Source organism: Nycticebus coucang, chromosome 7 (assembly GCF_027406575.1).
Source record: "Nycticebus coucang isolate mNycCou1 chromosome 7, mNycCou1.pri, whole genome shotgun sequence".
NCBI classification, from domain to species: domain Eukaryota; kingdom Metazoa; phylum Chordata; class Mammalia; order Primates; family Lorisidae; genus Nycticebus; species Nycticebus coucang.
This window is the reverse complement of record NC_069786.1, coordinates 16,934,426-17,076,110: the sequence shown is the minus strand read 5'-3', so window position 1 is coordinate 17,076,110 and position 141,685 is coordinate 16,934,426. Positions and strand designations below refer to the sequence as shown.

Sequence of the window (141,685 nt, the reverse complement as noted above, 5' to 3'; positions counted from 1 at the left end):
GAACCCAGCTTGGGGTGTCGGGTCTAGGTTCTACCACGTGAAGAAATTATTTCACAAATCTTTGCCTCGGTTCCTGCATCAAAGTATCTGACAGAAAGTAGACAGTTGTCACCATCTTCTCTTTGCTCCCACCAGCCCCAGCCTTCCCTTGGTCCACACTGTGCCATCCACTGGGGAACAGTGCTGCCCGCTGTTAGTTTTAGGACTTCTGCTGGGTTGGTACCATATGGGTGGTCATATCGGTACCATATGGGTGTCACCAGGGCTTCTGAGAAAACTTGGAAAAGACATCTCTTTCCTTCTCCCCTCCTCTCTCGTGCCTGGGAGGGAGCTGAGTTGAGCCCTGGAAACCAAGGCTCTTTCCTTACCTCCTTGTAGGTGGAGAGAGAGTGGACAGCGTCTCCTGCAGGTACCGCCTGGTCTCAGCCCTGCCACTCACTGTCAGAAGGCACCTGAGCAGGCTGTGGGTTCCCCAGAAGGAAAGGAAGTGGATATTGGGCTACCAAAACAGTCATAAAAGAAACCCAGTATGTCACATAAGAAGGGCTTTTGTAGCCAGCACTAGGAAAAGCCTGGAGGGGCCAAGCAGGTACAGATCTCTGGTCAGTGAGGTTAGGACACTGTCAGGCCCGAGAAAAAGAACTCACCATTGGTTTGGTGGCAGAGTGGTGGCTCACATCTGTCTCTGGCCACACCCCTGTCCCAGCAGACATTCTTCCCAGGACTCCTTCCTCAAGAGAGACCAGAGGGATGGCAAGGCAGCCGGAAGCCCCTGCCCACTCGTGTGTCAGTCACAGGACAGTGCACTGAGCAAGGACAGCAGCTGGCATGTGCTCTCCAGCTAGTAAGTCAGGATGTTACAGCAGAAAGGTTTTCCAGATGAACTACCTCAGCCCTCAGTGTGTCGATAAGGAGACAGGTCCAGAGAATGGGAGCCTGGCCCAGGTCACAGGGCTCAGAACAAGAATTCAGGTCTTTGGGCCTCTGGGGCTGCGCCTCCCTGCTCTTCTGGCCTGCTTCCCTCCCACTGCTGCTCTCTGCTCCCAGAACCACAGTGGCAGCAGGGGTAGTCTCTCATCTTGAGGCCCTTCCTGCCTGGGTCCTAGATTTCCCAGAGGAAGCTTATTGCTGTCAAACCCCCATGGCCTGGCCCTAAGGAAAAGAAAACAATCACAACAGGATCTGGAGGGACCCATGTACTTCTGTCATCCTTCAGAGTTCCTGAGCGCCTGAAAGAGCCTTTCCTTTTCCATGGATTGAAGCCAGTATCCCTTATCCTGGAAAGATCTCTCCACATTTGCCACATGCTCCTAAGTCCCACTTGTGCTGTGCACTCAAGAGCGCTCAGCTGGTGAGCGTGCAGGTGCCCACTGGCGAAGCCCACTTCCCGGGAGTGCTCACTTCATTTGCTACTGGTTCTTAATCTCCTTTTAGGTTAGGGACTCATGAAAATCTGGACATGTGACAGCTTTGCATGCAACTTCAAGAGCTCATTAATCCCCTTGGGATCTTCGTATTGGAAGCCCTGCTCAGTGGATTGGTGACGGGAACGTCAGGCAAGAGGAGCTGTTGGCAGCTGTTGACAGAGAAGGAGGCCGTCTGCCAGGGCAGCAGGCAGCTCCCAGCCCCGTAGCACTGGCAGGCAATAGATGCTCAGCAAACGCAGGTTCAGTGAGGTATTCACAGCATGCAAAGTTCTCAGCATAGAACATTAAAACACAACTCTTTCAGAGCCTTATGCAAATTACTATAAGGCTGTCCACCAACTCCTCTGCCTTGTCCTTGTAGAGATGAGAGCAGCACCTGCCTTGTGTGTGCGGAGAGATTAAATGAGTCAGTCAATGCCACAGAATGCGCAGAAGAGTAAACGTCTCTCGTGCTAGCTGTTGTCGTTGTTAGTGGCGGCAGTGTTTGTCCCTAGCTGGTCTTCATTTCTTTGCTTCCTTCCCACCTGTCTGGTGCACCCTGATCGCCAGATGGATCCAGCCACCATTTCTGAGGGCCTGACTTCAGCTACTGAAGAAAAAACACCCATGAGAGCAGTTTCCTGGTCACAACTTCCAGAGGCCCCTTCACTTCCAAGACTCAGTGGCCTTGTCTTTTGTACTCCAGGGCACCAGGGCAACTATCTCATAGTCTCCACTCTGTCCCTCCTCAGTGTCCCCTCATGTTGACCTTGCAGATAAAAACAGCCCCAGGCCGGAAGCTTCTCAGCAGCCTTCCCTGCGTCTGGCACCACGCTTTCCTCCTCCCTTCCTGTGAAAACAGATGGATGTACTCATCCCACAACCTGTCCCCCATCCGGTATGTCCCCTAGCTCCTGTGTCTTTACACTTTGCCTCCCTAAAAACTGCTTCACTTGAGCATGGGAACTTTTCCAAATATTCCCCATCTTAAAATAAGTAGAAAGTTCTCTGTCTGTCTGTCTCTCCCTCAGATGACCTCCCTGTCTGCCCCTTCACAGCCATACTTCTTGAATAAGTCCTCTGTGTCCTGAGTCCAGTCAGCCTGTCTTGACTTTCTTGGCTTAGCCTACTAACATTTGGCATTCTTTTCTCAACTGCCCTTCTGTTCTTGGTTTATCTATTAGGATAGGGCAGATTATACCACAGTGACAACCGAGAAAGTCTTGGTGGCTCACAAGGACTAGCTATATGATTTGTAGGGCCTGGTACAGGATGAAAATGCGGAGCCCCATTCTAAAATTACTGAGCATTTCAGGACTGGGACAGCAGAGGATTAAACTAAGTGCAAAGCCGTTTTCACTGCCCAACAGTCACAAAGCTGGCCCTGCTTTCAGCGAAGTTCACGTCTCACACCATCTTTCCATTGCAAATGACAAGACCTTTCTCCACCCCACCCTGAAGCCATGTAGTGACTCAAGCTAGGAGACTGGACATAGGTTTTTATGATCTCAGAGAAAAGGGACCGTGCTTAGGCTTGCTACATTTCTGCCTGGAGGTGATGCACATCACGGTTGCCTACAAATCACAAGGATGTGTCTGAGTTCGGGGTGGGGGGGCCACTGGTCAGGACCCATTTGGTAAAGTAATATAATGTCTCACGTGGCTTAACACCGTATTTTCCTGGTTCTGCCGTTCTGCCCACTCTCCTTTTCGGCCCACTCCTTCACCGCCGCGGACCCTCCTTTTCCATCCTAGCCCCATTCTGCTCCCATGCTTCTTCCTGAGGCACTGTGGGCAGCTACTAGGGTACCCTGGAGTACAAACCGACCAGGCCACTGAGTCTGGGGGGTGAGGTGGACTCAGGAAACCGCTCTTGTGGGTGCTGTGGCTTCCCAAATCCCTATGTCCTGTTCAGTTCTCTATCTGGCCTCCCCCTCCTAGCACCATTGGGATGTCACCCAAGCACCTTACACTTGGCAGTCTTCAGCCAAACTTCAAAATGTCCAGCTGAAGTTCCTCACCCCTGCATGTGCCAAAACTGTTCCTTCCCAGTGGCTCGATCTCGGTGAATTGTCGTAACTGCCCTTGATTTCTCTCTCTCCTGTCCTGTTGGATCAGTCTTCACCCCCCTGAGTCCATGTCTCGGAAGTACCTCCTCATCTCTGCAGACATATCCCTTCACCGTGTCAGCATCTGGCCTTCCCGTTGGCCTCCCTGGAGTCCGTCAGTCAAAGCCAATGTATGGTGTGTAACCACGAATAAGCCACCTCCTCTGCTGGAACTCCCTCGGTGGCTTCCCATTGCCTGAACCCAGAATCCAAACTTGTGGACTCCCACAGCATAATCTACTCTCCCCCTCGTGACTGCACCTTCCCTCGTTCTGCTGGAAACTTGGTTCCCCCAAACCCATTGTCCCAAGGCTCGTTGTTTGTGGGTCACTCCCCCAGACATCCCTCGGAGGACCCCGGTGTGAGCCTGTCTCCCTTTGTGATAGTTACTTGTTTGACTCTTCTCTAATTGTATGAGCTCATCTGTTGCTGCATCCAGGGCACCCAGCACCTTGCCTAGCACGCAAGTTTTCTCAAATATTTGTTAAATGGATACTGAATTCCGTAAGCATCTTTTATCTTCCACTATGTTCCCTGCTGGGACCTTAATTTAGGCTTCCCTCATTTACTATTTACCACAACTTTTTAGTGCTTAACAGAACCAGCTAGTCTTGCTACTAGTAGGTGTTGGACCAGGATGTGAACAGGTCTGTTTGACTTTGATGCCTGAATGTAGCATTTCTCAAACAGGCATTCATACATAGTGACCAGCAGACCTGCTCTCCCCTGGACTGAGGGAGTTCCCGGGACATGGGACTTTGAGCACTAAAACCAGTAAAGTACAGGGCACACGGGGACAACTTGTCACTCAAACACCACTAAAACAATTTTTGCCACATTTATGTGTTACTTTCTTAGTGTTTATATTTTTATCAACTTTCTTTCACATAGCCTCATCTTAAATGTGAATCACAGTTTTTAATGGGTTAGTTATTTTTTCTGAAATGTGGTAAAAGACGCCACAGCACTCTACCAAGGGCGATAAGGTGAGACTCTGTCTCTACAAAAAAAAAAAAAAAAGGTAAAAGACAATTATTAAAATGAAAAGTATCCTATCTGTATCACACATAAAGCCATCTCACATATCCCTGGGGATTGGCTTGGCTTACCTTGCTTTGGAAAACCCTGGCTGGCTCTTCCCCTGTACCGCCTCAGACCCACAAACTATTCTTCCTTCCTGCTTCTGACTCCCCCAGAGATACGCTGTGCTATCCTCTCCTCTACTTTTGTTCTGGAGACTCAGCACTGTGCCTGCTATGGTGTGTTTCTCCTTCACATGGTCACAGTTACCCCAGGAAGGCTGTTAGCAGTAAGACACTGTGAGTAACCTAAGCCCAGAGGCAGGGGACTATTGGTAAGCAGCTTGCCTGGTGCCACACAGCTAGAGTTTGTCACAGAATATGAATATCTACTGCTGTGGTAGATCCTGAAGCACAAGTCTAGCTCTTTGGGAAGGCCTGATTGGTTTTGGCTAGCATCGGAATTCTCCATCTACCCCTATTCTCAAGTAGGATTTTACAGCTCTTGTCCTGAGCCCTTTGACCTCTGCCTTGATACTTCCCTTCATCCCAGTAGCTGCTTGCAGTCACACCAGCCCTCCCCAGAAGTTCCTTTCCTGGAACAATGTATCCAGAAAGCCTTGCCTCCACAGAACTTGCTCATAGCTAATCTGTTTTGCAGCTCAGCATGAGAGTGTGAGCATATGGTTTTGGAGTATCCTCTGATTTTCTCTCTTGGGCAGAACCAGGTCTAGGATGAGGTAAGGTAAGCACAAAATTGAGGAGGCTTCTGAGACATGATAAGACGATGAGAGGATGGTGCTATTGCTGGCTTAGCAATGCTTCAGTCTAGAGATTTTCAAAGTTTAGTCCAGGGAATTTGGTGGTCTGGGAGGTCAGTATTCCAAGTATTGGCATAACAGTGTTGAAATATGCTTTTCACTTGGTTGACATTTGCAGTGATGGTACAAAAGTGGTGGTGAGTAAAACTAGGAACCTTGGGGCAAATCAAGAGCGGTGGCACCAGACTGTGAGGAGTCCACTGCCACTTTTTGAGGGTTTGGGGGAGCCTAAAGTGAGAGTTGAGAAGTGGGAGAATGGAGACAGCTCTGAAAATCAGTTTATGAAGTTTGAATCCAAAGGAGTCAAAATAGCTGCTTGCAGAAGTGTGTGGAATTTTGACTCTGTTATTGCATGGCTTAAAATAAAAAGGAGAAAGTAATCCAATCCAAACTGAGTAAAAGAGAGGCCATAATAAAGAGTAGAAATCAATGAAAAAGAAAACAGAAAAGTTATAGAGGAAATGAAAGTAACCAAAAGATAGCTCTTTAAGAAGACCAATAAAATTGATAAACCTCTTATGAATTATGAAAAAAAGGAAGTCACAAATGACTAATATTAGGAAAAGGTAATATCACTATCCGGGTATAGTGGCTCATGCCTGTAATCCCAGTACTCTGGGAGGCCGAAGCGGGTGGATTGCTGGAGCTCATGAGTTCCAGACCATCTGAGCAAGAGCAAGACCCTGTCTCTAAAAAAGCAGCTGGGCATTGTGGCAGGCGCCTGTAGTCCCAGCTACTTGGGAGCCTGAGGCAAGAGGATCACTTGAACCCAAGAGTTTGAGGTTGTTGTGAGCTATGACTCCATGGCACTCTACTGAGGGTGACAAAGTGAGACTCTTGTCTCAAAAAAAAAAAAAAGAGTTATATCATGGCTAGGCACAGTGGCTCACGCCTGTAATCCTAGCACTCTGGTAGACCGGTGTGTGAATTTCTTGAGCTTACGAGTTCATGACCAACCTGAGCAAAATTGAGACCCCTGTCTCTAAAAATAGCTGGGCATTGTGGCAGACACCTGGAGTGCCAGCTACTGAGAAGGCTAAGGCAAGAGAGTCACTCTAAGAGTTTGAGGTTGCTGTGAGCTATGATGCAACAGCACTCTACCCAGAGCAACAGAGTGAGATTCTGTCTCAAAAAATTTGAAAAAGGCAAAAAGGCTTTATGTATTAATAAAATGGTCAATTCATCAAGAGTATGTAATAATTATAAACATATACGTACCAGAGAACAGAGCCCCAAAATATATGAACAAACACTGATAGAGTAAATGGGAGGAAAGTTGGAGACCTCCACTTTTAATATCTGGAAAGAATAGAAATAAAGGAAATACAGGACTTAATGCAATAGATAATTGGACCTTACAAACACTCCACCCGACAGCAGTCGACTATATGTTCTGAACTGCACCTGGAGTCTCCTCAGAGTAAACCATATATTAGGCCATGCAGTTGACTGTGTCTTCTCCAAATTCATGTGTTGAAACGCTAATCCCAGTGTGATGATATTTGGGGGTGAGACCTTTGGGAAGTAACTAGGTCATGAGAGTGGAACCCTCATAAATGGCCCTTGTAAAAAGAGGCCAGAGAGCTAGCTACTTCACTTTCTACCATGTAGGGACACAGAAGTTGGCAGGCAATCTGCAACTTGGAAAAAGGCCATCACCGGAATCTATCCATACAAATACCCTGATTTTGGATTTCCAGCTTCAAGAACAGTGAGAAATAAGTTTTTCTTACTTATAAGCCACTCTGCTTATGGTACTTTATTATAGTGGACCAAACATCAATACAGGCAACAAAACAGTTCTCAGTAAATTTTAAAATATTGAAATCATATTCTCTGACCACAATAGAGTGAAGCTAACATCATTAACAGGAAAAAAAAAACAACTGGAAAACTCAAAAATATGTTGGCCAGGTGTAGTGGCTCATGCCTGTAATCCTAGCCCTCTGGGAGACTGAGGCAAGAGGATCACTTGAGTTTGGAAGTTTGAGACCACCTTGAGCAAGAGCAAGACCCTGTCTCTATTAAAAATAGAAAAATTAGGCTGGGTGCAGTGGCTCACACCTGTAATCCCAGCACTTTTGAAGGTGAGGTGGATGGATTGCCTGAGCTCAGGAGTTTGAGATCAGACTGAGCAAGGGCCAGACCTCATCTCTACTAAAAATAGAAAAACTAGCGTGGTGTGGTGGTGGATGCCTATAGTCCCACCTACCTGGGAGGGTGAGGCAAGATCATTTGAGCCCAAGAATTTGAGGTTGCTGTGAGCTACCATGCCACAGCACTCTATCCAGGGCAAAGGATTGACCCTGTCTCACAAAAATTGAGAAATTGACACTGTCTCACTAAACGAAAAAGAGAAAGAAAAATTAGTTGGGCCTTGTAGTGGGCACGTATTGTCCCAGCTACTTGGGAGGCTGAGCCAGGATGATCCCTTAAACTTAGGAGTTTGATGTTTGATGGTGCTGTGAGCTAGGCTGAAGCCATGACACTCTAGCCTAGGCAACAGAGTGGGACTCTCTCAAAAAAAAAAAAAAAAGTAAAACACTTTTAAATAACTAATGTTCAAAAAAGAAATTACAAAGCAAATTGGGATTACACAGAGGGAAATTTATAGCTATAAATGCTTACATTTAAAAAGAATAACATAACTTTATTATATTTTGAGGCATTAGGAAGAGAAAACTAAACCCAAAGCTAGCAGAAGGGAGAAAATAATAAAGATTAAAGCAGAGATAAATATGGCGGCGCCCATAGCTATGTTAGCAGGGCACCGGCCACATACACCTAGGGTGGAAGGTTTAAACCCGGCCTGGGCCTTTTAAGCAACAGTGACAACTGCAACAACAAAATAGCCGGGCATTGTAGTGGGCACCTGTAGTCCCAGCTACTTGGGAGGCTGAGGCAAGAGAATTGCTTAAGCCCAAGAGTTTGAGGTTGCTGTGAGCTGTGATGCCACAGCACTCTATCCAGGGCAACAGCTTGAGATTCTGTCTCAAAAAAATATATATAATAAAAAAGATAAATAAAAGAGAGAACAGAAAAAAGTAGAATCAAGGCCACCCATGGTGCCTCCCACCTGTAATCATACCACTCTGGGAGGCCGAGGAGAGTGGATTACACTGAGCTCAGAGGTTCGAGACCAGCCTGAGCCAGAGTGAGACTCCGTCTTTACAAAAAAAAAAGCTAGGTGTGGTGGGCACCTGTAATCCCAGCTACTTGGGAGGCTGAGGCAAGAGACTCGCTAAGCCCAAGAGTTGGAGGTTGCTATGAACTATGACACCATGGCACTCTACCGAGGCCACAAAGTGAGACTCTGTCTTAATAAAAAATAAATAATAAATAAATAAATGAAAAAAAAGAAAAAAGTAGAATCAATAAAACCAAATGTTGGTTCTTTGAAAAGATCAACATAATTAGTAAACCTTTAGTTACACTAAGAAAAAAAGAGAAAATACATGAATAACTGAAACTATAAATGAAAGTGGGGACTTTACTGCCAACCTAATAGAACAAAAATTATTATAAAAGTATACTATGAACTAGTATTTGCCATAGTATAAAATGGGTAAAATCCTACAGACACAGTCTGTCAAAACTGAATCATGAAAAAAATTGTGGAAAATCAGAGTAGACATACAACTAGGGAGAGATTGAACCAGTAATCAAAAACCTCCCAACCAAGAAAAGCCTAGGAGCAAATGGCTTCAGTAGTGAATTCTATCAAACATTTGAAGAATTAATATCAGTCCTTCTGAAAGTCTTCCAAAACAGAAAGGAAGGGAACATTTCCTAACTAATCCTGTGATGCTAACATTACCCTGATACCAAAGTCAGAAGAAGATATTACAAGAAGAGAAAATTAGGGGCCATTATCCCCTGTGTGCAGAAATCCTCATGCGATACTTACAAACTGGTTGATGTTTTAAAGCGTTTGTTGCTTTTGCAGTTAGGGGAGCGATAACGAAAGAATAGTGTGTGAAAAATGTGAAAAGCAACTTAGTACTATTATCACTCCAGATACATGGAAAGATGGACCTAGGAATACCACAGAAAGTGGTGGAAGAAAGCTGAAGAAAAATAAAGCTTTAACTTCAAAAAAAGCAAGATTTGATCTATACAGAAAGAATAAGTTCTCCACTTGCAGAATTTATCAAAGTTCTGTACACCAACCAGGTTCTCATTATTGCCAGGGTTGTGCCTACAAAAAAGGTATCTGCTCGATGTGTGGAAAAAAGGTTTTAGATACTAAAAACTATAAGCAAACATCTGTCTAAACATACTGATGAAGTTTCTGGCTTTCTATGTGATTTTACTTTTCTGCTTTGAATTTTCAAGACATAACATAGATGTTCAACTTACAAAATAACATATCTTTAGACAAATAATTAAGTTTAAATCAGAATGATTGGAATTCTTTCTTTTGCTCTCAAGAAGTTCTGAACAGCAGCAATGTAACTAGTTTTCTGCCTTAAGTGGTTATTTTCTTTACAAGCATTTTATTGACCTAGAATAAGTGGCAAATTTAGTGAAAAACATTTCCCAATTCTGTATGTACTTTTACTTAACATTGTTCTTATAATTCTTATCCTCTCTCCCTTATTTATAAATAATACAAAAGTGAGAAAATTACAGATATCTTGCCAAACTTGGCATGCAGACTTGGAATTATTCTCTTCTTCTGTTACTGGTGCCGTAGTTCTTAGCATCAGTGGACTCTTAATTAATTGCAGTTACACAGGATGTTAAAGGTTTGAAACCATTATTCCTGAATGGCTCATTAATAATTATCCCAGAACCAAATCAAAGACAAGTTGGATTTGTGATTTTTAAAATTTGTTCTTTTTGTTCTTGAAGCCAAAGTGCCAGGTCTTCCCATATATGAACAAGAGCACAAATGAATACTCTGGATTTCAGAAAAACACACATGTGTATTACACATATTACCTTGAATTCAATTGTCATGAAAATCAAAAGAACAATTGATGAAATTGTTCAATTGTCATGAAAATGCATCCCCACTCTTTAAGAAAAACTCTTTGAAACAAAAACAAACTTTTTTTACCTCCCCCGTTGCCCTTCCAAAAAGAAATAAATAAAACAAAGCAGAAAAAAAAAAAAAAAGAATACTCACAAACTAAATTTAGCAGTTTATTTTTTCTTTTAGAGAAAGAGTTTGGAGCACTTCCAAAGAGAGTTGGAAATGGGTCCCAAGAGAAGGTGAGAGACACCCAATTTAATAGCTTATTCAGAGGATCATATGCAATGGCCAGGTGGAGTTTGTACCCTGAATACAAGGATGGTTCAATATCAAAAAATTAATCCATGTAATAGATCACATTAATAGAATTTTAAATCTATTTTTAATATATTTATAAATTTTATATTACAAATATAAAATTTGTTGGGTAGTATGGCTACAGAGTTTCTGTTTGAGATGATAAAAGGGTTTTGAAGTGGGTAGTGTTGATGGTTGCTCAACAATGTGAATATAACCAATGCCACTGAATTATACATCTAAAAGTGGATAAAATGGTACATTGGGCCAGACATGGTGGCTCACACCTGTAATCCCAGCAGGTTTGGATTGGAGGCCGAGGTGGGCGGATCGCCTGAGCTCATGGGTTTGAGACCAGCCTGAGCTAAAGTGAGACCCCGTCTCCAAAAAATAGCCTGGCGTGGTGGTGAGTGCCTGTAGTCCCAGCTATTGGGGAGGCTGAGGCAAAAGAATTGCTTGAGCCCTTGAGCTGTGATGCAACAGCACTCTACAAAGGGTAACAAAGGAAAACTCTATCTCAAAAAATAATAATAAAATAAATAATTTAAAAATGGTACATTATATATTTTATATATATTGGCACATACACATAATGGTACGTGATTCAGTGGAAGCCCATGAAATGGAAGGAGGAACCTGCTGAAGGCTTCTGGGAAAGTTTCTTTATTCCCAGCAGGAGCCAGCTTTGAAGGTATGTCCTCCCCCTGTCTCTCTGGTCCAGGTACCTGGACCTGCTGAGCGGTCTTGTGACCGGATTAAGGGCAAGCCAACAGGAAGGAAGCAAACAGGGAGAAAGATTTAGGTGCTGGACATGTCACTGAGCTGCTAAGTCAGTGGACTGTGAAGCCAGTCCTATCTGGTATTTGCTGTTATATAAGATAACAATTTTGTCATTAAAAACACACACACAATAGAGGCAATTAATAAAGAACTTGAAAATGCCAACACTTGAGCTTAAAATTGAGAATTTGGAAAAGAGCTGAAAGATGAGAAATCTAAATATTCAGACAAATTGGGCCAATGTCTGACCTTAGCAGAAAGAACAAGAAGATAGGTGAAAACATCACATTTCTAGTAGCTGCAACCAAAACAGCCTTCAAAATCCAACAAAAGAAAGAGCCAGTGTAGAAGATTCTTTAAAGGCCAATTTCCGTCTTCAGGGAAGGATAGTTCTGCTCTCAGAAGAAGCCAAAGGATGGAGAGGGGAAGTATACAATCATAGGACCTGAAAAGTCAAGAGGAGGGAACCCGGGTTGGATGTAATGATGGGGAGACTTCTTGGAAGATAAACCAGAAGCAGTTTTAAAGAAATGAATCTGAATTAAATACTTACTTTAGACCTCTTTGGGGGGGGAAGGGGGGAAGAAAAGAAAACAAATCAACACTGACTGTAGAAGATTGCCTTCAGTTTAATGGAACCATTGTGAAAGCATTTCAAAAATCTCCAGGCTGGCACGGTGGCTCATGCTTGTAAACCTAGGAGGCTGGGAGGTTCAGCCTTCTGGGAGGCTGAAGTAGGTGGATTGCTTGGCTCAGGAGTTCAAGACCAGCCTGAGCAAAAGCCAGACCCCCATCTCTACTAAAAATAGAAAAAGTAGCTGGGCATTGTGGAAGGCACCTGTAATCCAGCTACTCTGGAGGCTGAGGCAGGAGGATCTCTTAAGCCCAAGAGTTTGAGGTTTCTGTGAGCTGCGACACCATAGGACTCTACCCAAGGTGACAGAGTGAGGCTCTGTTTCAAAAGAGGAAACAAAACTCCAAACAATCTATACACAGGAAAATCATAGTTAGAAAGGGACGGGCAGGCTGTAGCTCAAGCAGCTAGGGCGCCAGCCACATATACTGGAGCTGGCGGGTTCGAATCCAGCAACAACAACTACAACCAAAAACTAGCCGGGCGTTGTGGCGGGTGACTGTAGTCCCAGCTGCTCGGGAGGCTTAGGCAAGAAGATGGCTTAAGCCCAAGAGTTTGAGGTTGCTGTGAACTGTGACGCCTCAGCACTCTACCCCGGGTGACAGCTTGAGAATCTCTCAAAAAAAAGGGGGAAGGAGGGGCAAAAACTATTCTTGCAAAAAACAAATCCTTTCTGAACTCATTGAGAAAAAGAAGTGAATTTCACCCAATATCCAATCTTTCCAAAGCAGCAGTCCCTGCCTTTCCAGAGATTTGGGGGGAAAGTCAGAAATTGCACAAATGATTAGGATAAAATGTGAAGGGTGTTCCAGTACGGGGACCTGTAGGGCACCACGGTGATTCATGGCTGGCGCATCATGGCTCATTACAAGACCTGGGTGCCTGCACAGGGCTGAGTGGCTCTGAGTAGTCTTGTTTTCTGGTCTGTCGGGAGTTACCCCCAAAGTGGCAGCAACTCAGCCCTCCACCCCAGAACTCCGGAGGGCTGGAATAGGGAGGTCGAGGGTCAGCCTGCTGCCCTGCAGAGAACTTGCCTGACTCACAGTGGTGGGGAACCTGCAGCCTCAAGGCCACATATGGCCCTCCAGTTGGGGATCTGCGGCCCCTGTCCTGAATCTAAAACTTCACCAAATTCCTTTATTAAAAGTATTTGTTCTGGGGTGGCGCCTGTGCTCAAGGAGTAGGGTGCCAGCCCCAAATACCAGAGGTGGTGGGTTCAAACCCGGCCCCAGCCAAAAACTGCAAAAAAAAAAGTATTTGTTCTGTAAAGTTTGGATTCAGTCACAAGGTTGTACTTAGGGATCCAGAAGGCCACATGTGACTCTGAGGCTACAGGTTCCCCACCCCTGCAGGTCACAGGCAGGAGAGGAGCTCACAGCTCACAGGACTTCCTGCCTCCACTTGTTTGTTGGGGCACAATCAGCCTCTTCCTCTTCAACATCAGCCCTGGCCAGCACTTTCCCACGCTCTGCCTGTGCCTTGACCTGGACCCAACTTGCCACATAAAAACACAGCAGGGGGCAGCGCCTGTGGCTCAAGGAGTAGGGTGCCAGTCCCATATGTTGGAGGTGGCGGGTTCAAACCCAGCCCCGGCTAAAAACCACAAAAAAAACAACACAGCATAATGGTCCTTGAGCCAGAGGAGGGTGCACCAGCTCCTCTTTGGGGGTGGTGGGAAAGGGCTGCTGAGGTTGGTCCAGGTCCCCACATCCCTACACTGAGGCTTAGGTAGATCACAGCATGCTGTTGATTCTGGCTCCATTGTGCTACTGGGATGAGAGGACTGCTGGTAAATAAAGGTGCTAAGCCTACAAGGTGACAACCTGTGTCTGTTCTAGAGAGGATGGAGGGCCCCAGAACCCACTGCTTCAGGGAGCCTTGGGCCCCCTAGGCCTGGAGAGCATGGGAGGTCTCAGCCATGATCAGTAGGTGGATGGGGCTCACTGCCCAGGCCAGGCTGGTCAGACTGCCAGCCCAGGCCATGGCCCACAGCTCCCTCTGGCTAAAATGGTCTATGTCCCTCTGGCACAGACCACACTGTCCAGGGAGACAAAATGTCCAGGACCCACTGAGAAGGCGCTGGGCTTTGTTCTGCTGGTGTGGGTGTGGGACAGAGATTTCCATTTCTGGCTAGCTTCTTGAGGGTGAAGCAGTGAGCCCTAGAGAATCATGTCTGCTGCAGCTCTGTGCCCTCTGCCCCCCATGCTAAACATAAGGTGAGGTCCCCTGGTTGTACCCAGCACATACGTAATGTGTAATGTGCACTGTGCAGGACAGTTGCTCTGGCTGGCCTTGGCCTGTGTCCTCCTGTGGCTTCAGAACCCACTGCCACTCCCAGTAGCTGCCCTGTCCTGGCTGCTCAAGCCAACTTCCCTACCAAAGGGCTTCCCTCCGCCCCCCACCCCAATCTTTGAATCTGTTCTAACATCTCACTCTTTACTCCCTTGGACAGACCAGGAGCTGATTAAGACACATTCCATCTTCCATTTTTTCTTTCACTTATAATATGGCAGGTTCATCAGAGATCCAGGGATGACCAGCTGTAGCCCAACCCTTGAGAAGGCCACAGTCCTGTGATGGCTTCAGACATAAAAACAGATCATGCCACAGCAGCAGGGTCTGGGCTGAGATGGGCTGAGATGGAAGCCAGGGGCGCCTCGCTCATGCCCAACAGAGTGGGTGTGTCAAGCAAAGCTTCTCAGAGGAGGTGGTGCTGCAGCAATGACTTGAAGGAAGAGAGTGAACTTTACTATCTGCCATGGATCTTCAGGAGAAGGACGCAAATAGAGAAGTGGACCAGGGTGAGGACTCCCAGTTTGGCCTGGTCCTTGGAGGTGTGGCCAGATTCTGGAAGCTGCCACTGTTCCCAAAGGCGTGAGGCCTGCGATCATCCCATAGAGGAAGGGTGCTGGGGCTTCCCTATCTGCCCACGTAACCCTGCTGTGGCCAGCACCGAGTGGTGCTGGGGAGGTGTGTGATGGCGCCTTTCTGTTCTGGGGCTTCTGAACTTCTGCAGACAAGCTGCCATCCATTGCTGACTTCCTGAAAGGGACGGGTGGTATTTCCGAGCCAGCTGTGCGTGTCTCTGCCAGGCAAGTGCCCCTCCTCAGTGCCTGTGAGCAGATGCTGCCGTGAGGGGTTCTGGGTAGCAGCAGAACCTTGGTCTCTGCTGAGCCAGCAGGACAGCCTGCCCTTTACCCCGACCCCACCCTGACACCTGGGACAGCAGTCCTGAGGGGAGCGGGAGGCTCCCAGACAGCTGTAGAGGGGGTGGCTGTTCCAGGAATTGGGAAAGTCTGTCAGACTGGCAGGAATCCTGCTCACTTATCCCGGGCCAGGGTGGGCAGGTTCTAGATTCAGCTGTCCTGTGACCTGTATTATTGGGGTTAAATTGTGTCCCCTCAAAAGATGTGTCTAAGTCCCAATCCCTGGTGCTTGTGATTGTGACCTTATTTGGAAATGGGGTCTTTGCTGGCAAAATCTAGTTACAGCGGGGTCTGGGTTAGTCTGGTCCCTATCCCAGTGACTTGTATCTTTATAAAAGAAAGGAGTGGATGACGTGGACACAGGGACGAAGGGCATGTGATGGAGACAGAACGGAGTGATGCAGCCGCAGGACAAGGAATGCCCAGGATCGTCAGCAGCCACCCACAGCCACGAGAGGAGCGAGGAAGGACCTTCCCTTCCCCCAGAGCCTGCAGGGGAAGCATGGCCTTGCTGGCACCTGCACTTTAACTTCTAGCCTCCATGACCGGGGGCGAATACATCTCTGCCACCCAGTTTATGGTGCTTTGTTATGGCCACCACAGGAAAGTGCTCACCTACATCCCTGGGAGAGCTCACCTTTGGCCTGTGCTGGTCCCTTGTCTCGGCAGCCAGCGTTTGGGGGGTGTCTGTCAGTCAGTCACTGGCAAGATGGGGGCCCACACCCAAAGCTTCCTTCTCTTGCTCAAGCATCATCTGTTGATCGCCTGCTGGGCCAGGCAGAGTGGGACTTCCGATGTAAGGAGCATGGCCCCATGGAGACCCAGCTGGGGGAGGAGAGGGAGAAAGCCAGAGAGGGTCATGGCCCCAGTCAGAGACAGCCACTCTGGGGGTCTGGGAGCAAGTGTAGGGGTGATGGAAGGCCAGGGCAGCTGTAGCCAAGGGCCGGCGTGGCTGCAGGGGACACCGGCAGGGCTGACTGGGGTGCTTGGTGGGACGCCCCTGGGTATTCCAGCCCCACTCACAAACACCGGAGTCGGGCTGGCTCCTCCCACGTCTCGGACCATCACTGCTCACAGTGGTGGCCACTCTGGAGAGTTCACAGAGTTGACCCCCAAAGTTGATCCTGAGAGGTTAGTGGCCTGTCCTGGGTCACATGGCTCCCAAGCAGGTAGGATTCAAACCCAGGTCTCAGCCCTCTGACCAGAGCTCTTTTTCCCAGGACCTTTTGTTGCCAAGATGTGTTTACATTCTGGCTCTAGAAAGGTGCGGATGAGTTCTGACAGCACACCTGAGTGACTTCAGAGAGTCACAGAGAATGGAGGGGAACAGCCAGTTTGCACCAGAGAATTGTCCCACCCCCAGAAAGTGCTAGTAACCACCATGACCGCTTAGCCACCAGGGACCTGGGGGAGAATCTTTTGGGGGCGGGCCTGATGCCAGCAGGGCTTGTGAGGATCTGGGACTGCTCACGGTGGGCTCAGACTCCAGGTGACGGACGCCACCCCAGAGGAGATGAGGCGGAGTGAATGGGGGCTGCCACCAAGGTCTGGCTGTTAAGCACAGTGTAGGTGCCCCAGGATCCCTGAGGATGCAGGTCAGAGGAGAGGAAGGTGGGCCACGAGCAAAAGCTTGAGCAAGAGACCCAGGGGCTGGGGCCTGGGCAGGGTCTGTCCAGCACCCTCAACCCTCCACAGGTGGCCCTGTGGGAAGGCTCCGACCCCCCAGGAGGTGCTCCTGAATTGTCCCCCTCAGCTCAGGAGTCACATCTCCAACTCAGCTTGTCCTAAATTCTTCATTCTTCTTATCCCAGCCCCTCCCCAGCTCTTGTCAGCTCTGCCTTATAGAAGGCCCCAGGCCTTCCCTTCCTGGGTGCTCACTGTCCCCACAGCTGTCACACTTGGTCAAAAGTGGAAATTACTCACATTCCTGAATGTAAAAGATGTGCTCATACAGAAAAGCAGAAAGAAAGATAACGCAGGGGTACTGGTTTAGTTTCTTCCAGACTTTTTCCTACACATATCTTTTTTTTTTTTTAAACAGAACCAAGTGTTTCTTCATTTCCTACACGTCTTAACACAGTGTTTTTATCTTGCACTTCCCTCCCTGCCCCCACAACTTAGTTACAATACTGAGTTTTCTTGGACTCTGAAAGTTCTTTATAAAACATCTTTTTATATTATTATTATTTTTCTTTAAACAGACAGAGTCTCACTTTGTTGCCCTCGGTAGAGTGCTGTGGCATCACAGCTCACAGCAATGTCCAGCTCTTGGGTTTAGGCGATTCTCTTGCCTCAGCCTCCTGAGGAGCTGGGACTACAGGCGTCCACCCCAATGCCTGGCTATTTTTTTGTTGTTGCAGTTTGGCTAGGACGGGGTTTGAATCTGCGACCCTCAGTATATGGGGCCGGCGCCCTACTCACTGAGCCAAGAGCACTGCCCTATAAAACATCTTTTTAAAAGACTGCATAATAGTCCGCCATATGTACGTAGGTGTATAACATATTTAATCCCCAGTTCTTGGGCATTTAGTATCTTTCCAGTTTTTGTTTGTTCCCCCACCACACCCCCCCTCCCCCGTGGCAGAATGGCCCTTCAAAACATAAATCTGCTTAAATGTTTCAACACTTTCCACATCTGATCCCCCCCAATCCCTCCCTGTGCAAAGACCTGGGAGGCCTGCAGGCCCCTGTGCTGGCAGCACCCCCTCCTGCCATGGCCAGATTCTCTATGGGGCTGGGAGTCCCAGCAGGCTGCCCCTTCAAAGCAGCTGTGTCCTCCATTGCCCATGCTGTGGTCTGTGTCCTGATCCTGTGCTAGGGGAACGAGGGAACATTCTTGGGGATTCTGAGGAGGGCTTTCCTCCCTGATAAAAACAGATATATGGGAAATCATTGTCCCCCTCCACCAGCCCTCCCCTCATCTGTAGGAGACCTGCAGTTGTGTCTGATGACCCTGGGGCAGATGTTACCAATAGTTGAGGAGGATGGCAGGGCAGAAAGTGGGCAGAACATAGGACCTTATTCACTGGATTTCTGGTAACATCCCTTATTGTTAAGTCACTATTAACAATGGTCAAAGGAGGCTGGGTGCCCGTTGCTCAATGTTTAGAGCACCAGCCCCATGTACCAGAGCTGGTGGTTTTAGCCTGGGCCTGCTAAACAAAAAGCAATGGTCCCCATTGATGCTTTGTCATCTCCGCAGCTTAGCCTGTACAGGGCTTACCCCACTCACACTCAAGCATTGCTTCCTCCTCTTCCTCCTCAGGCAACTGTCCCCTGCTTGGCTGAGTAGTCCCTCCCCACATCGTCTGTGTCACTGTACTTGTATCACTGGAGGCTCGAGGGCTTGTGTGCTGTGAGGCTGACAGGGAGTTTCCCCAGGGTGGTGGCCACGTCTCATTCCCCGTGGGCACTGCCACTGAGGGCGTGCTAGGTGCTCCAGAGATGTGAGCTCAGTGAATGTCACTCTCGGTCCCTGCCTTTGGGCCTTTCATGCTTAGTGAGTACATGGACTGAATATGTGGAAGCTACACCCCCCAATGTGATGGTATTAGAAGGAGGTGGGGCCTTTGGGAGGTGATTAGGGCAGGGTCCTCATGATGGGATTAGGGCCCCCTTTACAAAGAGACCCGTGATCTGGTGCAGCTGCTCAGGGCAAGGAGAGGCCAGAAGGGAAGGGCCTCAGAGTGGCGAGAGGAAGGAGGCAGCCATATGTCCGGGCGGGCAGGCTTGTGAGAGGACCAGCATGGGCCAGAGGCAGGGGACGAGAGATATAATGAAACATGTGGTCCAAGCCCCTGCACCAGTGTCGCTGATGTTCCCGATGGAAGCCTGTGGCCCTGGGTCACACTGCATGGGCGTGTGGCTGCGTGCAGGGGAGGAGCACAGGCAGTGAGCCTGGGAGGAGAGGGAGAGAGCGCAGAGCTGCTGCGGTGACAGTTTCAAAACCCACTTCCACTCTCCCTGCCACAGTGACATTGTCTAACAAACAGGACATCCTGAAAACAGAAGGCAACCTGTGCGCTTCAGGTGTGACTGTCCATCCTATTCTCCGTTGTTGGTCAGGATCAACCACCCCAGCAGACATGATAACCCCACTAGGACAAAGACCAGAAAAGGAGAGGAGCCAGCCCGTGATCCGGTGCAGAAACGAGGACAGTTGTTTCTCTATTTTTCCTTCCTGGTATCTCAGATTTACTATATTTCACCCGACTTTTATTTCTCTCCTTCTGTCTTTCCCCCACAATACTACAGACGGTAGTTCTCAAATTGGTCACAGGACCCTCTACACTTTCTTTTTTTAAAGACAGAGTCTCCCTCTGTCACTCAGGCTGGAGTGCGGTGGTGCTGTCATAGCACACTGCAGTCTTGAACTTCTGGGCTCAAAAGATCTCACTGCTTTAGCCTCCCAAGTAGGTGGGACTACAGGCATGTACAACCATGCCCAGCTAATTTTTTTGCTTTTTAGAGACAGAGTCTTACTATATTCCCCAGGATGGTCCCAAACTCCTGGCCCCAAGCATCCTCCCACCTAGACCTCTCAAAGTTCTAGGATTATAGGTATGAGCCACTAGTGGGGTGCTGTCCCTTCACACTCTTAAAAATGATTGAAGACTGCAAGGAGTTTTGTTTATGAGTTATGCCAACGTTTAGCACAGTAGAAAAGGAGCCAGATGATCTCTCCCCTGTGTTCTGGAAGCTGAAGAATGGACGCACACCAGGACTTGCCCACTTACATCCTCCCGCCTGGTACTTCCATCTTCAGCATGTGGCAGAGCTTGAGCGGAATTACTCATGGCAGCGGGGGTGACAGCGGGGGTGGCCTCCTATTGGTGGCAGTGTCCTTGGGCCAGTGGCGGTGGCAGCAGCTGTAGCATCCTTACCAAATGGTCCTTGAGGTACAGCCTTGGCTGGGTTCCAGCAGCACAGCTTCCCTGATCCCTGTGTGCTCGCTGAGCTGGATCCCAGCTCCTGTCCGTGAGCAACCTGTGTCCCAACAGCTTCCTTTGCTGGATCAGAGCCCTGGAAAGCACTGGCAGGATGGCTGCTTTTTCGTGCCCAGTGCCTCCCACTCAGCTGGACTCCATGCAAAGGCATGACCTTTCCAAAGAACCCTACCAGGCCTCAGGAGAGACCCTGGACTGCAGCACTTTCATCCAGCTGTTCTGTGTACAACCTCCAGGGCCTCACAACTGTTCACCAAGGGGCCTGAGCACAGGTCTTCCCTACCTCACCTCAAATCCCCAGAAGATACCTTCTAATAGAAACAACTTCGTAAAATAGAGGGAGAAAATCATTCATGATCTACCATGAATTTTTAAAATTCAAGGGCAGACGGCCCCCTATGCAGACTGCCATTGTTCCTTGGTCATGGGCTGCCTCACCCACCCAGAGGCCAGGCGTGGCCACCTGCTTTGGCCAATAGAACATAAGCAGTGGCAATGTTTGGCTTGTAGGGTTTGGTGTGACTTCTTATGCTTCTGCCATGAGAAAGAACATGGCCTGGGGAATGCTGGTCCATCAGCCAGGGACCCAGAACATGTGACATACCATGGAACAGAACCGGATTAAACCCCAGCCTAGAGTGTAACCTAGATGCAATATGTAGACCTGAGAATGAGAATCTGCAATTAGGCCACTGAGATTTTTGAGACTGTCTTGCAGCTAAAGCTGTTACTTCACAGAAGAAATAACAGAGTTACAGGATCTGACATATGGCTAAACGTTATGGACAGTCACTGCGTTGCATGGCAAGTAGGTAAATCCCCCGGCATAACTGAGGCTGTATCAACTTCACAGACCAAACATCTTATAACCTGTCACTCCTACTGTTTTTACAGAATGGTCTTGAGGCAGGAGAGAGGTCTATCTGGGTGAGCAAGCTTGTTAGCACATCATATATTGGCTCTCGCAACACCAGACACCTTGAGGGTGAGAAGAGATAGGCTGGGTGGGAGTGAAGAACCCGTCAGGGTTGGTGGGGATTACAACAAAGCCTGGAACTGCAGCCAGGAGGGGCCAGCGATCCCCTGACACTCCCCAATTACTCCCACACTGCCTGCTTCTCTACTCCTCTATCTGTGTAAGCCTGCACCTGTGAGATCTTTAGGAATGGAGAGGGGATGGGGGGCGGGGCACTGAGCTCCTGAAAACAAAGGCCTGAAGTTCTAGGAGGTTGCCCTAAGGCCAGCAGTATCCTTCCAAGCCCAGTTGCTCTGGGCTTTTCACCTCCAACAGATAGGCTGTTGTAAGGAGCACCACCTCCTCAGGGTCACACTTCTCATTGTAGTGTGCTCTGCATGGTCCCAGTCTCCATTGTATCCCCACTACCTAGCACCAGCATGCAGCATAGGTCCTCAATATTTGTTGAGAAAATGAATGAATCTTAGTTCATACAATGTTACATCTACTGCTGCTCAGGGCTGCCAGGGTGTGTGTGTGAAATAAGAGCTTACTGGACAGCGGCACCCTCAGGCCTTCAGGTGCTCAGGTACCCAGGGCTAGCTTTTGTGGCTAACATGTGTATTGAGTATGTTATTTAACATATTCTAAACATGGTGAATTTAGGATTATCTTTTTCTCCAAACTGAACAGGTTTACCTTATGGCCAAGCCAAAAGGTATGGATCCCCGTTCAGATCTTCAGATCATGTTTAGTAAGTTGCTAATAATAAAAGTAGATTCTGGGGAGTTCTCTGCAGTAACAATATTAATACTTTTTATTTTGACTTCTTTTAAAAGTATTTATTTATTCTCAGTCAGAAGAACATCGCCATTGCAGGATCTATGGCTTTTGTCCTTCTGTGTTTATGTACTACCAGAACCTAAAGAAACATTATCTACAAAAGTAGCCTCAACTATTGTTTCCCTGCTGCTGACAAACCAAAAAGTCTGGACCTTAAAAGGAAACCTGATGCCTTTGGCCACTTTTGGTTAAGGCTACTCTCTCCAGCTTTCCATTGACAAGTAATGCTTTATGTCATGGCTAGCTAATATTCTAAGAGTCTTAAAAATGAACAAACCACTTGTTGCTTATTTTGGTTGTTTGTGAAGAGATGTTACTACTTTCGTGAAAACATTCTGTGCTATGTAACAGTGTCACTTTATGGCCTGGTACCATGTTGGAGCATGCAACATGTTCTCAGTGAGTGGTGGCTCCTTCCTCCATTAACAGACAAGTACTATGAGAGACTTTAAAATGGTGCAGACCTCCGTTATCTAACACCCTCATACTCATGGGAGTCTTAATCCCTATATTCATGCCTATTACTCTGACAAGATTCACACAGGGTACAGATTACCATTTTATGAAGTCTTTAAGAACATCGGCAACAGACATATATCTTCACATATAAACTTAAAAAAATACTTTAACGTAATACATTATGCTGCAGGGAACGAGAATTCAACATGTCACTCTGCCAAAATATTCATATAAATACTATATATGCATGGATTCGCTCCATTAGGAAAATTCACCTTAGAATTTTAAAGACCAGTATCAGCAAAGCCCAAAGAAAAACTATTTTAACAGTAGGAACACTAAAAGTAAGTACACAATGGATAAACAAGTGGTGGGAAAGAAAATTCTTTACATTTGCTATGTTGAACAGGTACGATCTGAAATGCAATTGTAGACTAGCGGTGTATAAAAATACTTTTTTAAACAACACTTTTGATAGGTATAGTAGCACTTAAAAAAAAAAAAAGCTGCGTAGTTACTCCTTTTGAGGACCTACTAAAACAATTCAACTTACTGCCCCCAGGTAGGTCTGAAAGCACCAACCTGGAATGCAAGTTCTCTCACACACATACACATCACACACAATCACATTATTAACCTTCTGTATCTATGGGGCATATTGATGAGTCACTGACAGGCATCAACCTCAAACAAGGCATGAGATGAGGTGCCCGGAGCACACTTCCAGTTCCAGGTTTGGAATGAACAAAGAGGCAAAAAGCAGGGTGGTGTCTGTGTGTGTGTTGGTGAGCCCTCTTTACAAGGAGTTTAATCTGGCATATCAATATTTAACTTAGGGGGTGGGGGAACATATTTTCCAGGGCTCTGGGTTACAACTACCCTGGCCTTCTTTCCAAACATTGGAGCAATTTTTGGAGCTTCTGGAACAGAGGTTTCTTCGGCATCTTCACTGTCTTCATGATGGAGATCATACGAAATGTTCCCATATTCCCTTAAAAATGGGAAAATTTCAAGCAGAAACTGACAGAAATCTCTACGAATACCAAACCACCAATGGTTGCCCCCCTTTCGCCTAAATGTTGTGGCCATTAAAGTTATTAATGAAAGCCAAAGCGGGACGAAGATGGAGATGTAAGAGAATGTGTTGTGGCCGTCCAGTCTGTGAACCAGCAGGACCTCAAAAGTGAGCAGGGGCACAACGATCATTATCCAGCTGACGGCCATGGTCACGTGTGTTCTTCGCTGTTCGGCGACCACATCCAGGGACCTCAGGAATAGGAGGGACCAGACGATGTAATAGAGGACGACCAGACAGAGGAACGACATGAGGATCCACAGAGGCACGAACACCACCAGCCACGGCCAGTGAATAATCCTGTCCAACCGCAGGGCGATGAAGATGAACTGCAGGATGTTGACCGAGCACAGGATTTCCAGCTCAAGCGACCTGTCATGTCGGAAGCCCCAGACGCAGGCGGCCACGGACACGGGGGACACGAAGAAGAGTGGCATGAAGACAAGCAGCCAGAAGTGGGTCCCCCTCTCCACCCTGTCGCAGACCAGGACTTCGAACATGAGCAGCAGCAGGTGGATGCCGACGGCAATCAGCATGGCTTTGAACTCCACGCAAGCCTCCCCTTCGGTGCGGTAGCGAGGGTTGCGCGCCCAAACGCCCGCGCCCACAGAGGCACCCGTGATGACGAGGAGCTTCCAGAGCCATATGGGGGCGAAGACGGCCCAGTAGCTCCACTGGAGGACGCCGTCCAGGCGGAGGGGCAGCAGCACCGCGAAGAGCAGCAGGCAGGCATAGATGAGGAACTTACTGGGGTTGAAGTCCTGGAACAGACCCCTGGGGTTCATGGCGGAGGCGGCCGCCTGCCAACCGGGCCTGCTCCTCCGCGCTGCGTGGGGCCCAGTCTCCGCGGCTCCCCGGCCTGGCCTGCGCCGGCTCTAGGTGGACACCTGCCGGGGGCGGCCGGGAGGAGGCTCCCAGCCGAGCGCCGAGGGGCCGGAACACGTGCACGCGCGGTCACGTGGCCCGGCCGGAAGCGCGCCGAGCTCCGCGTCTACAGGGGGGGCGCTGCGTCCGCCCCGCCGCCGCCCGCTTTCATTCCGCACCCCTCAGGCAGACACCTACTGCGCGCGGCGCCGGGAGGGGCCCGGGGCACTGCCGACTCCCCACCTGCCCGTTGGCAGTGAGCGGGCCGCGACCTCGGGCGGACGCTTCCAGGTGGCTCCGAGAACATGGAGGCGGGAGCGAGCTCACATCCTTCCGGCCGGCCAGGGGCGGGGCCCCGGACATGCGGGGCGGGGCCGAGGGCGGGGCGGGGCCGCGGCTCTTAGCCCGCGCCCTGCCCTCGCTCCGAGCGCCGGGGCTTTCGGGGAACGGGTCCCGGCCTGGGGCCCGCGGATGCAGCTCCGTGCCCGGCGCGCGAAGTGGGAAACGACGTGTGCACGAGCAGAGGCGGGTGCTGGGCGAGTGTGGGAGTTTGTGAGCGAGGGCGTGGGCGCCGGTAACTGTACGAACGTGCCCGTCTGGGGTGGTCCCGCGCGGGTCTGGGTGTGGATGTGCGCGTGCGAGTGAGGCGGTGGGTTCGTCCCTGGGCCGAAGAGAGGCCCGCTCGTGGAGTCAGTGACTGGGTAGGGTGGGGGCCTGGAACAAATGGCTCCCCGTGCCGAACTCCTCTGGGCAAAACAACAATTTGCTGTTTGCGAAATGACTGTGCAGCGTTGCCAAGGCGGCCGCGGTGGCCTTATATCTGCCCCTTTGAAGAGTAGGTGCTAGACCCGTGAGGGCCCCTACACAGCGTTCCTGGAAGGAGGTGAGGAAACTGGACCCAGGGAGGGGGTGCTTCCTGCCCAGGGAATGCAGCAGGTTAGCGGCAGAATTGGGACTCAGATACAGCGCTTCCAACCTAGTCTTTAATCCTCATTTTTATTTATTAGACTCTGTCACAGTCTTATTCTCAAGAACGATGTTAGGAAGTGGGCACTGGACCAGAGGTCAAGAAATTTGGATTCCGTTCCAGTCCCTGCCATCCACTAGCTGAGAAACCTGGGCAAATTCATCCATTTCTCTCTGGGCTGTTTCCTGGTCTGCGGAGTTGGAGTCTTGCCTGGGTGGTCTCTCTGGGCCAGCAAGGCTGCAGCAGGTCTGTGATTTAGCGCTTCCCTTTCTCTCAGCAGCTGGCAGACCCAGGAGGGTTCTTACCTCGCTTCCCCAACATCCCCCTGCTCAGCAGAGCTCTGTTTGCTTCTGGTTCCTGCCTTTCAGCCCTCACCAGTCTCACGTGGTACAGTTTCCTGATGTGGGATGCTGTCATGCAAGTCACACAGGGAGAGGCCATCAGAGGAACACTTGGACTGTGAGAGTCTTGTTACAAGGAGGGGCTTCAAGAGACTTGGGGCGGCCCTCCAGTACCCTTACAGCTCCTGTTCCCAGCCCACCTAGAGGGAAAGGGGGGCCACAGTGCGGCCCCAGGAGCTAGCTCTCTCAGGCCTGGCTGCAGCAACAGGGTGTACATGAAGGGTGTATGGGGTGGACATTCCCAGCAGTCAAAGATCTCCTGACAGCTTCACCTCAGTCAGAAGCAATTGGAAGGCCCTGGGGAGGGACTGCCAGCTGAGTGAGTTCCCTAGTCCTCATGGTCAACCCTGAACATTGATTCCATAGATACATTTTGGAATGTTTCTGCAGAGCCACTCCGAGTGGCTGTGGGGAGAGCATTAGCTAAGTGGGGCTCTAGTCTTTCTCCCTCAACCCGTCCTCCTACAGACAGAGTTGCTGTGCGTTGTTTCGTATATTGGTCTTTTTGGTGCTATTTTCTTTTAAGAAGCACTTGTCAGCTAAAACTAAGTTTTTTTTACAACAGAAAACCCCCATACGAGTTTCTAAGCTCTTCATCTGTGAAGTGGGCTAATAAAAGCACATAGGCCTTAAAGAAAGATGGAGACTTTACCTCTTTCATGTTTACATGGATGGAGCTGGAACATATTCTTCTTAGTAAAGTATCTCAAGAATGTAAGAGAAAGTACCCAATGTACTCAGCCCTACTATGAGACTAATTTAGGGTTTTCACATGAAAGTTATAACCCAGTTACAACCTAAGAATAGGGGGAAGGGGGAAAGGGAGGGGAGGGAGGGGGGAGGTGGGTAGAGCGAAGGGGATTGGTGGGATTACACCAGCGGTGCATCTTACAAGGGTATATGTGAAACTTGGTAAACGGTCTGTGAAGCTGGTGAATGATGCCCCATGATCATATCAATGTACACAGCTATGATTTAATAAAAAAATAAAAAATAAAGCACATAGGATTGTTTTGAGAATTAGATGAATCAATACATGGAACTTTGCATTTTGCACTTCAAGAAATGTGATTAATCTTTTCATACTGAAGAAAGTAGAGCCTGTTGGAGGGGAGGGGCCTGCTGGCAGCCCCAAGGGAGGTGGTATCAGAACCAGATCCTTTGGACTCAAAATAGTTGGAAATCCTCCCCAATCCACTCTGGTCCAGAGAAGGGTTTGGAGCAATTTTTCTCATCTCTAGAGCTCCTCATTTGGGACAAATGCATGGTTCTCTCCATCCCTGAAGGGGCTCTTGAGGTGTCCTCTCCTGGTGTAGTGGTGCCCCTGCTGTTCAGGACAAAGCCACAGGCCTGGGGTGTTACCTGTTGTCTGTCCCCAGCTAGCCTCCCTGGGCCTGAAGGCCTGGATACTACTCTGTTTTCTATCCTGGACACTCCTCCTTTACTGTGTGTGTGTGTGTGTTTTAACTTTATTTTTTCTTTTTGAGACAAAATCTCACTCTGTTGCTTTGGGTAAAGTGCCCTGGCATCATTGTAGCTCACAGCAACTTCAAACTCTTGGACTCAAGCCATCCTCTTGCCTCAGCCTCCCGAGTATCTGGGACTGCAGGCGTGTGCCACCACACCTGGCTAATTTTTCTATTTTAAGCCGAGTTGTGGTCTCTTGCTCAGGCTGGGCTTGAACTCCTGTGCTCAAGCAATCCACCCGCTTCGGCCTCCTGGAGTGCTGGGATTATAGGCGTGAGCTACCATGCCTGGCCTTTACTGTTTTTCTTGGTGTGGCCAGTCTCTCAGAGACATGCCCTTATCTTTGTATTTGCCTGTAAAGCCTACATGGGTTGTTTGCTATGTGTCAGATGCTGGATGGCACAGCCACTGAGGCTAGTACATAAGCCAAAGTGTAAATTCATTCACTTAAAGAGGGTATATGAGTATGTGCTGCTCCAGGCCTGCCTTTCCTGAGTCAGAGTGTTGTGTAGGTTTAGACTGTGGGCCCAGAGGACAGGGGCTAGTAGGATCTGAGACCTACTGCCCTGAAGGATGGGGAAGTCCTGAGATGTGTCCCCACCCCCCATTCTCTCCCTACTTGGCATCCTTAGTCCGAGTTCCCTCTCTGGCCAATGAGGCCCTCCTTCTGGCCCAGGCCTTGCTTTGGGGTTCACATACTTGCCTGGCCAGTCTGCTGCTCCTACCCTGAATGTGTCATGCACGACCTCCCTGTTCTGTGGCCCTGCCATTCTCACCTTGGGATGACCCACCCCCCACAGAGCCTCTCACTCCTTCCCGGACCATCAAGACTCAAGACCCTGAGAAACTTCCCCACCCCTGGTGGAGCAGTGACCCTTCTCTGACCTTTCACAGCACTGGGGGCTTTGTTACTATCACAGACTTCATCACTCGGCTGGATCTGTTTGGCCATCTGTCCCTTTTGAGGTTTGAATTCCAAACACTCAACTGGTGCCTATGTCATAGCAGTGTTTGAGAAATGCTGGTGAGTGAATTAAGTGAGTTCACCTCTATTCATGACTGTGATGCTCCTGTCCCATTCTGTGGTTCCTCTGCTCCCTTGCTCCTGTGGGCATGGGGAGGCTAGCAGCAGGACTCATGTCCTCTCACTGCTGGCACACCAGGTTCTGTGCTGTCTCCTCCCAGACCCAGTGATCTTTCTTTAGAGAGCTCACGGACCAATTACTGTGGTTACAAATTGCCTCCTACTTAGAGGTCTAAAACAATGCCCACTTACTGTCTAACATTTTCTATGGGTCAGAAATCTAGGCATGGCAGAGTATGTGTAGTTCTCTCCTTGAATCTCATGGTGTTGGCACTCAAGTGGTGAACCTCTTCTGCGTTCTGTGCTGGTAGAATTCAGTTCTATGGAGTTGTAGGACTACAGTCCCTGCTTTCTTGCCTGCCGTCAGCTGGGGTTCATTCTAAGCTCCCTGGCTTTTCTGACTTGTGGTACCCTTCAAAGTCAACCATGAGGGTTAAGTGCAATCTCTTTCCTGCTGCATAGCTCCATACCTTCCTCTTTTTAGAGGCTCAAGTATTACATTGGATCTACCTGGATAACCCAGGATCCTTTCTCTGTATAAAGATCAGCCTATTGGTCCCAGCTACTCTGGAGGCTGAGGCAAGAGAATTACCTAAGCCCAGGACTTGGAGCTTGCTGTGAGCTGTGACGCCATGGCACTCTACTGAGGGCAACAAAGATTCTGTCTGTAAAAAAAAAAAAAAATAAAAAGAAGAGCCTATTGGTAACCTTAATTCCGTCTGTAAAGTCATTAGAATCCTGCTCAGTACCAGTGGCCAGGCCCAGCTCAGCTCTTCTGCCCTGAGTGAGGATGAGGAGACACCCTGCCCACGAGGTCTGCTGCACTGGGAGAACTGGCTTGGTGCCCTACACATGCAGACAAGGGGGACACTGCTGGGCTCCTAGGTCACCCTTGGTGACGCCTGGGCATGCTTTCACTCACTCAGAGCAGCTGGAACCTGGCTGGAGTCAAGATTCCTCCATGGTCCCCTGGCCACATGAGATGGGATCCCTTGCTGAATGTCTTCTGAGGGGCTGGCCTGGGGCAGAGGGAGGACCTGTCTAGGAAGCCCAGGAAAGTTTTCCTTTCAGACTGGTTTGCATATTTGCTCACATCTTCTTCATGAGGAAGCCACAACCCACCTGACCCTTGTGTTAGCCTCCGTGCCCAGTATGTAGATGGAACACACTTCTCTTACTGTGACAGCCTCCTCCTGGCCCGCAGCCTCCCCGCCCACCAGCATACTCGCCAGTGGGGTGGTTCCCCCATGGGCGTGGACTCTGGAGTCCCCCAGGCCCAGGTGCCTTGGTAAATAGCTGAGCCTGTGACCCCCATCTGTGAAATAGAGATGACCTCCGAAAACTGTGAGGGCAAATGAAACAATGTGCAAAAGCCTAGAATATGCTCTGTTACCTGTCATCTCTCAGCAGCAGATTGGATGTCCCCTCAGTCGGGTGCCACAGGGTATTATTCTGTTTGCTCATCTGGCTCTACCCGTGCACTGTGACTTTCCCGAGGGCAGAGACCTACATCTCAGCTCTGTTTCTGCAGTTTCCAGCAAAGTCCTACTCATGATAAATGAATCTGAGAAACCGCAGGAGGATAGGGAAGTTGGAGCTGATTCGGCATCTTTTTCCCCCTGGGCTGAGGAGCAGAGCACGGTCCCCTGCATGAGAGGAAGCTGCTTGTCTAAAGTTTACACAAGTCTCCAGTTTGCAGGGGCTCACATGATGATGTTCCAGAGCACAAAACCTTCTCCTGCTTGTACTGAGCTGTGTTCAAAGCATGGCATTGTCTGAAGCTACCTGCAGAGACTGAGGTGGCAGAGCACTACCCTCATTTTACATATGGGGAAACTGAGGCCCAAAACCATAAACGTGGTTTTCTATTAAAACTGCAGCTGCAGACTTTGTGGAGAACTCTGCTGCAGGCCCACATCATATCCTGGTCCTGTTTACCGGCTCAGTCGGGTGAGAATGCCTCACTGAAGACCCTGACCCTAGTTGGGAAGCCTGAGACTTGCGCTCGTGTTGTGGCAGCTTTTCCTGTCTGCACTCATTCCTTAACTCAGGTGTTAGATTAGTAAGTAAGTATCAAGCATCCACCTTGTATCCCAACCCAGTCCTGGACAAGTGTGCAGCAGTGAACGCTTCCTTCTCAGTTCAAGTGTCACCTCCTCCAGAAGGCCCTCCCTGACTGTCCCACCTAAAGTCATCGTCCTCTCTACTGGCTCACCTTGTTTGATTTCTCCTCTTTCTCATATGATCACTTTAGAAAAAAATCTGGAAAATACAGGGTCATTTAAAGAGAAAGGGAAAAAAGCTCTGGTCTTACCACTTACAGAAAATCACTGTGAACATTTACTGTGTTTTTCCTTCCAGTCGGTCTCCTCTGCAAAGAAATGTCATTACACACATCCTATTTCCTTCTTTTTTTTGCTTAACATTAGCAGAGCCTTCATATCAACCTGGACTCACCAAGCCAGAATCCTTGGGGGCAAAACTCAGAATCCAGCTGATTCTAATGCGCAGCTAAGTCTTAGAAGCTTCAGCTTGACGGCCCCTGAAAAGCCTCATAAGGCCCTGCAGCCTGTGTGTCTACCCATGCATCACATGCCCCATGCTGCCTGAGTCTGGCTCGGGGCTCATCTGCTCTCATTAGCGATAGGGATGTTCTCTTGATACTCTCAGATGGAACCGTTAAGTCAGAAATGAATCTGTAGCACTTGTCTGGTGGACTGTTCTGTAGGTCACCTGGGAGGAGGGGAAACAGCTGACCTCCCAGACCTGAGATGTTTTTTCACCACTGTCAGCTGCAGTTAAACTGGAAGTGTATCTCTGAGGCTGTGATATATTATAGGATTAAAACCTTGACAAGCAGCTTCCCACCTAAGAAAGAAAATGAATCTCAGAATTCCTGCTGGTCTTAGATTTTTCTCTCATAAGAACATAAACATTATTTACTGTCACCGAGGTTCTTGCCAAATTGCCCAAAACAGCTGTAAACTTCCCAGCTTTACCTAGAGGAGATTTGGGGTGGTGAATTGCTGTTCATGTAATGAATTCCTATTGCTAATCTAACATTACCAGATTTCCCCCATGAAGACAGTTAATTTCTTGAACTCTGAGTACTTTTACAGAGCAGGGGTATTGAAGAGTCTTTGCCTTATGGCTTCTAAGTGGGTGATTTTAAAAACTCATTAAAAATGGAAATAGTTTAAGACCATTGGTACCAGCACAGACATGTCAGCAAAAGAGAGCTTCATAAATGATGTGGTTGAACAGAGTTATAGAGAACATCTAGGAATCTTTTTATTTTATTTTATTTTATTTTATTTTTTTGTAGAGACAGAGTCTCACTTTATGGTCCTCGGTAGAGTGCCGTGGCATCACACAGCTCACAGCAACCTCCAACTCCTGGGCTTAAGCGATTCTCTTGCTTCAGCCTCCCGAGCAGCTGGGACTACAGGCGCCCACCACAACGCCTGGCTACCTTTTTTTTTTTTTTTTTTGGTTGCAGTTCAGCCGGGGCCAGGTTTGAACCCGCAGCCCTCGGTATATGGGGCCGGTGCCCTACTCACTGAGCCACAGGCGCCACCCCCTAGGAATCTTTTTAATAGACAAAACCCAGGAACACATTTAGAAGTATAGGGGGCCAAATTTCCCCCCTTTGGTCTGAAAGGGACTGCAGAAGAGGCAAAATTGTTCTCAGTATGAAATAGAATAATGATGACAATGATGATAGTACAAGAGCAGCCATTATGCACTTCAGTGTCCCAGCAATGGGGAGGTTTGTTCCTGTTACAGGGGAGGAGACGGTCTCAGAAAGGCCAGGTGGCTGGCCTGGATCGCCCTGAGCCCCATGTCTGTCTCTGCAGCAGCGCACATCCAGAGAAAAAGCCTGGAGTGCTTCTGTCAAACAGCTGGTTAGACATTGTTTTTAAATAATCACTTTCTAAAGGCCTTAGTCCAGTCGGGGTCCACAATACCATAAGGGGGTGGCTTAAACAACCTTGTTTATTTGTAGTGTAGAGTTATGGTTTGAAGCCTTCGTGTAGGGCAGCCCTGGTCTGAATCTTGCCTCTGCCACTGACTGGCTGCAGGATCTCAAGCGAACAATTTGGTCATTGAGCCTCTTTTTCCTTTGGCCATAAAACGGGGAGATGCTAGAACCTGCATCGCGGATCTGCAGTGGGACTGGCCAAGTGCAGGCCTTGGGGCGCTGGCTGGCGCTGCTGTGCCTGAGAGGTGCTGTCCTATTTAGAAAGGGTGTTGCTACTGCGGCAGTCTGGCTGGCTGTTTCTAATCTTTACCCCCAATTCTTTCAATAGAGTCTGCTGCCAGTTCCCTGTTAATAACCCTGGCAGTGCTGCGGCATCCCATCTGATTTTTTTTTTTTTTTTTGGAGACAGTTTCATGTTGTTGTCCTTGGTAGAGTGCCGAGGAGCTCACAACAATCTCAAAATTCAAACTCTTGGGCTCAAGCTATCCTCTTGTCTTAGCCTCCCAAGTAGCTGGGACTACAGACGCCCACTATAACACCTGGCCAGTTTTAGGGACAGGGGTCTCACTCTAGTTCAGGCTGGTCTTGAACCCCTGAGCCCAGGCTGTCCACTCGCCTCGGCCTCCCAGAGTGCCAGGATTACAGGCATGAGCCACCATGCCCAAGCCTCTTTCTTTATTGAATTTAAAACAGGCCTTCAAGGGGCAGCGCCTGTGGCTCAGTGAGTAGGGCACCGGCCCCATATACCGAGGGTGGCGGGTTCAAACCGGCCCCGGCCAAACTGCAACCGAAAAATAGCCGGGCGTTGTGGTGGGCGCCTGTAGTCCCAGCTGCTCAGGAGTCTGAGGCAAGAGAATCGCTTAAGCCCAGGAGTTGGAGGTTGCTGTGAGCTGTGTGATGCCACGGCACTCTACCGAGGGCCATAAAGTGAGACTCTGTCTCTACAAAAAAAAATAAATAAATAAAAGAGGCCTTCAGGAAGCTATGTTCTAACCCCTGTCAAGATCAGTATGTTCCATGTAGCTTTGGAGATGGGAGTGTGATTTTATTGTCTCTTTGGTGGGAAAAGTCACTTACTGTTTGGATCTGTGCTAAAAAACCCACACCCATCATGCATAGGGCACTTCCTTGAGCATTCCCAGGGGTCAGGGAAGAGCCCCAGGCTCCTTGTCCCCAACCCCAGGACTGGATTCTAGCTTTTATTTTGTCTCAGCCCCTCATTTGGATACTGGATTCCTCCCTTAAGATACAATAATATGGAACACTTACATGGCATGAACCATGAGTGAGGCAGAGTTGCAGGCAAGAAGTAGGTGCTATGATGGTCCACAAGTCTGCAGTGGGGACCCTGAGGCCCAGGTGGCAGTGAGTGGTGAGGTCAGGGTTCACAGGCATTCTTGCTCCTGGTCTAGCTATGCACCATTTATGCATGGCCTCTCACCATTAATTAAGGACAAGCAGCATTGATGGAGCACCTACTGTGTTCCAAGCATGTAAGAATGCCTAATTACAAGCCCTGATCCAATCTTTCTCAAGGAAGAATGGGGAGGGAGAGAAAGGGAAGGAGGGCCAGCAGGTAGCTGTGCCCTCTGATAGGACGGGGGCTGGCTGGGCCAGGTGCAGCCACCTCTGGGGCGGACAGCAGAACACATCCGCTCATTAGCAGCACCTGGTTGGCTGGCTGAGGGTCTGTCTCAAAGGCATGCCTGAGCTTGCAGGCTGGCCAGCTGGGCACTGCAGTGTGGTCCCCTGAGCTGCTTTCCCAGGCTCCATGCACAGGCAGGTGCAGCCCAGGTGTCTGACAGCCTCGCCTGCAGGGTCGTGGCCTCCACATCTGAGCCCTGTGGGGCAGCTAGGAGCTTGAGCTTGGCAGGGAACTGGGAGTGTGAGCTTGGGTTGCAAAATCCAAAAACCAATTAATATGGGGCTTGAGGGGAAATCTGTCTGACCAGTGGTTTGGCAAAAGCTTCAATCACTGAGACAGAAAATCCAGGTTGTGTGCTGTGGTCCTCGTGGCTGTAACTGCTGCCAAGTAAGAAGTGCCCCTGCTCCCCCCACCGTGTCTTCCCTCCCGAATGCACTAAGGTATATCTCAGGTCCAGGGGCTCTCTAGGCAGCTCTGCCTTTGTAAGTGCTGGCAGAGCCTTGGGGACTGAGGCAATGGTGAACTTTCTGGCTTGGCTCCCTAATGGTCTCAGTCTGGAGTACGCAGGAGTCCCGGGAGCCAGGCTGGCCAAAACATAACCCAAATCTCCCCTCTGGTCCCTCTAGGACAGGCATCCTCACACTTTTTAAACAGGGGGCCAATTCACTGTCCCTCAGACCGTTGGAGGGCCGGACTATAGTTAAAAAAAAAAAAAAAACTATGAACAAATTCCTATGCACACTGCGCATATCTTATTTTGAAGTAAAAAACAAAACAGGAACAAATGCAATTCACACCACTTCACGTGGCCCGCGGGCCGGAGTTTGAGGATGCCTGCTCTAGAGCAAATGCAGTGAGCATGAGTTGGGGGCATCCCCCAAATTGTAGCCATCTGGGGCCTTCCTCTGTTTCTTCTGAGTTATTTTGGCAGCGAATGTGAGGCAGGTGCTCCTCTTCCTCAGTCACGGGCTTCTTACCAGCCCTCATTCCCGGTACTTCTACACCCTTCCCGACATGCGGCAGGGGCGTGTGCTCCGAGCGCAGACTGGACGCCCTCCGGTGGGTTTGGCTGTAGCCCACGAGGAGGCCAAGCTTATAGGGGCCCTGAGCTGCGCAGATCAGGGGGACCTCAGAGAAAAGGACAAACAGGCCCCAGATGCCTGTGCACATGTACGCATGTGTTCACACACACACAGTTCCCTGAGGGACACTGACCGCTGCCATGGAGCAACCAAGGCAAGGGCTTAGGAAAGCTGAGCAGAGAAGTACTCAGCTCCGGAGAAGTGAGTCACTGACTGCTGGTGTGCTTGGGGTGCCTTGCAGCGCCTTCTCTGGGCCTCTCACCCTCCTGGGAAGGGCTTTTCATGTGGAGTTGTCCACAAGGTTCCCTTCCCTGAACTAGCGCCAGCCCTGCTTAGAAAGTGCCATACAGAAATATGTAGCAGGCCAGGTATTCTTCCTGTTGTCCCTGGCTTTCTGTTCCTTGTGGGTTTTTCTGAATTTACCTCTGATTCTTTGTTGATTGGTCCTCTGAAGCCTTGCCAGTCACTTCGTAGGGTTCCCTGCCTCTGGGCCTGTCTTTATCTCATCAGTCCTGCCTAAGTGTCCCCTTCTGTCTGTCTCTTTTGTGTTTATCAGAATACTCTTCATTGTCTGAGCCCTAAGATAGACTGTCATAAAACTGTCCAGCACAGGCCAGGTGCAGTGGCTCACACTTGTAACCCAGCACTCTGGGAGGTCAGAGTGAGGAAATTGCTTCAGGCCAGGAGTTTGAGACCAGCCTAAGCAGTATAGCAAGACCCCATCACTACAAAAAATAGGAAAAATTGGCTGGATGTGAATGGTGGGTGTCTGTGGTCCCAGCTACTCAGGAGACTGAGGCAGGAGGATTGCTTGAGCCCAGGAGTTAGAGGTTGCTATAAACCAGTGGTTCTCAACCTTCCTAAAGCCGCAGCCCTTTGATACAGTTCCTGTGGGTCACGACCCACAGGTTGAGAACTGCTGCTATAAACTATGATGACGCCACTATACTTCAGCCTGGGTGACAAAGGAACACCTTGTCCTCCATTCCCCTAAAAGTGGCTAGCATACCGTAGGTGCTCAGTGAAATCTTCATTTCCTTCTTGCTCTGTGCTAGGCTAGATACAGATGTAAGGCACAGCCCCAGTTTCTAAGGAGGGGGCAGGACTGGGCTGGAGAGGAACTGGGTGGGGTGGGGCAGCAAGGGGAACTTTGGGACTCTATTTAATGGCATTTGAAAGACAGGTGGGAGCTCTCAGGGGTCCAGAAGTGAGGGGAAGCCGTGGGGCAGGACACCCACAGTTGGGAAGGGCTGGGAAGATTGGGGGGCAGGAGGTGGGAGCTGAGCTGTGGGCCCAGACTCTACCAGGAGGTGGGGAAGCCAGAGGGAAGCTTGATGATGTGTGTTGCAGGGGTGGCTCAGTGGCTAGGGGCCAGTGGCCCAGAGTCAGGCTTTGTCAGAGATTTTGGTTGGGTCTCTCTGCCCCCGGCAACCCCCTGGCACCCCTCCTGGCATAAAAGGTGCCATGAGTTTTCCCTTTGAGGCTGCATTGGACTTGGGTGAGGAAGAGGATGGGCCCTTCTGGAGCCCTGCTGTTTCTATCCCTGCTCAGGCCTTTGTGACCAAGTCCTGTGTCCCGACATCTAGTTTGCCTTTTGCTGGGCGGTTCCTCCCTTGTGGACTTTGCTCTTCTGTTCAATTTCCCACTTTTTACAGCCCCTCAGCTAAGGCAGACTTAAGCTAGTAGACTGGCAGAAGCTGTGGCAGCCAGCAGGTGGGGAGAGGAGGAGAGAGAGGAGGAGGAGGAGGAGCAGCTCTGCCCTCCCCACCCCCCACTCCCCCTTGCGCCCTAACGCCCAGCACCATACCTGGCTGCTGGTAAGTAGGGAGTAAAGAACCATTAAATGAATGCTTGTGGGATGCTGGGATTTCTCTGTCTTCAAGTTTCAGGTGTACAGGGGCTGCACAATACCTGTCTCCCCTTTTTTGCTCCTCTCTCCCGGAAAGAGTCTTAATGCCCAAGGCTGGGGCATGGGGCCAAGTGAGAGTCATGGAGATTGCCGTCTCAGCCCTCAACAAGGTTTATCTGCCCCAGGCCTTCCTTGACTACATGGGGAGTCTAAGGCCTAGTGCTCAGGTGCTACTGGAGTGTGGGCCAGGTGATCTGGAGCTGTGTTTGGGGTGTGCAGGAGAGATGTTGCCTCCATCTGATGTCTCTGAAATGTGCTGGCCTCTTTCTGGAAATTGCTCATTTTTCTTATCACTGAGCTTGGCAGCCACTGGGGAATTTCTGGAGGGAGGGGGATCCTGGAAGGAAAACGCTGTGGGACCAGTTGTTTCCCCTGAAGCCCAAACACAAAGAGAGGATGGAGTGGATGGAGGTGGTGCTGCAGAGGGGGTTGTTTTTTCCCTTAAGAACAAGCCAACTCATGTCAGAAAAAGGAAGCCTGTTATCCTTTAATCTTGGTTTTTTTCCCTCCAACCCCTGTGTGATTTCAGTAGAGGGAGAGTGGGGTTGGAAGAAGGCACGTCCCTGCACTAAGAGTGGCAGCTAGGTTGATGCGAGCACCCTGGTGCAGCAAGTAGGACCCAGGTTGCTCTATGAAGCTACATAGTGACCCTGTGATTCAGATGTTACCCTCGTTTGGCAGATGAAGCTCAGAGAGGTAAAGTGACCTGCCTGGAGTCACACAGCATATATCAGTGGAGCTGCTATCTGAACTCAGGTCTCTGTGGCTCCAAAGTCATGTTAGAGCATCCCCCAGCTACTCAGCATTTGGATGGGGCAGAGATATCTGGGTCTGGAGGAAGAGGAAGGGCCTCTGCTAGAAACTGGGAACAGGCACAAAGCCAGTACCCAAAGCTGGAAAGGAAGCAGCAGCCAAGAGGATCCCAGGCCCCATGAGCTACAAGGCTTGCATTTGTCCTGGTCCTGTTGGAGCTGATGGGGTTAACTGGGATGTCCCAGCAGAGAAAGCCACAGGTCCTGATTCTCTGGTGGTGAGAACACATACCATGTCCCTGGTGCTTCTGTCCTTCCCTGGGAAGGTCCATCTCTGAGCCTGCCCAAGAGTGAGTGCTGAGGTGGCTTTGGCTGTAAATAACCCACAAGACCAAATCCCAGTGTCCTCCACAGGGAGAGAATCAGCCCACGTTTGCCTCCCAAGGAGCCAAAAGACCAGGGAGACTAGTCCACAGGAAGAACATCCATTGAATGCTGCTGTGAGCTTGGGCTCTGCAGGCGTGTGGGGAGAGGAAACAACTCATCCGTCGGGGGAGAAATTGGACCCCTTGTGCACTGCTGGTGGGATATAAAATGGGGCAGTTGTCATGAGAACAGCATGGTAGTTCTTCAAACAAATTAAACAGAATTACCGTAAGTTCCAGAAATTTCCTCTTTTGTGTGTAGACCCCAAAGAATTGAAAGCAGAGTCTCAAAGAGATATCTGCATGCCCATGTTCATAGCAACATTATTCACTATAGCCAAAAGGTGGAAGCAACCCAAGAGTCCATTGACAGAGAAATGGATAAACAAAATGTGGTCTATCCAAACAACGAAATTACTGGTCAGCTTTAAACGGGAAGGGAACTCTGCACATGCTACAGAATGGATGAACCTTGAGGACAGTGTGCTGAGTGGAGTAAGCCAGTCCCAAAGGGCTGACTACTGTAGGATTCCACTGACGTGTGCTGATGCCCGGAGGAGTCAAATTCACAGGGACAGAAAGTTGCCAGGAGCTGGGAGGAAGAGGGTTTGGGGCCACACAGTGGGGGTTAGCGTTCATTTAGTGTTCCAGAGATGGATGGTAGTGATGGCCACACAGTAATAGTTAAGATGGTGAATTTTATGTGTATTTTATCACAAATTAAAATAATGTAAAAATTAAAACAAAAAAGGAAACAGATGTGAGTCAAGAGGCTCCTATGGGCCAGACTGGCACCGAGCCCTTTGCACTGTATTATTTAGTCCTCCCATCAGCCTCTCTGTATAGCTCATGCGTGAGGAAACTGAGGCTCAGAGGCATGACCTTTCCCACCCGAAGCCCCATGGCTAGAATGTGGCAGGGGTGGGGATTCAATGATCTCTACCTCTCAGGTGAGAGCAGTTTCTCTGTGTCGCGCTGGGTTTTAGCATTGGGCACTCTGACTGCCCAGGTCTGTGAGTTCACTAGAGGGCCTTTGTACACTTGAGATCAGGCGTCCTCAAACTTTTAAAACAGGGGGCCAATTCACTGTCCCTCAGATGGTTGGAGGGCTGGACTATGGTTTTTAAAAAAAAACTATGAACAAATTCCTATGCACACTGCACATATCTTATTTTGAAGTAAAAAACAAAACGGGAACAAAACAATTCACATGGCTTCATGTGGCCCGCGGGCCGCAGTTTGAGGACGTCCGCTTGAGATGATAGAAGAACACAGAGGGACGTGTAATTGGTTGTGAAAATGTGTGTGTGGACAGAGCACGGAGGCCTGAGCCGTGGGAAGAGGTAGGATTGGGTCTGAGGCCACAGCTGATTCACCACTGTCACTCCAGGTGCCCAGCCATCGTGTGCTATGTGGGTACAGGCCAGGGGTTCCTCGGGAGGTGGGCACCATGCTGCAGGGAGCAATGGGAGGAGCAGGGCCTCAGAGAGCACCCCTCCATCCTGCTGGAGGGGTAGAGCTGCCATCACCACCTCAGCTGAGGCCGCCAGGCAGCCTCGCCGAGGGGATTCCTTCATACCTTGTGAGGGAGCCTCTCAGGCCTGCCTGCCACTCTGGCCTCCCCTCTCGGCAAGTCCTGCAGTTGGAGGATTTAACAGCATGGGTGGGTGTGGGCTGCTGAGATTTGCCTACCTAGAGATTCCTGGGCTTGGGTAGGGTGGTCAGCTGTCACAAATAAAAATATAGATGCCAGTTAAATTTGAATCTCAGGTATAAAAATGAATCGTTTTAATACAGGTATGTCTCCTGTATCAATCTGTATATTTTATGTGGCAACCCTCGTCTCAGGGCTGTACCACTTTAGAAAAGGGGCCTGTGGGGATACACGCTCTGCGTGTTCCAGGCCAGGGGCCTCCTGGTCTTTGGCAGGGCCAGAGCTTGCCATGGACATTGGTTATTGAGCCCAGGCCCAGCCTGTTGCAGCTCTGCTGAGACACACCAGGCAGCCTGGGGTTGAACCACTACTCAGTGTGAGCTACCAGGCAGATAGCAGCTGCTCAGTGTAAGGGGGCCTCCTGCCTAGACCTGCTCTGTGTCACAGCCTCAGCAGGAGACCGGCTGTTCTCTGCCTGCACCTCCCCGTCTCCTGCCTATCTCCTTCAGTGCCCCAGAGGCTGCAAGGACCCTTCCTGTGCCCACTACCTCAGGCCAGTCTCCCCAGGTCTTGAATGGCATCCCCTTCCTCTAATCCTTCTCTCATTCATCTGCCTGTCCAGCCATCCATCCATGCATTCATTTGCAAGTATCTGTTAAGGCTGTGGGCCAGACACCATAGCAGGCACCTTGATGTGCAATATCTCAGCCGCTCGGAGGGCTTAGAGGAATTAATATTTAAGTGTGAGTGACTAACAAACATCAGGCATCCAATTTCCTATGCTTAAGCCTCAGGTAAACTGGGAAGAGATGTCAGCTGCAACCTTTAGACACTAGCCACTCCTCTGAGAGAGTTCATGGAGGTGGCTTGAGGCTGTGACAAGATGGGGCAGGAATGCTGCGGGCCATTCTGAGGAGTTGGCTCTGGCAAAGGTGCAGTGCGGCCTTTCCCCAGGTGCTGCCCCGGGCCCTCCATCTTGTGCAGGCGCCCTGGTGCCGAGTGCTCACTTAGGAAGGGGTGAGAGCTGAGGGACCCTGAGGTGCGCTTCCCTGGTAGCTGGTGCCCAGCAGGGCTCCTGCCCATGGCCGGTGCTCAGTGTGGACTTATTGGCCGTCAATTCACAGCTGAGGAAAGCAAGGTCCTTAGAGGGGATGAGACCTGTCTGAGGTCACACGGCTTTGCAGCCGTGGGAGGGACAAAGAGTATGGATTTTGCTGTCAGGTGCACCTGGTTTGAGGCTCGGTCCATGCCTTGCCCTCTGTGTGACTTTGGAAACACACTTAACTTCTCTTAATCTGAATGGCTGCCTCTGTAAATAGGAAACCACACCTCCCTCTCAGGCTGTGTGGAGTCAGAGGATGCTGGGAGATGACTCCAAGTGCGGGGCACAGGACTTGGCTCCATGAGAGCCTGAACAGCCCAGGGGACCCCAGTGTCACCTGACAGCACCCCCATCCTCTCACCCCAAATGTGACCTTGGGGTTTCTGAGCTCGGGGCCTCTCCTCCTGTCTGAGGTAGGGCAGACAGCAGCAGTCTATTCTCTGGCCAGTAGGCCTTTCCCCCTGCCCTGCAGGAATGAGGGGGCCTCGCTTCTGGACAGCGTCCGTGATTTATGGCCTGAGTGTCAAGGTTGGGTTTACTGCCTGCACAGACTGCAAGGAGGCCTTGTGTGCACCCCTCCCTCAGTGCAGGAGTGTGGAGGGAGGGAGCCCTGAGCCACCCCACCCCTCTGTGGGGACCTGCAGACATGCTGCCTTTCCACCCTGCAGGCCACACACCCCTGTTGCTGCTTTGTTGTCCTGTCTGCCAAAGTTCTTTTCACCACTGTAAAGAATTAAAGCCCTATAAAAGATGTATTCTAGGAAGGGGAATGGTCCTTCCACCCCCAGCCCAGAGACATGCATTTTAATGGTTGGTGGTATCACCTCAGGAGGTGTAACTAGAGGCTAGGGCCATGACTCTGCCAGTAACAGTTGTTTTTCTTACAAAGTGGGGCTCTCCCAGCTCAAGGTTTTCCTTACACCCCACATGCCACCCATGTTCCTTGGCTTCTGACCCTTTGACCTTGCCTTGCTTTCTGGAGCAGGTGTAGGGAAGGAATGGGGCTGACTGCAAGAAAAGCCATAATTTAACAAATGCTGCTGATAAAACTTCACTGGGGAGGGGCTTGGCATTTGCAAGTGGGGAAGACAGTGCTGCGGGGGGCTTTGCTGAGGGGCTGGCTCCTGCCACTGTGATGGCAAGCTGGCACTGCCCCGCCCAAGGGGGACAGGCTTAGGGGATTGGGGGAGAGAAGGGTGATATTTTCTCTCTGAAATTCAGCCCCACTAGGAACTAGAGTCAGCCTCCAGCAGTAAGTAGGGAACTGAAGAACACTGGGCTCCACTGCAAGCCGGAAGGAATGCTCTGGCTGCTGGGACAGGGACAGCATCCTGTGGACCTCTGAGGCGCTGGGTCCTCATCTATTAAGTGAGGAGTGGCAGCTCCTCACTGTGGGACTGCTGTGGCTAACAGTGCCAGGCAAATGGCAGGCCTTCAGCCAACACCACTTCTTTCCTCATCCCTCTCCCTCACTTAGGTTTTCGTGTCCTGTTTGCCTGCCTGCCTGTCTAGCTAGCAGCCTGGAGCTGGCTGACTCCCGGGGTCATGAGAACCCTGGGCTGAGGATGTGGGTCTGCTTGGGTGTGGTTAGTGTGCAGGATGGTGAAATGTGAGAGTGGATCTGCTTCCCCAGGGAGGGCAGGAGGCTGGGACTGGACCCTTGGGGGCTCTGACATCTAGAGGGCAGTGGGGGTTGGAAGGAAAGCCTGTGGTTGGGTGCAGCCCGGGGTTCACTCCAGGGAAGACATTGTGACCCTTGCTGGGGAGTGGGTGTGCTAAGCAGGGTGCTGTCATGCTCCTCCAGCTCCCTGGGGGGCTGGGAATACTATTTCCCTTTGGAGAGAACTTGGCATAGAATCCAGACACTCGCATCTCATCGTATCTCACCATGGAGTACTTTGCAGCTATCGCTCTGCAGTAGCTTCTATCTGGCTACCTGGAGGTTGGTACCAGATCTGTAGCAGTTGTTTACTGTGCAGATTGTAGGAAGTATGGAGCACTCATCTCCACAAACGTGGAAGGGAGAATACGTGCAGGCATGTAGTGAGGATTATTACAAACGATGATTTATTATTCAGTTCCAAGATAGACAACTTCATTTCTAGGAGATAACACTTTGTAAGCTATGATGGCAGAAAGATAAGTCCAGCTAATTCAGTAATTTAAAATAGAAATGAATCTTTTTTTATTCTAATGTGTTTTCCAAGTAGATTAATTGCTCTTGGAAGATGAAAGCTAATTCTTTAGCTAATTACTTGGGCCTCTGACTTTCCAGCAAAGCAATTCCCAGGAACATCTGGTTTGTTCCTGTTGCCTGGCTGGGGCTGTTAGGGACCACAGAGAAAAAGGGTAATGAAGAAAGAGAAGCTCTCAGTCAAACTTAGAAAAAATTGGTTTTCAACCCCCGCTATAAGTCTGGTATAGTGGCAATCCCTACATTGAGTAACAAGGTCAAGACTGTATATGTTTAGGAGTTAGGCTGCAAGGAAAGGAAGGCCTGGGGGTGTTTCCCAGACTGCCGAGGAGTCTGCTAAGATGTGTGACCCTCAGTTGGGACTCATGTGGGCACTCAGGAGCTTTTTCTGGAGGAGGTACAAATCACTTCATCCTAGCGGTGTGAGATGAACATCCCAGGTCCCCCTCTAGAGACGTTCCCTGGCCGAGGACTTCAGGTTTTGACCAACTGGATGACACAAATGCCCAGGAAGGAGTAGGTACACCTTGGGCTGATATTAGTCATTTATTCCTGCATGCAAATGAGCCTGTGAAACCTGTTCCTGAGAATAGGATTAGACAGCAGGAAGCGGGGAGAGAACATTCAGGCACTGAGGGTGGAGAACAGAATAGAAAGGTGAGTGAACTGCTGAAGACCAACTCCATCTACTTTGCTGCTTAGAGCAGAGCCTTTCCTTAATCCTCCGTGGGTGAGTGGGGCTGCCACGTCTGGAGATTGGCAGCTTCTGTTCTTTTCTAACTGAGGCGGCCACCAGTATGGAATGACCACAGGGAGGCCCACCGCAGCTTGTCCAGACACTTTCTAATAACACCATCTATTTTTATCATCCTGCCAGCTCACCCAAGCAATCTCTAATGCTGGCTGTTGTTCCAAGAAACCAGTCTAAAGCCCTGCTCCACACCCTCCTGCACTTCTGCCTGGCTTTTGAGCACCCTTCTCCCTGGTGTCAAAGCATCTCCACCTGCAGTCTCCCCAGATCTCCTTTTAGCTGAGGGCGGATTACCCTTTCTAGCCTCTGGCCCTCTGGCCCCCACTGTACTTGAACTCATGGAATGGCCTCCTAACCTTCATTCCCGTATCAGTTCCTTACAGCCCACCCCCCCACACAGTGGACAGAGGGATCTATTTAAAACCTAAACCAAAGCACTGTAGCCTCCTGGCTTGAACCTCCTTAGTAGTGTGCACCACACTAGGAGTGAATTCCAAACTCCTCACCGCGACCTAGAAGCCCCTGCACCATCTCTTGCTGTCTGCTCCCTCTCCCCTGCTCAGGGCTCCAGGCCGCCTGGCTGTTCTTTTAAGAGTATCAAGCTTTCTTCTGTTCCGGAACTTGGCACAAAATTGTTTCTCTGCCTGAAATACTCCCTTGTCCCTTCCTCTCACCCCCAACTTTTGCCAAGATTGATTCTCCTCATCCTTTAGGTTCTAGCTTAAATGTTACCTCACATGAGAGGCCTTTTTTGACCACCCACTCTAAGATAATTTGTAACGACAGAATTTGTAATTATTGAGTTGTTTTGTTTGGTTGCTGGTTTATTACATGTTCCCTTGTCTGAGTTGCTCACCACTATATCCCAGCACCATGCTTGGCACGTGGTTGGGCCTTCTATCAGTCAAAGTAGGCTAAGCTACCCTGTTGTCACAAACACCTCCCAAATCTTAGTGTCTTCAAACCACAAAGGTTTATTTTTCAGACATACTAAATGTCTGTCACAGATTGGTGGGGCAGCTGTGCTCATTTCAAGGTCCCAGGCTGATGGAGCATCCACCCTCTTCAACATTTCCAGTGTCTGTACTAGGGACAAGAGAGCTCTGGAGGATCTTGCATCAGCAATTAAATTTTCCAGCCTAAAAATAAATTATGTGTTATTTTTGCTCACAAGTCATTGACTAGAGCTAGTCATGCAACTCCACTGTCTACAGAGCTAGAAAGTTTAATCCTACACAGTGCCCAGAAGAAGAAAGTAGAAATATTTGTCAAATAGTACTAAAAACTCACTCAGTACTCAGTAAATACTTCTGAAAGAGATAGTAGAATGCTTTTTCCACAGCTGCAGTGGGTTAGAAGGACCTTCAGTGTCCTGCTGGGGACTTTGCATTCCTGCTGCTCAGCCCCCCAGATCAGCTGGGAATCAGAGTTGTGTCAGGAGACACTTAGTAGACATGAGATCCCTGACACAGGGCATTTGCCATCCCAGGGGCAGTAGAGGCCAGTGGCCTCCCCTTCTCCTTCCCTGAGTGGGACACATTTCTGGACTGTCATCCTGTGAGAGACAGCCCCTCCAGAAGGGTCCTGCAATCCCTTTCTGAATCTACTACACTCATCTCAGGGCTGTCATGTCCAGCAGCTGAGCAGAAGATCTTGCTGGCAAAGTCCCAGTGCTCTAGGGACTGTAGGCAGAGAATTAATATAGCGTTTCTTAGCTTGATGCATCCTGTTACTGATGGAAAGTAATGATGGTCACGTACCCCAGGAAAAGTGGAAGACCTCCTGTGCCTGCCGGAGGTCCTGGGGTGGGGAGAGGCGAATCCTTGTCTGACGGGGCTTCCTGACCCTGTTCCCTGAATTACAGTACTAATTTTACCTGGGTAGGCACTTTGATAGTGCTCCTGTTTGAACTTGTATTTGACAAAGGGTATCAAGGCAGGCCCTTTCCAGCAGGCTGTGGACAGTCAGTCACACTTTGATGCTGATAGGCCTTGGAGGAACGGCTATGCCAGGACAGTTATACTGAGCTCGAATGTACATGGTGGCCTCTGGTGGCAATCACAATGCAAGCTTACGTTCATACAGCATTCACCAAGTTCCTAGTACTGAGAGTTCTACGGTAATCTCATGTAAATCTTTACACCTACAGTGTGGTGGTACTGAGGCCCGTACAGGTTAACTAGCTTCTTAGTTCACTGCTATTTACATGGTAGAGCCCTCCTTTGAGCCTATGCCCTGACTTCAAATCATCAAATCAGAATGACAATTACTTTTTTTTTTAACAATTACTCTGAATTGTTATTCTGTATGAAATGGTTTGGGTCTGATTCCTGTTCTAGCTTATAAATTCTAGAGACCTTCCTCTTTGAGAAGCTGCCTTACTTCTTCCTTAGAGTACCTAACAGTTTCTGTCATATCATTAGCACTTAATAAACATTTTTAATGTACATGAGAAAGGTGAAGACAGATGACTTAAAATAGTAGATAACACCAGGATATTCTGATTACATGTTTTTTGTTAAGCCTATAAAGATTCTGAGCTTTTTGCTATAAATGTTGATAGAAGGACTGGATCTGTTAGTGGCTCATACACAGCAACTAATCAAGGCGCAAAGCCTCTAATACAATACACATGTTATCCTATCACAATTATCAGTAACGGAAGAATTAATTACAGTGTTGGCAGCTATGGATATTGCACTGAACAAAAGATCATTCCTTTCATGGGAGATTAGAGAGGAGGACATTTAAACTATTAATTTTGATACAGTGTGATATGCTGTGAGGTCTGTGCAGGGGTCAGGCCACAAAACCTGTGGTGGAGGAGGAGGTGGTTAGGAAAATCAACCCAAGGTGAAGCCCTATTTGGACTTAAAATTAGGAGTTTCCGGCTGTGGAGGGTGATGGCAGGGACAGTTCATGGGAGAAAACCTATTGGTCCATTGCACTTCCTGCCTCAAGGGTATGGCTGGGGTAGGATTCTGGAGTTTCTGAATGACCTGGGTCCGTTACAGGCATTGGTTAAATAACTCCATTAAAGCCTCTAATAGGATATGGGGTGTCATTAGCTAAGGAGTGGTGGCGGCAGGTGGAGGTCCTTGAGAGCACACTTTGCCACCCAGTAATTTTTCTTGGTTTCTGTGTATCAGATCTGCCCTCCCTTTTTGCTTTCCACTACTTTGGCCTGGTCCTGACCTAACTCTCAACACCTGCGCACGGCTCCCCGCTGCCAGTGCCCCAAAACAGTTGTAGCTAGTCCACTGCAGCAGCGGTCACGTGCAGCGCGTCCGGCCGGGAAAGGGAGGAAATGGAGTTGGGCGGGGCGGGTGTGCCGGGCACGCCCCTCCCTCTTGGGACGGCTTCTCATTGGCGAAGCCTCCCCAGCCTCCCGCGGCTTGGAATATCCACTTTGGATTGGCTAATAGGCCTGTGGTGGGCGTGGCCTCCGGGGGGTGCGGAGGACGGAAGGGAGGGCGCGCTCTCGAGAAGAGGGGTTGCCTGGTGACGTCGGGGCCGCGCTCAGGGGGGTGGGGAAGCTAGCCCAGGCTGTTCAATGACACATCCTCTGAGGACTGCTGGGGTCCGGCCCCGGGAGAGGGCGGGGCGCGTTTAAGAGCGGCGGCCCGGGTGCGGACGGCTGCGGCGGCGTGGGACCGGTCCCAGGTAAGGGAGCTGCGCCGGCGGGGTCCCGGCGGGCCGGGCGGGGAGCGGGCTGGGGAAGTGGGGTGCGCCGCTCCGGCTCAGTAGCCTCCTACCTCTGTGCTCTCCGAGCCGGTTGTGGCCGGACGACGGCGGGACACGTAGCACCCTGAGGCCAGCGGAGGGCGACGCCCGGGCAGTGGCCCCGCTCAGCCCCGGGAGGTACCCGGGGACGCCCGAGACTCCCAGCTCGGCCTGGGGCTGAGGAAGTGGGGGTGGTGCCCCGGCCTCTCCCAGTCGCTCCTTCTCTGTTCCCACAAATGGCTCTGTTTCCACTTCCTGAGCTTTCGGGCCTCCCGCCCAAACATGGTCCACTTCCTCAGTGCCTTAGTGGCCGCTTTGGGCAGAGTAAGTTATAAAGTGTTGCAAAAAACTTATTACCGTTCTTGGTGGCAGTTCACTTGTACTTGTGGTGAACTGGGGCTGTGTCCCAAAGTTTTCTGGCTTGTTTTGGATTCTGTATTGCATAACAGCATGAAGTTGTCCCCACACCTCTTCCTTTTTGATAGGGGCTAACTTCTAAAGGGAAGCACCATGGCCTTTAACTGTTTGCCTGGAGCAGGCGGAAACACCCCTGTTCTTGTCCTGTTGCAGGGGTACAGTATTCTCCGTGGTCGGTTCGGTTCTGCTGGTGTGGTCCCAGAGATAGCTGCACCCAGACTGATTGAGCAGTGTCCTCTCTGTGCTCATTTTCAGGTGAATACTGGAAACGTTGTTCTCAGGTGGGTTTTCTGGGGAGAAGCTTTCGTGTTTGGTGGACTGATAGTAACAGTCGATGGAAGAGGCGTACATTGTTCATTTGAGCTCTCTGACTGGATTGCAGCAGCCCTCGCAGAAGAACAGTGAACTTCCTGCTCTGTCCTAGTTTCCTAACCTCATTTCTTCTTGGGGATGGCTAGTGGGCTCCAATTATCTGTAGGGATAGCATTATCTTTTAGAGGTGTAAATGACCAATGTTCTAAGCAGAGCAAGAAGATTCTTGGATGGCAAAGCTCAGAGCAGATCAAGGCAGTGTTCTTCAAACCTGGTGCAATAGAAGCACAGTATCAAAGTTCCCAGAAATGGAGTGAAAGGTAGCGTTGAATATTGGAAAGAACAGGAGGGTTGGGTTTGAAGACCTAGGTTTGAGGCTGGTTCTGAAACTTGTGGTGTCATCTTGAACATGGTTTTTTAATCTCTCTGAGCTCCAGAGTCATCTGTAAATAGTGTTAACGGTTATCCTGACTATTAGGATCAAATGAAATAAGGAATATTTAAGGTGTTCTTTGTGGCAGTGAGGGTAGGAAGAAGGCCAGGGATACATATCCCTTGTGTGTGGGTTTTTTTTTTTTTTTTTTTTTTGGTTTTTGGCCAGGGCTGGGTTTGAACCCGCCACCTCAGGCACATGGGACCGGCGCCCTACTCCTTGAGCCACAGGCGCCGCCCTGTGTGTGGTTTTAGTTGTATCAACAGCTGGTTTACTTTATTCTGGCCACATCTGGGCCTTTCTTTCCTTTTCTATTTACATTATTTGCCACTGAAAACAGGTACTCTTATCAGAGATCTGAGCAAGATTTCCCTATGTCTGAGAAAAAAAATCATGGGCATAAATTATTAAATAAATATCTTTGGGAATATGGGACTTAGACACAGGAAATTAGAGCCTTAGAAAACATGAATTAGAGCCTTACAGGGGATCTGAGGAGGTGTTGGTAGATGGCAGGTGGAGGGGAAGAGTTCTAAATTTTTGCCTTGAAATTTTTCGTTGATGGCTTGATATTCCATGAAAATGTTTAAACCTGAGAATTGAGATAATCCTTTGCACCACACAATGAAATTATTCCTCTTTGCATTAGTTACTAAGTTCTTACCTACTTCTCTAATTTATGGAAGTTAAAAACATGAATTAGAGACATTTCCTGAAAGGTAAATTTGGAGATAGTATATTAACAACCTGGAACTACAGGGTTGGAAGAGATCGTTGTTAGCTCTTGGAAAGTTTCCAGTATAATTTGTCTCAAATTGATATACTAGAGTCCCACTTTTCATTGGCTGCAGTTACTTCTAAACAGCCTCTGCTGTTAAAAGTACAAGACACTTGGATTTTTTTTTTTTAAGTAAATGCATATTGTTGAGAAGTCTAAATGTTAGTTCCAGGAGAGTATAGGACCAGAGAAAAGGGAACTCTTCTCTGATCACATGGTGGGGGTGGGCAAGGAGAATGAGGGAAACTAATACTGATTGAGCATCAGTTCTCTGGTGGCACAGGCCCACTGATCTAACCCATGCCAGGTAAGTGCCTGGCATTAGAGATTTGACCATAAGCTATCTACTTTGGCTCTTCGGTTCTTTTGGTATCTGGGAATATAAACATTGGTGTATATGTGTGTATATTCTTAGATATTCCACAAAGTTGAAGGACCAGTAGGCAAGAGGGTGTATGCGCTTTTGGATGGGCAAGAGTGGAAAAAAAGATGAAGAGAATGTGAACCTTGAGTATCAAAGAGGGAAAGTGTATGTGGTTACTACAGCAACTGCAAAATACTAGCCAGGTCTCAATTTCAAGTTTATGTCACTTAAAAAAAAGGGGGGGGGCTGCTTATAATTTTCCTGAGTGTTCTCTTGAGAATTTTTTAAAATTGAAATCTAAATGTAGAAAAAGGTGCTGTTAATTGACAAGTGCTAGTGTTGTCGTCACTGTTGCTTTTGTGAATGGTTTCTGGGTGATTTATAGATAGCATATTTTAGATCTAGAATGGGAATTAACATAGCAAATACCTAGTTAGGCGTGATCCAAATTAAAGTACTCCATACTATGTAATGTTACTTAATACAAGGCATGAGTTGAAGGAGGTCGGGTAGCTTGGTCCTGCTTCTGAAGTTTGTTTGCCTTTCGAATGAGTTTTCTATTGCTGTATAACAAATTTCCCCAGCTTAAAACAATAGATGTTTATTATCTCACACAGTTTTTGAAGTTTAGGAATCTGGGAACAGCTTGGCTGGGTGCTTGTGGCTCAGGGTCTCTCCTGAGGTTGCAGTCATCTGAAGGCTTGACTGAGGCTGGAGTATCTGCTGCCATGATGGTGCCTCAGTTCGACACTTCTTGCACCTCTCCAGAGGACTCCTCAGAGCGTGGCAGTTAACTTTCTTCCATAGTGAGTGATCACACAGAGAGAGGGAAAAAAAATGTTAATGATCAAGATGGAAGCTATTGTATCTTGGTGTCTAATCTTGGAAGTGAACTACCGTCCCTTCTGCCGGTACATAGATCAAACCTGGTACAATGTGGGAAGGGACTCCCTGAGGAGAGACTGGGGGCTGTGGCATTCCTGGAGGCTAGCTACCACAGTGTTTTTAAAGGTTTAGGCCAGACATTATAGAGGAAATCTTATTTCAGATGCATCCTAAAGTATATAGTACTATAAGAGATTAAAAAACAGCTAGAGTTTTTACTATTCTAGAAACTTTTTTTTTTTTTAATTGAGACAGAGTCTCACTTTGTTATTCTCCGTAGAGTGCGGTGGCATCACAGCTCACAGCAACCTCAAACTCTTGGGCTCAAGAAATTCTTTAGTTTCAGCCTCCCTAGTAGCTGGGACTACAGGTGCCTGCCACAATGCCTGGCTATTTTTTTGTTTAGCAGGCCCGGGCTGGGTTTGAACCCACCAGCCCTGGAGCATGTGGTCAGCACCCTAACCACTGAGCTATGGGCGCCCAGCCTAGTCTAGAAACTTTTAATATTATACTTGAAACTTTGTATTCTTTCTTCTGGTTCTTCATTATCAAATGTTAGAATTAATTAGCCAAATATGCAGTAGCTGTGGAAATCAGAAATTTAAATCTTGCTAGTCCCTAAACCAAATGATACAGCCGAGTTTTTTATTTAACACTAAAACAAACTGGCAAAAAATTATTGCCAAAATGATCTTGATTAACAGCTTAAAATTAGTCATTCTCTAATCATCTATGTTTTCTTTAAGGGAAAACTCATTGGTAAATAGCTGGAAAATTTCAGAGAACCTAAACCTTGTCTCCTCTTCCCCCATTATTTTTAATCTTTGGGTGGTATTTATATGCCCAAAAGTTCTTCGGTTGTCTTTTGAAACCCTCTGTATTTTAATTATCCACCTGAATAGAAGGGCTTTATTCTTTTAGCCTCCAGATGAATCTTTCTGATTTGTCTACAGGTAGAAAGAAGAGCTTAGGAGTCCATAGCTGAAGCCTGGCTAAGTGACCTGTGAGTTTCCTTTCATCTCTAAAAATTCTATGATTCTAATGTTTTTATAAAACAATATTTTATATTCTAATGTTTGAATGAAGCATATTTATAACAAAAGATTTCATTTATCATGTGAAATTGCAACCTTAGAGAACAAAGTCTTCTGAGAATCGCTTTTACACTTGATCTTAGCCAAAAGGCCGAGAAGCGATCTGAGAATCGCTTTTGTTCATCCCCAGCCAGTTGAAGGTTATTCGAGGCACCATTAGGCAGAGATGAAAAATTAGCACAATGTGCAATTTCCTCTGCTTCCTTTTTTTGGCCCTTTTCCCATCCTCTGCCCTGATTTATGAACTGGTGTCTTTCTTTTCTTTTATCCTAACGTTCCCATAATCCCCTCCTTCCTTCCACAGGAAGGATTGGTGGCCAGTCATTTACTGTTGTTCAGCTGATCCTATTGTTAGGAATGAATTTTAGATAATGCTGTATCTCTAGTAATACTTGCATATTAAACCTTTTTAAAATCTCAAATTATATGTGTTCATTCAGGCAGTGCTGCCACTTTTCTCATGTGTGTTGTCATCCCATAGTCCGGGTCACCATGTCCCCGGCCTGCTCCTCATCTGCTCTTTGCTGCTCTGTTTTTCGAATCTGTGGCCAGAATGATCTTTTCAACATGCAGGTCTAATTACATCACCCATTTGTTTAAAACATTTCAGTGACTTTCCAATGCTTTCACTGCATAGTCTGAAACCCCCAAGCCTGGCCGACAGGGTCTTGAAGGACCTGGCCCTCTTAGGGTCGTCGTCTTGTACCAGGCTCTGCCTCTTTCCCTCTGCTGCAGACGGCCACAGGTCTTCAGTTTCTTGACTTTACCTTGCCCCCTCTTGCTTCAGGTCTGCAGAATGCAATGTGAGAAGAGAGGAGCGCGAGGGAGAGGAATCCTAGTAGGAAAGCACTTGGCATATTCACAGGACTGAAAGAAGACAGAGCTGGCTAGGGAGGGTCTGATGGGTCTTGTTCAGGGGAACGTTTGACTTCTATTCCTGATGAGCCAATAAAGAGTGGTAAGGACACTTTGATTTGTGGTTTCAGAAAATTCACTCCATGAGAGAGGTGATTGAAGAGGGGCTAAGTGGCAGTGAGGCATCAGGAAACTAGGGCTGGTCAGTGGATGGTGGCTAGGACTTGGATGTGGCAGAGAAGGTGGAAGAAATTGATGGATTTGAAATATATTTTGGAAATGGAATCAGTAGAACTGCTCGTGAATTGAGTCAGGGGAGAGGCAAGGAGAGGTCAAAAAATGACCTCCAGGTCTCTGGCTTTGGTAATGATTTGGAAACTGCTAATTATTTTAGTAGCTACTACATGAGGATAGTGGAGAAGGAGCATCGGGGGATGCTGTACTTTGAAGGGGAAAGCATCAGGAGCTGTACTTTGAACTGATAGGTTTGAGTCTCATGAGACAGCTGGGTCGGGAGAGGTGGCCCCGAGGCAGAGGGTCCCGCTCTGAGATCAGGGGAGCATCTGGGCTGCCTCTGCAGATTGTCAAAGCCACATGAAAAGGGATGGAGTGGGACCTCTGAGAAGAGAGCAAAGGGGTGAGGTGTGAGTCCTGAGCCCTCAGAGGGATGACAGCCAGAAGCCAAGTAAAGGAGGAAGTGTGGCAGATGACCTAGAAAGAGCCACCAAGAAATAATAAGCCCCCGGAGAATGTACCAGGAGGGCAGTGTCAAGAAGATCAGTGCTAAAGTGCTCATTTTCAAAAGGGGAGAGGGTGAGAGGCGAGAAAGAAAATATTTTTTTGGTTGGGGCTGGGTTTGAACCCGCCACCTCTGGCATACGAGGCCGGTGCCCTACTCCTTTGAGCCATAGGCGCCGCCCAAGAGAAGAGTTTTTATTGGAGCTGCTATGTAGAGTTTGTTGGTGACTTTGATGAGACGGTTTGTTTTAGGTTGTGCCGGAGAAGGAAGTTAGATTGGAACATGTTCTGTAAATTAATGAGGGAGAAAAAGGTGTGAATACTTAGGGGGAGGTCTGTGGGCCAGGAGCATCACCTGACCTTAGGTTAGTGGTGCAGAATCTTGGGCCCCACTCCAGACCTACTGAATTAGAATTTGAATTTTAACAAGATGCTCAGGTCATTTTTACCTACATTAAAGTTTAGAAGGTGTTGGTGTAGACAGTTGCTATGGAGGGATTGCAGCATTAACACGGAGACATATGGGATCATGTATTTAGGGTGGAGATTAAATCGAACTATCTGCATGTTGTTGGGGATGAGCCTATAGAGAAGTAAAGACTGATTAAAGATGCATGAAACAGGATAATGGTACGGATGACATTCTCAGGCGTGGAGTGGGGGTGGCGTGGAGTTTGGAGTCCACGTGGAGGGCTTGGCCTTTGCTAAGAGCAAGAGGGTGTTCTCCGTGTGACTGCAGACAAGGAGAAGAGGGGTGAGGGTGCCGGTGGGTTTGTAGATTTGGAGGAGCCATGAGGGAGCTTATGCTTGATGTCATCCGTGTTCTCTGGGAAAAATAAGATAGGGTCATCTGTTGAGAGGGAGCCTCGGAGAGTGCAGGGGAGAGTCATGGTGAGATTTCTAGGAAGTGTGGAGGGAATGCCCGTTCTTGCTTTGTGATCATAAGTGCATTGAAAGTGAAGTTCCGTTAGGCTGGTTCCTTGATTTTCTCTCCCTCACCAGTAACATTTGCATGCCAGGTGCTGGTACTGAAAAGGAGAACAGAGCTTGATGGGGGAGACAGGAGTGAGGGATGCAGGGCATCTGCAGGAGGGGCCGTGGGATCTCAGCTGGTGCAGGAGGATTGATGGGGGTTGGTGACAGAGAGAAAGTGCTAGTGGCTGTACTTGCAGGTGTCAGGAGGGCAGAGAGTTGTGGTTGGGGGGCATTTGAGCAAATGAGTGAGGATGGAGGCAGAGGCTAGAGGGCTAGAGAGCTAGAGAGATGCTCTTTCTGGGGGAAGTTGAGGGTGTGATTGTGGTAGTGTTAGGTAGAATGAAGAAAAAGATTTTTGAAGAAGGGAAGGTCAAGGACTTGAGAGGGGTCAACCTCCCGCCTGGGTAATCTACATGGATATAGAAGTCACTGGGGAGGATGACAGGAGTTGGGTCAGAAAGAAAGTCTGTGAACCAGAAGCAGATGTCTCAATAAATGAGGCAAGTAACCAGGAGGTTGCAGCTGATGGTAACAAAGTGAGGGCTGGGGTATTACAACTGGAAAGCCCAAGCCTCAAAGATACAGGGCTTTTGGAAGAGGGAGGGGATTAAGGGAGATAGTGGCCTGGAAGTGACATTGGGGAGGGAGGGAGGAAGGACACTTATCCATCTTGGCCCTGAGGCACATGGCATGGGAGGAGAAACAGTATATGCTTAAGGCGTAGTGTCCCCAGGGCACACCCAGGTCTCTGTAGACACTAGGTAATGGAACACAGAAGAGGTAGAGGCTCTGCTGGTGTCCCCAGATCATGGGGTCAGGTGGGGTCCTCGCGTTGAGTGCTGGATGCAGCTCTGTGGGCATGAGAGCTGAGTAATGATGAGTGAGTGAGTCTTTGCACTTCTAGCAGTGACCTAGGTGGTCTGTCCAGGAAGGATGCTCAGCACTGTGCTGCCCTCTGAGAGAAGGCCCCGTTCCAGCATTGTAGTTCTCAAATCTTGCCTGGGGAGGTGGCACCTTCCTTGTGTGGCTCCCTCGGGCTTAATACACTGACACAGCAGGGAAGAGAATGAACTTAACTTTCTGTTAGAGCAATTTCAGGAGTTGCTGAAGCGATTTAAGATAGGGACATCCTGAAATGGCCATTGCTAATGCCTCTGAAGGCAAACGACCTTGTGTTTTGGGGAGAAGAAAGACGGGTGTAAACTCTGTTGATGAGAAGAAGACTCCTGCACTGTTCCCAGGTTGAAATGCCTCTGGTACATATTCCCACAGTTCCCTGAGAGACAGGCAGGGCAGACGTCGACTATGTGGGCCCAGTGGGTGAAGTGGCTTGCCTGGTCCTGTGGGGAGCGCTGCGGGGGTGACGACTGGAAGCAGCCCCCTCTTTCCTAGTGAAGAGGCCTCCCTTGCTTCTCTCTTCCTCCGTGAAGGACTGGCAGGTCTTCCTTCCTTACTGCGTTTGACTCCAGTGCCAGTTTCTTTCTCAAGACTTCGTAGAATATTGGAGTGACATTCAAAAAGTAGTTAAGTGCTTACTCAGAACTTATTTTGATAGGTGTTTCCTCATTTAGTCTTTATAAGAACCCTGAGGATACAGATACTCTGTTTTTTTGTAGATCAGCCTGAGACCAAGAAATAACAGATTACCAGAACCGTTAGTGTCCTAATAGCAGACTTCAGACTTCAAGTCTGTTTTTTCTCCTGTCTCGCACTATAGTTGGTATATAAGTACTTTTTGAAAATTGTGGTAAAATATACATAACATAACATTTAGCATTCCGACTGCTTTTCAGCATACAGCTCCATGGCGTTAGGTACACGTGTGTGCAACCATCACCACCGTCCATCTCCAGAACTTTTTCGTCATCCCAAACTGAACCTCTGCACCCATTAAGCAGTAATTCCCCGTTCTTCCGCTTCCCCTGTCCCTAGCAGCCACCACTCTCTGCGTCTCACTATTCTAGGACCTCACATCAGTGGAATTATACGACATTTGTCCTTTTATGTCTGTTTCATTTCACCAAGTTTTATTTCATCCATGTCATAGACAGCATCAGAATTTCTTTCCTTCTTAAGGCTGAGTATTCTGTGTGTGTGTATGTGTGTACATACACATACACCACATTTTGTTTTATCTGTTTATTGACATTTGGGTTGTTTTTCACCTTTTGGCTATTGTGAATAATGCTGATATGAACATGAGTGTATAAATATCTTTTCAAGTCCTTGCTGTCAATTCTGGTTTTTTTTTTTTTTCTTTAGATAGGATGTCACTTTGTTGCCTGGACATGAAGGCAGTGGTGTCATCCAGCTCACTGCAACCTCAAACTCCTGGGCTCAACTGGACCTCCTCCCTTAGCCTCCTGAGTAGCTGGGTCTCCAGGCCTGGGCCACCATACCCAGCTAATTTTTTTATTTTTAGTAGAGACAGGGTCTCACTCTTGCTCACGCTGGTCTTGAACTCCTGGCCTCAAGCAATCCTCTTGCCTCCTAAAGTGCTAGAATTATAGGTGTGAGCTGCCATGCCGAGCTAGTGTAGGCATGTATCACTTAATAGCAGATATGTTCTGAGAAATTTGTTAGAAATGTGATGTCATTGTATAGCCATATAGAGTATACTTACATAAGCCTAGCTGGTGTAGCCCACTATGCACCTAGGCTCTATGGTGTGACTCCTAAGCTACAAACCTATATTGCTTTTTTTTTTTTTTTTTGAGGCAGAGTCTCACTGTGTCACCCTTGGTAGAGTGCTGTGGTCAGCTCACAGCAACCTCAAACTCTTGGGCTTAAGTGATTCTCTTGCCTTAGCCTCCCAAGTAGCTGTGACTACAGGAACCCACCACAATGCCCAGCTATTTTTGTTGTTGTTGTTGTTGTTGTTGTAGTTGTCATTGTTGATTAGCAGGCCCAGGCTGGGTTCAAACCCACCAGCCCTGGTGTATGTGGCTGGTGCCCTAACCACTGAGCATGGTTGCCAGAGCCTATTGCATGTTACTGTATTGAATGCTGTGGGCAATTGTAACAGAGCAGTAAGGGTGTATCTAAACATACAAAAGTTACAGGCGCCCACAACACAGTGGTTGTGGCGCCAGCCACATACACTAAGGGTGGTGGGTTCGAACCTGGCCCAGGCCACCTAAACAACGATGACAACTGCAACAAAAAACAGCCGGGCATTGTGGCTGGCGCCTGTAGTCCCAGCTACTTGGGAGGCTGAGGCAGGAGAATCGCTTAAGCCCAAGAGTTTGAGGTTGCTGTGAGTTGTGATGCCATGGCACTCTACCAAGGGCGACATAGTGAGACTCTGTCTCAAAAAAAAAAAAAAAAAAGTTACAGTAAAAATATTATATAATCTTATGGGGCCACTGTCATATATGTGGCCCATTGTTCACTGAAACATTGTCATGTGGTGGCATGACTCATAGTAACTACTTTTGTCAGTTTCCTCCCAGATCTTTGTTTTAGAACTTGCGCTCTGTGTTGCCTGTGCATGTTTCTCTCTCCTTAATGAGCTTTCTGACCCAGAGGTCTGTGTCCTCAGTATTTCACATCATACTAGAAGGTCTTCCCACCCCACCCGGTCCACTAATGGAGCAGCAGGCCTGTGCCTTGGCTCAGAGTGAGGACTGCTGGGCCTCTGGCCCAGCCCTGCCATCCCCTGGTTGAGTGACCCTGGGAAACTTTTACTATACTAGTTCAATATACTAGTAATGCTGTCGAAGTAGTAGAATCTGTTTAAATCCCTAAATAGGGTTTCCCTGGGTTAAGTAATTCAGAAGAGGGACATGTATGCTGGCTCCAAATTTCACCTTCAGCTGTTGAGAGATGAAGTAGCCCCAATGTCTCCAAGGCTGCCTTTGCAGGTAGAAGGAACTTAAGAGTGAGTTTATGTAAATTGGTAGGCCTCTCTAAGGCTAGCAAACCCCCCAGATTCCATAGGTGGGTGGGAGAGGTAGGGCAGAGTTATGATGGGAGCAGACTTTATTTCAGAAATAATTACACTTAAAAAAAAATCAGAGCTTGCAAATTATTCCCACCATTTCTTGCTCATTTCACTGGTGAGGTATAGGGGAGAAATGTTTCAAAGCTTACCGGTTTTTACTTGTCTTCTTGAGGCCTTACAACCCACATGGACACCTCCAGGTCTGTGTTTTTATCCAGCACTACTGAGTATCTCCTGAGTACCAGGCAGGTATGGCTTCCCAAGATGCGTGAGCATGAAGTGTGGTGGAGAGACACAGTTTATCGAGGGGAAAATTACTGGTTACCCTAAGTGCAACAGGAGGCAGTATTGATAGCTCGGGGCCCAGTTAAACTGGGAGGGTGAGCTGGCTGGGGACCATGGAGGAAGGTGGTGGAGGGAATATTTCAGCAGAGTGTTAAATTACAGGCAATACTTTTTTTTTTTTTTTTTTGTAGAGACAGAGTCTCACGTACCGTCCTCGGGTAGAGTGTCGTGGCGTCACACGGCTCACAGCAACCTCTAACTCTCGGGCTTACGCGATTCTCTTGCCTCAGCTTCCCGAGCAGCTGGGACTACAGGCGCCCGTCACAACGCCCAGCTATTTTTCTGTTGCAGTTTGGCCGGGGCTGGGTCTGAACCCACCACCCTCGGCATATGGGGCCGGCGCCCTACTCACTGAGCCACAGGCGCTGCCCTACAGGCAATTCTTTATCAGAAGGAAGGACAGTCCTGGCAGAAGGATTAGTATGTGCATAGAGGTACAAACCTCTATGTTTATGATAAGAAACTTCAGAACCTTCTATTAGTATTTTTTTGAGACAGTCTTACTTTGTCACTCTCAGTCGAGTGCTATGGTGTCACAGCTTACAGCAACCTCAAACTCTTGGGCACAAGCTATCCCCTTGCCTCAGCTTCCCAAGTACCTGGGACTATCAGCGTCCGCACCATGCCCGACAGTTTTTTAGAGGCAGGGTCTTGTTCCTGCTCAGGCTGGTCTTGAATTCCTGAGCTCAGGCAATCTACCTGCCTCAGCCTCTTAGAGTGCTGGGATTATAGGTATGAGCCACCTTGTCTGGCTCTATTTTTTGTTTTAGTAAATTTGTGGGGTTTTGTTATTTTTGGGGGGTGGGGATGGGGGAAGATAAAGTAGTATTCATTGGTGAGCAGAAATATCTAAAACAAGTTTCCTTATACACACTGGAGTACTGATTTAAGTTGTTTTGCAGATATAATTTCAGAAAAACAGCCAAAAATTAAAGAGAACTTAGTTTCAATTTCCTTATTCTTATAGACATGGAAACTGAGTCATACGTGTAGGAGCATCTAAAAATATTCTATTCCCTGGTGTTAATGACAATAGCTACAAAAAGAAGAGGAACTTGACCAAGGAGGGCACTTGCCCCAAATGAGGTCTGGCTGTGTGAGACTGAGGGCTGGGCCCCTCATGTCTACAGCTGGGATACCCAGTGAGCCAAGCTTGTGGAAGGGAGTGAGTAGCAGGCTTATGGTGGCCTTTGAGACGGAGCATGCCCCTTCCAAAGGCAACAACAGTTTCTCAGACCTAGCTGATGACTGAGATTTAGAAATTTCAGACTTTAGCCTCGGGAGGCACCAGCCACATACACTGGAGCTGGTGGGTTTGAATCCAGTCTAGGCCTGCCAAACAGCAATGACAACTACAACTAAAAAAAAAAAAAAAATAGCTGGGCATTGTGGTGGGCGCCTATAGTCCCAGCTACTTGGCAAGAGAATCACTTAAGCTCAAGTGTTTGAGGTTGCTGTGAGCTGTGACGCCACGGCACTCTACCCAGGGTGACAGCTTGAGGCTCTGACTTAAAAAAAAAAAAAAAGAAATTTCAGACTTTGATTTTTTAAGAGATACCAGACGTTTGGACTTTTATGTGAAATCTCTTTAAAATATTAATAAATCAGTTTCTAAAAGCACTTTGTGAGCAAAAGAAAGCATGTCCACAGGCAACTAAATTTTACAAATTGGCAGCCAAGTTTTTTTTGCCAAGTGGTGAAAGCTGATCTGCAGCAACAGAAACAGCGCTAGCACAGGGAGAGAAACAGAGGGACAGGTCTTGACAGCCTTCAGGACACTGGGTCCAGCTGCTCTGAGTCCCGGCCCTATCCTCGGCCTTCTTCCTGTGGCTTGGTTTTTTTAATGACACACCCTATTATTCTGCCAATAAATCCCCCATTATGGTTCAAACTTGTTTACCTTAGGTTTCTTTTTAGTGGAAAATTTCAAACATATACAAAGTGTGGAGGGTAGTATAATGAACTACCTTGTCCCCATCAGTCAGTTTCAGTAATCTTATGTCAGGGGCTGGGCCCATCGGCTCCCACTTGTAATCTTAGTGTTATTGGAATTTCTCTCTTCAGTAGGTCCTTGGTCTCTGGGATTTGAGGAATGAACCCATGAACCACAGATGAGTGGTAAGATAGGATTTTATTGGGAAGGAATACAGAAGAAATGAAAAGCACCAGAGCTTCTGGCAGGGGGAAAGACCAAGTGGGGAATCTCTACATGGGCTCTTTATCTAGGGGTATTAGGTCTTGAGAATTATCTAAGGGTATTAGATCTTGAGAATTACACTTGGCCAGGACTTGGCAAATAGAAACACGTTTTCAGTGTTAATGAGTGTTATCGACAAACCAATGAATGCAATCCCTCCAGCTCAGGGCAAAAGGTCAGGGCATTCCCTTCATGAAATTGTTCAAGCCTAGGAAAACTGGGGTCCCCTGTCCAGCCTTGAATAGGGGCACCCTACCACTCTAGGAGGCTGAGGTGGGAGGATCTCTTGAGGTCAAGGGTTCAAGACCAGTCTGAGCAAGAGCGAGATCCCTGTCTATACTAAAAATAGATAGCTGACCATTGTGGCACGTGCCTGTAGTCTTAGCTATTTGGGGGGGCTGAGGTAGGAGGATTGCTTGAGCCCCAGGGTTCGAGGTTACTGTGAGCCATGATGACATCACTGCACTCTAGCCGGGGCAACAGAATGAGATTGTTTTTTTGCCAAATGGTGAAATAAAATGTGTCATTTTTATTTTTTAAAACTCTTCACTTACCATTCATTTCACCTTTCCTTTGTTCATTCTCTGGGCATTTCTCGGTTTCTGATGCCTTGGTCAGAGTAGTAGTAGTCCCCGGAGACACGTGAGTAAGCTGCCAGCTCTCTTGCCCTGGGAGCACACAGGACACACATTTACCAGTAACTGTCGATTTGTGGTGACATTGCAACAACAGGAGGCAGGGATTCCACAGAGGAAGGAGGCGCAGTCAGCTGACACGTGCTCACACTCACCTATTCAGTCCCTCAGTTTGTCTTGTCACAGCTATTTAATACTTTGCTATTAGGGGCTAAGAAATAAGGAGGCTGTGTGCTGATTTCTAGTATCAGTGGAAAATGATTTCTCCTGGATAGACAGTGTCACTGTGTTTTACTTTAAAATTGTGCAGCCTTTATAAACCTTGGGGTCTGTTTCCCATGTTACTTCATATTTGAGAGAGCTATTTTGGGGCGGGGAGAGAGCCCTTCATATCCTAATTTAGATTGAGGTATTCCTAATTTGGTTGTAACAGGAAATGATATAAAAAATTGGGCTGTGCCTTGGCATTTAGCATGGTGCTGCTTAAACTTTAGTGATCAGATGAATCCCCTGAGGACTTAGCTAAAATGCAGGATTCTGGTTCCTAGTCCTGGGATAGAGCCTGAGACTTTGCATTTCCCACAAGCTCCCAAGTATGGCTCACGTTGCTGGTCCCTGGACCAAACTGTAAGGAGCAAAGACTTACACAACATAGACCAAGCCCTGGATGTAAACACTGTGGTAATAGCTTATCTCCACAGACTTTAGGGACTTTGAGAAAAAATTCCAGAAAACTTCATATACTGAACTATTCAGCTGTTGAATATTTTAAAAATGTTTATTTATTTATTTTTTTAAGAAACAAGGTCTCAAACTCCTGAGTTTAAGCCATCTACCCTCCTTGACCTCCCAAAGTGCTAGGATTATAGGTGTGAGGCATTGTGCCCACCTCAGCTGTTTAATATTCTATCAGTTTTGTAAAATGTCTCATGTAATTCACACTGATTATAAACATTTAAATAAAACGGAGGAATGTAAAAGAAAATTGAACTTACCCCATTTGCAGCCTGACGTCCTTGTCACCAATGTTAACATAATTTTTCTTTGTTTATATATAAACCAACATAGAATTTTTTTTTTTTACAAATAGTATCATACACTTTCTACAACTTGGTATTTTTCCGCTTACTGATGCATCCTAGACATTTTTCCAGATTAGTACTTAAAGAACTTCCTTATTCTTTTCAATAGTTGTATAACCTAAAGTTTGGTTCTATCATAATTTATGCAAGTATTCTCTATTGATGAATATTTTTCAGATTATTATAGCATTCTTTGTAATGACAAAAAAATCATTATTGTAAGTATATCCTTATGCTTTTATAGAATAAATTGCTAGAAGAGTTTTCATTATAATTTTTAAAAAATGTTTTATTTTTTTCCCAAAGGTAGTGGCAGTTATTACCAACAATTGTATATTTCTGCAAACGCTTGACAGCACTTTGTATTTTGGGCAAAGTGATGCTTTATTTGCATTTTCTTAACTACTAGAGAAATTGGGTATGGCTTCATATATTTATTTGTTATCCAGGCTCACTTCCTTTTCAGTGAAGTACTTCATTTTTTATTCATTTAAAAAATTAGGTTATTTGATGTACCGTTTTGGAGGGTCCTTTTATGGAATATTACTTTGTCATGTGTTACAAATATTTTTGCTCTGTCTTTCAGTCCTTCTTACAATTCTCCCTTGCTCTTAAATTTTTCTTTTTCACTTTTGTGGCTGTTTAATTTAAAATTTGGAGCCATGTTCGATTCTCTACCTTTTTCCTTTGCAGAGGTTTCCAATCTGTGGCCTGGGGCTGCATGCTGATTTTGTGTGGACTTTTTTGCTTATCCAGTGTAGTGTAGACATCAGTGTAGTGTCAGACATCGCAAAAAGTATTCGTGGACCTTTTGTTTTTGTTAATCGGCTTTTGTTAGTGTTTGTGTATTTAACGTGTGCCCTAAGATAACTCTTATTCTTCTAGCAAGTTATGGGGTAGAGGGAAGATTGGACACTCCTGCTTTATTGCTTTCTGTGGGAAGACTTGCTTGAAAAAAATAGAAATTTGAATTTTTTTTTTTTTTGAGACAAGGTCTCACTATGTCACCCTCAGTAGAGTGTCATGGTGTTACAGCTCACAGCGACCTCCAACTCTTGGGCTTAAGCAATTCTCTTGCCTCAGCCTCCCAAGTAGCTGGGACTATAGGTGCCCGCCACAACGCCTGGTTATTTTTTTGTTGCAGTTGTCTTTGTTGTTTAGCTGGCCTGTGCTGGGTTTGAACCTGCCACCCTGGGTGTATATGGCCTGTGCCCTACCCACTGAGCTACCAGCCCTGCCTGAAATTGGAATTTTTATCTCCTGTGTTGAGCCTGAGTTTTTGTAAAGTCAAAGAGCTGAGCAGAGGATGTTGGTTTTATAGACAGAGAAGGGCTGAAGAAAGCAGAAACAAAGAACAAAAGTCGATTGATCATTTCAAAGTTACTTTTCTTGTAAAGCTGGGACAGGAAGACAGAACAAGAGAAAAATAATTGGTTAACATCAGGTTACAACAAAGGAACTTCATTCATCATGCTAATTGAAGATTAAACCTGGCCTTTTGGGAAATTGACTCTCTCTTGGTTATTCTGGAAGGTCAGGTAACAACTTGGTTTCAGTTTGGTGACATGGGACTTTAGCACCGGTGACTCCATTTTTATTTTCATTCTGGTCTGCATTGACTTGGTGCAGGAGCTTAGTCCAAAACAGTGGCTTCCTATAATTTTTAAAGTAAGTAAACCTAAATTTTTCTTGTTATCCTCCTTCCCTCATGCCTAAATTCATAGCCTGCTATTATAGTTTACCAAATATAGTTATCATGTGAGATATTATTGAACTGGAATTAATTGATGGTAATTGTTTAATAAGTGCTCCCTCTCCCGTACTGTGGTGTTGCTTCAATGGGCAAAGCAATGATGGTTCCTTGAACCTTTGTAGAACCACAAGTGTAACATCATAGGGAGGCAAAGACACACCTGGGGAATTTTTCACACCTTGCTAAAGGGAAAGCTTACCATATTAGCCAGGACATTTGAATTTTATGAGCGGCCTGGGTGAGTATGTCTTCCTCTGGGGTCCTCCTAAAATCTGTTTCTCGTAGGCCCTTGGTATCTGCATGCTGTGGAAGGTGGCTACGGGCCCCAAGATTACAACAAATATAAAGGTTTTCATTGACTTTTCATGATTCCAGAATCAGGGAGTACTTCTTTCTATAAAGTAGAATATGTGTTTCAAAGAGCTGAACAGAGGAGGTTGGTTTTATAGACAGAAAAGGGCTGGAGAAAGTAGAAACAAAGAACAAATAGCAGAGACTGACCTCTCCTTGGCAGGGGATTTTAAAAGGTAATTGTCATCCAAACCCTGTAAATCACCTTTAGTGTGGTTAACAATCACCTGGAGAATTTTTCTTCCCTGGACTGTTGAGGGTAAGCTGCATAAATCACGGCCTTTTTACCTCTAAATACATCACTGGGTGTTTCCTAAAGATAAAGAGACTCCCTTACGTGACAGCAGTCCAGTTATCAACCTCAGTAAATTTAACATTGTTATATATCGCACTTGAACCTTGGATCTACATCTGTATTCCAGGTTTGTCAGGATCAAGTCTAGGATCATGTATTACATTTGTCGGTCTCTTTGGTTTCCTGAAGTTTTCACTACCATTGAAATCTTCTATCATTGACATTTTAAAAGAGTGCTGCCTACTCTTTCCCCTTTTAGTCGGATTTGTCTGGTGTGTCCTCATGGTTAAATGTCCTCGGACATCGTATCTGGAGGCACATTATATTCATCCGTCTCTCCTTGGTGATGTTAATTTCGATCATTTGATCAAAATATTACCTGATTTTGCCACACCATACTCTTTTCCCCCTTGCAAGTTGTAAGTAATATGTGGGAGACCCTTTAAGATCATGCACATGTCCTGTTTCTCATCCAGATCCCCTCATCCAGATTTGGCACCCACCCAGGGTCTTGCCTGAACCAGTCTGTACTGTAACAGTTGCAAATTGCTGATTTTTTCCCCATTCAGGTGCACTGTCTACATTTACCAGCCTGCTGTCAGCATTCTGCTGCTGTAAGCAAGAGCCCTCTGTTCTCCCTTGTTTATTTAATATTTATTATAGGTGTGGATTTTTCAATAGTCTGTTTTTAATATTGTTTTAAATTGGTGCTTAAATCATCCCAGATTTAGGATTGTATCTTTTTTTAATTGTTATTTAGAGGATTCACAACGTGGATAATATTTGGGGAGGCTCAAATATTATGATTATGACCTGTTAGTAACATCCGGATTACCTTCAGTTCATACCGTTTGGACAAAAAGTGCTAAATACAGTTCTTTGCAGGTGTGCAGTACTTGACAGTTTGTGCTATGCTTTTGTGCACTGTATTACCCAGCGCATTGACCATTATGAGGAGCACTGGGAAGTTACATTTCCCCTAGGTTTTTAGATTCTCATATGACATTCATGACAACCCTATGATACAGGCAAGGTGACATTTGAGCTCTACTTACCAATCCATTTTTTCCTTAAGTTTAAAAAAGGCTAATTACTGTATTAGCCTATGGGACTGAAGTTCACTAGAAACGGTGCCTTCCTCCTAACACACTCTTGCATGGTTTTATACACTGTTATTTGCTTTCAAAATACATTTTACTTCTCAGTGAATGTGTGTTCTGGTATTTGGCTTTATGCTAAGTGGCAGAAAGCCTTATAATATTTATCATATGACATTACATAGAAAAACCACTTCCCAGCTTTCTTCCTCCCTTCACCTGGAAGCCATTTAAATGAAATCCTAGTTTGGAATGCCTTGTTTTTCTGTATAGGGGAGTATGTGTTTATCCTCACGGATTCAGTGCTTTTCAAGCTAAATCGAGTTGGAGGACTCACCTTGCAGTGGTTTCCCATTTTCACTAAGATAAAACAAAGTCTCTGATGATTGCATTTTAGCTGTCCCATTCATGGACAGCTGGCTTTTGAGCCCCATCACCCAGTCACTTCCCCTCCTAATGCCTCAGTGTCCTGTGGTTCCTGCTGTGACATCTCCTGGCTTTGCTGCCTGGCACGTGCTCTCTGTTGTACTAGACGCTCACCTCTCACTCCCTTGTACACAGTGGCCTCTCACTCAGCTTTGGAGTTTCCTGATTCTCTTTTCCTGGAGTTCATTATTCTTTCCAGTATACCTTGTACCATCTTTATCATTGTATATGGGAAATTATATCAAGAATGCCTTATTTACATAAGTCTTTCCTTGACTGAATTTTTCAAGAGAAGTAATCCAAAGCTTGGCATAAAGTTGAGCCTAAATTTTTTTTTTTCCTTCCTTGAGACAGAATCTTACTCTGTTTCCCAGGCTAGAGTGCCGTGGCATCAGCCTGATCTCCTGGGCTCTTCCTGCCTCAGCCTCTCGAGTAGCTGGGACTATAGTTGCCCACCACAGTGCCCAGCTAATTTTTCTGTTTTTAATAGAGATGGAGTCTTGCTCTTGCTCAGGCCCGTCTTGAACTCCTGAGCTCAAGCTATCCTCCCACATCATCCTCCCAGAGTACTAGGATTACAGATATGAGCCACTGCACCTGGCCTAACCTAAATATTTTTTGCATAAAAATGAATCAAACTACAGAGCTTTGGTGTCAAAAGGTAGAGACATATTGAAGGATGTTGTCTTAGCTTAGGCTGCCATAACAAAATACCAAAGACTGGATGGCTTAAACATCAAAAATTTATTTTTTCACAGTTCTGGAGGCTGGATGTTTGAGATAGGGTGCCAGTTTGTTTAGATTCTGGCGAGGGCTGTGTTCCTGCCTTGCTGACAGCTACCTTTTTGCTGCATCCCCACGTGGTGGAAAGAGCTCAGGTGTCTCTTCTACTTCTTAGAATTGTACCAGTTATAGGATCAGGATTCTACCCCATGACTTCATGTAACTGTAATCACCTCCTTCTGGCCCCTTTCTCCAATACAGTCCCTGGCGGGGTTAGGGCTTCAACATACGGATTTGGGAGGGAGGGGCATAGTTCACTCCATAGGAGATGCCTATGCGCTGATAGGTTTCTAGAGTCTTCTGTAAAAGGCTTTTTAACTCTAAGGTGAGAAACAAGCCAGGACTGGATATTATAGGCAGAAATTCTCACTGTTGGAAGGTCTGTTATGGCTGTTATGAACGGGCTGTGACCCCAAGTATAATAGTTCACAAAGTAGATTAGGAAGTCTGTAAGCAGTCCCAGCTGCTTAGATATAGTTCTGAAATTGTTAGCAATTTCAGTGGGAGAAATCTAATTACTTTGGAAAAAATGGATGTCTATGCTTCGTACTAGGGATGAAGTTTATTAATATCTGCAGTTTTCACTGAAATGCATAAAAAATAAAATGCATTGAGGGGTAGAGGGATGACAGATGCATGGGTTTGTGATGGCAAATGGAGTGAAATGTTAATTGTAGAATTGGGTGGTGAGTATATGGGTTCACAGTATAGTTCTTTCAAGTTTTCTGGGTGAATTTTTTTTTAAGATATTATATTTTATTCCAGCCTCGTCAATCATGACAATAAGTATAAATGGTCTAAATACACATATTAAAAGACAGAGATTGACAGACTGGATTTATGGTTTTTTTTTTTAAATTTCAGATTAATATATGGGTACAGTTAGGTTACATTGTTTGTATTTGTTAGGTTAAAGTCCAAGTTGTAGGTGAGCCCTTCACCCAGGAGATGTGCCATGTACCTGTACATTGCACCATTTAGGTGAAAGCTTACCAAACTCCCTCCCCTCCTCCTCTTTTTCCCCTCCCTCTTCTCCATCCCCCAACTTGAGTTTAATTGCAGGGCTTTTTTTTTTTCCATCTATGGGCTTATAGTTGCTCATCTACTAGTTTCATATTAGTATTGAGTACATTGGATGCTTGATTTTCCCTTCTTAGGAGGATGTTCTCCAAATCTATCCAGGTAAATACTAATGATGTAAAGTTTCCATCTTTCCTTATGGCTGAATAGTATCCATAGAGTGCATATACCATAGTTTATCTATTCATGACAGATTGGATTTTAAAAAGCAAGTCTCAGCTATAGGCTATCTACATGGAACCCACTTTACAAGTTCTGATAAGTAAATTTGCAAACTCATCCTAGAAAAAGCGCTACATATCACTACAGTCACTTTCAAAGTACTCCCCTTGGGGAGCTATGCATCTATGCCAACCCCTACTCCACCCTTCAAAACAGTGTTGGAGTTCTTTTTCTGGAAATGGCCATCAGAGCTGTCATTGCATTAGCTTGATGTCCTGAATGTCACAAAAATGTTTTCCTTTGAATATTTCCTTTATCTTTGGGTAAAGAAAAAGTCATGCGTGTGTTCCAAGGATGTCCCAATACTGTTATTTGTTTACTTGCTAAAAACTCCCTCACAGACTGTGATATAGAGCCATGAGTTGTTGGTGAAAAGTTCAGGTTCTTTTAGTCTAACTTTTTCACACAGCCTTTTTAGCACTTCCAAATAGTGAACTTGGTTAACTGTTTGTCTAGTTAGTATACATTCATAATAAATAAAATAATCCCTCTGATATCAAAAAAGGTTACTAACATCATTTTGACTCTTGATTTGGACAGATCGAACTTTTTTGATCATGGAGAATTGGCTGACTTTCATTATGTACTTTGACACTTTGCTTCAGGGTCATATTAATACACCCATATCTCATAACCAGTTTTAACACAGCATAAAACATCATCTTGCCTCTCCAAAAGGTCTTGGAAAACTTCAACTCTCTTTTCTTTTGTTGTGAGTGAAATTTTTCAAAATAAAATGTTGGAGAAAAGGATACCTAAATATGTTTTTTAAGAACATAATTATTGGGCGGCGCCTGTGGCTCAAGGAGTAGGGCGCCGGTCCCATATGCCGGAGGTGGCGGGTTCAAACCTAGCCCCGGCCAAAACCAAAACCAAAAAAAAGAACATAATTATTGGCTGGTCATATCGATTATAAACATTAAATCATTAACATGGGCTTGGCACCTATAGCACAGTGGTTACTGTGCCAGCCACATACACCGAAGGTGGCAGGTTTGAGCCCGGCCTGGGCCAGCTAAGCAACAATGATGACTGCAACAAAAAATGACTGGGCGTTGTGCACTCTACTGAGGGTGACAACTTAAGACTCTGTCTCAAAAAAAAAAAAGTCATTAACATGGACTTCTTTAACTTCACTAATATTTTTTTTCTTTCCCGGTATTTCTCCTCTCTATTTTGTTAGTTCCTTCAGATCTTCATTTTCATGAGTTGCTCCCCCCAGGAAATTTCCCCTGACCTTCCAGTGTGATTTAGATATCTCTCTTCTGCGTTCCCAGAGCACCTCTTGCACACTTTGGCCGTAGCATTTATCACTCTATAGTGTAATCATTTACTTACTAATCTGTCTGGACTACCAGACTTAGAGTTTCTTGAGGACAAAGACCATGTTTCTGGAATGCTTTCAGTATAAGTGAAACCAAGAACAATAATAAATAGGCTGTCTGTGGCTTCAAGTTAAGTTTCTTATCTTTAATACTAGGAATCTGGAGATGGCCATTTCCAGGGTTGGTGCAGTGAGGGACACATGGGTGGCGCCTCTGCCCTTCTTCTGTCCTTTCCTTTGTCATGCCACGTTGGCAGAAGTAGTGCTGTACCCTGGAAATACCCACCATGGTCATTTAGGGTTTTGAGCTTTTAGCACAGATGTTTTGGGAAATATCTGTGGATTTCTTGAATAGTTTTCAACTCATGTACTATTGTTTATCTTAGAGAAATTGACTTTGTTTTTGAAAATAGAAGTTTAGAGTTAGATATTTACATGTATTTTAAAGGCTTCTGCCCCCCATCCTAGAAAAATTTTCAGACAACTATAATAAAAAATTCAGAGAAATTGTGTGTCAGGCTGATGATCTGGAGGTTGCAGCCTCAACCTCAGTTCGTTTAGTGTGGACCAGAAATGAGGCCAGAAGTAGTTTTACATTCTTTAACTGCAGCCTTTTGGGAAGGGCTGCCCCTTATCCCGTTTGTTCTATTTTAGTCATAATTCAAATGTGCTTAATTATCTAGTTAAATTGCTTAGCTAACTTAATAAAAAGCATGTAATTAGCAGAGGGGAGTGGGGGCGCCTGGTGTAGGCAGGAAACTGTCAGTGTCAGAGGGGAGGAGCAGGTGTGCGATCTGAGGCTGGCAGCCAAGGCCAGTAACCTACACGCTAAGTGACAAAGCCCTCAATTATGTAAGTTCAATGCGCTGTTTCACAAGACAGTTGAATAAAATGCATGAAAATAGCTTGCAAAGCTACATAAATACGATCTCAAACGGATTTTAAATATAGGCACATATAGATCAAAATTCTAGGGGAAAATACACTATTAATAGTAAATATCTCTGGGTGGCAGGATCATAGGTGCTTTTCTTTTAAAAAGATAGTTGTGTATCTTGTGAATTTGCTACTGAGCTTCATGCTTTTCATTTTAAATACTTAAAAAATGCTTTAGGCATTCAGAGTGGTTCTTGTTCAACTCCATCTGGTCTCTTGATAATGTCATTTTTTTATTTTATATTTTGCTCTTTATTAAAATTGATCAAATAATAACTTTTTATAGTATCTGTCTGAAATGGCCTGTTTGTTATGTCTGTTGGCTCTTGTGAAAGGTAATTTTCTTGTGTGTTTCTTTTTTTTTTTTTGAGACAGAGTCTCACTATGTCACCCTTGGTAGGATGCTGTGGCATCACAGCTCACAGCAAACTCCAACTCTTGGGCTTAAGCGATTCTCTTGCCTCAGCTTCCCAAGTAGCTGGGACTACAGGCACCCACCACAACACCCGGCTATTTTTATTGTCGTTGTTGTTGCAGTTGTCATTGTTGCTTTAGCTGGCCCGGCTGGGTTCAAACCCACTAGCCTCGGTGTACATGGCTGGCGCTGTGAACCACTGTGCTATGGGCGCCGAGCCTTCTTGTGTGTTTCTTGAGTTGCAATTGTTTGCTTTCGCTGTTGCTCCTGAGCAGTCTTATTGCATATTGGCCGCCCAGAAGATTTTGTTTAGCACTCTGTCTGGGGCTCCAGCACTTTGTGACCAGCCTGGGACTACATTTTGTGTGACTTACTGGCGTTGAGAAGTGTGTGGTTACAGATTTTTAGGGAAGACTACCTTCAGCAAGAGTCCAGGCATTGTACTCTGTTGGTGGACAGATGTTTTTCTAGTCTGTCTTTACCTGAAGGTGTACTCCGTCAAAGGTCTGGTCTTCTCAATTCTCTATTGAGAAGATGTCTCAGTTCTAACTTAGCTGTGTGGATGTCTCATCTCTAGCCCTGTGTGTGTGTGAATCCTAAAACAGCAACCGTCCAGGGCTGTAGGAACTCTTACTGCCCGGATTCTACCCCCTCTCCCCAGGGTGGGGATTTCTTGCTTTCTTTTGAGCTCAGCTGTGCATTTAAGAGCAGCTCTCAGCCTTGGGTGCCCATTAGTATCTTCTGCGAATCTAGAATTCCCACGTCCAGGATGCATCCCAGACCATTTCTGTCAGAATCTCTGGAGTGGGACCCAGGCACCAGGATGTTCCTCAGGCTCCCCAGAGATTACTTTGTAGAGCCAGGAATGGGAGGCACTGAGTTAAAGTGAGCTTGTTTTATTTTACCCAAAGATGTGTTGTATATATGTATTTATTTTTCTATTTGCGGTATTTTCACGTTATCTCATCAGCAGTAATGGAACTAGAAGCTTATTTTATAATTAGAAAAACCTTCCTGGGTGGCGCCTGTGGCTCAAGGAGTAGGGTGCCAGTCCCATATGCCGGAGGCAGGTTCAAACCCAGCCCCGGCCAAAAACCACAAAAAAAAAAAAAGAAAGAAAAACCTTTCCCTTAAAATTAGATAGGAAGGAAACCAATGTTTATTAATTTCCTACTGTGTTGGGTACTGTGTTCAGGCCTTTCACATAAGTTATTTCATTTACTCCTAGGACAATCCTCAAGGTAGGTGGTTTACTTGTTTGCTGGTAAGAAAACTAGCTTGGGGAGAAATTGAATAATTAGGTCCAGGTCAACCAGATCACGAATGACAGACCCACCAGATGCTCAAGTCCTGTCGTTCTTCTTTTGGTGTGATTGTATGTGAAATAGAGGTTTTCCCATACAAATTGGTTAAAATAAAGATTGGTACCTGGGTCACAATAGCTTCCAGGTGCCATTTCCTTCCTTGGAGTGCTTTGTCTTCCCACAGTGCCAGGGTTGCTCCACTGGGCTTGTATTACTTCTGATAAGAGTAAATGGATTTTGACCAATAGATAGTTATTTTAGAACAGCTTAACTTGTTTTAGTAAGCTCCTTTAAATAAACCCGGAGCGAACAACTGATTTCTTCTTCTTTTAACTGTCATGTGTCATGAGGAGTCCTTATCTTTCAGCTCAGCTCCGTAATCCACTGGAGTGTTGTGTGACTGTGAGTGCGTGTTGATGTGGGAGTGTGTACGTGGGGGTGTGGCGGGAAGTGGAGGCTACAAGGGCAAGGAGAGGAAAGAATAAAGAGCTGGAGGTTGAGGTCCCCAAGCTGTTCTCCGTGGCACCAGATGACTTGGGATAGAGATAGGAAACAGACTTGGAGTGGCTGGTCATTTTGTCTCAGTGAAGTCCTGTTGAGGCAACAGTGATTTTTAGTGACAGTGTCCTAGTGACACAGGTGTGGAATGTGTGCTCCCGTTTCTTCTCTCTTGACTCGTTTTCGCTCTGGCCGTGTCTCTGCTGAGTAAATGACATCCAGAATTGTTGGAGGGCTTTTATCTCTGCCCAGAGCCTAGAATAATTACTTCTCTGTGGAACGTTGTCTGGGTTAGGCTTTTCTGGAGGGCATGAAAGGCATTTGATTTCAACTGGATAGAAAGCAAAGTGTGTCTAAGTCTTTGTCTTTGTCATCAGCAGCTCTTCAACTGGGGCTTCTCTCCGTGTGTTGTGACCTTGGAAAACCGGCAGGATGGCTGCAAACAAGAGTAAGGGCCAGAGCTCCTTGGCCCTCCACAAGGTGATCATGGTTGGCAGTGGAGGGGTTGGCAAGTCGGCGCTGACTCTGCAGTTCATGTATGACGAGGTAAGATGTGCCAGGCCCAGACTGCCTTTGTGTTGGCGTCTGTCATGGCAGTGTCCCTACTCCAGCTATGTTACACTGGCCATCTCCCATGTGCATAGGGCTTCATGGAGAAAATCTGGACCAAGGTCGTTTCTGAATAGCTTTCTAGGGAGCTCTAGCCAGCATAAGATCTAGATTGCTAATTTTAGGTAAGTGATATCAACTCTGGAAGGGATGTAAGGGGTCTCGGCCCACATTAATTCCATTGTTAAATTTTAAGCTTTCTTTTCTGTCTGGGTGGGGGAAGGTGGTAGAGAGTGGCCTAAAGAACATGTCAGGTGTTTGGTGTTATGACTAGTCAGTTTCGGAGACAGTGAAAGGGGAGCTGAGTTGTCACAAGAACTTAATCTTTTCCCAAGTGATAGACATCAAGTTCTCCTTAGTTCTCCCATGCAGCAAGGTAAAGAAAGGTTGTACTATCCTTTCCCAAAATTTATATCACTTACTTAATGCGGTTAGAGTGACTAGTGTTGAGTCCATTGCAGTAACAGAGCCTGGATTCCTGGCAGCAAAAGCCCCTGCTTGACTGCCATTTGCTGGTATGGTCAGACCTCTGTGTCCGTGGGTTCTGACAACAATAAAAAATAAAAAAATAAAAATGTAGTATAATAACTATTTACATAGCATTTGCATTGTACTGGGTATGGTTAAGTAATCTGGAGATGATTTAAAGTATACAGGAGGATGTTATATGCAGATATTATGCCATTTACAGAAGGGACTTGAGCATCCCAAATTTTGTTGTCTGTGGCGTTCCTAGAACCCATCCCCTGGGGATACCAAGGGAGGACTGCAGTATAGCCAGGGAGAGTGTTGAGGGCAGAGCTGAAATCTCAGGGCCTCTCACTTGCATCCTCACAGTTTTATGAAATTTATAAAAGGAAGGTAATGACAACCACAGTTAACCAATAGTGTAGTTAAGACCATGGTTTCTTTCATTAAACATTCCTTTTATCTTGCTTCCCTTACGTTGGGTGCAATTGGAGTGGCCACAGGCATTTTCCCCATCTCGCTGAGGGAAGTTAAGTTAGGAGTGGGGTTAGTTGGGGAATAGTGGTTTATGTTTATGTGGTTTGGAGTCACTTAGCATGCGGTTAAGTTATTGTTAGCAGTAGGGATTCTCCTGCCCATGGTGCTAACTGAGAGCATTGTGATTTGAGGTGCAGGGCCGGGGGGATCCCAATATGAATGTGTCCTATGGCAGCTGGGATTGTACATGTGTGGATGGTGGAGAAACAAGGGTCAAAACACGTGGTGCTAGGAAGTCCTCCAGAAAGTTCTTCCAGCTATTACAGCTTCTTATAGCAAAGTTATAGAGAAGCTTTAGAGGTTTCCTAAATTTGACAGTAGTCTTAAAACTTTCATTACTGGTAATGTCATGTAGTGTTGAAGCTGAGAAATTTTTTGAACTGTGAACACGGGAAATTTTTATTAATGATGCTAGAGGAAAGACTAAATTATATTTTTATTCTCCATTAGAAGTATTTCATAATCATTGACATATGATAAAAGAATATATAGCAAACAAAAAGTAGAAGGTATTCTAGAGGTATGTCAGGCAGTTTCAGTTAGTGAAAATACTGCATTATTTTGCTATATTTTGTGATATCAGCGCTGTTTGTATTCGTTTTTATCGCTGTGTAACAACTAATCACATATATTTATTGTCTCATAGTTTCCCCATGGATTAGGGATTAGAATGTGGCTTACTTGGGTCCTCTGCTCAGAGTCCCTAATCAAGGTGGTGGTAGGGGCTGTGACCTCATCTGAGGCTCAGCTTCCTCTTCCAGACTTCCTGTTGGCAGAGTTCAGTTCCTCACGAATGTGGGGCTAAATAGGCCTTCAGCTTCTATGTGAAGGCTCCCCACAGTTCCCTGATGCATGGCCCTCTCCACAGTGTACACCATGGCAGCGTGCTTCTTCAAGGTTGGCAGGGAAGCTGCCAGTCCGAGATGATGAAACAGAATTGGGGGATACTCCCTTCATCGTTGCCATATTCCCCTCACTAAGGGTCCGGGGTGGGGGTTGTGTTTGCCTTAGTATTTGTCTTTAAAACTTTATAATGGATTATGATTTCTTTTCCAATTCTAGATAGTTATTTTTTGTATTCAGTTTTATGTGTATAATTTTGTATCCTTTTCTTAAGGAGGGCCCCCCAAATGACCAAAACCTGGATCTCCTCCTGAGCACCCCCCCCCCCACGTCTTATAACAGACTTTTGTGTTTGATGCCTGCTTTTCTTAACCTAGGGGCCAAAATTGGTAGATGTCATAGGATCTGCTGCTGAATTTACACAAAGCATTTTTGTATAAAAGAGAGGCAAGTTGAGAAGTCTTCTTTAAAAGTCTTTTGTTTGTTTTTACTTAAAAACTTGTAATTTGCTTTACTACAAGTTTTTCCCTCCTATAATGGAGGTTGGTGCAAAGAGGCGAATTTGATTAGGGAGATAGGATTAGAGAAGAAGTTGTTAACGGGTGGGAAGGAGGATTTTGTCTCCCCAGGGAATACTTGGCAAAGCCCAGAGATTGTCACAACTGGGGCGAGTATCTAGCGAGCAGAGGCCAAGGATGCTGCTGAACATCCTAGGATGCAGGGGACACTCCTACTCCCCAGCAAAGAATTAGCTGGTACAAAATATCAGAACTGCCACTTTTGAGAAACCCGGTATTAGAGGCAGAGCCGTGGCAGATCAGAGGAGGGAAGATTTCCCTGCATACAGTGTAGGTGATTGAGAGACCCAGGATGTCCGGTCTAAGAGCAAGTTCAGATCCAGCCCAAATCTATCTACTTTGAGAGTAGGATCCATTCTGCTCAGCACTGCTGCTGGTACCGTAGGAGACCAGGAGAACCTAGGCTGGGGTTTCGTTTTTGGTATGTGTGTACGTATGTATGTGTGTATGACAAGAGAGAAGGGGAAAAGATGCATGCAGAAAAGTCATACGTTTTTTTTCTCTTCCTCCATGTTTCTCCGCAGAGACCAGGGAAAGCTGTTCTTGACCTCAACCCTGTGCTTCTCATGGGCTAACTTACATATTTGAGTAATGGAAAGCAGCAGTTATTGAAGAAATAGTGAAATAAAAACAGAGCAGGGAAGGGAGTAGAGATGAAATGACGTGCGTTTGCGAGTCTTCAGCTGTCGATGGAATCTGTGATGATGAAAACGTTCTGTATCTAAACTGTCTAATCCACACAGCTGTTGCATGCTTGCAGTCTAGAGGGTGATTTCCTTAGTCTTTAATTTGCTTACTGAAAGTTTCTTCTTTTTCTTCTGTAACAAAGGCTGGGGAAAAGAGGGTGAGACGTGGAGTTAGGATCAGAGAGATAGGATTGGAGATAAGCTGTACCCGTTGCTCACTTGAATGTGACCTGTGGATACTGTATTGGATGGGATAGTTCCAGAATCATTACTTTAGAGCTCAAAGAGACCTTAGCAGTGATCCCCACACTTAGCTGATTGCAGAGTCTGGGGGGATCTTTCTGAAAAAATACCTTCTGAATAAGATTTGTGGGGTTGAGAACTGGGATTCTTTATTTTTATGATTCTGGTGATTTTTCTCTCTTCCGTCGATTCTGACACGTGGCCAGGTGGTAATTCCTGTCTGAGCTATCTTGTAGTCACGCCTGATCTCACAGAGAAAGGAACTGAGTGCTGTACTCAGGGATGTCGACAGTCTCACGCGCTGTTCAAACTCTGTCCATGGTCCACTGCTTTGCCTTTAGGTTAGAAAACATTAGCTTATAGGATGAAATTTTCATGAAAATTGGATTTTGGAAGAAGCCCCAATTCCAGAAGTCTTTATCCTTGTCCAGGTTCTGACTTTGAGAAGATTGGTGGGAACTGCCAGGCTGGTGGCAGTTGGAGATTTTAACATTTTTATCCCTGGCCTAACATACTTGAAGGCTTTCAGCTTTTCTGGGAAGGTAAGACTGGGGATGAGGAGACTTTGGCAACAAAACTTCAGGCTTTTGGTCTTCAGCATAGTCAGTTTAGACATGACTCAATAAGATGTCTTAGACTCATGTATTTTAGGCATCTGAAATTGAATCACACGTAGCTCCTCTGCAAGGCCGGTCAGGAGTAGGTATGGCTCATGTTAATGGATACAAAGAGTTTGGGGGTTTTCTGTTTCTAGCTCCAGAATGTAAACATCAGGGTTGTAATGGAATGTTCTGGTGTTCAGCATATTTTTCTCTGAGCACAGAGGTACACAGGCATATTGGGATATTCTGATGTGCAGCATCAGAGGAATGAATGGAAGTTTGGAAATACACAGTTGAGATGCTTTTGGTAGAAATGAGAGAATTTTCAGGGGATGGTTGTGGTTTTTTTCAGGTCTGGGGGTTGGTCATGTACTGGTCTTTTTGGGGAAAAAAATTAAAAGAAGAACAGTTGAAGCATAGGCAAGTTTTTACATTTTCTCTATTTAAAGATAATTTATTGGCACACATTTAAGATAGCCTAGTACTAAACATGACTTGGTATTTTTATTTTTTATTTTCAACCTTTTGAACTAGTGGCTGTTAATTTATAATATAAGGGTGTTTTTAATAGTATTTCTCAAAGAACCCTCAAATTCATTTTGATAGTTTCAATTAAAATTTTAAACAAATTCACTCTGTTACCCAGGCTAGAGTGCCATGGCATCAGCCTAGCTCACAGCCACCTCAAACTAGCTCAAGTGATCTCATGCCTCAGCCATCCTGAGTAGCTGGGACTACAGTCACGCACTACAAGGCCTGGCTAGGTTTTCTATTATTAGAGATGGACTCTCACTGTTGCTTAGGCTTGTCTCAAACTCCTGAGGTCAAGAGATCCTCCCACCTCAGCCTCCCAGAGTGCTAGGATTACAGGCGTGAGACACCACACATGATCTAAATAAAAAATTTTAAAAGCAGTGCCTGTAGCTCAGTGAGTAGGGCACTGGCCCCACATACTGAGGGTGGTGAGTTTAAACCTGGCTGCGGCCAGCAAAAACAGCAATGAGAATTGCAACAAAAAATAGCTGGGCGTTGTGGCAGGCGCCTGTAGTCCCAGCTACTTGGGAGGCTTAAGCCCAGGAGTTGGAGGTTGCTGTGAGTGGTTGACACCATGGCACTCTACCCAGGGCGACAAAGTGAGACTCTGTCTCAAAAAAAAAAAAAAGTTACTTTCATAAGATATAATTCACATACCATGAAATTCACTCTTTTAAAATATACAGTGTAATGGGGTTTTTTTTGTATATTCATACAGCTGGGCAGTCTTCATCATTATCTAATTTTAGATCATTATCGCTCAACAAAACCCCAAACCCTAAATGGTAGCAGCCATTCCCCATACTGCTTACCCGTCCCACCCCTGGCCTCTGGCTATCTCTTCCTGTCTCTCTGGGTTTGCTCCTCTGGACATTGTATATAATTGGAATCATACAATATGTGGCCTTTGTGTCTGGCGTCTTTCACTTAGCATAAGGCTTTGAAAGTCCATCCATGTCGTCGCATAGCAGTCACTTCCCCCTTCCTCCCTTCCCCAGCCTGAACAACTACTAGTCTTCTTTCTGTCTTCATGGATTTGTCTGTTCTGGATTTTTCTTATAAATAGATATTTTCTTTAAATGTCTTATAAATATTTTTCTTATAAATAGATTTTTCTTTCTATGGTATGTGACCTTTGTGCCTAGATCCTTTTACTTATGATGGCCTGTTAAGGTTCATCCATGTTGGAGCATGCATCAACACTTCATTCCTTTTTATGACTGAACGATAGTCCACTGTCTGGACATGGCACATTATAACTTTCCATTTACCGACTGATAGACATTTGGGTTGTTTCTGTTTTTTGGTTATTATAATAATGTTGCTATGAATGGTTATATACAAGTGTTTGTGTAGCTGTGTAGACATGTGTCTTAAATTCTCTTGGGTATATACCCGGGTGTGGGATTGCTGGGTCATATGGTAAAGGAATTGCAAAACCGGTTTCCACAGGAGCTGTACCATTTACAGTCCCGACAGCAGTATGTTCCACTTTCTCCACATCTTGTCAACACTTGCCATTGTCCATCTTTTTTATTATAAGCATCCTAGTGGGTATACAGTGGTATCTCGTTGTGATTTTGATTTGCATTTCTCTAATGACCAGTGATGATGGGCATCTTTTCATGTGTTTACTGGCCATTTATGTTTCTTCTTTGGAGAATTGTCTATTCAGATCCTTTGCCTAATTTTTAGTTGGGTTATTTGTTGAGTTGGGTCATTTGTTGTTGAGTTTTAGGAGATTTTATATATTACAATTTCCTCATTAGATATGATTTGTAAATATAATCTCCCATAATCTTTGGATTGTCTTTTCTCTTTCTTAATGGTGTCCTTTAAAACATGAAAGTTTAAAATTTTTTATGAAGTCCAGTTTACTTATTTTTTTCTTTTGTCAAGTTTATGCTTTTGGTGTCATATCTAAACATCCATTATTAAATCTAAGGTCATGAAGATTTGTACCTATGGTTTCTTCTAAGAGTTGATGGTTTTAGCTCTTACATTTAGATCTTTGATCCATTTTGAGTTAATTTTTATATGTAGTATGAAGTGGGGGGTTCAAATTTATGCTTTTACGTGAGGATATCCAGTTATACTAGCATCATTTCAATTTTCATAGTACATGGTCGTCATTAATTTACTTCCAAATTTCTTAATTTCTAGCTTGAATGCTAGCATCATTAAGATTACTTATTTAATATATAACAATATAAAGAAAATAGCTTTGCAATATTAATATCATTGTTACTAAATGGTACAATGACTGAGGGAAGTTCAGGATTTTTTTGGAATTTCTTTGTCCTTAGTCTTTTTTTTTGAGACTGTGTCACTATGTCGCCCTCGGTAGAGTGCTGTGGCATCACAGCTCACAGCAACCTCCAACTCTTGGGCTTAAGTGATTCTCTTGCCTCAGCCTCCCAAGTAGCTGGGACTACAGGCGCCCACCACAACCCCGGCTATTTTGTTGTTGTTGTTGTTGTCGTCATTGTTGCTTAGCAGGCCTGGGCTGGGTTTGAACCCACCAGCCCCAGTGCGTGTGGCCAGCTACTGGCACTGAGCCTGTCCTCAGTCTTTTTAAGTGAGATGCATTCCATCAAAGTACTCTGTTTTGAAGTTTCTTTAATTAATTAAATTCTTTTTCTTTGTGGTTTTATTACCAATTTCATATTAATTTATATTCATTTCCTTCAGTTTTTCTTCATTTTCCTTCAGCTTTACATTTGCTTGGTTTGTTTTTCCAGGACATCTTTTTGGCAAATATATATACACACACAGAAGAGGAATGCTACGCAGCTACAAAGATATGTATGTGTGTATATAAGTTACATGTGTAAAACTTCACTCTTCCTACTTGTGCAAAAGGTTGACTATTACATTCGGGAGATCTCCACATATCTGATTATAAGTATCTGCCTCACTTTTTTTTTTTTTTCTCTGGTTTTTGGCCAGGCCGGGTTTGAACCCGCCACCTCCGGAATATGGGGCTGGCGCCCTCCTCCTTTGAGCCACAGGCGCCGCCCTGTCTGCCTCATTTTTTATTTAGCTACATGGTATTCCATTATGTGGATCCTTATTGCTGAGCACTTGGGCGGTTTTGAATCTTTAGCTGTTACACAGTGAATTACCTTGTACGTTCTTGTGCAGGTGTTTCCGTAGATTAGGTCCCTGGAAGCAGGATGGCTGGGGCAGAGATAAATGCTTCTCTCGTTTTACCAGATGTCTCCTGTTCCTCTCCATAGGGATTGTCTTTTTTTCTACTCCCACCAGCAGTGTGCTAGAAGACCTTTCCCCAAAGTATGTTATTAGACTTTTGTATTTTTCCTGGCCTGATAGGTGAAAAATGGCACAGGGATACTTCATTTTATCAGGTCTCACTTTGTCGTGTACCACAGATAATGTGCTTTTTTTTTTTTTTAACAGATTGAAGGTTTGTGGCAACCCTGTTTTCAAGTCTGTCAGCACTGTTTTTCCAACAGCATGTGCTCATTTCTTGTCTCTGTGTCACAGTTTGGTAATTCTCAAAATATTTCAAGCTTTCTCATTATTATTATATCGGTTATGGTGACCAGTGATCTTCGGTGTTACTCTTGTAATTGTTCTGGGGCACCATGACTCGCACCCGTGTAAGATGGTGAACTTAATCGATACATGTTGTGTGTGTTTTGACTACTCCACTGACCAGCAGTCCCCTCGTCCTACCCCCCACCCATTTCTCTCCCTTTTGGGTCTATTTCCTGAGACACAACAATATTAAAGTTAGACCAATTAATAACCTTGCGATGGCCTCTAAGTGTTCAGGTGAAAGGGAGAGTTGCATGTTTCTCATTTTAAGTCAAAAGCTAGAAATGATTAAGCTTAGTGAGGAAGGCATGTTGAAAGCCCAGATTGGCTGAACACTAGGCCTTGTTAGCCAGTTAGCCAAGATGTGAAAGCAAAGAAAAAATTCTGGAAAGAAATTAAAAGTGCTACTCCAGTGAATACATGAATGATAAGAAACTAAACAGTCTTATTGCTGACATGGAGAAAGTGTCAGTGGTCTGATAGAAGATCAAACCATTGATAGAATGGTTTGATATAATGGTTTGATAGAAAATCAAGCCAACATTCCCTTAAGCCAAAACTTAATCCAGAGCAAGGCCCAAACTCTTCAATTCTATGAAGGCTGAGAGAGGTGAGGAAGCTGCAGAAGAAAAGTTTGAAGCTAGAAAGGGTTGGCTCATGAGGTTTAAGGAAAGAAGCCATCTCCATAAAAGTACAACATGAAATAGCAAGAGCTAATGTAGACACTGCATCAAGTTATCCAAAAGATCTAGCTAAGATCACTGATAAAGGTGGCTACACTAAGCAACAGGTTTTTGATGTAACAGCCTTCTATTGGAAGAAGATGCCATGTAAGGACTTCCATAGCCTTAGAGGAGGAAGTCAATGCCTGACCTCAAAGTTTCAAAGGACAGGCTGACTCGCTTGTTAGGGGCTAATGTAGCTGGTGACTTTAGTTTGAAGCCAAAGCTCATTTAACATTTCAAAATTTCTAGGGCCCTTAAGAGGGATGCTAAATCTGCTCTGCCTATGCTCTATAAATGGAGGACCAAAGCTTGAATGACAGCACTTCTGTTTACAGTGTGGTTTACTGAATACTTTAAGCCCACTGTTGAGACCTACTGCTCAGAAGATTCCTTTCAAAATATAACTGTTCATTGACAATGCACCCGGTCACCCAAGAACTCTGATGGAGAATGTTCAAGATTAATGTTTTCATGCCTGCTAACACAATGTCTATTCTGCAGCCCGTGATCAAGGAGTAATTTTGACTTTCAAGTCATATTATTTAAGACATATATTTCACAAGGACATAACCGCCATTGATAGTGAGTCCTCAGATGGATCTGGGTAAAGTAAACTGAAAATTTTCTGGGGAGGTTTCATTCTAGATTCCATTAATAAGATTCATGGTTCACGGGAAGATGTCACTGGTAACAGAACTTTGAAAGAATTCGATTCCTACCTCATGGATAATTTTGAGGGGTTTAGTACTTCAGTGGAGTATCAGGAGAATTAGAACTAGAAGCACAGCCTGAAGATGTGACTGAATTGTTGCAATCTCAGGATACAACTTCAGTAGATGAGGAATTGTTTCTAATGGATGAGCAAAAAAAGTAGTTCCTTGAGGTGGAACCTATTCCTAGTGAAGATGCTATGAATATTTTGGAATTGAAAACAAAGGATTTAAAATATTACAACAGACTTTAAGAGGCTTGACTTGAATTTTGAAAGAAGTTTCGTGAGTAAAATTGCATGCTACAGAGAAATCTTATGTGAAAGGAAGAGTCATTCAGGGTGACAAACTTCTTGTCCTATATTAAGAAATTACCCCAGCCCTCAGCAACCACTACCCTGTATCCATTGCCCACTTTCCTCATTGGATCATTAACTTTTTTTGCTGTTTCTGGGAACTTTTATATATTAAAGAAATTAGCTCTTTGTGATAATGGGCTCAGATATCTTTCCCCAGTTTGTCATTTGTCTTTGTTCATGTTATGTTGTACCATATATACATATATATTTTTTGTTTTTATTGTAGCCTAGTCAATCATCTCTTTCTTATGTGGTTTCTAGATTTTGAGACAGTTAAAAAGGCCTTGCCTACTTTCAGGTAGTAAAAAAGATTTCATTCACATTTTCTTCTAGTACTTCAGTGATTTTATTTTTTACATTTAATCTTTGACCCATTTGGAGTTTATCATGCCATATAGTTATTTAAGACTCTTAGTACAGCTTGCCAAATTACTTTCTTTTCTTTCTTTCTTTCTTTCTTTTTTTTTTGTTTAGCAGGCCCAGGCTGGGTTCAAACCCACCAGCCCGGGTACACAGGGTGGCACTCTAACCATTCAACTACAAACCAGATTACTTTCTAATGTTGAATATGGATATGAATATGAATAAAAAGCTCCTGTTTCTCACCCATGCCTGTGTTTGTATTGTAATTTTATACTGACAATAGTTATGCTCTGCGTGTGGTTTCCTCATCTGCCCATGTTGTTTAAAAACAAAATAAAAAATGGTAGAACTGGAGAGCTGTGCAGAACTGAAGAGTTACATAAAACGTTACTTTTATAGTGTGTTATATATAGTGTGATAATTGTAGACACTCGGTGAATATTTGGTTGATTATATGCTAAGTACCCATATACTGAGTTTTATTTTTAAGTCTCTATTAACTACTGGTATTATTGTTTATTTCCTCAGTTTGTGGAAGACTATGAACCTACCAAAGCTGACAGTTATAGAAAGAAAGTGGTTCTTGATGGAGAAGAAGTCCAGATAGATATTTTAGACACTGCTGGACAAGAAGACTATGCAGCCATTCGAGACAACTACTTTCGGAGTGGGGAAGGTTTTCTACTGGTGTTCTCAATCACAGAGCATGAATCCTTCACAGCGACTGCCGAATTCAGGTATATATGAAGTGAAATAGCCAAAGCCTGGTTGAGGCTTTTGCTTTTTTTCCCATATGTCTTAGGCTTAGAAGGAATTTGGGGCTGAGCCTAACAGCAGAGGGTCAAGCTCATTATTAGTAAAAATCCTGTCTAAAGAATTCTCTGGGGCTTTCTGAATGTTGGCATATTATAGTCCATCATTTTTGTAATCTCTTCAGGCTTCCCTGTTCTGTGATTTCTGAATATAAATTATTTTAAGAATCTTGTTATCTCTGAAAAAAGATGAAGCTATTCCATCTTTCAAGAACCTGTAATTTAGTTCATATAAATCCTGAAAGATAGTGATTGATAAGAGTTGACTGCCTTTTTCTTGTTTATAATTTAGCTAAAAAAGTAACAACTTTGATCTATTCGGAGGTTTGTGACGCATTGGCAAGAGAGTGAGAGGTGTGAGTCAGAATGACCATTTGCTGCTGCTTGTAAGGACTTTCAGCATAGCAGAGGGGAGAGGATGTGGCTTAAGAGTCAGACCTAGTGTGAATCCTTGTTGTACTGGCTTTGTGATCATGGACAAGTTTACTTAGCATCAGGATTCCGTTTCTTTCTCTGAAAATTTACTTGTTAGTTGAGAAATGAGGTAACATGATACATTAGATTATAAAGTTCATACGGGCAGGCACCACCCTTCCTCGTGTCCCCAGGCCCTGTCGCAGTGGGCACATGGCGCTTACATAGTAAGTGGAATGTTCACTGCTATAATTCATTTTTAAGTGTGGCTGTTAAAGATGACTTAAGTTCATTTTGTTATGAAGGAATAACTTTTGGGGCATACTTCTTATGTTCTGTAATTTTCTCTTTACTTCTTACCCTTCCTGTTTCTCTTATACAGTTGTATATTTTTAAAAAATCTATTCTTGTAAACATATCCACCCAGATGACTTTTTATTTTAAAAAGCAGCTCTAACTTTAACCTGAGCGAGACTCTGTCTAAAAAAAAAGGCAGGTCTAGAGTTTATGGAGAAGTAAAGAGGAAAACAAAACAAAAATTAGTAATTTTATTTGTTCTTTAGCATGTTAGCATGTTTGGTCAGAAAATTAGGTGATCAGCCAAAGCTGAAAATGAGAAAGCTGACTATGCCCCCAGGATTTGGAAGGAAGCGTTAGTGAGCCAGGGGGCCTTGAGGGGTGGATGCAGGTGAACAGGCGATGCTAGGGTAGAGCCTCAGCTGCTGTGCTTCAGAGCTTCCAGGCTTCAAAGGATCCAAACCTCAGTCCCCTGGGAGGATAATACATGTATTGTGGTGGTCAGGTGGTGACTCGGACTCACTATGAGAATTCCTATTATGTTTTAGACTTTTCAGATAGCCCTAGAGGTTTATATTTTAATAGAGCTCATACATTTATAATTGTGTATCTTCCAAGTCTTGTCTTTGTGCCTTCTTGAGGATAAAACAGGACAGATGCATACACTCTCTTATTTTCTTCCCTGTCCTGGGCCTTTTGATTTCTGATTGCTTCCTGACTCACCAAGAAGGGTGTAAGTATTGGGCAGGAGAGTTCTCTCCAGAGGATAGACGGCGTCCCTTCATCCTCTCCTCTGTCACTGTGTATACAGAGAAAACAACATTCATGCATTCTCGTAGAGTCAGTGCAGTCTCATCTCAACTTGGCAAGGGTTTTGGTTGTTACTTGAAAAGAGGGATCCTTGAAGAAAAAGAACAGACCTTATACCTAAAGCAAAAAGAAGAGGAATCTAATTCTCTTGATGTGAGCGCTGGACATTTAAATGAAAGTCCCAGAGATGCCAATGTTTCTTATGTCACTGGAAACAGAAAAATGGAGGTAGATCACCCTTGTGGTTAAACTCGGTCACTTTACTTTATGCCTGCTAGCAGCTTTAAAATATAGCATTTCTGTATCATCATAAAACCAAATGTTAATGTACTTGTCACAAGAGACCAGAACTCTGCGCTCTCATTTTTGCATCAATATGTTTATTAATGAGGTGATTTCACACGTCCCTGCAAGGCTAATGACCCACAAAGCTGTGAGTTTTTATTGTTCATGATTTGTATTGATCATGTAACTTCTAAATATATCATAGTTTTTGGCCCCTATTCAAATAGAGGGCATAACAAAGCAACTTGGAGGCAATTTTCAAGTGTCTTTTCTTCCTTTTTGTCTTAAAATCTTTGACATCTGATACTTAATTGTATGTTATTTTTAAACAATTTTTATTATTGTGACATGTTACCCTGTATCATAAATATCAGTACAAATCTACACAAAATACATTTTTGAAGGAGATTCTATTTTGAAATGTATTGGAATGTATAAGTAGAAATGTCCCCATTAGACCAAAGTAATGGAAATGTAGTGTTTAATTTTCGTAATACTTGATCTTGATTAGTATGTGTAAAGAGATGATTATTTTTAGTAGAGATAATGGGATTTTTTAGAGAAGACACTTTTGAGTACTTTTTCATAGGCCTTGGAGTATTACTCTTTATCCTTTCCACTTTGTAGTAGAAAAATATTGTCCACTGAAATGTGGTTACTGCCTTATGTATCTGTCCCCATTCTGCTGCCTGTAAGAGGGTCTGAATGGACAGTTTGCATGTGTCCAAACACGTATGCATATACCATACAGAGATTTAATCAAAACTGAAGTTTCACAGAACAAATTTACCTTTACTACTTGAGATGACCTGATTACCTTGGATGGTTCCTTCATATTATATTTCACTTAGGGGAAAAAACTCCTATAGATTCTGACCCACTAAATTGATTTTGTGGTCCATTAAAGTACAAGTGTTATGGTGGTCAGCTAGGTCTCTGGGACTCAGTATGAGAAGTCCTATTAAGTTTTAGACTTTTCAGATTCTGTATTTCAGTAGGCTGCTACCTTCCATATGAAAAACCCTGGATTTCATAGCTTTTATTGTCACAAAGAAATCATACCATTTTTTAAAGGAGAATTATTAAGCATTTCGTAATGATACTTTTAGCTTGTTTTTATCCCAGAGATTCTTTTCTTTTTCTTTTGTACATAGCATAAATTGGTACTCCTATTGGAATGCAGAATTCTGGGCTGTTATCCAGACACCTATTTTTGTAGGATGGTTGAGCCCAGAAATCTGCGTTTATAATGAGTGAGCATCCTGGGTCATTCTGAGGCAGGCACACCGAGAATCAGACTTTTTTTTTTTCCCCCCTTTGAGACAGTCTCACTATGTATCCTTGGGTACAGTACCGTGACATCCTAGCTTACTCCAACCTCCAACTCTTTGGGCTTCAGCGATTCTCTTATCTCAGCCTCCCGAGTAGCTGGGACTACAGGCACCTGCCACAATGCCTGACTAGTTTTTTTTTTTTTTTTTTAATTTGAGACAGAGTCTTAAGCTGTCACCCTGGGTAGAGTGCTATGGTGTCACAGCTCACAGCAACCTCCAACTCCTGGGTTTAAAGTGATTCTCTTGCTTCAGCCTCCCAAGTAGCTGGGACTACAGACACCCGCCACAACACCCAGCCATTTTTTGGTTGCAGTTGTCATTGTTGTTTGGATTTGAACCTGCCAGCTCTGGTGTATGTGGCTGGCACCCTAGCTGCTTGAGCTATAAGTGCCGAGTCACTAGTTTTTTCTATTTTTAGTAGAGACGGGATTTCACTCTTGCTTTTAGACTAGTCTCGAACTCCCAAATTCAAGCAATCCTCCTTCCTTGGTCTCCCAGAGTGCTAGGATTACAGACATGAGCCACCACCATGCCTGGTCCAAGAACCAGACTTTGAAAACACTTGTCTAAGTTATGACTGCCTCTTGAGCTTCCTTGGAACATGTCCTAAGTGTAGCAATTTCTTCTTCAGCCTTCGGAAAGTCTTTTATTTTAGGTGGGTTCACAAAACTGGGTTTGTATTCTGGCTTTCTTAGGTACTGTATTTTTGATGTGATGCTTTAGGGAACAGATACTCCGTGTCAAGTCTGAAGAGGATAAAATCCCGTTGCTTGTAGTGGGAAACAAGTCTGACTTAGAGGAGCGGAGGCAGGTGCCCATTGAGGAGGCCAGGAGTAAAGCCGAGGAGTGGGGCGTGCAGTACGTGGAGACGTCGGCTAAGACGCGGGCCAATGTGGACAAGGTAGGCACTCGCTCGGCGTGTTTCTTAGTAACAGAAGCAGACTGTAGTGCTCTGGGAGGCTATGGGGGGTGGATTGCTTGAGCTCGCGAGTTCGAGACCAGCCTGAGCAAGAGCAAGACTCCATCTCTAAAAATAGCCGGGTTCTGTAGCAGGTGCCTATAGTCCTGGCTACTTGGGAGGCTGAGGCAAGAGGATCACTCAAGCCCAAGAGTTTGAGGTTGCTGTGAGCTGATGCGGTGGCACTCTATCAAGGATGACAAAGTGAGACTAAAAAAAAAAGAGAAAGAAATAGAAACAGACTCGAGAAACTGCAGAATGCAGATATGTGTGTTTTTGTGGAACCATTTATGGGGACTAGGCGAAGATGCTGAGTTCTCCAGATGTGTAAGCCATTGTAATGAGAAACATTGAGAGGATCGGACCCTAGAGTCCTTTTGCTTTGACATGAGGCTTCTTTAAAGTATGCTTAATGTTGCATAGTCCTTGGAAGTATGGCATGATGAGGCCATTGGTTGTGGAAACTGTGCCAGAGGGATGGGCAGCTGGTGTCCTGTCACCTTCCCATTGCTCTTCAGGAGCGGGGCTGACTGAGAGGTTCCCCTGAACATGGCCTGGGAAGAAACATGGAGTTTCTTGATTTTGCTCTCATTGAGTTATGGTTAGATTTATTCTTTTCAGTGACAGAGCCAAGGTGATCTGTCTTTATAGTTTAGTCTCTAAGTAGTATTTGCTCGTAAGACCTCTTTTTTTTCTCTCTTATCCCATAGCCAGCGTCAGCAGTACTTTTCTCATTCTCTGAAGCTAATGAGAGGTGACCTTTACAATGATGAATGTTGACAATTTGAAAAACTACCTGTGGGGATTGCTGTTGTTATGCTTCATTTTTTTTCTTTTTTATTTATTTATGTTTTTTGAGACAGAGTCTCACTTTGTCACCCTTGGTAGAGTGCCATGGTGTCACAGCAATGTCAAACTCTTGAGCTCAAGTGATTCTCTTGCCCCAGCCTCCCAAGTAGCTGGGACTACAGGCCCCTGCCACAACACCTGGCTATTTTTGTTTTTTTAAGAGACTGGGTCTTGCTCTGGCTCAGGCTGGTCTCGACCTCGTGAGCTCAAGCAATCCACCCACCTCAGCCTCCCGGAGTGCTGGGATCACAGGCCACCGCGTGCTTGGCCATTTTTTCTTTTTTAAAGTAAGGTTCTTACTTGGTTGCCACACAGTTAAAATCTTTAAACCTTAAACATGAGGCTTTCCCTTCTGCTTCACCTTGCTCGTTAGCTTTTACCTCATGATCCATGCTCTTGTAAAATCTAAACACATCGCAGTTTGGCAGCCAAATGGTGGGCTTGTTCTGCAGCTTCAGCATCCAGATCTCCCGCATCCCTTCTTCTGTTTCACTTTCTTGTGGAGAAATACTGCCCCTGTGCTTCTTACCTGATGCAGGGAGATTTTTAACCAAGCTTGAGATGGTGTCAGAACAACTTCGGTGTTTAGACCATTGGGATTAGAAGGGGCTCACTGTAGAAGCACTTTGGCAGCACAAGTCCAGTTGGTCTTTGTCTGCAATGTAAAGTGTGTGTGTAATCAGCTACTTTTTCTTTCAAATTATCTCAACTCTTACGTTGATTCTTATGCTATTCAAAATCTTTCTATCAGATTATTTCCTAGCTATGGAAAACATACAGGAAGTCCAGACATATACTTCATTTTAAAAAAACCAGGAAGACTTTCTCAGCTTGGCGCTGTCGATGTGTACTTTTTGGATGGGGTAGGATTGGGCGGGGGGCTGCCATATAGCAGCTTGCGTCCCTCCTCCGCCCTCGCACCAGCTTGACCTGCCAGACAAGAACCAGCAGAAACTTATGACTGGCAGCATTGTATTCACTCGTACAGAATTTACATGAAAGATGTGATAAGATCAGCCCGTGAACAACTTTGTCATCATTTTACTTGAACAAGTTCCACTCCCCTCCTCCTGCCTTTTGCTGTTAGGACAAAAGGAAAAACCTGTAACATTTGAAGCTGTTCACAGGGCTGTGATGGGCAGCTTCTCTCCTGAGAGGCTGATGCACAGGGGTTCTTGGGTCAGCCTGACCCAGCTGGGCCAGAGGGGGCTTTTCTGTGCCTGGAGCCCGGGTGGGGGTTCCACACTCCAGAACCTTGATCTTGCTTTTCACCAAGAAGAAGGAATGTGGAGCTTGTGGTTTGTGGGAATGTCCAAAGATAAAAGCCCATGCTCAGTCTCACGCTCTGACTCCCCATCACTCTGTGAGAAATCTCAGCTGTCTCTTTGTAGGAGGCATATTTTGTCTGCTTGGGTATAATCAGTTGGCAACATTGATGGTAGCAGAGGGTAAAACCCAAACTACTGTGACAAATGATAATCTGTATCTAAATAGTACACTGGCATTCAGAGGACAAGTCTCATCAGTTCTTGATAAAGTTCCTTTCAGCTGATAAAGTTCCTTTCTCCTTTCCTGAGAATTGGGGTGGGAGGGATGCTGTGGCAGGAAGGACATCGGGCCCCCCCACCTCATTTATGCTTCATGCCCTCCTCCCCCCACTCTGCTGCCTTCTGGGGCTGCTGTTGGGGAGTTACGCTGGGAAAGGTGTCAGGCAGAACGATGGTTCCACTTTTTTAGGGTTCTGTAAGGATTAAATAAGATACAAAGGTGAACAGAGCACCCACTAACAGGTCCCTACGCCCTTCTTCTCTTTTCTGGTGGTTGGAATGCTAGAAAATCGGATTACTGTTGTCACTGCCAACATTCGTGAATTTCACAAAGCCGTAGATTTGTTCTATTTATGCAAAAAGCATGTTTTACTCTTCATCATACTTATCATTAAAAAGAGATTTTGGTGACAGTGTGATGATTCAGTCCTTAGCTTGATAAGGTGCAGAGGTGTTTATGTTGTATAATTAGAATGTTTTTAGAGTTAATTATTCTTATTTGCTCTAGATCCTTTGTTTTTGTTGGCATGTGGTTTATAAAAATAAGTTTGACATTATACATTAAAACATAATTCCATATCCTGCGTAGTTGAATTGTTTTATTAAATCATTAAATGGCTTTTTCTTCTCTATTCTTTTCACCCCTCCTTCCCCACTCCCAGGTGTTCTTTGACCTAATGAGAGAAATCAGAGCAAAGAAGATGTCAGAAAACAAAGATAAGAATGGCAAGAAAAGCAGCAAGAACAAGAAAAGTTTTAAAGAAAGATGTTGCTTACTGTGAATGTCGGGGTGGTGGATGAAGTCAGTTGCCACTTGGACACAGGGCTGGGATCCGTAAAGAGAAGAGTGCACTTGACTTCCTAGTGCTGCTTCCTGCTCTCCCCAACCTGGTTCATGCGTACTTCGTTAAATGGGGAAAATATGTGTGACTTGGTGGCTGGTAGAAGAAGTAAGCCTTTGTCCATGAATGGACTAGCTGCTTTGTTAGGAGATTTTGGAGTTTCTTCCCTCCTCCCAAAAGCTTAAAACTACATCTGTAGTGTTACAGGTAGGAAACAGGCAAGTGTTAATTACATAGAAAACGTATTGTCATGGTGTCTTACTTTGTCCCTAGTTTTATAACATTACCTACCATCTTTTGTTTTGAAATAAAAATGTCTCATTGCGTTTTGGAAGAGGAGAGTGGAGTAAGACCTCCCCTCCCCCACCTTTATCAGTTTAGCAGTAGAAATGAGAAACATCTATTAAGCTCTAATGATATTGAAAAATCCACAGATTTTTTGGATAAATTTCTTGGCAATACCCTGTAGAGCTGAAGCATAGCTAAAAAAATGAATTTGAAGTGTGCCAAATAGGTCACTATCGAGCTTATGAATCCTCCTTGTATGTGAAAAATGGAAGTTGTTTTCTTCGTATTTAAGTATTTGCCAATTATAGCCCGTGTTGGCAATTTTTCTCTTGTAGCATCCCGATTTGTGTGTAGGAACTTTTTTGTTAGACTAAGTGAAGACTCAAGAGTAGTGTACTTTATAAAGTAGTGCACTTTTCTTTTTCTTTTCTTTTTTTTTTTTTTTGAGACAGAGTCTCACTTTGTCATCTTTGGCAGAGTACTGTGGTGTCATAGCTCACAGCAACCTCAAACTCTTGAGCTTAAGCAATTCTTGCCTCAGCCTCCCAAGTAGCTGAGACTACAGGTGCCCACTGCAACACCCGGCTATTTTTTTAGAGATGACGTCCCGCTCTGGCTCAGGATGGTCTCGAACCTGTGAGCTCAGGCAGTCCACCCGCCTCAGCCTCCCAAGTGCTGGGATTACAGGTGTGAGCCACTGCGCCCAGCCCCATGACCCACTTTTCTAATCAGATTTTTTTTTTTAAATTCCGTAGCTAGGTCCCTTCCTAATTGCCCTCCCTGGTTAGGCCCCTCCTTCTCCACTAGTAATTGAGGCATCTGTCTTCCTGATCAATATCACTCTGCTGGCAGAGGTCAAGTGAGCCTCTTCTTTTGTTTCATGGAGTATCACACAAATTCTTCTGAAAGATGGGATGTGTTAAAATTGTCTTCTGAAATCATGAAGCCAGAGCCTATGCCAGACCTTCTGCTACCTCTTGTAGAACTGCTCTGTGATTCCACATCTAAAATTAGAGGAAGTGGGGGAAGATAAGCCATTGCCCCTTTACTTCTGAGAATTGGCTGCTAATATAATTCTTTGCTAAGATAGCCAGATAGTTAGAAAAAGATTTTTTTTTGATGAGATATTGTTAATCTTTCTTACTGTATCAGTATTCTAAATTCAGCAATCAGAAAAATTTTCATCAGAAGGGAGCACTGTGATAAAAGCCCAAGTACTCAGCATATGTTTTCCCCATTTTTCAGAAGTGACATTTCATGTATGGGTGCCAAAAATGTATTGGGATGGGGAGAGCAGGAATCTTTGGAATTTATGATTATTACAGATGTTATAGAAATGATGATCTAACTGGAAAGCAATCTTGTATCACCTCCCAAAGAATCATGGGCTTTTTTTTGAATAAAAACAAAGCAGACAAATAGACATTTTCAGTATTTCAGCCTTTTCATTTTACCTTTTTGTCATACATGTGAAACATGAGTATTCAAGGAACTGACAGTTGTCCTTTATAGTTCTTGTCAGATGTTTTGCAGTATCAAACTAATAACCCTTTTAACTGAGCTGTGGGAAATAAAATTATAAATAGTAATTTTAACTTGGTCTCTCCTTCAGGAGAGATCACTACTCTTAAAATTTAAAAAGTTGAGGTAATTACTCTTTTAAATTTCTGAAATAACCTTTTTGTTTCCATCCTAGTTTGCTACCTGTTTAATGTAAGTCCTGGTCGAGAGTAGGTAAATTCAGAATATGTATAAATGCATTAAAGATGGTATGACTTGTTTCATGCTATAGAATTTATATTTGGTAGATGCTGTTAGTTTATTTCTAAAATTGTATTGGACTGGATAGCAATCAGAAGTGGAGCTTCCTAACAAAATAATTTATTATACATATGAGATTTTTTGTCGGAGAAAAATAGGGAAGCAATACTGTTTATAAATTTGAAACCTACTTTAGGATTAGATATTATGCCAATAGCTTATTTTTCTGAAGTATTCTACAAATATTTGAACACCTATTGAGTGTCAGGCTGTATCCTAGGTGCCAGGGATATGGTGTTAAATAAAATAAGCAACATCTCTACTGTCCCAGAGCTTATGCTTGAGTGAGGAAAGAGACAGATGAAATTATCAGGGTAAATGCTTTAATGAAAATAAAACTGAGTAATATGATAGGAAATGTCTTCACTTTATAGAGATGGTTTAGATTGGGTGGTCGATAGGGAGGGACAATTAACTTGAGATTGTTGGCCTGAAGGAGCGGGGTTTGAGGAACCAGTGGGCTGAGTGCAGGACTTTCCAGACTAGGGCACAGTTGGAGCTGTTCCAAGGCCCTAATGCAGAAGTTATCAACCTTCCTAATGCTACGGCCCTTTAATACAGTTCCTATGGGTCGCGACCCACAGGTTGAGAACCGTTGCCCTAAGGTGTTCAGGAAAAGCCCACAGACCACTATATTTATGGCTGGAGTAGTGTATGGTACCCCATGATCGCATTAATGTACACAGCTATGGTTTAACAGTAAAAAAAAAAAAATTATATATATATATATATATATAGCTGGAGTATGAAGAAGGCAGAGCAGAGTATTAAAAAAAGATGTAACTTTGTGATTTCATAAAGCAACATAGAGGAAAAATACCTAGACACATGATTTCCTACCCGTATCCTATTTCATCAAATCCAAGATGCCATTGATCACAGAACAATGTCAACATAATATATGTACCACTAATAAAAACCCTACCGATTAAATGAATCTATCTTGATTTCAATTACATAAAAGTGTGGGAGAAAATGATGTTTTAGATTAGATAAATTATGGTACCAGCAGTCCCTGGATTACAAACAACATAGGTTCTGTAGGTTCTTAAGTTAAATTTGTATGTAAGTTGGAACAGGTACATTTTTACTTATTACCTGTAAGAGGCTCCATTTGTAAGTTCAAGTTGTCCGTCAGTCAGATGTTTGTAACTCAGGGACTGCTTGTATATAAATTTAAATTAAATGACAACTGAAATATCAAATTCACCTCGGTTGGTCTAGAAACTACATTTTAATAAAGCACTATAGAAGCTTAACAGTGTTTGAAAAGTTAATATTCGTATGTTAATAGTTGTAAACCTGCCTTTGATAGTTGCACTTTAAAAATTCACTGAAATAGTTTATCAAAATTATAACTGTAGAAGCTTTAAAATCTGAAGGCCTAGAATTGCTTGTTGTGGAGGGTCTTTAGTCTTTTTTTGGAGACAGAATTTCACTCTGTTGCCCTGGTTAGAGTGCAGTGGCATCATTATAGCTCGCTGCAACCCCCAGTTCCTGGGCTCAAGCCATCCTCCTGCCTCAGCACCCCCCCAGTAGCTGGGACTACAGCGGGGGTACAGCCCATAGTGCCTGGCTAATTTTTTATTTTTAGTAGAGACCAGGTCTCGGTGTTACTCAGGCTGGTCTTGAACTCTTGAGCTTAATTAATCCTTCTACCTTGTCCTCCTAGAGTGCTAGAAATTACAGGCAGTCCCTGAGTTGCAAACATCCAACTTATGTACAAGTCACACTTATGAATAAGGCTATTATAAGTCCCTGAGTTCCAAACACCCAACTAACCTACAACTCACATTTATGAACGAAGGTGATTACAGGTAATAGGTAAGTGGACCTGTTCAAACTTACATACAGATTCAGCTTAAGAACAAACCTGCAGAACCTATGTTGTTCATAACCCAGAGATTGCCTTTACGGGTGTAAGCCACTGTGCCCAGCCTGGAGGGTCTTTAGTTTTGCTGTTTCTACTCCAACCTTGTTCTTCAAAGGCCATGTCTAACCTTTTCTCTTCTCAGATCATTTGTTGGTTTCTCCTCTATTCCTAAATAATATTCTTATGCCATTATGTCTTGATTTTCAACCTCAGATGTTTCCAGTGATTTAGCTTGTCCAATCTCTTTACTCCCCTCACCATTGTCGACAGTAACATCACTGTTTTAATTCGTTTTCTTGTTGACTGCTGTACCTTTTAAAACTATGTGTTTAAACTTCTGTTTCTTATTCAATCAGCTCTTGAAGGTGTCACTTGGCTCCACACTTGGGGAGGTGAGGGCGTTAACACTTCTCCCTTCTGTCTTGACCCTGCCCTGCTCCTGAGCTTTCGGCAGCTCTGGCTGCTCTGTTGTACCCTCACGTTTACTTCTCAAGATGGACGGTGTGGAGTGCCCGCTCTGTGAGCCTCGTTCAGATGTTCGTGCTTTCTCTATACAGAGTGATAGAGAACCAATCAACCGTGGTGTGATTACCCTGATTTATGCAAATCGCCTTCCAGGAGCCAAGCTCTGGCGGCAGGCACTTTTTTTTCTTTTTTTTTTTTTTTTTTTTGAGACGGAGCCTCAAGCTGTCGCCCTGGGTAGAGTGCTGTGACATCACAGCTCACAGCAACTTCCAATTCCTGGGCTCAAGCGATTCTCTTGCCTCTGCCTCCCAAGTAGCTGGGACTACAGGCACCCGCCACAACACCCGGCTGTTTTTTTTTTTTTTTTTTGGTTGCAGCCATCATTGTTATTTGGATTCGAACCCACCAACTCAGGTGTATGTGGCTGGCGCCTTAGCTGCTTGAGCCACAGGCACTTGTCTTTCCACTTTGCAGGGCAGGTTCTAAACGCAGGGGGAACATTTCTGCTGTCTGGTCAAGTGGACTCTTCATCATTTGCATGAATCATGCCTTCTTTTGGCTCACTTCATCTTTGTCTATTTCCTATGTGTCCCGCCCACCCCCAGGCCTATTTTTCCTGAAACCACTTTTTTCTTGATGAGAGAATACATTGTACTTTTTCCTGAAGTCAGTTTCTTCCTCTTTCTTTCTGATGCGTGGAATCTGCTTAGAGCTCATTGATTGCCCTGTGTAATTTGGACTGACTACCTTCTAGGTACTGAGACTGGTTTTTATCAGACACTTTCCTGAGTCTCATATCTTCCTGTTTTAGTTTATACTCTCATTTTACTGGAGTACATTTTTAGGAAGGGTGCACTTTTCAGACTCCTTGGCATACATAAGAGTATTGCTGTTTTGCCCTTTATTTGACTGCTGTTTTGGCCTGGAGTAGAATTCTGGGTTCCAAATGATTTTCCCTGGGAGCTTGGAAGGCTTGGCTCCAGTGTCCTCAAGCAGCAGTCCTGAACCTTTCTGGTACCAGGGACCAATTTCATGGAAGACAGTGTTTCCATGGGGGAGAGGGGGATGGTTTCAATATGAGTCTTCAAGCAGTTGATTTCTTATGGTCTCTGTGCAAACTTATAATAATAATCTGTATTTGGAGGCGCTCCCCTGCACTAATATTGTTGCCGTAGCTCCACCTCAAATCATCAGATATTTGGCTCTCATAAGGAGCTCAACCTAGATCGCAATACAGTTTGTGCTCCGGAGAACCTAGTGCCTGCTGTCAGGCTGATAGGTGGAGCTCAGGCAGTTCCTAACAGGCCAACTGGTACCCTGTCCACAGCCGAGGGGATCCGTTGTTGCTGAGCAAACTGGTGTCATCCTGGTTGTCCCCTTGCAGTAGCAGCTCTGGTTTTTCCTTCTCTCTTCTGTCACTGAGGACTTTCTCCTTACCTGTAGTCTCTGAAATGACCCAGTAGGAGACCTAAATGTGGGTCTTTTGTGACTGACTCATCCTGTGTGACACTCAGCAGAGGCTTTCAGTGAAGACTCCTGTCTCTTCACCTCCAGGGAAGGTAGTTTTGAAAGTTCTTTGATCCTGTCTGTTTTCTGTTCTTCCTTTCCAGAACTCCTGTCACCCCCGTTCATATCTGTCTCATTGTTTCTTGTATTTTCTGTCTTTATTTTTCTCAAATTCATCCTTCATTTTTCATCACCTGTGATTTACCAAGCAGCATTGTAGGCTCTTAAGATACAGCAGTGAACAGAGCCGACTACGTCCATTGCCCCATGAGGCTTGCGCTAGTGAAGGTGACTATTTTCTGTGTGTGAACAGAAGCTTTGTCTTTGATTGTTCCTTTTTCATAGCAGCTGTTCTTGGCCTTCTGGATTCAATATCTTTACTTTCTAAGGATATTAAGTCTCTTGAAAGTTGTATTCCCAGAGTTACCTTTGTTGAATTTTTTTCCAGTTTTTTCTGTTCTTTATTTTATTTTATTTTACTTTTACAGACAGAATCTCACTTTATCGCCCTCAGTAGAGTGCTGTGGCATCACAGCTCACAGCAACCTCCAACTCCTGGGCTTAGATGATTCTCCTGCCTCAGCCTCCTGAGTAGGTGGGACTACAGGCACCTGCCACAATGCCCGGCTATTTTTTGTTGCAGTTTGGCTGGGTTCAAACCCGCCAGCCTTGGCATATGGGGTCAGTGCCCTACCCACTGAGCCACAGGTGCCATGCCCTGTTCTTTATTTTTTAAGTGGTAGTTTCCCTCAAACTTGTAGTGATTTCTGGTTATCAGCCATATCCTTACAGAAGGAAGAGAAAATCAGCCAGGAGCTCCAGGCATATGAGAGGGGGCCATGTAAAATAGCAGCTGGACTTTGGGTGTATGAGCAGAAAACCAGTCATGGTGCTCGAGATCCCTAATGCCTAATTGAGGGGAGGTCGACTCTGGGAGCCATCTGCCAGGCCAGCTGCCTGGGTTCCCTCTGGACACTTCCTTTTCAAGACAAGGGCGCTGGTAATATGCACAGTGTTGCCTGCAGGGGTGAGGTGGACTGTCTCCCAGATAGACTCTACTTAATCTCCCTGTTTGCAGCCGGGCTCCTTGTCCTGCTGCTCAAGCTCCCAAGTTGGATCAAGCCCATCCTGCCACTTTTCTGTCTAGCAAGTCACGTCTGCATTCCAGCTTTCATATATTTGTCGAACTCAGCTAGTGGCCCTCTCCCATTCTTTTGGCCCTTTGGGATTTTTATTACTGTTATTTGAATGGAGGCTTCAGGAGAGACTCAGCCTTTCATTTTGTATTGGTTTTATTTTCACACATACTCAGCATTTCCTCTTTTTGCAGACAATGTTGAATGAAAGTTAGAAGGAATCCATTGATTTGACTTTATGCAAGGGCCGTCTTGCCTGAGGCAGTTGACTGAGGCAATCTCTATTCTGCAGGACTGTGGACCTCAGCATATGGGGGACGGATGTGGGTCTGACCAATTGTCTTCTGACAACAACTTTCAAGTGAGGGAGTCTTGGGTTTTCCCTGTGCCTGTTGATTCCATTCATACTTTTTGCCCTTATTTCTTGGGTGATAAGTTCATAACATGGTCTGTGAAGTAGTAATTCCTTTTTGCCCTAACTTTTTTGAAATATATTGACTAGTAGACTTTGAATGTTCTCTTCTTTTCATTTGGTTAAGAAATCTAAGTTAACCTACCTGGGCTGCTAGTGATGTTATGGCCTTTGATTAGCAGGCTTAGGAACAGCCTGCTTGCAAGGTGCAGTTAGCATATGACTTTACTCCGTGGTGAAGCTACCTTTTGAAATGCGTATTGCCAATATAGACTTTCCTATTTCTTTTTAGAAGTTGCTACACAAGTGCCACTTTGAGGGCTTTTGGAAAAGGGATGTAGTAAACATTTTAAAACTAATTTGGTCTTTGTCATTTTCTGTTTGAATGGACGTAAATGAGGAAGATACCTCCTCCAGCAGCACCCCCAGTCTGTCTCATTTACGTCCTGGAGCACATTTGGACATGCTGCAGCAGCTATTAATTTCTACTCACTTAATTGTTGCCACCAAGCTAGATATTTTCAGTTACACTGACAGGATTGTCAGAAGTATTGCCAGTTTGATTCGCTGCCATACACACAATTCATTAAATCAGGACGGGACCTTTGGTTGTGTCTGAGAAGCTCAGAAACCCGGCAGAGCTGAAGACTTGGTGTTCAGGTTGGTGAAGAAAGAGTGCGGGAGGCTGTGGGCAGCCTGTGAGCAGGAGTGAGCCCCAGCTGCCGTTCCTGAAAGATCAATCTCAGGTCCTTTGAAGAAGGACTGGATACCGACTAGATATCCTAATGATTTTCAAGTTCCAAAATTCTTAGGAAAGTTAGCTTCTATCAACTTCATATGTTAAAACATGATTAAATATTTCTAGTAATTAAACCAAGCACATCTTAAGGTGAGTATCATGTAGGAATCAAAGGAAAAATTGGTTAACTTAAGGGCTAAGTTACCAAATCTTGTGTATTTTCAGTAGTGACAGCTGGAGAAACTTCTAAAATCTGATTTATCCAGTGAAAACAAATGTATGGTTCCATTATTTTAAACCTACGATAAAAATAGTTAAATATAGACCATGACCTACATGAATCAATCGTGTTGGTGTGGGAGTTCTAAGACAAGGCGAAGTCTTGGCCCATGAAGCTTCTTCATTTTAGCACAGCTGGAAACGTAGCTCCAGGCCAGGGCTTCTCAGCTTGTTGGGAGGGTTGCAGGCCTCACACAGGGCTTGGGCAACCAGTGGAGCCTGTGGGTTAGGGCCCTGGGTCCGGATTGTGGAGCCTCTCAGTGCAGTGTTTCTTCCTAAAGGCTCTGCCTTCCCTGGTCAAGGTGACTAAGATGACTGCATAACTTTGAGTCAAGTCAGCACTTTCCCAAATGGAATTGGCCATCTTACCAATTCATGCTGTGCAGATTAAGTTCTTCATTAGGGAAAAATTGCTTTTGGTAGGTATATAGATTTTTTTTTTTTCTGCAGAGATGTTTGAATTGTATAGATAGAAGAAAATATTCTGTTTTTCTTTGGTCTTTAGTGGTTAAACCATGTTGCTTCAGGCACAGTGGAGGTGCTGCTCGTTCCAGAAACAGGAATGAGTACCCGTTGAAATCTGCTTCCATTTCTGCCAGGTTGACTGGGGCAGAGTCACTGGTGACTTCCTCCCCTCCTCCAGGAGCACGGGGCCTTTCCCGTCTCTGTGGCATTTGCTAATGTTTCCATGACTTCATTCTGTCCTGAGTCTCCTTTCACCTCTTTGACTATTCTGTGTATCATTCCTTTACTGGCTTAACTCTCTGCCCACTTTTGTTTAAAAAATTCAGGTTTATTGAGGTATGAAACACAAACAATAAAATGTCTTTGTGAAGCCATTAAGGATCATCTCTCACCCTTAAAAGCTGCAGGGAATCACGAAGCCCCACCCGCCTGCTGCCCTCAGCCCTCCTCCCTGCCAGCCCCACCTGCCTGCTCACAGCCCTCCCAACTGGTCCTCACACGGTTCCTTGGTGCTTCTCTGGTGCGAGACCCTGTTGTCATGTGAGCCCTGCAAGCTCAACTCTACATCCCCAGGGCCATCCTATTGAGTCTTACTAATTGTGAGATCCTGCTTGTTTGCTAAACCAAATTAAGTAGTTTAAATGTAAAGTCATACAGCCTTGACAAAGCACATAATTAAAGTTTCTTTGTAAAGTAGAGGCTCTCCTTTAAAGACTAAGTACCAAGAGGCAAAGTGAAATAAGATCTACAGCTGTTATCTTAGCAGTCTGGCCAGGTTATATTTCTCTAAACCCAGATTTGAAGACTGATTTGTTTCCTCAGTGAGAAAGCTTTCTGCTGTGCTGAAACTGGATATTTGCTGTCTGCCTTGAGGCTCCCATCCTTAGCTTCTGTGGTGTTGAGCTAGCCTTCAAGTTCTTCTCTGGTTGCTTTTCTTCATGTTTACTGGCCCTCCTTCCTTCCTTCTCCCTAGTAGCCTCCAGAATGCAGAAGTTTCCAATTTTTCCTTTTAAGTCTCCTCTTCCCTTTCTCTCTCTCTTTGTTTTTTTTTTTTTACCCCTGAGCTCACACACTTTGGAGGTAACCAGTCACCAGTGGTCTGGTGGTCTTCCCACTTCAGTCTCTCCCTGTGTCAGTCCAGTGTAGTAGGCGCAGTTGGCCCAAAGTACAATCCAGATTGTATTCCTGCCCGTTGCCTGCAGAAGGAAGCACAAATGATTTAGGTGCGTTCAAAGCAAGTGACAGCACTGCCTCAAATGAGCATAAACCTAAGTTAAAATCATAGTCCACCAGTGCTATGGAAGTGCAACTTTGGAGAAGCCTTCTCCACCAACTTCTGCCCCAACTATTTCTCCAAACCTCTCCTCTGTAGGGACTCTGGAGTACCCTGTCAAAACCCCAGGGAACTTACTCCATCTGGACGTCTGCCATCCCTGACCTGTACCCTTGCCGTTCAGTTCCCCTCCTCCCTGAGCAGTGCCTTGCTTGGCACAGGGGAGACTGCTCTGGCCATGGAATCACATGTACCTCTGCCCCATGTGGACTTGTGACCTGGGTGCACTGTGAAGTGGAGGTGGCTATCGTGGCCCCATAGGTGGCTGTAAATTGCACCCCCATCACTGCTTTCTGTGCCTTATGCGATTCATTCTGCCTGGAATGTTTTTCTCTTCCTATTTCTGACGAAGTTCTACTTGTCTTTTAGGGCCACCACCCTCCAAAGAACCTCTTGTCTCTAAGCAAATATTGGCCCACACTGTGCGCAGCAGCCGGAAGTGCTCATGGCCGACCTGAGCGCTCACCACTTGGAAACCTTTTCAGATGTCTCCGTGTAGGATATTGTCTCCTCCCGTTATGCTTTCTTCACTCCCCCTTGTCATTTGCCTTCCCTGTCTGCGCTCAGATTTCCTTCCGGTCATGCTCTTGGGTGGGGTTGGATCCACCCATGTGTTCTTGGGGTACCTGACTCAGCTCCTTCCACAGAAGGGCCTATCAGGCCTTTGGAAGGGGACTCTCAGGCTGCAGATTTGTTCACAGGAAGTTGACCAAACCTGTGACAGAGCCGTGCATTTCATCTCCTGGCTGTCTTATATGAAACTTTTCCAGGCTAGGCCTGGTGGCTCATACCTGTGATCCCAGCACTTTGCGAGGCTGAGATGGCAGGATTTCTTGAGCCTGGGAGTTTGAGGCTGCAGTGAGCTATCTATGATCGTGTCATGGCACTTTAGCCCAGGCAACAGAGCAAGACCCCACCTCTAAAAACAAAACACACAAAGTTTTCTAGTAATCTTTTCATTTTATGGGCTGAAGAAACTTTATATTTCAAAGAGGCAAGAGACCACTGACTGGTGTTGAGCAGCTTTAAAAGTTGAAATTTATTTCCAAGTCCTTCCTTGAACTATACATGAAATGTACACATCTAACCACAAGAATAAATCAGCAGAGTGCCTGCACATGCAAAGTGTACGAAAGGTTGGTTAGGTGTGTGAAACTTACCTATTGCAGAAACCTGAAACTCAGGATGGTTACTCCTGGGCATGACACGCTTCATTGCTTTCTATATGGATCATACAGACTTTACAGGTATCTTCTCTGCTGGTCTGCGGTTGTGTTGAAGTCTCAGAACACTTTCCCTAAGGTTTTATATATGGTAGATCCAGGACTTAAACTTGGCCTGACTTTGCAGTAGAGGAGCTCAGTCCTGTTTGCACTGAGCGAACGTGAGTGCTCTGCGTAGCTAAAGAGACTATTTCAGTATACTCCGAAGGCATTAGGTTTGTAAGCTTGCAGCTCAGCAAACGCCTGTATGAGACGAGCTTACATTTGCATGCTACCGTGGAAGTGGTTGTGAATTCTAGTTCTGAGCTCAATGAGGAGGAAAGTAATTCTGATAGAACTTCTGTTTAACAGAAGGAACTAAAATTTTTTTCTACTCTGCCTGTTCATATGAAAAACAAGTACCATTCTCCTGCAAAGACAACAAAAATAATTAAATCAGAAAATAAGTATAAGATAATGGATTTGATCACCTTTGAGTTTACATGTAACAAACTGGTCATGGTGAAAATGGCATGGTGGGGTAAATTAAACATTTCCTTTTTAAGAGGGAATATATAGATCCTCTGGATGGTTTTTGCATAACTGGAGCCCTGGTCCTAAAGGATTTTTTCCCCCTCATAATCTCTTACTGCAAAATAAAAGTGATTTTTGTTAGGAGAAGGGGATTTTTTTTTTTAAACAAAAAATACCAGTCATTAATTTAAAATAATGCCTTTGAAGAAATTACACTGTGATGTACTTGTTGTCTGTATTTGTTATTTAAAATGTTCATGGGTGCTTCAAAGAGCATGTTTAAAATTGAAAATTTCATAGATTTTAAAAGTTTATAAAATATCTTTTATTCAATGCTGCATTCAGTGGGTGTATTACCAATAATAAAGAAGTATTTTAATATTCACTCTGTGGTTCTGTGGCAGTTTATTCTGTTGTGATTGCCAGAATTCTTGTGTATCAATTAGTGCCCTTCTGGACAGTAGAGTCTTTGAACTGCATCTTTCCCACTGAACACTCCTCCAGGTTCCAGTGCTTTATGGACTAACAAAGCCAGCGGGGACCACTAGAGGTCATTCTTCTGCCACAGTCGGGCGTCCTCTGAATGATCCTGGGATGCTGACTGGTATCCAGAGGCTTCCTGGTGTCCACTAGGTGGTCCAGTCCAACAGGAGACCAGGTGTCTGTCAGAGATGCATTCGTGTGTTCACCTTCCCTGGAGGGAGGACTGTGAGCTCAGCAAGCACCTGGGCAGCTAAGTAGAGTCAATTATGCAAAGAATATTTATCCGGTGATAATCTGTGGGAACTCCTGTGCCAGGTGGGTGCTAACGTGGGTAATAGGAGGGCTTCAAGGATAAACAAACATGAACTTTGCCTTCGATGAACTTGCCTGCTGCTGTGGCCGTGGGTGTGCTCTTATTGCTTGTCACTTCATGGGCAGAAGGCCTCACTCTGACCAACATCCTGTTCTGTTCCAGGTTGTGGGCTAAGCCCTGGGGATGCAAAATGGAATAGAACCCAGCCCTGACCTCCAGGAACCTCCAGGTTGTTGGGGAGGACAAACATGTATGCTGATAAAATATGTCGTGACACGCCATGCCAGCGTAACTGTGGAATAGTGTGCAGTAAGCCTGGATGCTGGCAGGACGTATCTGTATTAGAGTGGCAGAGGGATAAATAGCCCCGTCTGGAAAGGGAAGGAAGGCTTCTTGGAGGAGTTGATAATGAGATGTGTCTTGAAGGGTGAAAAAGGAAAGAGGGAGGCAAAGAACAGAAGTTTGTTCCAGATAAAGGGAAAAAATGAGCAAAATGAAGAGAAGCAGCGAAGCAGGCAAGCCGTGTATGGGGGGCTGCGTCTGGTTCCACCTTCCTCACGGGACACTCGGGAAGCCAGCTGGTGGCAGGCCCCTGGGCATCACATTTGTGAGGGGGACTCAATTCCATCTTGAAGTGCTTTTGGGGAGTGGCCTGTCAGGCCGGGCTTGTAAAGGACCACACTGGGGCACTGACAATGCCTGGTTTAGAGCAGACACATCCACGCCGCTTCTGGCCAGCTCCCACTCTACCTGCTTTTCCCACCGATTCCAACTTTACGGGTAGGACACACAACTGCCAGGCCAAGTGTAAGGCTCGTTTGTGCTCGACAGGCAGCTGTGGAAAGAACACAGGCTTTGAGCAGAGCAGCCTCAAGTCTTAGCAACAAAACTTCGTGGCCTTTTATGAGTTACCAAGTCTCTCTGAGCACCCACTTCTCTTAATGGGGGATGATGACACTTTGCTTCTTAGGGTCTTTGGAAAGATTTAATGAGTTAGTATGTGTGTGTGTAGATACACGTACAGTGTTTAACTCATGGTAGGTGCTGATGCCAGCCCCACACACAAAATTTTAAGTGTAGTATCAAGCTGAGCACACTTAGACTCTGGCGGTTGGTGAGCTGGAGTATTTGAAGATGAGGGTTTAAACTAGGGCAGTGGTGGAGGAGAGACAGAAAAGAGTTTGGAGTTGACAAACCTTTAAGAGGTAAAATCAGAAGGACTTTTTGATACATAAGGGTGAAGGAGAAAGGATCTGCAATGATTTTCAGGTTTCTGCTTGGGAGATGGACTGAGGGCACAAAATCAGAGACAGAGGCCACGGGCAGGAGAGTAGTTTTCAGGGGTGGGGGCGAGGGATGAATGGAGTAAGGGACGCCCATGGAGAGCCAGCTCCCTGAGGGCCTGGAATATTGTCCAGGATGCCTCATGACTCTCCTGGGTCCCTGCAGGGCCAGGCACCTGGCGCTGCCTTCCCTGCCAGCAGCAAGGCTGTGACTCAGGGCACCTCTCCTGCGTCTGCTACATCTGCTCTGCTGCTGTTACCACGTGCTGATTCTTTGTACATCTCAAGTTCAGTCTCTGACACTGGAAACCCTTGATTGGTGGGTGTATTGGTTACCTATTGCTGCAAAAATTCAGTGGCTTAAATAAAAGCACATTTATTATCTTACAGTTTCTGGGGGCTAGGGATCTGGATACCATTTCGGTGGGTCCTCTGCTTAGGGGCTCACAAGGCTGAAATCAAGGTGCCAGCTGGGCTGTTCTCATGTGGAGGCACAACAGGGGAAGAACCCACTTCCAAGCTCCCTCTGGCTGTTGGCAGAATTCATTTCCGTGCAGCTATAGGAGCCATAGATTTTCGTGTCTTGTTGGCTGTTGAGCGGAGGCTGCCCTCTGTTTCTAGGGCCTCCTACGGTTCTCTTCCCTGTGGTCCTCTCACAGGGCACTGGCCATATAGGGCAGCTGGCTTTTTCAAAGCCAGCCAATTGTAACATAAGTCCAAAGGGAGTGGCATTCATCACCTTGGCCACATCTTATTGAATCAAGGCACAAGTCCCACCTACACTCAGCGGAGGGAATTATGCCGGGGCAGGCTGCACCCAGGGGTGGGGCTCACGGGACAACCTTAGGCTCTGTTGCCACAGTGGACTAATCACCCTCCAATACAGAGTGGACCATGGCTTCTTTTGGGTCAGGGCTCTGTCCTGGGCCCAGGCACCTGTGGCCAGAAGCAGGCCAGGTCATTCAGCTCCAAGCATGGCAAGCTCTTCATGCTAACTGCCTTTAGGCACCTCTTCCAAAGGCTCCCTGGCTTTGCAGGTCAGAGCATCATGGCCTATTGTCTGAGACCCAGAGAAGGACAGGAATTTGCTTGAGGTTACACAGTAATAAACATGGAGCTGGTAAAAAACTGTAAGCTCACTCTGGGAGACCAAGGCAGGTGGGTTGCCTGAGGTCACAGGTTCAAGATCAGCCTGAGCCAGCATGAGACCTCTTCTCTAAAAATAGCCGGGCATTCTGGTGGGCGGCTGTAGACCTAGCTACTTGGGAGGGTGAGGCAAGAGAATCACTTGAACCCAAGAGTTTGAGGTTGCTGTGAGCTATGACGCCACAGCACTCTCCCAAGGGTGACAAAGCGAGACTCTGTCTCAAAACAAAAACAAAAACAAACAAAAAAACTATAAGCTACTCATAAGATTTGCTTCCTTTAGTTAAGTAGGCACATTGGAGGATCTGTTTAATGATTTAAATTGACATGCTTTGGATGCTGTCTAAGCTTTTCTCATCTTCCATCTCCTCAAAATTGGTAAGAGCACATTTATTGACTTTTCTGTACTGGTTTTAAACACATTACATCAACTTTTCAGTAACTGCGTCATCTTTTAAAATACCTGGCATTCTCAATTTTCTGAAGCTATAAAAGTTTTGACACATATAAATTCATAATAGTTTGACAAAACCATTAACACTATATATGAAAAACCTTGTCTCTCTAATTTAAAGGGAAAAGTCACTTGATTTTTTGCGCTTCACCTTTCTTGTTTGAAAAAGGAGGGAGACAGCGAGCTGTTCTCTCAATTTCTAAGGCTCTGAACCCCAGGGCGGCCTGTTTCCCAGGCCCACGGTGAAAATCAAGGACAAGAAGGTGCAGGAAGGTGCCGTCTGCCCAGACACAGACCAGAGTTGTGATAACACCACGAAGAGTTCCATTTTAACTGTTTTAAACAGAGTTTTGTCTCTAGTTTCTTAGACTTAATTTGCTGATAATGCTTCATTTGTATATGACTTTCCAGAAACCTGGTCTAGAGAGTGAGATTCATACAAAATTTACTAAACCCTAGGGCGGAGGCCTAGCTAGATCACTTAACAAGGTTTTACAACAAATTTGGGGTCCTGTCATTCCTTACTGGACACTTCTGAACTCCACTTACCTCCCCTCCTCTCTCTTCATCACGCCTTTGACTTGCCATTGTTTTGACCTAACTCTACTGGATATTTCCACCCAAGTGCCAGGAAGTCATTGCTGCCGCAGGCTGACTTCTAGTTAACACTGGCCTGCATGTTCCATTCAATAGGGGTAGTATTCCTGAAAAAAAAAGAAAAAAAAAAAAAGGCACACACACCAATTCTTGGAAATGTTAATTGGCTTCTGAACAGGGAACACTATTTTTTAAAATTAAAAATATTTTAAAAACACGTATTCACATACTGTAGATCAGAACAATAGTTTGGCAAATGCTACATATGTGTGTAGAAATGGTTTCTTTGGAACATTTACTTTAGCTCTGGAAGTGATCTGATTCCTTTACAATTAGACATGCTGCTGTGATAAACTTCTCATTTCTTAGGGTTTTTCATAATTTGTTTGGAATATAGCAACTGGCTTTCCTCTTCCCACTCATCATTGGCCATAAACTGAGCTGGAGATTCCTAAACTGGAAGCTGTCCTTCTGCCTACCTGCAAGCAAAAGTCTGGTGGCCTTGCTCCGTCCTGGGACGAGGTGTCTTAAGTGCTGGTGGCCTTCTGCACTTAATTACCTTGCGCCTACTTTTATGCCCTTTGCTTTGATTCACTTTTTAAAAGTTATCTAAGAAAGAGATTCCATCAAAGAGAATGTGTGTTAAAAAGCACACAGAAAACATGAATTTGGGAACCCACCCATGTCCTGTAGCCAGTGCCTGTGTCCTTTCCTCAGTTATCAGTCTGTTTCCTGATAATAAATAACAAAACAGTCCTACATGTCTGAAGGTTGCTTTATCTTTTAAGAATTCTACTGCATCCATTGGATCCTCCTGGCAACCCCATGTGGTGGGCAGGGCTGTTGTTGACAGCACTTCTTGGTATGTGGGTCCCCGGGTACAGTGACCTACAAAACGAGAAAGTAAAGTTAGTCAATGGAAAAGATGGTCCCAGCCTTAACATCTCCAGAAAGGCAGGTTGTGGGAGGCTGGAGGTGGACCAGGAGTGGTCAGGCTGGCAAGGTGTGGAAGGACTCCTCCCGGCCACGCCCATGCTCCGCTCATCAGGTGACGGGCTCCATTCTGACCACATGTGGGGGCTTCCCCAGCATACAACCTTCAAGCGTTACTCATAACATATACACGCCCCATTCATTTTTACGTGTGAAGGAAAGTTAACATGGAAAAATGACATTTTGGTAAGTCCTGGGTGGTACCAAAGCTAAAACTGCCCTTTTTGGTAAACACCTAGCTCCACCTAGTGGCCCCAAGAAAGTCCATTTTCCCGTGAAAATGTCGCACGGCTGGTCTGTCTTCTTTTTTAGTAGAGGGTAGCATCTGATAACACTTTGTAAATGGATTCCTTGCGGAGAGCGCCTGCCTGAATCACTCCCTTGAAAAAGGTCCAAATGCAGTTGTTTAGTTTAATGACCTGCTTTATTATAGGCTTTGGGTATTGCTTGTGTGCCAAGAAAAAGGGTGAACAATACACAAACTCTGAAGGGCAATTTTCCCGCAGAGTGGGGCAGATGACATAAGCCCCACTGTTTTTGAGGGCCGGTGGTTTCAGGCACATTTTTATGGCATTAATCAATTTGTACCATACAGGAATACTGTTCCCACACTGAATTTTGTTTACTGAGAAAAGACTTGGAGAGTAAAGGGAAGCCCTGACCCTTCACCAGGATCTCAGCAAACTCTTCCTCCACGTGGAATGGAACAGGACTATGGCACAGCTGGACAGGGAGGCATGCTGGCCTCTGGAAAGCAGGAAAGCGATGCCCTTCACTGCCTTTCCCCAAAGATCAGCCAGATCCTGACTTCAGGAAACATTTTTGCCTGGTGTCAACAGTAGCCCTGCTGCAGAGGCTGCCGCCAGCTGTGTTGGCTGCAATCAGATGCGATGGCCTTTGCTTCAAGGACTGCTTTCTCTCACCCAAACAAGCTGACCTCAGAGGTCTGTGGCAGCTGGGTGGTGGACACACCACTCCCTCCTGCAGGTGGACCCTCCCCCCCCATAGGTCTGACCAGTGACCTATGAGTTGGACTGTAGGGCACCTTTTGCACATTCTGCCTGGGTGGGTGGCAGGTATGGGGACCATCTTGCTTTCTGTGTGTTTTGTTCTTCTCCTTGTACACCGTTCTAGCCACCTGTGTCTGACTTAGGCTGTCCCTGCCTAGGGGCCCTGGGCTCGCCTTCCAGACCCTGAAGTTTAGCCCTGCATCTGGTGGCTCAGGAGGGAGCTGGCGGTGGAAAGCCACTTGCATGTAACGAAGCAATGACCATATGCCGCCTTAACTCTCAGGCAGACTTTTAATAGCAGCTTCTCGTTACCTAGCTAAAAGTAGCCTTACGCATATTGCTGTATACTTTCACACCTCTTCTCCCTAGTCCTGGACCATCCCTTCTGCGCTCCCTAAATTACAGATCCTGGCAGGGCTGAGCATGGAAGGCCTCCCTGGGCTTCTGCTGCTCAGGATGCAGGTGCTGTGTCAGCCGCCGCCCCCACCCGGGCCCTCCCCAGGCCTCCTCCTTCCCCACCTGTATGCAATGGTTCCCTGGATGAGCTCCAAAGCACTTTCTTTCATCCCTTGATTGGGGTTTTATTTTTAAGAAGAAAGCCAAGCACTTTTTTAACAGCCACAACCAGATGGAGCGAGCTCTTCTGAGGCAGCATAGAGGTAATAAAACCGCGCAGGCTGATGTGGGTAACCTAATGAAAGATCCCGGGGCTCCACGCCAGCGCTCACTAACCTCGGAGAATACCTTTGTTGTGTGGGAGGCAAATCACCTAAGGCAGTGTTTTCCTAACTTTTTCTGTCCTTAATCAACTGACCACAGTCTGCGCCTTCCTTATCCTCAGGGCTTTCCCATCTTTGTCTTGAATATTCTTCTTTCTGAATGCTCCATGGTGTTCTCTTTTTTTGGTATCCCTGTTGTTGGTCCCTGCTTCCTGCTCTCTCTCTCTCTTTCTCTCTCTCTCTCTCACACACACACACACACACACACACACACACGCACGCACGCAGAGAGAAAGCACAGCACAGTAGCTTGTTTTCCAACATCATGTCTTTTCTTTCGAACTGTCATCTTTCCCTGGGAAGGACTTTCTCGCCTGCTGGTTGAGGGCAGCCTCCCACCCTCACAGTAGCCCAGGAGCAGGGCTGGCCCCTGGTATGACACATCCGACGGCCTCCCTCTTCCTGGGGTCTGGCCCCCAGTGACTGTCTCCGACTCATGCTGTCCTTCTTATGGTCTCTTGAGTGTGCTCCATCTGGGTGGCTGACGCTGCCCCTTGGTTGTGGCTTGCAAGCTTCTCACCCCTGTCACCGTGACTATCTTTTCCTCACTTTCTCACCATGATGCCTTTGTCTCTAGGACACTCATGCTGGCATGAGCTCTTGAATGCCCAGGTTTGATCATGTCACTCCTAGACTGACGCCCTTAAGAGGTGGGACCACCCGTGACCACACGGCCCACCAGCCCGAGTGAGCGGGGGCCTGGCAGACCTGGCTCCTTCTGCACAGGGCTGCCTCCTCCATTCCCGCCGCTTGCCACCTGCATGGCATCCTTTTCTCTGTGTCTGTGATGGGACACCAGTTGCACTCCTCTATGCCCCACTCCACCGGAGCACCCTTCACCCATGTGTCCTACTGTGACTCCCCAGGCACAACCAGATTCGGATCCCCTCCTGGCACAGGGCTGGGAGCACCCACACAGTCACTGTCACCCTGTAGCAGGACTTGGTGGTTCACTCGAGCACATCCTCTTTCCAATTTCCTAGGCGGGCCTTGGCTTTTTGCTCAGTGACTCTCAATGAAAGGGAACAGAGTGAGTCAGAGAGCTGAGTGGGGGAATGAGAACCGTGTGAATGTGCAGCGCCGTGGGCACTACTTATGGCTCTCTGGTCCTCACAGAGGCCTCCGCACAGGCTAGTGTCATCTCTGTGTTAGAGAGTAAACTGAGGCCCTGAGGCTTAGATCACTTCCCAAGTTCCTGCAGCTGCTGTGTGGCCCCAAACATTCTGCGGAAAGCAGAGAGGTGGGTCTGGCTCCACTGGGGAGGGGTGGGGACTGTCAAAGTCAGGGAGAGGCAGCTCAGAGGCCAAGGGCCAGCCTGGCTGGGAGGGAGCCATCAGGGGCATTAATGGGTGGAGCAGATGCGCATGGGTGCAAGTGAGGCTGGGGAGACAGCTGGGAGAGCAGAGGTCTGGCTAAAGCCAGGGGAGGGAATGGGGATGGGATGTATTTGGGAAGGGGACTTGGAAGGAGATTTGATGTGAAGGAGGGAGAAAGAGGCATTGGGAGCTCCATCAGTTTCACATCCTGCCAGGGTAGCTGGGGTGGGAGGCGAGAGGTCCAGCAGGTTCATGCTGTCCTGGGCATGAAGGGACCAGTTGTCCCAGTGGAAGGATCAGGTGGCAGCAGCAATATCAGCAGTAGGGAAGCCTTGGAGGGAGGGGTTGGGTTTGTTAGACAGAGTGTAAAGTCGCGAGAGGCAGGCCCAGGGCACTGCCAAGGCCACGACAGCTCACGGGGCAGCTGAGAGCCCAGCAGAGGCTGGGCCCAGGCTGGGGGCTCTTGGTCTGCTGCTCTCACTCCTGTCTGCTATCTCGCCCTCCCTGGCCTACGGAACTCTTTCTTTTTTTCTTTTTAAAAAGTCTAAACACATGATATTCCTGCCCATGAAGGCTTTCCTGCTTCTGCTGAGTCTGCAGGGGGGGCCACAAAGTCCACTCCTACTGTCCATCTGCTCCCTATTCTCACCCCAGTCAGTTCCAGGGTGCACACTTGACTCCCTCCGGCTCCCTGCCTGGCTCCTTGGGTTCCTTGGCTTTCCCCCCCACATCTTGCAGAAGCCTCCATCAGTCCTGCCTTGATCTGAAGTTCCCTTGGTTCCTACTTCAGAAACATGAGTTTTACTAACAGCTCTTCTCTCACTGAGGGAAGGGGTAGGAGGCGGCCTCCTTCCCCTTTCCTTAAAGCTGGGCAGCAAAACATTTCTATAAAGGCCCAGATGGTAAATAATTTGGTTATTTGTAGGCAACATTGTTCTGTTGAGACTATGAGAGTACCAGTTTGCCTGCATTTCAATAAAACTTTATTTAGAAAAATAAGGGGCAGGCTAGGTTTAGCCCGCAGGTTGCAGTTTGCTAAAGTATTCCTCATCCTCCCGCTGGATAATAACCAACTTTCCAGAACCAACAGGCTGGGAGTGGAAGTGGGAGTCTGGGGGGTTACTGCTGAAAAGGAAGGGGAGGGAGAGACAGAGACACCTTCTCTCTCCTCTCAGTGCCAGCCTCCCTCACTTCGTTGTCTTTAATGTGGAGCTCCATCAGTTTCACACCCAGCCTCACCAGTTTCTCTAGCTCCATTATTCTTACATTTCTCCCTTCATATTAGTTTAGCAAAGCATGAGGTGGGTGCCCATTTCCTTCTCCTCTGCTCAGAAAGCAGTCCTACAGTAAAGTCGGAGGGCTAGAAAGGCTTGACTGGGTTCCACAGTTCAGTAGATACGTGGTGAGCACCCCTATGCGCTGGGTGCTGGTGGTTCCAGGGTAACTGGCCCATATCTGCTTTCAGGTGTGGCATGGAGGCTGAGGCCTGTGGTCCTTCCTTTCCTGGGCTTTGCCCTTTGACCCCAAATTTAGCTGCCCTCACAAGCTCCTCTCATTTCATCACCTTTCCTCTGTTTTTTTTTGAGACAGAGTTTTAAGCTGTCACCCTGGGTAGAGTGCCGTGGCATCACAGCTCACAGCAACCTCCAACTCTTGGGCTTAAGCGATTCTTTTGCCTCAGCCTGTCAAGTACACTACAGGTGCCTGTCATAAAGCATGGCTATTTTTTGGTTGTAGTTGTCATTGTTGTTTGACAGGCCCGGCTGGATTTGAACCCACCAGCTCTGGGGTATGTGGCTACAGGTGCGGAGCCCTTTCCTCTATTTTAAATCAAATGAATGCATTCCTCTTCTTTCTTCTCTACACCCCGCCTCCCACCACCACCAATAGGCCGGACTGGACCCATCAGGGACCCTTTGGGAAAAGGGTCCCTCCCACTGTCCTTCCCAAAATATCTTCTCCATTTACCCTGATGAGGGCTTTGAAATCCCCCCTCCTTCATCTACGGGGTTAAAGCATAGCTCCAGATGGGTCCGTGGGGAATGCAAATAAACATATGAGCATTTGCTAAATACCTACTAAGAATCAGCACTGGAGAAACATCACCAAGTCTGAAGATGAGACACCGAAGCTTTGCCCAAGGAAAGGCCCGGGGGTGGGATTTGAATCCAGGTCTATCCACATACCTCCGTCCCTTTTTGGATGCTCTGTGGGGCCGCACAGCTCAGGAGCAGAGCGCGATGCCCCATGGGGGTGCCGGTGGGGCTGAGGGCTGGGATAAAACACAGTGTAGAGGCAGTAGCCTGGGGCCCAGCTCGAGGGGCCCCTGGGAGCAGCCCAGGGTCCCTAGAGGCCCAGGGAGGGGGGTTGTGACCAGGGGAGCTGCACTGGAGAGCAGGGGGAAACACCAGCCCCCTTCCTGGGCTCTCTCCCCTGCCATCTCTCTAGCCACTTGCCCAGTGACCGGGCCTGAAAGGGATGGGCTGTGTGCCAGACCACTCTTGGCACAAACCTCCACCCCACCCTGGAGGAGCTTGTTAGTGTTAGGCTTAAAAGTAGGCTGAGAAGTCAGCACAAAGATGGGAAACTTTGTTTTCAATTATCAAGGGAGGGTTGTGTAGAAACAGAACGGGGACAACAAAGACTGATTGATTTTTTTGTTTGTGACACAAGAGGAGAGAAGGGACACAGACAGACATGTGGGGACTGTGGGGGATGGGGTGTGGTTTTTTAAGAGGGGGTGAGGTGACTGTCTTCAGGAGCCTGTTCACATGTGAGCATCAGCTCTGAGGACCCTCCTGAGCCTTCTGCCAGCCCACTGCCGGCGTGGCTCCCGCGTGGCTCAGGGCTGTGGACAAGTGTTTCCTGCTCCTTTGCAGCCTCGAGGCCAGGGACTATCCTGCTCACTCTCATCTGCCTTCTGGGCCTAGGGACGGGTGTAGGGAGGAGAGGGTGTGTAGGTTGGTGTTTATGGGGTCGACAGAGGAGGAGCATCAGATCAATGGCGTGTGCTTCTTTGGTTCTCAGAGGGAATCCCGTGTTGTTTGGCCCTGGCACATCAGGCATTTCGCCTACAATATCATCCTACTGGGTCCTCACACAACTCCTTCAACAGGGTTCTAGTTCTTGTTTTTAATTTATAAATGAAAAAAACAGAGGCATAGCAAAGTTAAGTAAACCATCCAGAGCTACAGAGGCAGTGCATGGAGACGCTGGGCTGGTGTCTGTCTGAGCACTGCCCCCTCCAGCAGGCCATGCCCCAGGGCTCAGTGCGTGCTTGTCAAATCTGGCAATGCCAGCAGGGCCAGAAGCATTTTCCACAGGCTTCACTGATCGCATGAAGAAAAGGCGTTCCTATTTCAGCTTAGTGTGACTGCTTCCAGCAAAGTCCACAGAATGCAGAAGCCATCAGGGTGTTTAGTGGTTTCCTGCACACCCCTGGGCTGCTGTTTCCAGCCTTGTTAGATTCCCTGGCTTGCCAAAACTCCAGCTGCCTGATTCTGCAGCTCTGATCAGAATTCCTCTATTTTCCCTTTGGGAGCCTTTGTCCGGGCTGCAGGAATGGTGGGCAGTATATGTCTTGGGTGGACCAACATCAGAGGTGATGGAAATGTGGCAGGGAAGGAGGGCTCGGGGAGGTGTCTCCGGATCGCATCTTCTCTGTTCCAGGGTAACAGTGCTGACACCAAAAGGGGTCTTTTCTGTAGCCCACGAAGCCTTGATTCATGTTGAGCAGCAGTCGCTCTCTCCAGGTAACTGAAGGAGAAGGGTTAGGCTGTGGGGCAGATAGGGAATGAATGGGGTTCTGTTCTCTATCCTGACCACATGTGTTGGAGGCAAATAGCTACCTTGCTTTCCTCCTGTAAACACACCTTGTGCAGGTAGACGCCTGTCTGCTCACCGCGCGCGCATGGGAGAGATGCCCTTCTCATGCCCTGGCATTGTTGGATCTACACTGCTCAAAGGACACTGCAACTTTGAAGCAGCTCCCTGCGTTCCTTCCAGCAGGGATGAAATGAGCCGTCAGCAGAGGCTGAGGCCTTTACCAGAGCCTGGCCCAGCCCCTGGGAAGGCAGGTCACCATTGAGCAACACTCAGACAGAGTCTAGCATTCATTTCCAGATGCCTCTGGGGCTCAATTGTTTTCTTCCTCTCTCCCCACCCCTCTCTTCCCATAGTTACAGATTTTGCAAGATCCGCACAACACATGTGTGTGGATTCATCTCTCTTAAGTCAGTCCGATCTTTCAGTCCAGTGTTTCTTTTGCTGTCTCCAATGCGGATGGTTGTCAACAGCTGCATATAACAGAGCTGCTGGATTAAAGCAACAGGCAGTTAACACATGGCCTTCCTTGTGGGCCAAGTACCTATGTTTTCTTAAAGTGAGATGGGATGACCAGCCATGGGCCTGCGTTTTTTGTTTTTTTTTTCTTCCCCCGAACAGAGGACAATATCTTGTTTGTGATAAGCAGATAAATGGAAGATGTGAGGAACTTAGGACTCCTAAGTGAAAAGGCCAATTCCTAGAACAAGAATCAGAGGAAAAACATTGAGATCTCAAGATATATTGAATGTCAGAACGCCTTCTTTACACACTTCTCTTTCTGAGCTGTTTTGGCTGCCATGGACCAGCAGGACTCTGCCCCATCTATCTGGTGGGCTAAAGATGCTGCAGTGCCCAGCAGGGACTATGGACTGCATATGGGGCATCTCAAATGCCACTGTTAGGACCTCATGCCTTTGAATCATGGATGACGTTTTGCTGCAAATACTGGGCTGAGACTTGTCAGTCTGCTCTGCTGGTTCTCTGAGAGTTCTTCCCTTCCCAACTCTGGCTGGCCTCCTGGTTGGGTGGAAAGGAAAGGTATTCCCTATTTCCCTCCTAGGGCCTCTCATCTTTCCTCCTGGTCTCTCCTTTTGGAATCTCTCTCTACTTACCCGCCAGGATATGAACGCTTGTAGGCGGTCCCATTCCTGGACGTAGGGCCGAGAGTGCGAAGAGTATGGGCTGTGGGCTTGGGTAGGCCTGGATTCCTGTGCTCGTCCTGCCACCCAGGAGCTGTTCACTTTGACAGTTACTTAATCTTTATGAGGTTGGGGGTTACATGTAAAATGTGGTAGTGCCTATTTTAATAGAACTGTGAAAATTAAATAAAGGAAGTCCATAAAGCCCCCAGGGCACATGGCTGGTGTCTGGGACCAGTAGCTGGCTCCCTTCCTTCTCCGGGGAGCCCTTAGGGATGGCTGGGGAGAAGCCCATGTAGAATCCCGGGCTTGTGGCTACAAGGACCACAGGACTCCGCCTTTATCAGTCCTTCAGGTGTGCTATGGCCCTGCTGATTTGATGAAGAAAACCAAGATACTCACCATGTTTTAATCCCTCATTTTTAAGCTCTTTTATTTCTAGAACATTTGCAAACAGTGAACTTTTCTCTCAAATCTTAAGTGTTGGAAGAAACTAGACCCCTGGAACTCATTTCATCCACGACCAGGTGCAGGTCACAGAAATCCCCAGAAGTGTTACTGGCACTGGGGTTCTGCAGGGCCAGGTTGGGGTGACGGTGCCTTAGGAAGGGTGGCCCCAGAGCTGTGTTCATATCTAGGTCACAAGAGAGGGAAATCCTACACAATTTCTAGATCTTCTACAAGAAATTAGATTGCACAGCTTGCCTGAGGTCAGAAAGGTGAGCCCTCAGTGGCTCCAGCAGGTGAGCCCTGGCCCCATCACTGCCAGTGTGGACAGCGTAAAGAGGTCAGTGGGCCACATATTTCCAAAGATTTTCCAGTGCTTAATAAAAGCCTTAAATTCCTGAGTCTAACCTACTGAGAAGATAAAAAGTAACCAAGGCCCGGTGCCCATAGCACAGTGGTTATGGCGCCAGCCATATACACCAAAGATGGCAGGTTTAAACCAAGCCCGGGCTAGGCAATGACACCTCCAACAAAAAATATTCAGGCATTGTGGTGGGTGCCTGTAGTCCCACCTACATGGGTGGCTGGAGCAAGAGTTTGAGGTTGCTGTGAGCTGTGATGCCACAGCACTCTACTGAGGGTGACATAGTGGGACTCTGTCTCAAAAAAAAAAAAAAGAAAAAAGTAATGAAAATGAGAAATCTTTGTGGCACCTTCTGAAGAAGAGTGCTGGCTTTTGCAAAAAGTCCTATACCTGCCAAGGGCCTGCACCTGCCAGGCCTCCAGCTTGGACCTCCAGACCAATGCCTTCCTCTGACAGTTGGCAAGGATGGTCTGGCCGGTGGGTCCATGAATACTAGAGTGTTTTTCTGGGCATTGCCACTCACCTGCTGGGGTGACCCAGGGCAACTCAACCATGGAACCCCGTAGAATGTCCAGCTTAAATGTGGAGTATTGCACCTTGTGCTGGGGCAGCGTGTGCAGCACTCCTAGAGCTGGCGAGTGAGCTGGGGCCTCAGAAGGCCCAGAGGCAGCCGCTCTGACCTGGGACTGGGCCCCTGTGCCAGATGTCTTGGCTCCCAAATCCTGCTCATCTTTTCAAGGGTGAGTAAGGCCTGATGATATGAATGATACTAATCTCCGAGTTTGCAGGCTTGGAGGAAATGGTCCTAAAACATTGATTCTGAATTTCTATGAAAATCTGAGAAACACAAAACCCACAAACCCATGGACAGAAAGTTTGGTGGCCATTGCTCAGGCAATGTTCGCTCTTTGTTGGTTTGAATACTTTCCTTACACAGAGAAAAATTTTTTTTTTTTTGGCCGGGGCTGGGTTTGAACCCGCCACCTCCAGCATATGGAACCAGCACCCTACTCCTTGAGTCACAGGCACCGCCCACAGAGAAAATTTTTTTACATCTAAAAGACTCAACTTCTTTTAAGACTCTGGGTTATGAAGATCTGCCACCTTGCAGACTCAGCCCAAACTCAGAACCTGTCCCCAGTAACAGACACCCAAGCACATTGATGCGTGGGCAGAGGAGGGCTCACCAGAAATAAAAGCATGTAGGTTTCAGGACAGGCAGTAGTGGAGATGGATTCACTTAGTATGAGTCTTAGGGTTGTCTACATCTAATTTACTAGCAGGTTTAAAAAAGTCTGCACGTGTGGTGATGCCTGTAGCTAGGTTCGAGCCACCCCACTGACAGTGGCTCCTCCTGTGAAGGTGAAGGGGGAGTGGAGCTGTGGGGAAGGGGAGAAGCCTGTCCTGGCTGTTACCCTCTGTGGCCTGTGGGACGCTCGGCAGCAGCACGGAGGAGGAATTATCCTTTAATACTTTTTCTACATGAGCTCTCTTGAAAAACCTTTTGAAAACAGGTATATTATCACAGCAAGTGTGGTTAATGTTACATCAGGGACAAGTCTGAACACAGACCTCAGTCATGCTTTTGGGTCCTGCTTTTCCTTTTTATGTGAGGACAAAGTGAAGTCAGGGACTCAGAGGAAATTACCTGCAAAGGGGTTTGGTCAGGTTGGCATAGTCATGGGAACTCTTGTCAGCCGTCTCCTCCTTTGGATTCTCTGAAGCACAACCACAGGCCAACATGTGGGACATCAGGGGACCTACATGGAATGGGGCTGCCCCATGACGTCTCCTAAGGCTGGTGCACACTCTGTCACTGTGTTGCAGGGAGAAGGTCTCTGGGCTTGGGGTCTGTAGCTGGGAACTCAGTTGCCTGAAGAGCTTTGTTTGGGGACAAGGCAGGACGTGGGAATGGAGGCCAATTCACGCTGTGATGTACTCGCTCAGCAAACAGCAGTGAGGCTGCATGAGGAGAGAGCCAGGTGGTGGGCAGCGTGTAGGGTGGGAGTGGGGCCCAGGGACTGGACTCAGTGGCCAGCCCTGGGAAGGGTCCTTCCCACCTTGCGTGCCCCTCTGCTCACACCTGGGGGCTCAGCGAGGTCCTGGCGGAGCAGTGAGTGTTCACTCTGCTGCCACAGTGGCAGCCAGGTCCTCGTCTACCCACGAGCAGCTCTAGGCTGCCACGCAGATGAGCGTAGACAGCCAGGGCGCGGTGAGGAAGCAGAACCTTTGCCAGGAAGGAGAGCTGACACCGAAGCTGGGCTTGACAGATGAGTGGAAGTTTATCAAGAGCAGATTCAGAGGAGAGACCACAACTGCAGGAGGTCTGGAAGGGCTTGCGTGTTTGGGGAACCTTCTCATGGCTGGGTGCTCGGGGGTGTGGGTGAGCTGAGGAGGGGGCACCGGGCACAGGAAGTTTGTGTCTCCTAAGCAGTGGAAACAGGAGAGACTTTTGAAAATACAGAATAGATGGACTATGGTATCTGTTAACAGGAATGGTTTTCTTGATTGAGCTCGTAATACTTAGCCAACATGTGCAAAGCCCCAGAAATTAGCCTCCCTGGACTAGACTCCCTGGGTAGGAGGAGGGCTTGTGTTGTTTTGTTTTCGGATATTTCTAATAGAAAATCCAAACCTGTAGAAGAACATGTGCCGCCCCCCACCCCAACTTCAATAGCTGCCAGTGTAGATGGCAGTCCTAGGCAGGAGGGTGAGCCAGATGCGGGCTTTAGGAAGCTCTCTGGGGGCACCTATCTGGCTGGTAGCTTCATTCAGGTGAGCAGTGGTGAGCACCCAGCCCACGGCAAAGCAGAGAGGAAAGGGCAGAGAATTGGGGAGATTTTAAGGTAGAATCAATAGGATTTGGCAGCCAGATGAGTGTGAGAGAGAAAGGGCTTCAGGTGATCCCATTGATTGTGATGATAGGGCAAGGAGAGGGTTTGGGACAGGGCAGGTGTCCAACCGTGGCACTTGATGCCCTCCCTGCATGACCTCATCTGGGGACTCTGCCCATCATGCCCCAGTCACGCAGGCCAACTCCCGGTTCCTTCTCTGCAGTGAGCTCTTTGTACCACAGGGGCTCTGCCCCTGCGCCCTGCTAGCTGGCTTGCTTCTGTGCTCACACCTCACGTCTACGTGTCCCTGTCATCCTCTGGGTCTCAGTGCCAGGGGCACGTCCATCAGAGTCACTGATTCTTGCTTTCTGTCTCGTCCCTATTATTGATAACTAAGCACAGTATGCAGTTCCTTTGCTTGTTTGCTTATTTTCCTGCTTTTTTTGTTTGTCTCAACAGCACATAAATGCCACACGGGCCCGCGGTGAGAGTGCAGCAGACCCGTGCCCCGGGAGGGTGTGTGGCTCTGGGCGGAGACCTCGGAGTGGAGGCTGCAGCCAGAGGGAAGCTGTGGAAACTTCCAAGCAGAGGAGTGGTGTGAGGGAATGCAGGGAAGGGGGAGGTCAGAGGGAGAGGCCAGAGCCAAACATTGCAAACTGGATCAGACCAGTTTCTATTATTCAACCTCCCCAATGCATTGTGGGAAGTGGTATGGAAGAACCCCCCAATTCAGCAATTCATAGTGGATACAGAGACCTTTCTAAGAGGTTAACTTAGAGGCTTAGATTTTAAATACATGGTTTTAACTAAAATCAACTAGTGTACGCTTGTGTCATTCAATGTGCGTGAGCATGCACATGTGCGTGTGGATATGTGTGTGTGTTGCTAACCTATTGGGAAAGTCATGGGAGCTAAACCACCTGAGAGGAGTCAGCTACTACAGCCTTAGTAGCTGCCCTGTGCCTAGTTACCAAGGAAATAACCCAGAGCAAGAATCAGTGATTCTGATGGAGGTGCCACTGGATCTTAGCTCTCTCTCACTCTCTCCCGTCATCCATGAAACTGGGATGCTCCTGGACCTTCGCTCCCGCGAGGGTGTGGTAAGGACAAGGTGCTAGAAATGTGTACAACTCTTGCTTAGAAGCTGTGATTCTTATCAGGCTTTTCAGGATCTAATAGGAGACCTCCCAAGCAGGCCTTACCACCACCTTTGCATAAATCCCTTCTGTGTACACGTGTCTATGACACTTGTGTGGACGCACACCCACACCCTGCAGTCAGGGCTCCTGCTTCCTCTGAGGTTGAGCTGTTTCATCACTGCTTCTTGCTTTGTCAAATGGGTAATTCTGGCATCTTCCAGACTTGTTGATATTTGCAACTTTACCAGTTGGTTAGCTCCAGGTGGATTGCCCAGACCGGGCCACCCTGTTGCTGCTGGCGTCAGGCCATTGGGATCGCTTAGTTACTGTCACTGTTCAGATGTTAATGTTTGCCTGAAATCCTGGACCAAGAAGGGACCCAAAGAGGTCATCTAGTTTCCCTTCCTGCCTTGAAGCAAGACCACACCTAAGCTGATCCAGATGAGCACCAGGCAACCTGCAGAGAAGCCTCCCCTGCTAACTTGTTCCAGCACTTAACAAGCCCTTCCATCAGGGAGCACCAGACGCTTCCTTGCTTCAAAGCTGGTGATATTCTACCCCAAAGGGATTTGGGATGCCCACCTCTTGAACATCTGCCAGTGTGTTCAGGAAACTGCATGTCTGCCATTCCCTAAGCAAGGGCAGAGTGAGCCAGCAATGGAGAGAGAAAGAGAGAAAGAGAGAAAGAGAGAGAGAGAGAGAGAGAGAGAAGGGGTATTTGGTGGTGCTGCCTGGGAGCTGTCTGACACTCCAGGGGCAGCTCCACTTCCGGTGTGACTCATCTTTGCTGGTGGACAATGAGTCTGGTACAGAATCCTACTGAGCTCAGGCTCTTGTTCTGAAAGAAATGAAGTATGAAGTTTCGGCAGGAAAGAAATGAGGGCAGAGCCAGAGGACAGAGTCCATCAGCACTTGCATCTGGTCATTCACTCATCCAGCTCATTTTTGTGGGGCCCCCAGCATGCTATACCATGCTATACCTTGAGCAGGGGAGAGATTATAACTGGAGTGTCCAGGTGCTGCTGGCTGGTGGAGAGGGGCTCCAGCCCAGTTGCAGGACACCTAGAGGCTGCAAAGTCTGTGCTATTGGCAGGTTTTGAACATATTTGCACAGCCCCATTTAGGTGCTCCTGGCCCTCTGGAACGATTCAGCCATGTTGGGAACAACTGCTCCTCTCCTCTACCCTCTTATCACCCACGTGATGGTATCCAGGCCATCTCACAGCTACCAGGGCCTGGCGGAACGGGCACCCAGTAAAAACAAGTGAGGTTCCTTAGAGCCGGCTGTGCACACCACCACACCCCAGATGAGCCCACCACGGACCGCATGTGGCTCCAGGCACTTTGCCTATTACATCATCACCCTGGATCCTACCAGCACTTCTGCCAGGGGCTGAGTCATGTCCCTCAAAACTCACGTTGAAGCCCTAACCCGCAGTACCTTAGAATGTGACTGCATTTAGAGATGGGGCTGTTAAAGAGATAATCAAGGTAAAACGAGGTCATATGGTCAGGCCTTAATCCTATCTGACTGTGTCCTTATAAGAAGAGGAGATTAGGACACAGACACACACGGAAGGACGGCCAACTGAAGACATCGGGAGAAGAGGGCCACCTGCGAGCCGAGGAGAGAGGCCTCGGGAGAAAACAATCCTGCTGACACCTCAATCTTGGACTTTCAGCCTTCAGAACTGTGAGAAAATAAATTTTGTTGTTTAAGCCAGCCAGTCTGTGCTGCTTTGTTAGGGCAGCCTTGGCAAACTAGGACAATTTCCATGGAGTCGGGTATCACTCCCACCTTACAGATGAGGCTGGTAACCCTGTCAGACTCTACTTGTGGAATTCCAGGCCTGTTCCTAGACCTTCCCAAGCCTCTGTTTCTTCATCTGCAAAATGGGTTTAATGATAATTTTGCAGTAAGAATTCAGTGAGATATGACATAAGGAATGTCTGTCCCCACCTGTGTCTCTTGCCCTTGTTTGATTTAGGAGCCCATGGGCTCTTTGAGTTCTGCATGTGGTTGACAATGTCACTGAGTGGTACATAAAAAACTCTGAATCAAGAAACTTTTTGCATTCTATGTAGAACCTGGAATTGGGAGGGCTTGGATTCCATTGGTTGGTAGATTTCTCCGATTTGGGAACTTGAATGAACACCCTGTGATTCCTTATGTCACAGCCTTTTTACAGCGGCCTCTGACCAGGAGGGGGGGAGTGGGTAGGGGGAGCACATCTTCCAGGCACTGTCTACCTGGTCTAACCCTGGGGAAGGGTGTGAGGGAGCAGAGCCTGGGAACAAGTACTGAAAGCCAGGAGCAGGCCTGTAGCCCCCAAGTTCAAGAACAAGTTCTGAATGCCAAGTTCATGGGGGCTGCAGGCCTGTCTAAGCCACTGGTGTAGCGTGTCCACCAAGTGGATGACCATCATTCAGCACCCGTCCTGCTCAGCTGAGCTTGCCTGCAGCTTCTGCTCTGTCTGTAGATATCCCGAGGGAGTCGAGCGGCACATGTGGATGTGTCCTTGGGTCGGGTACTGCTTCTCCTTTTCTGGAAGTTGTCTCTCTCACAGTGAAGCAGCTTTTGAACTATGTGACCTTTCTTCTCCACCCTGAGTTATGAACTTCGGGGGGAGGGGGCATTGAAATCCTACATGTCACCCTGGGAGAAGTGAATCTGGGAGGGACCCGAGGGATGGGTGAGCAGGGGCTGATCATTCTGGAACTCTTCTTAGGGTTGGTCCAGGGACCTACTCTGCACCCCTAAATTAAATTTTAATATCTATCTATACACTTTCACACCACAATTACTACAACATTGTTAATTAGGTTACACACACACCCAGCTTAACAACGATAGAAAACGCCAAATTCCAGTTGACAAGAAGCCAGAAGCCCAGCCTTTCCTCTGGTTAAACAGAGGGACCCATTATGCTGGAATATTATTTTCTCATGGTTTGGAACCATTACATCAGCCTTGATGTAATAACACTGTTTAACTTCAGAGGTATATTTATTTTGGTTTGGAGTTCAGATAGTTTAGCCATTAGCCAGGGATTGAGCAAAACCCAGACAAAGCCACTCAAGTTTGAAATGAACCCCCTTCTCCTCTCTCCCAAACAAATAGAACTCAGAGGTAGTTTTCATCTTACAGCAAAGGTAGTGACCTTGGTGCTGATAGATTTTGGAGGCAATTTTATTTATTTTTTTCTGCAGTGATTGGCCAATGCGGTAATGGATAAACAAGCCCCAGACCCAGTACGGACTTAGGATTCCACCAGCAGCTTCTCTGAAGACAAGCTGTGAGCTTTCCACTGTTCCTCCACAAGCCCCGTTCTTCTCCTTAGATAAGTTGGTATCTGAGCTTCAAGTCAGTGACAAGTTAAAAAGAAAAAAAGTAGGTAAAGGTAAAGTGCCTTGATCTACCACTGCCAGACACCCGGGGGAGGGCCCCTGTAAGTGTCTGAGCCCAGGGCCCGAGTCTCCAGGTAAGAGCTCTTGGTCCCCCAGAGGGTTTCAATTATTTCTTTCTTTCAATTATTAACTGGAGGGTTTCAATTATTTCTTCTGAGGCCAATCTGTGGTGGAAAGGGCTCTGATCTGAAGCTGTGATGTCCTCTCTGCTGGAGAGCAGGGGACGGGAACTGAGAAGTGACCGCTGAAGCTGGGTGGTGGAAGCGTGGGAGCTCACTGAGCTCTTCTCTCTAGTCTCCCATGTGCTTGGACATTTCTGTAAGCAAGTTAAAGTCAAAGAAAATCCTGGCCCCAATTATCTCTGGATAGCCTTTTCCTCCTCTAATACTTAGGGATAAGGAAATGGAAGTCAGGCACGAGAAGGGGAGGGTTGGGGTGGGGCAGACCAGGGAGGGGAGAGCTCTGTAGAGCGTATGCCACCTGCGGGCCAGGAAGATGAGCCATTTCTAAACGTGTGCGGTGTTACAGGAGCGTCAGGAAGCATGGTTGAAGGTGCACTGGCTCAGGCTGATGTTTGTACACGGTTGAGACATGGTGGTGAGGCTGTTTTTATTCAGGGAATGCTTTTAGGCATCTGGGACAGGGGACAGAAATGACTGCACAATTGGCCTGACGATCCTGACGGCTTGCCTGGAGCTGGCAGGCCTGGTACTGTCTTCTGACATAGCCAGGCAAACCAGCTGCTTAGGACACTGATGCTGCCAAGCACATCTGTCCCCACCGCAGTGGTTCCTGCTCCCAGCTGGGTGAGCACGTGCTCCATATCTCCTCCTAGGCCTGTGGTTCTCAGCCTCAGCCTTACATGAGCATGACCAGGGAAGCTTTAAACTCTCCCAAGCCCCAGGCAACATCCATCCCACTCACATCAGTCTCAGGAGGTGGCATGTGGCTGGGATTTTTAAAGCTGGCTGGTGCGTCTAATGTGCGGCCCGTGGGGAAGCACTGGCCTCTCCCCTGACAGCTCTGTGCTTCAATATTCGGCTTCGTGGTTGTGTTGTCTTCCCCAGAACTGTGTCCTTTTACAGAATCGTTCAGTTGTGTGCAATTGCATTGTGTAGTTTTAAATAAACGTAGATTTAGGGTATTCGTGACTTTGATGTACCATTTCTCCAGTTCAATTTGTCCATCCATGACACAAGATCCCCATTGGTGCAGGACAACCGTTCTAGCTGATGTGACCCTATTTGGGCAACTGTCTTGAGGACATCACCTCTGGGGCTGGGAGAGATAAGAAAGAGGGGTTGTAGAGACCAGTGGCCTTCACTTTCTTTGGATCTTAAATTCATGTAACAAATCCATTTGACGTGCCACTTGGAAGAGACATAGGCCTCACTGAAACAAAAGTGTCTCAGAATAATACTTACCTCGTGTAACTTTATGTTCTCTTCTACTCTATTTCTTTTTGCATTAAAAGAATAAGGATTCTGATTCACTAAATTTGGATTCATGACCCACTTGTGTTCGAAAACACTGCCGAAGGCAGTTAGTTAGCAAAACAGAGTCCAGGACCAATGACAGCCCTCCCTTTGCACCAACTGCTGCATGTCGGGGCCGTTGTACTATTTATTCTCTCTACTCTTGCCTGTGCTGGGGAATTTCTACAACCAACTTAAGACAAAACAAAACCATGGCTCCAACCATCTTAGCTGAGCCCTCTCCCTCCTTTAATGCCCAGAGAGAGAGCAATGGGGCAGACACAAGGAGCGTGAAAGCCCGGGGAAATCTGGTCCAGGAGGCGGCAAGGGCTCACAGCACCAGGGCAGCCCCCAAATTCGGGGGGACCTGATTCAGAGCCAAAAAGAGATAAGTGGGTTCAAAGTTCTTTCTTCTCAGTGAGCAGTCCCCGCTGGTAGAACTGAGATAATGCGGGTAACTATCCTGGCACAAGTACTCAGGCCACCTCTGCTGGCTCTGAAATGGCTCCGTGTCCCCGGGAGAGTACGTACACACCTCCATTCCCATAGTGATGGTCTGGCTTCTAGTCCCGAGGCTGAATTTGAATCTGCTTTGTGCTCACCGTCTCTGGGGTCTTGTGGAGCGGGGTGGGGCCACCCTGTGGTCTGGAATGATCCTGGGTCCTTGGGCTTATTGGTGAGGGACTCTAGCTCTGCCCCATTTCTCCGATGGCCTCTGTACCTATATTGTTGGGAGGGGTTTCCTGGTGGGTCTTTCTGGGGCCATCTCCCTGCCCCTTTACTGCAGTGGCTTTTGTTTGTATCGGGGTCCCTACCAGCCCCCACATGGCCATGTCTGAGGTGAGTTCTCTGCTCTCATTACATTTGCCTGCTGAAAGCGTGTGACACTTGTCCCATGTTCCCTCCCCACCACGCTGGCCTGGTTTTCTCCTCCTTCGAGGGCTCTCCTAACTCTAAAGGCCAAGTGCCCCAGGGCTAATCCTGGGCCCTCTTCTCTTCTCCATCAATTCCGTCTTGCTGGGTGAGCTCATTTTGACCCTGGCTCTCAATGACAGCTATATACTGAGGGCTCCCAAATTTGTATGACCCCCTTCTCTGAGTCTGAAACTTCCACATCCAGCTACCTATTCAGCAGCCCCACTTGTGCCTTGTAGACCACTCACATTCAATACATTCAAGCCGAACTTGTATTGGCCCAGCACCTCCCGAGGCCTTCCTGCCCCAAAAGGAGCGCTGCATCTTCTGGTTGTCAGTCCTGTAAACTAGGACCCATCTTCTTGCTTTTCTTTCCTTCACACTCACATCCAGTCTTTTAGCAAGTCCTGTCAGCACCAGCCCCCCGGCAGGGGCAAAGCTAGCCGTCTCTTACCACCTCCAGGCTGCAGCGCTAGATTTCTCACCTGGATCACTGCATCCAACTCCCCTCTCTGTGTCCACTCTTCCCCAGATACAGCTGCGTTTCCGCCCACAGCCAGAGTGATCGTCTTACTGGGTAAGTCAAATCACAGCAGCATTTCATAACACCTCCCATCACCTTCCTGTTGCACTTAGAACACAACTCGGGTTCATTTCCACCCCCTTTATGCCCACCTAGTATTTTGTCTGTGCTTGTTACTTTCTGATTGAAGGCTTGCTTTATTTGGAGCATGGCACTCAGCTAAATATTTATATTTCCCAGCTTCCTTCATATCTAGGGTGGACAATGAGATAAAAGCAGAGTTGTTGAGTGAGGCTTTGGGTATTGTCCTCTCATGGGAGCTGGCTCAGCTGAGAGGATGCAAAGGTTTGCTCGTCCATGGTTTCCTCCTTTCTACTGTTTGACACAAAGATGTGATGGATGATGTTCCAGCAGTCGTTTTGTGATTATAAAGTGGCCTGATGATGAAAACTTTGCAAGAGAGGTGGAAGGAGCAGCACGGATCCCAGATGGCCACAGAGCCGTCACACCAACTTCTCCAATGAGAGAAATAGCTTGTGTTAGCGCCCGAAGTGAAATCTAATCCAAAAGGGGTAGAGTTTGCAAAGCTCCATGTGATCTGGTCTCTACCTCTCCTATTTCATCCAGCCATTCTGGTCCTGCTTTATCCTGTTCCAACCATGCTGGGTTTCTTGAACATTCTAAGGTTAGTTCCATCTTGGAGTCCTTCACCCAGATACCTGTGACTGCCTCTTTCTTGTTTTTTGAACTCTTCAAAGAGGCCTTTCTTGACTTATGTAGCCCCCGACTGGTATGCTTTTAGTTAACGTCCTTTTAAAAATTGCATGGCACTTTACCGTCTTTCGAATTATTTACTTTTTAAAGTATGTGTATTGTCTGACATTCCCCGTCTCCCCGATTTTAATTTCTGTGAGGACACGGATTTTGACTGTCTCGTTCACTGCTACATCTCCCGGGCCTCACAGATGACACATACCTAGTAATTATTTGTTAAATGAATGAGAGAAATGAGACGATTTTTCACAAGTTTTTGAAAGAAGTTTTTTTTGGGGAGGGGCTGTGGCCATCCATCACAGAATCCCTTTCCACTGTATTTGAAAATAGTTCAGCAAACACTTGTGACTCAACCATGACCTGCATAGCTCTGTCCTCTGGAAGCTCAGAGTCTCGTGGGCAAGACAGAGTATTTAGCTCATCTAGACCGTAAAGTATTGAAGCTCTGTTGGAGCTCTGTGCAGGCAACCAGGATGGCACAGAGAACCATGTGGCAGGGTTTCTGGTTTTAATGGAGTCAGAGATTAGAAGCTTTAGGGAGGCAGTGATGCTGGAGGCAAGTTTGGATGGAGTGTTTTTCCAGGTGAGGGCCCTACAGGCTGAGCAAATGGCTGGAGTAGAGATAGAAAGGGGAGCGGTATAAAGCATCGCCTGGTTTGTCTGGGACTGTCCTGATTTTACCACTGAAAATCCCATGGCCCAGGAAGCACCTTCTTCCCAGGCAAGTCAGGATGATTGGTCAAGCCAGAGATCCAAGGCCTGTTAGGATCACGAGGAGGAGATTCCAGCAGCTGGAAGACAGACTCAGTGGGTGAGTTGCAGGGGGGTGAGGAAGGCACCCTTCGTCAAAAGGCGGTGGTGCAGGGGCTGGAGAAAAGGCCTCCTCAGCAGGCTAAGGAATTGGTCCTTTCTTTTTGACAGTGGAGACTCACTGAAAAACCTGTAAGAGAGGGAGCAAGGTAGTAATAGATCATGTGTCAACCTGCGGAATGAGTCTTCCTACTGTAATGTACAAGGAGCTTTCCTGATAGCTTGGCTGTCATTACTTTGTCTCCAAAAGCAGCACATCTTGTAACCCAGGGCAGACTGGGGAAAAGCATCACTTAAAGAAACAGCCTCCACGCTCACAGGGTCCCAGAGCAGCAGGCTCAGGTGAGCTGTCCCGGGGCCTGGGGCTGATGCTGATGGGTGGTTCTGGGGAGAGTCACCGGTTTCTTCTCAGCTGGCGTATTAGGACCTCTGAGAGGAGGGCGTTGCCTCCTTCTTCCTGTCCCTTCTCATCCTGCAGACCACACTTTCCTTACATTTCCAGGGAAAGCCATTCCAGGGAGCTGGGATACGTGTTCTCTTTGGCCTGTGGGGCTGCAGGAAAAGCAGTGTGGCTCAGTAAGTCCCCTGCTTTCCAGCCCAAGGGGACCTATGGTGCAGCCATGGGCACAGCACAGATGCTAAGGACCAGTCCCTGGTGCAAGACACACATGGGCAACATGGCTCTGATGCCAGGCACCTGCCATTGTGTATTCTTCCTCGTCCTAGTCACAAACCCTGAGCAAGTCTGCCTTCTAGGTCTGTCCCGGAGCATCCTGAGACTGGTCACTGGGCTCCTGTATGTACAGTGACTCAGTCATGTATCTAGACACACACACTAATACCCACACTTTCCAGCATCCACACCCCAACACACATACCCCCAAACCACACAGATGGCCCGACATGTGCACCTCACATACACACTTACATGCCCCTCCCATCCCGTTCTTTGAGTTCCGTTCCTGCACTGACCTTTTCCTGTCCACCACTGCCTGCTGCGCCTCCTCACGGCCCGGCTTCGGCGTGCGCCATTCCCACCTTCCCATCTAAGACACTCTAGGGGTGCACGCTCCCAGGTATGGGGGCCCTGTCCCTGCACTTGGTCCCAGGGCTGGCTTGCAGAGCTCCTCACATTCTGCTCACCTACTTCTGAGCATCAGCCATCTCTTGTCTCCCACTTTTGGGGGCTTCCCAGCTGAAGAGGCCCCATTCCAGCCCCAGCTTTGCAGTGGTAGGTTCTCTGGAACTTGGGTCAGGGCGACAGACTGTACCCTTACGCATCCTCCATGCCTTCTTGCTCCTAGTTAATTAAGTGAATCCCCCGACCCCAGATTGCCAACCACAGCGCCCTCTCCTGGCCTCCTCCAGGGATCTCCCTGCTGCATGCGTCCGCCCTGGCTGTGGGACACCACCCTGTCCTGGTTTGCTTCCTTTTTGCTGACTGTCCCTTTCTGTTTCTTGTCTCCTTTTTCCTTCTGCTCCCTAATGGAGGGTCATCCCAGCTCAGCTTAAATCGGTTGACATTATGTTTGGCTTCATAGAGTGGAAAACCCAAAATAATGGTGGTTTAAGCTTCCAAGGATTTTTTCTTTCATGTAAGAGAAAAGCAGATGAGGCAGCTCAGGGCTGGTGTGGCAGCCCTGTGGAATCACCACGACCCCACTCCATTCTTTAGGAGTTTGCTGTCTAGGAGGAGCTTCAGCCCTACCTCCTTCATAGTGGCTCCAACCCTCAGTGCCCACCCCAGGATGCTCTCCTCCAAGCCCCATCCTCTGCACACCCCTAGGGCATCTGCTGCTACATACAGCCTTCCATGTGGCTCTGTGCTTGCTGCCAAGGTGCCACCGACCTGTCCTTGCCTGGTATGGTGCTCTGTTCCTACTAGGTCCTCTGTACAATTGTAGAACCTTTTGGGGGAATAGGTGGAGGTATCAGGAAGGATTAAAGACCATCCTGAGGAGCCCTGAACCTAGAATATGCTCTCGTGAGTGGCAAAGTTTAGTTATGCCCCATATGTGCAAGACCAGTGAGTGTGTCTGAGAGTGCATAGATTTAATCACTAAAGGATTCGTGGTTAGCTGAGTTTAGGCAAACTGTTGGACTTACATTAAAGATGCAAAAAATGTCTTAAAGGGATTTTATAATCATGCATGTAGTCATTGACAGTTGAATGTTTCAATACCTGTATTCCTGATGAAAACCAAGGCATTGGCAGGTTGTTTTTGTTTTTAGGTTCCTTCCTCTGTGATGTTATTTCTGAATTAGTAGGAAGTTGTGGGGGTATGAGAAGGTTCAGACGTTCTAAGGAAGGTGAAGGTCAAATGAAAGTTTAATGTTTTTTATTTGTTCATCCTAAAGATTTTTGTTTTCTCTTTAATCTATCTTGACATCTTTCTTTTTCTTCTTTTTTTCCTTGGGAAAGTATATAAGGGTAAATCCTCAGATCCCTGTCTTGAGACCAGTTTGCATGAATAATCTCTGAGTAGAGACGGCCTGCTGGCAGGTGGAGCTCAGAGGATGCTGCCTGGTACCTTGGGCTCAATCATGGGTCCACTGGCAGCACTAATGCAGACTGACTCTGGGAATCTTTGACCCACTTAGACAGCAAGTACACAATAGGTGTTTGTCCCCAATAGGCCAGAACTAAAACACTTTACCCCCTTCACAGCAGGGTCTCTTAATTAGATATAAATACATTTATCCATCAAGCAAGAATCTGATCCTTTTCTTTTCATTCGTTTTTTCCCCCCTCCGGCATTTCAACCCATAATCTAATGTATGGGAAAGGGAAGGCGCTGAAAGAGTTGAATGCACTTGGGTCCAAGTATGTGAGAAATGCCTCCTTTTTCAGATTAGCACCTGACTCCTGGGGCCTGAGGCCCTGGGGTGGGGAAGGTAGAGAGAAGTCAGGGAGAGCAGTATAAACCGGTCCCTGCCTGGAGCTGAAGCTGGAGCCTGGAGCCCAAAGCCCAGCCAGAAAGGGAAATGGCTGAAAGTTGAAGACTTGAAATTAACACAGCTTTACTAGCCAATCAATAGGCCTGGCATGGGGGCAGATTAAGCTAGTAATGGCTGAAGTTTTCTCTCCTTCTATAATCACAGTAGTTCCCCTGTGGAGCTTTTTTCAATGGTGAGACAGAGACCGATTTACTGACTGCAGAAAATTCAATTAGAGTCTTACATCAGGAAGGGAGAAACTGCAAGAAGTCTGTTATAGTTCTCTCTTGGAGCTACTTCACTGTAGTTGTTTCACAGGAAGGGAGTTAGGTGAATATGGAGTATACAGGAGCAGCTGGAGAGGGTGCTGGCTCTTGGGAACAGAGGTCTCGACTTTCATACACTTAAATGAACTAACAAGCTTACTGGTCTTGTTTCAAAAGCAAAGATGTCAGGTCTGTATCATTTTCTTGGTTTCTGCACTGCCCCTTGCCATCCATTAGAATCTAAGAAATGCTATCTTGGGTTGGCTGTGCATTTTTCTTTGCTACTGAATAGGCAGGTCCCTTCTCATCCACCAAGGAGTAGATCTCAAAGGTCAGCTTTGAAGTCCAAGGACAGCTGAGGACTGAGGAATGCTATTTACAGGGAGTTGGGTACTTTGACCCAAGTGTTCTCAAAGTGGACACAGCTGAGTTTGGAGACCCAAAGCAAAGACACCTTAGGAATGCTCCTCCTTTGTTTTGTTAGCTGCAAAATAAGCAACTCATTGGGCTCTGGGCCACACATGGGGACCTGGGACTCATCTGTAGGTAAAGTCCTATGGCTCCGCCTTCCCACCTCCCATTAGCTGCCTCGTGCTGGTGTCCTGATGGGGGGATCCAATCCTTCCTCTTCTTCCCAAGTGGTTCTTATTGCTATCACCTTGCTTCTGACCCTCATCTCTTCCCTGGGCTGGATCTCTCAGCTACTACAATGCTGCCGATGTCCTAAAACACCCCTGCATCGGGCTGCACGTGCTCTTGGCCTTATTATCCATCTGTAGGCTGACAAGGCCCCCTGCCTCTTCCCTGGGCCCAGCTACACTGAACTTGCCCTGGTTCTTCCTTTAGACCCTGCTTTCACATGTCTTATCACATGGACCCCTGTCCTCGACCACCTTTCTTCCTCACACTCACCTGGAACCCACCTGGAAAATGCCTCCTCATGGCTGCATGGGTGAGTTCAAATCCTGCTTCTCTTGAGACTTCTGCAGAGGTGGATGCCCTGTCCCCTCCCTCTGCTGTGTCCCAGTCATCTCCCAAGCCATGCCTGTCCAGAGTTGTGGTGGCAGGGAGCATGACTTATACATTGCTATATTCCCAGCAGTAATTCAGCGTGTTTATTGAATGAATGGGAAGAAATTCTGTGCTAGGAATAGTTTGTGATTAGCAATTTGAAGTGGGCCGCTAACCAACTGCTGTATTTAGCACCTCTATTTTTTTTTTCTAGAAAATATACCAACTTGGACAGCCATCCCCATAGGGCCTGCTGTTGAAATATTTCCTGACTGTTCCAAACATGTTAATTCCTACTCTCGCAGAGCCTCCAGTACTCCCACCCCCAGCCTTTGCTAGGTTGAAGTGAAGGTGGGTTCTCCCAATCAAGCTCTTTCAGGACCCCTCAGTCTTTTTTAGAATAGGGCCCAGGCACAACAATTTGTTTGGTTCTTGCAAAAAGAACAACAGATTTCCAAGGTGTGGAAGCTGAAGAAGTCAGCTCAAAAGTAACACAGTTGAAGAGAAGCCCTACAAGATGATGTTGTGTTAAAGCCTGTTCAGGAACTAGGATAGGAGCCCGAGAAGGTGTGACGTGCCTGTGTTCACAGGGGTGCATACGTGAAAGCACTGGGTGGCCTGCTGTGTCAGCCCCTGAAACGTAGGGTCTGTGCTGCAGTCCCAGGCCTGCTGCTTCCCTGCAGGGTTTTGGCCAAGTCACGCCAGGCAACTCAGCTCCTTCATCTGTCCCAGGTGATGACCCTCCCTTCAGTCCGTGAACACTCATGAGTCAGGCACTGTGTGTGCCAGGCCAGGGATGACAGGCACCCTCGCTGAGGCCACAGAAGAGTTTTAGCATGTAGACAGTTGCCTGGGCCCTTCTGAGGCGAGAGCTGTCTGGCTGCCTGCACTGGTGAGAAATATGGGGCTGTCTTACCAAAATACCCCTCCCATGCCCACTCTCTCATCCAAGACTTGACTCTGTGACCTCAAAGACATGAGGTAGCCTTAGGGCATTCTGCCTGGTTCTAGATTGCCTTACAAAGGTAAGCTTGATCGTCCGACTCTTGGAGGCACCTTTGAACTTGGTTCCAGACTTAGGCTATCTCCTCCAAGCAGGGCTGCTAGTTAGGTAGGACACGGTGTTAGGCCCAGCATGCAGCTCCTTTCATGCAGACATCAAGTTATTCTGGACAAGTGTGACATATGATGGGGATGTTTGGTAACAGTGACTTTTTCTTTTGACACAGAGTCTTACTCCGTTGCCCTGGGTAGAGTGCTGTAGTGTCATCATAACTCCTAGCAACCTCAAACTCTTGGGTTCAAGTAATCCTCCTGCCTCAGCCTCCCAAGTATCAGGACTACAGGTGTCTGCCACAACACCCTGCTAGTTTTTCTATTTTTAGTAGAGATGGGGTCTTGCTCTTGCTCAGACTGGTCTTGAACTCCTGAGCTCAAGCGATCCACCTGCCTCCTCTTCTCAGAGTGCTAGGATTACAGGCATGAGCCACTGCACCTGACCATCAATGACTTCTTGACCAGCAGTGGAAAAATACATGCCAGGTTCCTGAGTACAGATCTGCCAAACACCCTTCTTCAGGCCAGGAAACTGTGCCCACTGATGTGAAGGTTGTCTCTTTACCCCCATAACCTGTAGGGGCTGTAAGGCCAAGAACTGCACCTGGGTTTTCAATTCTTTTTGCAAATGAGCCCTAAGGCTCGCTTTAATGGTGGTTTGCCTTATTACTTTTGGCTGTTTGCATCATCCCTCAGTTGACAAGTAATGATGGGTTATGCAAAAAACAAAACAAAACAAAATACTGGTGGGAGAGAAAGTGCTCTGAGCTTTCTGAAGGACACCCCATCCATCTTCTGTGTATCTAAATCCAAAGTGTCACCATGTTTCCTTTCTGCCATTGGCTGGAGTTCCCTGATGGCGGCAGGGAGCCAGCATCCTGCGTGGAGGCGGCCTGGTCCTGCCGCCTATGTGAAGGGTGTTGGTTGTAGCACCCATGCACATTATTGCATTCAAAACCGACAGGTGCAGTCACATCCCTAGCTGGAGATTGAAGGCTGAGGTCACCAGCTCCAGGAGAATGAGCCCAATGCTAAATGAGGCTTTGAAGTAATAAGAACAGGTCCTTGCCCCTCAGAAGAGGATAGGGAGCCCCCCCTCAAAGCACAAAGGTGATCTAGAAGAACTCAATTTACACCCTTGACTCCTGTGGGCTGGGGGGATCAGCAGAGGGCGGGATAATCCCAGCTTCTCGAGCAGATGGTTTCTGACTACCGCTTGACCCAGTTCCTCCCAGCAGATGACTGGCAGTGGGGCTGACAGCTCCTCCACCAAGGGAGCAAAGTGTGGACCCTCCTCCCACCATCAAGGACACAGTAGGTTTTGTCTTTCCCTAGTGCCAGACCCAAAAAGCAGGGTCCTGCACCTTCTGGAAGGCAGGAAGCCCTCACCCACACTCCCTCCCATACCCCAGCGCCATCCAGCCCCGGTGGGGCTGGACATAGAAGGGTCAGGAACACCATTGCTAGGGCTTGTGCTGGGAAGTAGGGGGTGTTAAATCCTTCACTGGCTTAATGACTTCTCTCCTTCATTCATTCAATCAGTCCATCATTGCTTCAATAAGCTCTTCCTGATCATCTGTTAGGTCTGGCACCAGACAGAGACCAGAAGGCCTGGTACCCACAAAGGAGATAGACAAGTGAGGAGATAACAGCCAGGTACAGCGCTGATGGGCCCAGTGAGGTAAAAACCTCCTCAGGGCACTAGAGGGTCAGAGAGCTTTACCAAGGAGGAGAGACAGGGCTGGTTCCTAGAGACTGAGGATGATTTTGCCAAGTGTTTGGTGGCTGTGATGATGGACAGAGCCAGAGGGCCAGAGTAGCAAGTGCCTGGTGAGAAAAAGCCCCGGAGGTGGGCCAGCTGGGGTCAGGATCACTGGGCAGATGCACCTCTTTCCTGATCAAGGACCAAATGCTCCCTGACAGGGCAGGTGTGGGAATCCGATGAGAGCAGCAGAGACTATGGCTCTTGAGAAGGTTCTAAGGAGGCAGAAGGGCTGCAGTCTCCTGGATCCTCCTGGGCCCCTACTTCTGACTGGTTTTGCCCCACTGGCTTCAGGGCGGTTCCTCCGATTGGGAGGGAGGGGGCGCTCGGGCTCCAGACTTGCGTGGCTCTGCAGCCGGCGGTCCCGGTGGAGCCCCTCAGCGGCAGGGCTGGCCCTAGAGGTTGGCGGTGCTGGGCGGGGCGGGAGGCCACCTTCCGCCAGGGTCGTCCCGGGCGCCCCACTATCCCAGGAAAGCCAGAAGACCTCCATCCCGCTTCTTGCCTCGCAGTCCCGAGCGTTGCGAGGGAACGGGGCAAGGCCTTGTGGGCATCGCTGTGCTGTCCCTGACCCTGGTGGGGGCGCGAGGAGGTACAGAAGGAACTGATTGCTCTTGAGGTTCTGGACCGGGCTGGGAGTCAGGTTTCCACCGACAGCGTTTCTTGTCTGGCTGATTCAGAACGGAACCCGGTTCTGTGAAGAGCTTGGCCCAGTTGCCTTGTTTGGGCTGCCGTGTGAGATAGGTATTACCATAACTTTACAGGAGAGGAGGTAAAGACTAGAGGAGGCGAGGACTCTAGCCAAGGTCACTCCTACAAAGCTGGCAGCAGCTGAGCCCCGACTGGAACCAGGGTTTGAGGCTCAAGGTTGCCAGTTGGCAGGACAGGAGACGGGGTTCGGGATTCTGCCTGGGGGATTCTGGGGGGATGGTGCTGGAGACCCTGCCAGCCCAGTAAGCCCTGTGGTTCAGAAGCCTCTGGGCCGAGGGGCTGGGACCCCGCACAAGGAGGCGTTCCTCCTGGCCTGGCAGAGGCAGCAGCTGGCCAGGCTTCCAGCGACTGCCGTCTCCCCCGCCCTGCAGCCCGCGGGGCCCACGCCTCGGCCAGTGAGACGGCGGCCAGGGGCGCTCAGTGCAGGCACTGCAGCCCGGGAGCCGTATCCCCTGGCGGAGCTGCTCCTGGAGTCCGAGGCCACGCCGCCATCCCCGGCTTGTCAGCCCACAAGGGAGCGCCCCGGGAGGGCCGGGGGCGGCCGCAGCGGCGGGAGTCTCCTTGTTGGGGAAGGCGGCTGCAGGGACAGGGGCAGGGCCTGCGCGGCGGCGGAGAGGAGGCGGTGGGCGGAGGCGAGCGCCCAGATCCTGCACCAGGAGTTCGGCGGTGCCACCCGCTGCCCAGCTGAGCGAGGGTCCGGGCGCCCACGTGGTGGGAAAGTTTCGAGGCAGCAAAAGTAGCCTGGCATTGCTGGGGGAGGGGAGAGGACCGGCTCGCCCCTCCTCCCCAAGGCAGAAAGGAAAAGAGCGGAGGGAAGCGGGGGTGGGCAGCCCAGACCTGAACAGATTCCGCCTCCTCCTCCGCCCCCCACCCCCGGGAAGTCAGAGCCGGGAGGCGCGGACCGTCTCCTCCCGCACGGGCAGGACGACACCCTCCCTCCCCTTTATTTCTGCCAACGTCTATCTCAACGCGCGCGCACATACGGAGACTGTGCGGCTTTTTTTCCTCCCTGGGAGAATAAATCCGGAGAGTAAAAGAAGAGAAGGCAAAGAGAAGAACTCCTCGGCGTGCTCTGCACTCTGTGTCGCGGCCAGGCGCGGGGACGCTGCCGCCACCGGCTTGCTCTCTCTCGGCCCTGCAGCTTGTGCCAGTGAGAGCGCGAGCGAGGGCACCCGCACCCCGGGACTCTGCGAGACTTTGGGGCACTCGAGCCGACATCGCTGCCGCTGCAGAGGCAGCAGAGAAAGGGACGAGAAGGGCCCTGCGTCCCCCTCGTCTTCCTGGCGCGGTGCTCCGCGCCCCGCGCCCAGCCGGCCCGCGCAGGCAGGCAGGAGGAGGGAGGGAGGGCAGCAGCGAGGAGGCGGGCAGAGCAGAGGCCCTGGAGAAGCGCGCAGCGGCCGGCCCGCCCGCTGCCCGCCGCCTACCCGTGGATGCGGCGCCCCGGGAGTCAGGAGACAACTTTGCGGTGTGACGTGCCGGCAGGACTGCAGGGCCCGCGGCCGAGGGCTCGGCGCCGCCTGTGAGAGGGCCCGCGCGCCCGGCGCTCCCCGGCACTGCGCTCGCTCCGCGCCGCTGCCCGCCCACCCCCAGCGAGGACGACCCGCCTGTGGCCGCCGCCAGTGGCCCTTCTCTGGCACGAAGCAGTGAGAGCGAGGCGCTCAGGTGCGATCGCGGGGCCCCGCCGCAGCGCCGCGCCGAACCGCGCCCGGCTCCGCACCCGGGACTCCAGAGCCTTCGCTTCCGTCTCGGCCAAGTTGCATCGACCAGCTCTTTTGCCACCTTCCCTGCCCGGCGGCCGAGCCGCTGCTGCCCGTGCTTTCGGTTCACCCGAGCGGGGACTGCGGAGCCCCGACACGGAGAGGATGGGGAGAAGGCTGCAGATGCCAAGGCGCCCCGAGACGCCCGTGCGGCAGTGACCCACCGACCTCTGCCTCTCCTGGTGCGCCCCTCTAGCCCCTGTGGCCCTCGGCGCCCCTTCCCTGCCGCGCAGAAACCCCCACGGCCCGGCCGGCCCCCTCCCCCTGCGAGCCGGCTGCGGCCTTCCCGGCCAGCGGGCGGAGGCCCGGGCGGGCGCGGGCGGGGGCGGGGCGGCGCGCCCGGAGCCCGAAGCCCGGAGCCCGGCGGTGCGCTCGGCTCTGCTCGCCTCGCGGCCGGCGCCCTCGTAGCCAGCGGCGCACCATGGACGGGCTGCCTGGCCGGGTGCTGGGGGCCGCCTGCCTTATACTGCTGGCAGCCGGCTGGCTAGGGCCTGAGGCCTGGGGCTCACCCACGCCCCCGCCGTCGCCCGCTGCACCCCCACCACCCCCACCACCTGGAGCCCCGGGAGGTTCGCAGGACACCTGTACGTCGTGCGGCGGTTTCCGGCGGCCAGAGGAGTTGGGCCGAGTGGACGGCGACTTTCTAGAGGCTGTGAAGCGGCACATCTTGAGCCGCCTGCAGATGCGGGGCCGGCCCAACATCACGCACGCCGTGCCGAAAGCCGCCATGGTCACGGCCCTGCGCAAGCTGCACGCTGGCAAGGTGCGCGAGGACGGCCGCGTGGAGATCCCGCACCTCGACGGCCACGCTAGCCCGGGCGCCGACGGCCAGGAACGCGTCTCAGAAATCATCAGCTTCGCTGAGACAGGTGGGTGCAGCCCTCCGGCAGCCGGCCGCGGCTCGTGCTCCCGGGCTGTCTTCTGGGCAGCTCCCCTGGGTAGCCCGCGTGCCTGGGGGGGCATGCTGTACTCCTGGCTCAACCTATTCGGCCTGGCCGTGTAACTGCGCACTCAGCCTGGGGTTGCAGTCCTGTTCACCGAGGCTGCGGACCCCTTTCTGCTCCCCAACTCCTGCCACAGAGCACCCTTCCCTCCACCCTAGCTCTCAGGAATCGGGCCCCAGCGCCTCTGGGCGCGCGTCCCCCTCCCGGCAGATGCGCACGGCCCTGGCTCAGCGGGCACTTGCTTGGTGATTGCCTAATGTTTTTGTTTCCCACGATCGGAGTGTAGGCTTAGCAGTGTGGATGGAGATGTGTGTGCTTGTTGATATACGTGGGCTGGAGGAGTGCGTATGTGTGTGTGTGTGAGTGTGTGTGTATGTGTGTCTGCGTGAGAGGCCCCTGGGGCCGCTTCCATCACCGGGCGGCGTGGGCTTGCCAGGATTGCTGAAGCCTCGCTTGGGAGAGCTAGGCAACCTCTCTTCCGATTGTGTGGGCACCGGAATCGGGCGGAAGGCAGGCTTCTCAACAGGTCCATCATTTACGCAAAGAAGCGGCTCGGGAACAGCCCAGTGCCTTTGGGCTCGCCTGGCAGCCGCTGCAGCCCCCTTACCCGAGCACCACAGAGTTCGTAGTTAACAAAGGATAGGACTTCATTCCGGAATTTCTGCACCACCCCGTTGCCAATCTCTAACATTGTCTAAATATAAAAATCAGGGAGAGGAAAATCTTTTAGAACTTTAAAAGAAGGAGAAAAATGTGCCCGCGCTTAAATGCGGCAAGTACTTTCGACTCTGCTGTCCTTTTCAGGACTTGAATGAGCCAGTCTGGCTTTTGTGCCTGGAGCTCGGCCCCATTTGTGCCGAGGGGACTGCAGAGAAGGTCGCCGAGGGGGAAGCCCCAGTGCAGTCAGGGCGGGGGCAGGCAGGGAGCTTGGTGTGTGTGGAGGGAGCAGTTGTGCCCCTGGCTGCAAATGCCCCCCACCCCCCCCCAGGCAGCAGGCAGCCTGGGGATGAAAAGGGATGAAAAGTTTTGCATGGCCGGGTGTGGAGAAAAGCAGAGACAATCGGGCTGGTTTGTGCTTAGAAAGAAATGCATTGCCGTTTTAGCTGTCCACTAAAGTGAGGCAGGGAAAGCT

The 141,685-nt window shown here is 47.3% G+C and overlaps 3 protein-coding genes across 9 annotated transcripts in view; 2 read left to right on the top strand and 1 right to left on the bottom strand.

Moving 5' to 3' along the window:
- Nucleotides 1-22,539: 22,539 nt before the first annotated feature.
- On the bottom strand, nt 22,540-24,438 carry TMEM185B (transmembrane protein 185B). Its single transcript, XM_053598131.1, has one exon. It carries the CDS (start codon nt 24,310-24,312, stop codon nt 23,260-23,262), a length of 1,053 nt encoding a protein of 350 aa, XP_053454106.1. The 5' UTR covers nt 24,313-24,438; the 3' UTR covers nt 22,540-23,259.
- A 12,376-nt stretch (nt 24,439-36,814) lies between these two features.
- RALB (RAS like proto-oncogene B) lies at nt 36,815-93,743 on the top strand. Of its 7 annotated transcripts, none has more exons than XM_053597763.1 (6): nt 47,278-47,469; nt 48,100-48,201; nt 73,447-73,612; nt 84,413-84,621; nt 88,560-88,737; nt 91,853-93,743. In XM_053597763.1, exons 3-6 carry the CDS (start codon nt 73,499-73,501, stop codon nt 91,970-91,972), a joined length of 621 nt encoding a protein of 206 aa, XP_053453738.1. In that variant the 5' UTR covers nt 47,278-47,469; nt 48,100-48,201; nt 73,447-73,498; the 3' UTR covers nt 91,973-93,743. The 7 variants fall into 7 exon arrangements, with proteins under 7 accessions (XP_053453741.1, XP_053453736.1, XP_053453738.1 ...); XM_053597765.1 differs by having other exon boundaries at nt 73,444-73,612; XM_053597762.1 differs by having other exon boundaries at nt 48,100-48,227.
- Nucleotides 93,744-139,947: 46,204 nt separating this feature from the next.
- INHBB (inhibin subunit beta B) overlaps nt 139,948-141,685 on the top strand; it is a 5,684-nt gene continuing 3,946 nt past the window's right edge. Inside the window, exon 1 of the mRNA XM_053598144.1 lies at nt 139,948-140,478. Coding sequence (XP_053454119.1) covers nt 140,031-140,478 — 448 coding nt within the window. The 5' untranslated portion in view covers nt 139,948-140,030. The remainder of the gene's footprint in view (nt 140,479-141,685) is intronic.

Coding starts and splice junctions, on each gene's coding strand:
- TMEM185B (XM_053598131.1), bottom strand. CDS start 24,312: ATGAACCCCAGGGGTCTGTTCCAGGACTTCAACCCCAGTAAGTTCCTC.
- RALB (XM_053597766.1), top strand. CDS start 73,499: ATGGCTGCAAACAAGAGTAAGGGCCAGAGCTCCTTGGCCCTCCACAAG. Junction 73,613..84,412: donor TGCAGTTCATGTATGACGAG/GTAAGATGTGCC, acceptor TTATTTCCTCAG/TTTGTGGAAGACTATGAACC. Junction 84,622..88,559: donor ACAGCGACTGCCGAATTCAG/GTATATATGAAG, acceptor GTGATGCTTTAG/GGAACAGATACTCCGTGTCA.